Source organism: Lampetra planeri, chromosome 25, assembly GCF_965212315.1.
Source record: "Lampetra planeri chromosome 25, kcLamPlan1.2.h2, whole genome shotgun sequence".
Lineage (NCBI taxonomy): Eukaryota > Metazoa > Chordata > Hyperoartia > Petromyzontiformes > Petromyzontidae > Lampetra > Lampetra planeri.
The window spans coordinates 11,676,791-11,820,969 of NC_136131.1; the positions used below are offsets into that span (position 1 = coordinate 11,676,791).

The 144,179-nt window shown below is 45.4% G+C and overlaps 4 protein-coding genes and 2 long non-coding RNA genes across 11 annotated transcripts; 3 read left to right on the forward strand and 3 right to left on the reverse strand.

Annotated features, from left to right (window-relative positions):
* The first annotated feature begins 17,244 nt into the window (after positions 1–17,244).
* Positions 17,245–35,922, forward strand: LOC144727466 (proton-coupled folate transporter-like). Of its 3 annotated transcripts, none has more exons than XM_078606320.1 (11): positions 17,245–17,511; positions 21,655–21,712; positions 24,342–24,465; positions 26,159–26,493; positions 29,930–30,194; positions 30,458–30,614; positions 31,336–31,433; positions 32,642–32,780; positions 33,287–33,370; positions 33,706–33,862; positions 34,286–35,922. In XM_078606320.1, the coding sequence occupies exons 3-11, from the start codon at positions 24,358–24,360 to the stop codon at positions 34,365–34,367; spliced, it is 1,425 nt and encodes a 474-aa protein (XP_078462446.1). In that variant the 5' UTR covers positions 17,245–17,511; positions 21,655–21,712; positions 24,342–24,357; the 3' UTR covers positions 34,368–35,922. The 3 variants fall into 3 exon arrangements, with proteins under 3 accessions (XP_078462446.1, XP_078462447.1, XP_078462445.1); XM_078606321.1 differs by lacking the exon at positions 21,655–21,712 and adding an exon at positions 21,746–21,837; XM_078606319.1 differs by lacking the exon at positions 21,655–21,712.
* Positions 34,736–49,635, reverse strand: MCM5 (minichromosome maintenance complex component 5). Its single transcript, XM_078606318.1, has 16 exons — positions 49,288–49,635; positions 48,220–48,346; positions 46,462–46,590; positions 45,485–45,657; positions 44,294–44,449; positions 43,724–43,893; positions 43,139–43,310; positions 42,309–42,420; positions 41,780–41,923; positions 40,892–40,957; positions 39,022–39,198; positions 38,344–38,456; positions 37,539–37,667; positions 36,558–36,700; positions 36,081–36,208; positions 34,736–35,426 (listed from the first exon to the last, which is right to left on the reverse strand). The coding sequence occupies exons 1-16, from the start codon at positions 49,455–49,457 to the stop codon at positions 35,325–35,327; spliced, it is 2,211 nt and encodes a 736-aa protein (XP_078462444.1). The 5' UTR covers positions 49,458–49,635; the 3' UTR covers positions 34,736–35,324.
* A 2,136-nt stretch (positions 49,636–51,771) lies between these two features.
* LOC144727535 (uncharacterized) lies at positions 51,772–54,579 on the reverse strand. The gene is made up of 5 exons (XR_013587414.1): positions 54,446–54,579; positions 54,112–54,233; positions 53,580–53,690; positions 53,273–53,371; positions 51,772–53,073 (listed from the first exon to the last, which is right to left on the reverse strand). It is a non-coding gene; the product is annotated as an uncharacterized LOC144727535 (long non-coding RNA).
* Positions 54,580–56,175: 1,596 nt separating this feature from the next.
* Positions 56,176–57,437, reverse strand: LOC144727536 (uncharacterized). The gene is made up of 5 exons (XR_013587415.1): positions 57,288–57,437; positions 57,120–57,203; positions 56,960–57,012; positions 56,769–56,840; positions 56,176–56,332 (listed from the first exon to the last, which is right to left on the reverse strand). It is a non-coding gene; the product is annotated as an uncharacterized LOC144727536 (long non-coding RNA).
* Positions 57,438–62,604: 5,167 nt separating this feature from the next.
* Positions 62,605–86,496, forward strand: LOC144727467 (uncharacterized). 3 transcript variants are annotated; one of them, XM_078606325.1, is made up of 16 exons: positions 62,605–62,799; positions 63,995–64,038; positions 64,480–64,584; positions 65,143–65,254; positions 66,339–66,517; positions 67,529–67,801; positions 68,012–68,095; positions 68,298–68,483; positions 68,966–69,141; positions 70,034–70,086; positions 73,476–73,611; positions 74,369–74,429; positions 74,535–75,950; positions 76,357–76,582; positions 77,553–77,621; positions 84,981–86,496. In XM_078606325.1, exons 2-16 carry the CDS (start codon positions 64,036–64,038, stop codon positions 84,983–84,985), a joined length of 3,084 nt encoding a protein of 1,027 aa, XP_078462451.1. In that variant the 5' UTR covers positions 62,605–62,799; positions 63,995–64,035; the 3' UTR covers positions 84,986–86,496. The 3 variants fall into 3 exon arrangements, with proteins under 3 accessions (XP_078462451.1, XP_078462449.1, XP_078462450.1); XM_078606323.1 differs by lacking the exon at positions 84,981–86,496 and adding an exon at positions 79,273–79,549; XM_078606324.1 differs by lacking the exons at positions 62,605–62,799; positions 84,981–86,496 and adding exons at positions 63,311–63,555; positions 79,273–79,549.
* A 1,541-nt stretch (positions 86,497–88,037) lies between these two features.
* Positions 88,038–109,310, forward strand: SMYD3 (SET and MYND domain containing 3). 2 transcript variants are annotated; one of them, XM_078606326.1, is made up of 12 exons: positions 88,041–88,306; positions 90,473–90,539; positions 93,225–93,332; positions 95,060–95,123; positions 95,884–96,020; positions 97,605–97,672; positions 98,774–98,876; positions 99,587–99,697; positions 101,271–101,358; positions 102,143–102,320; positions 103,985–104,093; positions 105,966–109,310. In XM_078606326.1, the coding sequence occupies exons 1-12, from the start codon at positions 88,146–88,148 to the stop codon at positions 106,059–106,061; spliced, it is 1,290 nt and encodes a 429-aa protein (XP_078462452.1). In that variant the 5' UTR covers positions 88,041–88,145; the 3' UTR covers positions 106,062–109,310. The 2 variants fall into 2 exon arrangements, 1 of the variants encoding a protein (XP_078462452.1); XR_013587393.1 differs by lacking the exon at positions 105,966–109,310 and having other exon boundaries at positions 88,038–88,306; positions 101,271–101,431; positions 103,985–104,042.
* Positions 109,311–144,179: the final 34,869 nt, after the last annotated feature.

Genomic DNA, 144,179 nt, shown 5'->3' on the forward strand with positions numbered 1-144,179 from the left:
AATGAGTACCTGGTGCGGTGTGTAAACACAATCACTGGGGAGACGGGCGGCTTTCCGGCCTTCGTAGGTGCTCGCTAACAGCACTTGCCCCATTTAGTTAAGGCTAAAACGGGTGATCTTTGTCTTTGTAATATGCTGTGTATGTCATCTCTTGTGTGTATTTGCTACATGTACTCTGCATTGTGTGCTATTAACCCAGCGACCTTGGTTCAATTCCCGACGACGTCTAACATCAGTGGCGAAGTGATGTTTGAACGAGTCCTGGGCAACCCTTAGGTTTACTCGGCCTTACATTAGCACCTTGGTGTGGCCTGTGTAAAACATCAGCACTGTGGGGACAGAGGACAGCCGCGCGTGGTGGTGCTGGCCACACCACCGCTTCCAGCGCCGTGTCAGCCTCACGAGGTGCTCGTGAACGGCACTTGCCTTCAGTCTGTGTAGGTCGTACGCGGAATCCCTTTTATTTTATTTTTTGTCCGTAATTCGTGAACAATATGGGCTGACTACCAGTATTCGCCCCGGCAGTCTATGAGGGTAATCATCAGTGTATATAAGTGCATGTAATATATTTGTTTTAATTCAACTCAGGTTAAATTGGGGGAATTGTGTATCAAATTGCAGTACAATATACACGTGCAATTGATGCGATTTGAAGAGACAATATGCCAATAGAGATAATGCCATGATCAACATCAGCGCTCAGTGACCCAATCAATGCAGCAGAATGCAAAGGACACGGATGCTACGGGGCATCTACGCGTCTCGCTCCCTCTGCCACGATGCGCACACACACAGTGTCCCTGCTGAGCGCTAGAATCAATTGCCTCTCGTCTGCGTGTCCCGACATCTGCTGAGTTTCAGTCCGCTAAGGGAGCCCCCGTTTTGTGTTGCGGGCATCTCGCCGTAGCAAACAAACTAACAAACAAACAAAAAACCTTGAGACGAAAACCACGGCGTTGTGACATGCGTGGCGGTCTTTGAATGTGTCTGCAGGCTATCCGGGCGTTCTGTTTAACAACAGCGGTGCGTTGTAAAAGCCCGCACACAAACGGTGTTTGACTATTAGCGACGCGAGCCGGGCATGGTGGCAGCCGACCGCATTGCAGAGCTTTAGAAAGCTGAGGGTTGGTGGATCACTCTCGGACGTGCGAGGCTGCGAAACGTCGCTGCCCTGCGAGGTGGCCAAGCGATGGCAGCACAGCAAGCGGGTCGTGGACGTGCCCGTTAGTACCTCTGGTCCCTTAACACCCGTGTGTGTACGCACGGTGGGGTTTCTCTTATTGAATTAAATGATGACGTCACCCTGCTGCTGCTGCTGCTCTATTTAAGACCGGGAGCAAGAGGAGAGCCTCACCATTCTCGTGAATCGCCCGATGAAGCTGGATCTAATTACCAGCGAAACGTCGTGCTACTCAAATTTTAAATGATGTTGATTCGCTCTTCAAGACACCGGTGGGCTAAAGAAGTGAATTATTTTGCCCTTTGCAAACGTGACACATTTTTTACTGTTTGGCCGTGTCGGGTGGTGGAGGGTTACGACACATTTTTAAATGACGCGATCTAACCCAAAAACCTTTATTATGAATAATATTGGTCGCGAAAGCCGACGTGTTAAACTGGGCTTTCTCTGGTGACTCCATCTTCCTCCTCCCCTACGCAAACCACTGATTAAAAAACATGCCACTGCAGAACCCTCCTGAATAAGAGTCTTGGGACTCGTTAAGGCTTTCTTCGAGAGAGACCAATGCCATTATTATGACATGCATGTTTGTGTATGTGCTGTGTCACCGTCATCATCGCCACCAGCTGTTGTCTATACAACTGCCAGATGAAGGCCTCCCCACACGCCATCGCCACCCCTCTACGGGCCTCAGTGCGCGCTGCCACCCGTCTCACTCCTGCGCCATGCACTGATGTCGTCACTCCGTCTCCGTGGTGGTCGTCCTCTTGTGGACACATTCTCTCTCTCCTTGGGCTGCAATTCCGTCATCAAGCCTCGTCCATCGCCCCCACGTAACAGGCGTCCGGCATCGTGCCCTGCCGTGCCCAAGCCCGTTTACTCTTCATAGATTGTCAATATGTCACCGCCGATTTATGGTCTGCGACATGCTACGTGGGTCTGCAGAAATGTCATTGCTTCAACGGGAAGCTGGCTGAGAATGAATACGACTGGTCGATGGGACCGCACAAAATGCGTGTAAATCGTAACGTCACGCACGTGACATTTGGCACACGCGCGCGCCACATTTCACGCGGCTTCCCCCGTCGCTTATTCCATGCCTCTTGCCCCAGGAAAGTTTTCGTGATGGGGGGTGCCCGCCCCCCCCCCCCCCCCAGGCCGGCCCCGGTGGGCCTTGAAGGCGATTGAGAAGGAGAAAAAGACGCGAGCGCGTGTGCAATACACGTCAAGAGAGAAACGTCTTCAATCAATGGACGCGGTCATTGTCAGCCGTGACACGCGCAGAGGAAACCCGGGGGCACTGCGACAAAGGGATTGGGTGGCGCAAAAGGTGAAAGGAGGCCAACGTGGCGGAGCTTGTTTAAAGCGTGGAACCCTTGGCTTGGGCGACTAAGCGAGAGCTATAGGCACTGTTCCTAGTGTTGACGAAGGTCAACGTGGATCTGTATGCAGTGTACGACAAACAATTTGGATTTTAAAAATGTGTCCATGAAATGAGTGTGGTCAAAAAACAAACGAAGCACAGCCAGGTGCATCACTTACTCAGGTGAAAAGCGATCAGACGTAAATACAGCAATAATCAACATCCAATAAATAAATGACGCATTGTAAGACCACCAAGGCAGAGATAGAGCCACAACAGCAATGCGTGTAAGTGTTGCGGTAACAGAAATTTCAGAGAAACAGAATCGAACATGCATAAGGGATTGTGTCATGAATCAGTGGGTGGAAAATGCCGATATAACTAACATCACACACAAAAATGTAGACCTGTAAACGCGTTTAAGTGGCCTTTTATAATTACTCATTTAAGACCACAATTGTGCTCATGGCACATTTTGCACTCTGCTGTTAAAACTTTTTCATCGTCTCTAAATTTACGAACAAAAATTTCTTTCATTTATCCAGAACAACGTCACTGTGTTTCGTAACTTTTAAGGATTCCTTGCTTGTGATAGTTTGCCAATATCGTTGAGTATTTTTTTTGTTACATATGGGAGGAGACTGGAGTGGCTGGAAAAAACCTCCCAAAACAAGGAGACAACCCTTAAGAGCAAATATAAGTCACCCGCGCACGTGCTGCTGTTGCCCTTTGGCAGCATGCCCGAAGGCCATTGTGTCTGACACATTGCATCTCAATCTCAGCGTCGTCCACCAACTCCACCTCCAAGTTGGTGGGACTGTGGCAGGAGGCGCGAGGCTGAAGCCAAGCAAGCGACGGCGCAGGGCTCCGGGGAGGCAAAGGGCCTCGGATTCATGGAAACAATCGGGGTGTGAATCATATATCAGCTCAAATTTAATTTCGAATAAACCTAATAACTGATGGACATTAATAAGCCAATTCATCCCCCTCAACTTTATCTTGTCCGCATTTAAATTCTCCCACCTCTACATCTTCGATATGTTTTTTTTGTCTACGTTGCTATTATCTCAATTTCATCTTTGTCTAATGACCGCTATATATCTATTCTGTCATCTCGCTCGGATTTAATTAATTGCATAGTGGGGGGTGTGGGGGGTGACAATGAGCCCGCACCCACCCCCCACTGTGCAGGAGGAGTGCAGCCTTGGTGTGCGCCACCACTCCCGACGAGACAAATTGCATCGCGTCGAAAACAAAAACAAAGAAGCGTTCACGCCTCAACCATGACACCGGCGCCCGGAGTGCACCATGTGCTCTCTCTCTCACTCACACACACACTTACATACATACACTCACACACACTCACTCACACACACACTCACTCACACACTCACTCATACACTCACTCACACACTCACACACATACACTCACATACACACACACACACACTCACACTCTCACTCACATACACACACTCACACACACACTCACACACTCACCCACACACTCACTCACACACTCACACACTCACTCACACACTCACTCACACACTCACATACACACACACACACTCACTCACACACTCACTCACACACTCACACACACTCACACACACTCACATACACACACTCACTCACACACACTCTCACTCACTCACACACACTCTCACTCACCCACACACTTACACACATACACACATACATACACTCACATACACACACTCACTCACACACTCACTCACACTCACATACACACACTCACTCACACTCACTCACATACACACACTCACACACTCACTCACACACTCACACACTTACTCACTCATACACTCACTCACACATTCACTCACATGCACACTCACTCACTCACATACACACTTACACACACACGCTCACACACTCACTCTCATACACACACACTCACACACACATTCACACTCACACACACTCACTCACACACACACACACTTACTCACTCATACACTCACTCACACATTCACTCACATGCACACTCACTCACTCACATACACACTTACACACACACGCTCACACACTCACTCTCATACACACACACTCACACACACATTCACACTCACACACACTCACTCACACACACACTCACACACTCACTCACACACACATTCACTCACACACTCACACACACTCACTCACACACTCACTCACACACTCACTCACACACACTCACTCACACACACTCACACACTCACTTACACACTGACACACTCACTCACACACTCGCACACACTCACTCCACACTCACACTCACGTACCTCCCGTACAGAGGCCACCTTCCGAGGAGCAGAGACTTCCATTCCCTGGGAGCGCCTCTGGCACGGCGAGCCCGGCGAGGCGGGCGGGTGCGCACATGGCGAGGATGGCGAGGAGGGCGATGCTGCCGACTTTGACGCTGGCGGTGATGAGAGCCAGTCGAGACGCACCCCTCCGATGCATGTCCTCCGACAACTGCTATGTCAATGGGCTGAGCCTTAAAAAATAAATGCGTGTGTGTTGTTTTTCCTCTCTCTCTCTCACACACTCACAAGCGTGGCCTCCGCGTGAACTTTATGGCCCCAACGTGCGGGGCAGACACCGCACGCGTTTAATTGAGTGCGCACATATAGAGAGAGAAGGAGAGGGGTAGAGAACTCGAGGAAAATGTGACGAGGGTGCGACTCGCTTTTGGCTCGAGGTAACAGAAATAATCAAACAAGACCCCCTCGGTGGATAATTAACTCCCCGACGTCCGCGTTTCTTCTTCCATTAACACCGAGGTGGCTCTCAGGCTTGTGACACCGAGACGCTCCACGGCATCCCGACACGCACACACGCGGCACTCTGCTCCGCCACGCGGCACGGTTCTGCGCGTAGCGGTGGCGAGCGCCTCGATAACGCTGCGAGAGCGAGTTCTGTGCCTCTGATCCATCATCCACCCATCCCATGTCAAAGCCACAAACCTCAACCCCCTCCTCCTCCCACACGCGCCACCCTGCCCCACTCATCAGCCCCCGCCTCCCACGTCCCAGCCTCCCTCCCCCCCGTCCTCTTCCAGCCGACAAATCCCCTCGCTCTCCCTCCTCCCCAAAGTAAAATTCATTCCCAATCCCATTCTCCCCACCCACCCACCCACTCACCCCAAGCCTCTGCTCACTCATTACCTTGTGTATATACATACGATGTGTGTGTGTGTGTGTGCATACATCGGGCTGCTGTATACGTGTGTTGTGATATGTAACGCCACAACTGGAATGTAAACCTCTTTCGAGATGAAATGTGTCACATCTGCCGGGTGAATGATTACAGCGCAGGATCGTGAGAGGTGGCGGTGGCTTAAGGAGGCCCTCATCCAGCGGTGGATTGACCATGGCTGGTGATGACGTGTCATCTCCTAGTCACGCCATGCACGGCCCATTGTCATGTATCTGACTCGCTGAGGTATAGGCGGACACGTGGCAAGGTCGGATATGCGAATCTCGATCTTAAATGACAGCTACATTGTGCATGCACTGGGCACAGGCGATTCATTGGTCGCGTCCGGATTATGTGACGGAAAGACATGAGACGTTGTACCGTCGAGTGGACTGCACGGGTGTCCATCCTAAACCCCAATCTGTCCCTCACCGCTGCATCGCAGTCCCCTCCTCTCCTGTATCCGCACCCTCCAGGGAAGCGCAGTGGAGCTCTGTGTTGTGTGTGGGGTGGTGGGGGTGGTGGCGGTGGGGGAGGGAACGTCGCTTTATCCACACATCTGCCCGATGCTTTCAAACGCTCCAACATTCGAATAAGTGGTGGCTGCTGGTCGGTGCAAATGTCTTGCCCAAAAAAATAGGGTTTTATTAAATTCCAAATGCTCCACTTAATGCAACGGGTTGACAGAGAATATGCTTCTGTCGTGGACATGGGCTATATTTGTCGTCTTCGTAGACGCCATGAGACTGTTTGCATCACTCACGCCGAGTCCGCGGTGACAAAGAGCAATATCCCCTACCCCACCTCTCGTCCCCCTGCACAGTCGCACACGCCTCTGCGTTCCACCCACCCACACACTCACAAAGCGCGCTACCACACCCGTCATCATCATCGTCGTCGTCGTCGGCAGCCAGGACACAACACTCGTGAGTGAGCGGTAAATATAGTCACACTTTTGTTTTTGATATTAGCTAAGGTCCCTTTATTTGGCTTGGATTTCATTGGCTTCTGCGGCTAAATTACGTCCGTGAGCAACCCATTAGAGCTGGTATAATATACACAGACGGGTGATGTGGGTGGGGGTTGGCATCACGGCTAACTCGCAGCCTTTGTCTCCCCGGCGCTGATGTTGACACTCAGAAGATATCTAATTCAGGAGGCGTCCAGGCCAGATTCAAATACTAATTGCCACTGGTCTACGTGGCTAAGATCTGAACACTGAGATGGTGGTGTCGTGATCTCACTGCCATTTGAATGGCCACTTGACATTAACACAAAAGACAAAAAAACCTTACAGGGTACAGACTGTTGGGGCAAGTGCCGGCACAGCAACACAAGGGGGGTTTGTTTGGCTAACACCACTTCTGACCGCCTTTGTCTCCCCAGTGCTAATGCTTAAGCATGGCACAATTTAAGGCTGAGTCGACCCAGGGGAGGCTGCAATTTGGCTCAGATAATGAGCCAAGAATCGAACTCAGGTGACCGGGCTCAAAACAGAATATGCCAACCACGACATCACCGCTCCACCTACAACCCAAAAACAAAGATCCCTCGTGTAGCCTACATAGAGACTGTTGGAGTTAGGGCTGTGAACGAGCACCTAGGAATGCCAGCAGAACACACAAGGGGGTTGCTGTGGCCAGGACCACACAAAACACAAAGATCCCTCGTGTAGCCTTAGCAGACTATTGGGGCACCGCACACACGCATGCACACGCTATACGCAGGCTGCTCGTTTGCATGTTCCATGTAATTGGTGGAGGAAAATATGGACCATGCAGCAGGCCATACGTTAACGATTGCACCACTGTATCGTGAAGGCGTCATAGCCACGTGAGCATCGCTTTCGGCAGCTTGAATATCCAAAGGGAATGCGCTCTACAGTAACTAGTAACAACCCATCGCGCCTTGGATAATCTGATAATTACATTTAAAATGCAAAGTAATCTGACTGCGCTCATTCGAAACACATCACGAGCGTGCCACCCAAATGCTGTTGGTGACAACGTGGACCACCTTGGTCCCAATGGCACGTCCTCAATAATCACACCGTCAAATGCATGGCCACTCGTCACAACGACGTGGTACGACAAGAATTGGATATCAAACGCATGCAGTGCTTGCCACCTCACGTATTCCAAATGATTTACTTAACGTCGAACAAAACCACCACAAACTTCAAGCTCCGCTCAGTAATAATCATAATTACATGGAATGATGTGCTATTTAATCAAAGTTTTACCACATACTGTACACACGTACGGTCTTTTATACCACCGTAAATGCTGTAAATACATTAAATGTAGATCTCAAGGGGACGCAGTTAGAACGAACTAGAGGACACATAAGATATTTATAATCCATTTCAGTACAGAAATTATAACGAAATTGGGAATTATAATTGAGTTTCAGTCGAGAATAATTCCGAAAATGTGTAGTTATGGGTGTTCAGCAGCGTTCATAATCTAAGATACACATTTAACAGAGAGGGAACAAAATTTATGCGGTTTTTATAATGACCTAAATACCACACGGCACAATTAAAATCCACACTTAATGCAATTGGGTTCATAAACACATCACGGCACAGACTGAATATGTTGCCGTACAGATTGCAAACAAACCATTAACATTGGCCGTAAATTTCAGACATTATATTTGTACGTTCTGCCTTTGTCGCTATGTGCAGTGATAGGTGATATACTAAACACATGAGGTGCACGGGCCATATTTTGACATTCACATCTAAAATATGGGATTTTACAATAAGCTATACGAAAATGAGAAAATATATGTTTTTGTTTACACTGGCATGGCAGTTGTATGTTTGACATCATCTCAGTATGTCATCTGAATCCAGTTTGTGTCACAGGCAGATTGGCTTCTGGATTGGAGCAAAAAATTCCGGTTTTGGACATTCAAAACCAGAGCGTGTTGGTTCAGAATTAACCTGTTCATCCTCAATACATTTAATACAGTATAAGCAATCTCATTTGAGTAATGTTAGTAATGGACGAATATCGCAGTTCGAAGGTTCCTGCTGAATGTACTCCACGTATCAGTGAGAGCAAAATATCACTGACAATAATAATCATCGCTGGTAATCGGGTTGCTTTGCAAATGAAAAATTCGGTATCATTGGAAGATGTTCTAGAAAACTGAAACAAAAAATGTGCATTGTAAGTGATTAGTAACAATTGGGCCGAGTTTGAGCGAACCCGATAGTTCCCGGGCATACTATTAGTAGCAGGGTGAGAGGGCCTCAGATAAAGAGGAGTTCTACGGCGCTTTTGTTTTCAGGGTCCTCCATGGCAATTGCCGAGTTCCTCCCTCACATCTCACTCTGCAGCTCATCGCACACTGCCCGTGTGTGGAATCCACTCCCTTCTCACCGCTCGTTTGCCTCAGCGAGCACTCAGCGTTTAGCTGCTGATGATGATTTTTTTCTCACTGCCTCGCACAACTGTAGATACCTTTCGGAGCAGAGCGCTGTTTGCGCTTTGTTAAAATCCACTGTTCAAGTACTGTTCCATTCGTGGTCACCTTCGCTACGACCGCGTAGATCTTCACGGTCGTGACGCCGTACAACTCCCTGATGCACATTTCTGGTCGTGCCGCGTGTCCGACGTTTTGCTCAACGTGCTGGGAGCTTCTTCAGGATTTGAATTGAGAGAGCTATTTTCTCTCCTAACATCCGTCATCCTCTGCATCACCATTCCTCGTGTATTAATAGTTTCATTTGGATAGCCTCATACATTTCAACTTCACCAACATGCAAGACATTTCACTGGCCCCCATCAGTCTAAATGTATTTCCCCCTCTCGTATCGATAGCAACTTTTGAAGCAATTATATACAACATCGATAATGTAGTATATTACATGCATGGGAAATCAAATGATATTTGTTTTATCAATTCGCCTGTACACGTTTCGATGAAGGTGAGAACTCAAAGAGACCAGTATGAGTCTCATTTGCAAGAGTGACATGGAGCAAGAGTCTGCCAGCATGGGCGATGATTGTTATCCATAATCTCTTAACTGAGACAATAATGTGCACATTGGTTCACGTCGAACGAATCACCTTAAATGTGCCCGATCTCGTCAGATCTCGGATGCTAAGCATGTGCGAGCCTGGACAGCGGTTGGATGGGCAGTCACCATGGACAAAAGCGGTGTTACAGGCAGCTGTGGGGGCTACGTTGTGGGCATCAGAGGCCAGTGCAGCAAAATCCATTGGTCTGTACGTCAACGTTCACACGTCTATGCTGCGTACACATCGATGCTCTATCAGGATGCCTCTGGAGATGTGCATTTTTAAGTCGAGGTTGAAAACTAATTTCTCAAGAACTGATGTTCGTGTTTAGTTTCTGGTCCTTCCCCCGCACCTCTGATTCATACAGTTGGCTGTGTACGGTGTGAAAGAAGTTCAACATACACATGTACACGCATCACCAACCTGCGATGAAGTATGGGCGAATGACACCCACGATCCACACGGTGTGTCGCGGTCTTCGTCCAGCAGTGGATTGACAAAAGGCATTACATTATTATTCTAACGATTATTTTTTTAATTAAGATCCCTGGGTGGCTATCATCACTCCTGATCACCTGTTTATTATTAACTCATTTGTTTCTGCCAGTGGTATTGGATGTTCATCGCAGGATCAGACAACACATTTGGGAGCTCATTGCTTAACATTGACAAGAACCGATGTCATCTATTGAACGTGGTGACATGAGAGATTTGGTTGTTTCTGGGTTATTTTCGGAGACGGTGGCAGTAAACGACAACTCTCTTTGTGACAGTTACTTCCCTACATGCTGTAAGTACCGCGGTGACAAGGAAACAAGAACTACAATGGTCTGTACATGCTACGAGAATGAGCTCGGACAGGTTCCCATACTTGGTGATGCAACGCAGAGATAGGAACAGTGGAAGGCAGACAACCCAGTGGATAGATGCAGTGGTTAACTCAGACATCTAGAAGGAAAATAATTGAGGTGGAGAGAAGCAGCAACATTGACAACACAGAATCAGACAGAATGCAGCGATACAAATAACACTTTACACCGCCTTCACATTTATCCATCCACACACAAACAAAATCGAAGTAAATTTCGATTTAAAGCTTTCGTGACTGCAGGGATTCATCTTCTTGGTTCTTTCGGTAAAGTCACGTAGAAGGGAAATGATAAAATAATAAAACATAATAAAATAATTCTCACGACGTTTCGGCCACAACGCAAGCAGCCGTCCTCAGGTGAAGAATGAAACACCAGCAAGCTTGGAGCGTATATTTAAATGGGTTTCTTCCCCCTCCAACCCAGCTTAAATATACGCTCCAAGCTTGGTGGTGTTTCATTCTTCACCTGATGACGGCTGCTTGCGTTGTGGCCGAAACGTCGTGAGAATTATTTTATTATGTTTTCTTTTTATTATTTTATTATTTCCCTTCTACGTGACTTTACCGAAAGAACCAAGAAGAAAAATAGATGTAATTTGTACGCAACCCATCAGCTACACAGCGTTCTGGGAGAAAATATTTTCAGCAGCATTGGCTCAACACGAGCAAACTCTGGACCGCATTTGACACGCAGTGTATCATCAGCAGAGTCAGGCTAGCTTGAAACGTCGTGAATTATTTTATTTTATACCTACGTGGCTTTACCGAAAGAACCAAAGAGCATAGCTTGAACCTATTAATTGCGGAAATTACATCGGCCCCATCATCGCTAACGAGCTGACAAGAAGGGAAAGATGATGATTGTCTTGACAATGGGGACATATTCATTTAACCGCATCATGTCTCTATTTTGCCCGCTCTTCAAGCCATGGGGTGGGGGGGAGATACACACACAAGCACACTTACCAAGCTAAGCCTGAAGCGTCGCAGTGAGATTGAACACCATATTAGCGGAAAGCCTTCAAGGAAGGCAGCAACTAAATATTTACTCACCAGTTCAGCGCGTATCACATTTATTTCTACTCCGTAGGTCTTTGCGTCTGTGCTGTACGGTTCTCCGACATGTTTTAATGCCCAACGTTTCGCTCCACGTGCTGGGAGCTTCTTCAGGAACAATGCAGTTCAGAACGATTTAGGTTCGGGAAGCTTTCCACTCCAGCACAACGGCGAAAACATACAACGCAGAATTAACTACAAGTTTAAAAGCTAGTAGCAATTTAAGTTGACTCACTAAGGGGTGCTGATTTCACGATTCCCATATATTACCCAGTGCAGTGGAGTATTTAATTGAAGGAGAGAAGACTTACACTTGATTTTTTTCTTATTATCCGAAACCAAAAGGCCGGCCTTGATTAATACTGCAGGTGCATGAAATCATCTTCACGGTGAAAGAAAAGTAGACCATTGGATGCCGGCGTTTTGATCCACAATTGATAAATGAATCGCAAACTTCTAAAATTGGGGAATACGGGACAGAAGATAGCAATTGTCGCCCCCTTCTGTAAAGAACTAAGTATTGCCCTTCTGAAAAAACGAGGCCTCTCCCGGGTTAAACAAGTAAGAGTTCGTGACTATCCATACACGTGCACATCCCATTCTCGATATATTGCTGGATGAGTACCTCCAGGGGGGCTGTTTGACCATACTTCACCGCTCAGTGCGTATTGGGTCAAGCGGTTCAAAACCACGCGCCAACACCGCTGGTCCAACACAGCGTTGCCCGTTCACTGGGGGAGTTCTCGCTCCAGTGTTACCCAGAGAGAGCAAACGGCCGCAGTGACCTGCTTGCGAATCGCCGAGCGCACCGGCTGCACTCGGACCTGGCCACTGAGAACAAATGAAAGCGATCGTTTCAAGGCGAGTCGCAGTGCTCCGACCACCGTTGTTGTTGTTTGACTTGCATCCCACTGGGATTTTTGTACGGTGTTTTTTCTGCAATGTTTTGCTGTCTTTTCTTGGATTTTCTGTTTGCACTTAGTCACATATTCACTTTAAGATGTTTTTTGTTCATGTTTTTGTTTTTTGTTTGTTGCGGTTGCACCCGAATCAAGAGCCGAATGGCTCACAGGGCCATACCTAATACATGAACTTGAACTTGAACCGTGCCACGTCGCCAAAACCACACGCGCGCGGGCGTGGGGCCGTGTCCAACGTTCAACGGCCCCCACCAACCTGCATGTCCTGACCGTGTCAACCCATACCGTCGACAGCCTATTCTTGTCCAGGAAAAATTTAGTTTTTGGGTCCATACTGCGTGCAGCCGTTTCAATGCGGGAGAAAAAAAACACATTTTTTTGGTCTGTTTGTTTGTGTTTCTCCCTTGTGATGGGACTTTGTAGGGATGGACGTTGAGATTGATAAGGGCACGGGGTGATCAAACGAGGTCTGAATTTGTCTGTAATAAGGTAGGACACTGATAAGGGGTTGACAGCTATGATAATATATGAGTGGCATATTTGTGGAATGTTTATTGTGGGTACCTGTGTATCTATAGTTCAATGTTAATGTGCCATTTTAATTGAGGGACTACTACCATGGCGTTATCTTGGTGTGGCCTGGGACTCTTAAGTTGTTTTTGGCTGCCAAGCTTGATCAAAGGGTCTAATATAATGGATGCACGTGTTATTTACATGTCGTGACTTGCTTACCATGTCCTATATGTTGTACTCCTATCGTGTTCTTGTTGTTGTGTTGCATTGTGCTGCTGTGATGCAGAGCTTGACAGCTCATCGGATTTGCCACCCCCTCGAGTGGTCTAAAGAAAGAGTGTGATTGTGAAACACGCATTCGCACATGTGCTTTATTACCCCCCACCCCACTGCCGTCTCGGTAACACACGCTGTTATCCATCCATATGAAGCACAGAACAGCTTGAAGAAATATACCGCGGATTATGTATTATGTTCGTAACACACACAGAAATAACGCGGATCGGCCAGCAACGAAAAGCACCGTTAAAAGTCCGAATAGGTGACAGTGTGGGACGCGTTATGTCTTTAACTTCGTTAAGTCAAGGTTGTTGCAGAGTGATAAGGAGGTGAATGGCCGCCTCTGAGCTGTATTGGATGAAGTTGGTGCCGTTTTGATCTCTTTAGCCAATAGTTTTGCTTTGAAGAAGAGCCTTAAACATTAACTTACGTGAACCTGTGCCGCATATTGGTGATTGCTTTATGGTGGGCTGGTGTTAGTTTTACTATGGTACGTCGTGTTGTTTTATATCCCTCTGCATACGTCGGTTGTTCTATTTACACGACTATCGTTCAGACAAAACATCTTAGACGTGGGCAGTTGTGCGTTTTTATGACTCGCGTGGAATTGGAGACAAAGTGTACCGATTTAAAGATGTTCCACTCTGTATAAGAACCTCGACTGTTTACGCCGTGAAAAGTGATACGTCAAAGCCCTGCATCTCAATCGCGATTTTGGTTGTTACGTGACGGAACTTCCACTGCTTGATGAGGGACTTCCCATGCCATGTCGGTCGAGGGGTTTGTTTGACCATAGTTTTGTTTGACAATACTTCACCGAGCTGGTTAGTGTGGGTTGGTGAAAGAGGAAGAAAGGGGCATTGACCCGGTTCAGACACCACTCGCCACTGATGTTAAGCCGTGACCGGGAATCCAACTCAGGTGACCAGATTCATGATGACCCTTGGGCTACACCCATCTCAAACCTTTATAACTCCCTGCCTTAGCAGCGCTCCCGACATTTATTTTTTTCCTGCTTCAGCAGCACCCACCTGATGACGATTGCTTGTGTTGTGATCGAAACGTCGTGATATTGTGATTAATTTTATTATCTTTATTATTTTTCTATCTACGTGGCTTTACCGAAAGACCCAAAGAATATGACTTAGATCTTCGATGAGTCAAACAAGGCTGAATAATGTGGCCATGTGTCACGCGCACCAGGAGAAACTGGACAGACTGGACTTTGAAGGAATATGCCAGTCTTTCATCGGTGTCAACGATAAGCACAAAAAGGCCTTTGGATCCTTTGCTTGAAGAATGGCAAGTCAAAACACTTGTCATTGCCTGGAGAGAGGAGATGAGAGGATAGGAGAGGAAAGGAGCAGAAATTATTGCAGATCAGGGGAGAGGAAAAGAGATGACTGGGGAAGAGAGGAGAAGATGGGACCAGAGCAGAGGAGAAGATAGGGGAGCAGAGCAAACGCCCCTGCCGCGCACCCAAGTTGACTTGTAAATATGTAAATAAAAACAACAATTTGCTAAACCTTGGCCACAATATCTGGACTTGTCTTCATATAACAATGCATAGATTTATGTTCATATGATTGTGGTTATGGTTGTACTTGATCAATTCCTAATCTTTGCCATTACATACAATGAAACAAGAGAAAAGCACTATTAGACATTATTGTAAAAAATAAAGTGCATGCCACTTGTTAGTGAACTTTTTAATATTTTAGGCAGGAAATGAGTTTTCAAATTTAGATTTTTTTTTTTCTGGGGGAGGTACCCCTTGGAAGATTTGGTCCACCCCCAATGTTCAATCCATGGCCACGGCCTTGCTGCACAGAACTGAAGTTGATTTACGCATTCAGCCAAAACATATAAAGTAATCTCTGTTGGCCTCTCTCACAAAATTACACTGATAAAACAAAATTAATGTTTCAATCTTCGTGAGTGGGCTAAATACATTTGACTCGAGCGATGATCCCAACGCAGACTTTTGAGTTAGTCGTGGCTACAGAGTCGGATGGTTGTGCTTTTAGAAAATACCAAGTGGAGAACAACAGCGTTCGGGCTAACCCTTAGTATCCTCGCCTTTTGCCCATCCAAGGACGGGTGTATTGCAGTAAATCTGAAACTTGCAAGCGAATAAGCATTGCATCAATTCGTGTGCAATTTGTAAGGGCGCGGTGACACAGACTGATATCATTTAAAGGGTTATTATCCCTTGTTCATCATGACGTCCTTTTTACTTCGATGTCTCAACAGCGTGACGGAGATCGCGTGACGTGAGGGTTCTGCCTTTGTAGTGAGGGTTGTAAGTTGACGCCATGTGGAGTGACGTCATCATCAGTCTGATGAACAACATATTTCATCATCAGTCTGATGAACAACAGAGTTCATCATCATCAGTCTGATGAACAACAGAGCTCTTCGTCAGTCTGATGAACAACAGAGTTCATCATCTTCAGTCTTATGAACAACACAGCTCATCATCATCAGTCTGATGAACAACAGAGCTCTTCGTCAGTCTGATGAACAACAGAGTTCATCATCAATCGGGCCTCTGTGTTGTTTACTCAAGGGAGGTCATTGCCCCCTCTCCTCGCCGCCTGACTTTGTCGCGGCGTGCTGATGGTGAAGTTTGTGTGCGAGCTGATGATGAACTTTGTGTGTGAGCTGATGGTGAATGTGTGCGAGCTGATGATGAACTTTGTGTGAGCTGATGGTGAACTTTGTGTGCTGATAGTGAACGTTGTGTGCGAGCTGATGGTAAACTTTGTGTGTGTGCTGATGGTGAACTTTGTGTGTGAGCTGATGGTGAACTTTGTGTGCGAGCTGATGGTGAACTTTGTGTGCGAGCTTATGGTGAACTTTGTGTGTGAGCTGATGGTGAACTTTGTGTGCGAGCTGATGGTGAACTTTGTGTGCGAGCTGATGGTGAACTTTGTGTGTGAGCTGATGGTGAACTTTGTGTGTGTGCTGATGGTGAACTTTGTGTGTGTGCTGATGGTGAACTTTGTGTGCGAGCTGATGGTGAAGTTTGTGTGTGAGCTGATTGTGAACTTTGTGTGCGAGCTGATGGTGAACTTTGTGTGTGAGCTGATGGTGAACTTTGTGTGTGAGCTGATGGTGAACTTTGTGTGCGAGCTGATGGTGAACTTTGTGTGTGTGCTGATAGTGAACTTTGTGTGTGTGCTGATGGTGAAGTTTGTGTGTGAGCTGATGGTGAACTTTGTGTGTGAGCTGATGGTGAACTTTGTGTGGTGTGCTGATGGTGAACTTTGTGTGCGAGCTGATGGTGAACTTTGTGTGCGAGCTGATGGTGAACTTTGTGTGCGAGCTGATGGTGAACTTTGTGTGTGAGCTGATGGTGAACTTTGTGTGTGTGCTGATGGTGAACTTTGTGTGTGTGCTGATGGTGAACTTTGTGTGCGAGCTGATGGTGAAGTTTGTGTGTGAGCTGATTGTGAACTTTGTGTGCGAGCTGATGGTGAACTTTGTGTGTGAGCTGATGGTGAACTTTGTGTGTGAGCTGATGGTGAACTTTGTGTGCGAGCTGATGGTGAACTTTGTGTGTGTGCTGATAGTGAACTTTGTGTGTGTGCTGATGGTGAAGTTTGTGTGTGAGCTGATGGTGAACTTTGTGTGTGAGCTGATGGTGAACTTTGTGTGGTGTGCTGATGGTGAACTTTGTGTGCGAGCTGATGGTGAACTTTGTGTGCGAGCTGATGGTGAACTTTGTGTGGTGTGCACGTGGCCCTGGCAGGGAGGGGGGGACACGTGGTGGGGGACACGTGGTGTGGGCTGCCCGGCGTGTTGTGTGGAGGGCCCCGCGCAGGCGTCAGACCGTCACCACCACCGTCACCACCGTCACGCTGCGGGATTTCGGCGATTCAAGAACGCGGGGAGCGCGCGGTGTGGGTTGGAAAGACGACTTCGGGAGAGCGGAGCCCGATACAACTGTGCGACATTAGCTGGAGTAGTACTTGAGACAACTTTCGTGTAAACAACAACAGCAGCAGCAGCAGCAACAACAACAACGAAGCCAACCCCGCCGCGTTGCCGATAGAAGGCGAACCCGGTAGCGAGCCGCCGCCGTGGTGAGTACTGGAAGCCATCGATCGCCTCGTCACATCGTGCCGTGAAACGCAGCGATGGATGTAACACTTCGCTGCCGTGGGCAGCAGCAGCAGCCTGGGGACAAACCGGACCTGGGTTTGGGTCGCGATCTCCAAGTCGCGGAAGTTTTAAACCGCGGCGCAGGTTTCTTAAAAGTCGCCCGCCACTGTAAACTTGTGTGTGTTGTGTGTGGTGTAAGCACTGTACGTGTTGAACTTCTTTCGCGCCCTACGTAGCCCAGCCGTGTGGCTATTCGGAGGTGCTTGGTGTGGCCAGGGGAAGGACGGCAAACCGAGAGAAGAGGCTTCATTCTTCCCAGCTGTATAAATGTACAGGGTGGTGGTCCAGATGTTTTGTGACCCCCCCCCCGATGAATTGACCACTAACATTTTGTCCTCCCCATCCTCATTGTATATGCACTTGTGTTGTTATATAAACCTTACTTTTAAAAAATAATAACTCGAGTTTTAGAGAATTAAATGGGAGTCACAAGACATCTGGACCAGCCTTTTACGGGTGCACTTTGTGTGGGTAGATGTCCATCGTGGAAGGTTCAGCTACAGTGGCATCTTGCAAGACTTCAGGGCTGTACCTTCGCTTTCTTTTACTGGGATGTCCTAAATTTACGTTAAAATTAAGAGAGACATCTAATTGGAGAATACTGTACATCATTGATGCTATGAAACCTGGGGACGTGTACATAATTCATGTACTGTATTTAACATAACAGCATCTAGATGATATGTGATAGAGACTTCCATAAACGACATTAATAATACTGTAGTCCTTGGTTTAATATTAGCAATCATTCTCGTAAGAATTTCTTACTTGATACTTTTTAAGACTGGTTTACTGACAATAGTCACAGCCCTTTCTCAATTCGCTGCTGGATGAAGGTCTGTCTGTGTCGTGTTAGAAGGGGGGTTTGTTTGACCATATTTCACCACCACGTTGCTCAGTGCAGGTTAAAGTGATTGGGATTCCAGCCACCACTTAGTTTGGCTCTGGATAAACATTAAAGAGGGTTCAAAGTGCAATGCACGATCCACTCTGCCACGATTTTACCAAAGTTATACGTACTGTATTTTATTTAACAATTCCAACATTTTGCCAAAAAGTCGAAATTCAATAGATATTCTAGTTGTGCTCATAGACTGGCACTAAACGGGAGAATATTGTCAGAAACCTTGCAGTCACCATCGGTTTGACCCCTCATTCTCTTCCCACGTTTCTCAACTATGAACAAAATATATAAATGTGTCGTTAAGACCGCCACCACCCGACACAGCCAATTAGTAAGGGTTGTCACGTAAACAGAACGTGGCCAATTCGTCACTAGTACAGCACACCGGTGTGTTGGAGAGCCAAGCCAACGTTTCGCCAGTAATTACAACTAGCTTCATCAGGCGACAGCCAAATCTGGCACTCCAACACACCGGTGTGCTGTACTAGTGACGAATTGGCATGTTCTGTTTATGTGACAACCCTTACTAATTGGCTGTGACGGGTGGTGGCGGTTTTAACGACACATTTATATATTGACGCGATCTAACCCAAAAAAAACCTGTATTATGTATGAAGAACCTCCTACCGCCACCAGGGCTGCATTATCTAATCGGGCCTACGAAAACTAAAGGGCTTGTGAAAAAAATGTTGACTGTGTTTTTCTGTTTGTATGATAAATCTTGAAGCTTCAACGAAACTAAAGCAATAAGGCACTTACCATGCAGTCTTCCTGTCAGAACATTGAATTTGTGATCGATGAAAATAAGCGGCATCCTTTTAAAGCTGCGTCATCCGATATAATAATTCTAGTAAAAAATATTTGAGGTAATTTTCGCTTAGATTTTGAGGCTTGCCTTGTTTTTCTCTCTCAATCATTTCAAATTAAATCTGCTTAGCTGCGACACACAGCGCGCGCGCCCATCGAATGAGGACACAGACTAAATAATGAACGTAACGGTAATGACATCTGTCCAGCAGATGAAAAAGCGAGTAACAGCAGTACCAACTGGAGAAAGTTATCATCGAAGGCCTGCAAACAGAAGTGCCTAGGGCCTACAAGAACCTTAATCCAGCCCTGACCTTCACCTATGCCGAGACCTTTATCCATGCATTCATCACAGCTCTACTTGACTACTGCAACTGCCTTCTTCCCACCTATGGCATCCCCAGATTCCTCATCTCCAAACTCCAAGTAATTTTGAATGCCCACCGTCAGACTTTCTCACCCACACCTAGACATGAGACCCGCATCATCGCAATCTTCAAATCCCTCCATTCGCGAGCAATTCAGTCCACTATCAACGACAAGATCGTTCTCACTGGTTTCATGATCCTACATGGAATCTTACCCAACCAACCTCTCCCCTCGTCGCCTCGCTCTAATCCCCTTCATGGTTTTCTCTGCTACTCCACCGGAGCCCGTGGGCCTCAGCTCCAAACAACCAAGGCCTTCTGTAAAAATCTTCCGTCAACCTTCCCTCAATGAGAGGTCACTCCTCTGCTGCTGCCGCCCCCAAATGTCTTTAATTCCCCTGCTTTGACCGTCTGCATTACTGAGACCCTATCCATGTTCCAGTCCAGGCTCCAGACTTTTCTCTTGTGCCTATGACTGCCTCTGTGTCTATCAAGTGTCCTCATTCGCACATATACTATAACATCGGCTCAAATCGCTCTCTGGCCTGTAACATTCTACCTTTCTACCACGTTTTTTAAATCTAGCTATAAGGATGTAGCTAAAAATATATGTACTGTGTGTTGAACTTTTTCGCACCGTACGTAGCCAACCATGATAATCGGAGGTGCGATGATGCATGTGAGACTCAAACAACAACAGTCGTAAAAACTTATACCACTTCCTGCGAAGTTGCAAGCTCATGTGATGCATCACAGCTCAGCAATGTTTAAAGTTCTCTGCCAAACCAAACGCCTGTAAATGTTGCCACGGCGAGCCATGGTGTAGTGCAATTGTGACTGTGAACTGCAGTGCTTTATAGCCTGTGCGTCTTGTAAGTTTCCAGTGGAGTTCTCCACACAAGGGCAGGTCCATGGCTCAAGCTCCCTCCATCCACCACCACCACTCCACATCCTCTCCTCAAAAACAACATGCTCAGCAGCAGACCAGAGTTCTTGAGTCGTAACTCAAGTGGAGCTATATGCACTGGAGCTGTGCACTTTTAAATCGAGATTGAAACCTCATTTCTTTAGAACAGCTTTTCGTGTTTCGTTTGCTGTCCTTCCCCGGCACCTCTGATTAGTACGGTTGGCTACGTACGGCACGAAAGAAGTTCAACATACATACATACATAATGCGTATGGTGCGAAAGAAGTTCAACATACGTACAAGTGTAAGTGTATAGCTGTGTTCTAGATTTGAAGTTTTCGGGACTGCAAGGATCCATACTCTTTGGTTCTTTCGGTAAAGTCACGTAGATGAAAATAAAAAATAAATTAAATGAAACCCCTCCGCCCACCTCCTACTCATTGCCCATTGGTATGCTAAATTCCTCTTCATATGCACATTCTTTTGTTAAGGCGCTCCTCCTCGCTACACCTATATAAGCTCCTAGCTTGATAATGTCTCATTCTTCGCCTGAGGACGGCTGCTTGCGTTGTGGCCGAAACGTCGTGAGAATTGTTTTATTATGTTTTATTTTTATTATTTTATTACTTCCCTTCTACGTGACTTTACCGAAAGAACCAAGAAGATGAATCCCTGCAGTCACGAAAGCTTTAAATCGAAATTTAAATCACGACGTTTCGGACGAAACACAAGCGTCTGTCATTAGGTGGGACAACCACAGCAAGAAACAATTGTTTCTATGGCATCCCCAGATGGCATCCCCAGATGGCATAGAAACTACTTCAGCAAATGTTTCTTGCTGTGGTTGTCCCACCTGATGACGGACGCTTGTGTTGCGTCCGAAACGTCGTGATTTAATTTATTTTTTATTTTTACCTCCGTGACTTTACCGAAAGAACCAAAGAGTACGTATAGTTGTGGCTTAACAATGGAGTTTGCGTGCTTTCCTGTTGCCTCCCTCATCTCGTGCACGTTGTACAATTACTCCTTGCATAAGGTGGTGCATACACTGTATTGAATTCCAATTTCATATACACAGCGCTTGCCCGCACTGCCGAGGTGTGCTGGGATGGCTGAAAGTTCTCCAATTTGAACAGGTACGAATGTCTAAATATTCGTTGTGTACACAGGTGCTGTCGTGTTCCAGTGGTTAGTGCATCGGACCTGCAATCCAGAGGTTGCCGGTTCAATCCGATCTCCCGGCGCGGCAGCTGGAACATTGGTGCGAGATTATTAAATCCCCACCCCTCCCCCCACGTGCCTTTGACAGCCAGCAGGATAGTATTCCCTCGTTATTCACGACTGCATCGAGAGAGAGAGGAAGAAAGTGATGAGATAAAGTGATAAGAGAGAACGTGATGCGAGAAAGTGTTGAGATCAAGTGGTGAGATCAAGTGATGAGATTAAGTCGTGAGAGATAATGTGATGCCGAAATGTAATGAGAGATAAAGCGATGAGAGAAATAACGTCTCGAAGCTTTAGAAGTATCTTTAGACGTTGCGCGTACCATATTCGCAGGCCGATATCATTGTCCTTAAAGTTTGCTGTTTACGAGCATTTCCATAACGAGGGAGCACGAAACATGGCTACACCACTGTCGATCGGCAGGTCGCGTATGATGGGGTGACGTGTGGGTGTACTGTCCCCTCTTCTAAGACGTCTGGCCAGCGTGGAAGTGTAGGCCAAATACCCTCGAGAGGGGCTCTCTATAGTGGGGAGGCGTCTAAGCCAGCATGAGAAAGCTAATAGGGCTCGGGAAAGATATGGCATCTGCATATTTGTAGTCTTGAAAAAAACCTAGAGTGCATTCACTTTCGTTACGAACCTAGTATGTTTGTATGGTTCTTATTCGGGGTGTAACAATGCCTCGATTACTTGATTAATATTGATTCACAAGTTCACCATTTATGCACTGAATCATGATTGTAGGAATGTGTGTTTTCCATGTATGCACGTATGTTGCATGTTAAACATTTACACGATCACTGCTGCCGGTCGCTGCATTCGCTGCATGTTAATACAAGCAGAGTCACCGATTCATGAATATCAAAACCTTGAATCGCAATAATAGCATGGGGCAAGGGTGTAATAAATACACCTCTAAGCCATTGCATGGATTCTGAGTCTTCAGGTGGTTAATATTGAGGCACGTAAAGACTGGTATTAAATTTACATCAGCTCAGCTTTACCATGAACGAGGGACTAAAGCGTGTATTGGCGTTGTTTTGTCTAATACGCACAATTCACAGGCGTTAGCCTCAAGGCACAATTAATATATACACCATAAAGGCGTGCAATATCTGAAACGGATTAAATAATTTAAGCGAAAATGTACGCATCTTTGAAACCACAAATGCTCCAACATTTGGATCCTTTGGCAACCATGGCAATGCAACTCTCAACCATCGCGGTGCAGCTGACAAGCATCGCGATGATGATGATGGGTGTGTTCTCGTCACTCTCACATTAGATTAATATGACAGTATTTACATACATACTATACATGCAATGTATCTTATTGCTCGATTGACATACGTTATTAATCACAGGCGAAACAATCCTCTTGAACGGTCGTGTTTCAATCAAAAGGTATCTAAAGCATTCACGATAAACATCGTTTGTGTGTTTGTTGAACTTTTTTCGCACCGTACGTAGCCAACTGTGCCGAACGGATTAAAATGCATTCTCACACGCAAGATACGTGTACGAAATGGTGTGAGAAAGGATCGATTTGCTTCCAGTTCATGCAAAATTTGAAACATTTATTCCTGTTAACGAGGCAGAAACAAACCACTGTAGTCACACAGAACAGATGAGAAAAGGCGGTGCACGTTGGACAGCACAGACAGGACGATACAGCCAGGGCAGAGTAGACGGAGGATGAGGCGATGCAGATGAGAAAGGCGGTCGAGACGAGACGGACGGTGAAGTAAGGACAAAAAAATCGTGAACTCTTGACTCGGATTGTGACAACAGCTCACGGCAATTCATCGAATCGCTTGAGGAAAGGGGTGAATTGTTCAGCATTTCAGTACAGTTGTACATTGAACGCTGCATGTTTTGGAGTGGATTGTAATGAATAGAGTGACAGAGAGAGAATGATGCTCATAATTGCCGTGTAACGATCTCCCCCCCCCCCCCGCTTCCAACAATTTGATGATTTTCCAGTGAAAAATACCAAAGTTCGAGGCCACAATTCGATCCGAGAAGAATATTTCGTCTCGGCCTGTCTCATTTCCATTGTCTGGCTGTCATACACTAGGGCATCCTATTTTTCTAATTCCATTAGCCTCAAGGTAACGATTGCATACAATTTGCATGAATCGTGAATAATATATTAGTGCACGATTCGTTAGCGTGATACAAATATTATTACAACATGCCGAGTGAGCTGCCATTGAATGAGAAGGGTACTGTCGAGTTGTCTCTGTATGTGTGCAGGCGTCGTGGTTAGCACATTGCGCTACAAACCCGGTGACCAGATCATTGGTGACGAATAATATGAACCGGTCCTGGGTCTCCCTTAGGTTGACTCGGCGGCGAATGAGATCCCAGTACTGTGTGTAAACACCGACACTGGGGACACAAATGCAGCTGAGCATGGTGCTGGCCATCTACTCCCTCGTGTGCCATGCCGGCTATAATAGGAGCTCGCTAGCAGCACTTGCCCCAACATCATCTTAATGCTATACTGGGGTCTTTGCCTTGGTGTGTGTGTTTGTGCAGACACGTGGGTGGAGCTATGGTGCCCTCATGGGCCCGGGTCATCACAGTGGAGCCGCTGCTCTTCCTCTACATGACCGCCCTCTTCATCCAGGCCCCCGCCACACAGCAGATCATCCTGCAAAAGGCACGTATTGCATTTCTCATGCAAAGGGCTTGCAGGTTCCATGCCGTTCACTTCCACGAAATTGCAGGGGTGCGCCTTTACCTTCCACACACGCGTGCAGAGTAGCTGCTGCCGCAATGCATGATTATACACACAGGTAAGCCCTGGAGGGGCTGGCATGACTCACACTGTCTGACCCTGTCAGCAGTAAAGCCCCGCTGTGGATACGCACGCAATCAGGGAATGTGAGCTCACAGTTAGCCTGCAAGTGTGTGTGTGTGAGCGGAACCATGGGGTAACTATAATTGAATAAAGACCCATAATTAATTTTGGTTGTTACAGTGGGTTGCTATTGTGGGAAATCGTGCTTTTATAGGCAACTGCCAGGTGGAGATTCCTGTGCGAATAACAGAGCAAACGTGTATTCTGCATGTTGTATATGAATCGTACTTGTGTATTCATTAATTTAGAATATGCACAGCTCATGTAATATTAGCGTTAATAATTTACAGCCAAGATAAAGACCTGCCACTGGCATCAGCCGTGACCGGGAATTGAACTTGAATAACTTGGCTCATAGAAAAATTGCATAAAAAAGCACTGTTCTGTGCCACTGCAATTGCATTCTTTTGAAATGCATTTCTTTAGTTGACATAACCTGCTGGTAGCAGCATTCATTACAATGCGTGTGCGGATAAGTGTGTGCACCAAACGAATCGGATTGGATTAAAAAGCAGAGGCCTGAATTAAAGGGAATCCGTGTGTTTGCTCCTGGAGAGCTCACTGGGTGAATTTCATCTGGATGGAATATTCTGGTTCATTGGTCAAATGCAGTCATGTGTGAAAAATATATAAAAGTGAATCATGTATATTTTAAGATGCCCTAGCGTAGTTATATATATAAAGGTTTAATGCAACTTATATATTTTTTATTGTCATGAAAAGTTAGCATCCTTTTATAAAATGTATACCTTATAATTACATTTTCAACCATGATATGGAACTGCTTATTTATTTTGCTTCATACGAGTTTGATGAAAATATAAACAGGGTTTCCAATTGAAGTATAAGAAATGACTCCACTTTCACACTGAAACAACATATTTTTAATATGTAGAACATCCTAAAGGTATTCATTTGGAAGAATCTAAGGTTGAACTATTATTCCAACCTTGTACTCTTTTCAGAGTTTTTTTTATCCTTCGAATTGATTTATCAAAATTATACTTGAATAGAGAACACATTTTCCAGCAAGATAAAAGCTACAGCAATTGCCAACTCAGTAACATAGATCACCAAAAGTCACAATCAATTCATACCCAATAAAGGTTACCAAGTCACCCAGAATTAACCAGATCTCGTCAGATATTGGAAACTAAGCTGGGTTGAGTCTGGATAATGCCCTGATGGGCAACCATAAAACAGCCGTTGTAGGGTAGTGCAGGACTACATTGTTAGCAGTGCAGAAAAATACATTATTGTACTGTACTTCAATTCGCCCACCGTCATAACCAGCACTGACCAACTCAGCGACGTATGGTCACACACCGCCTACGACACGCACGGCGGGTATACAAAGAATGGCCGTACTTGCAATTGCGGTTAGTGTTGTCATTCTGGACCCACGTGTGATGACACTCTCAGAACTGATGGCCGCTGCCTTAGTTCTACTGTCGGCACGTTCATCACCGTGATGCCACGCGTGCCCCGGCAGGTGTGTTGGGAGACGTACGGCACGACGGAGGCATGCGTGTCGCCGCTGGAGGGCGACCGGGCCAGGGTGGTGCAGACGCGCGCCTCCACGCTCTTCCTGCTGCTGTCGCTCGCCACCAACATCCCGGCCATGATTACCGCCTCGCTGCTCGGGACCTGGTCGGATCGCTCTCCGTGCATGAGACGCCTCGCGATGGCCCTGCCGTGCTTCGGGGCCGCGATGGCCTCCGCCTTGTTGATGTTGGTGTCCTCCTCCCCCGAGCTGTCCGTCTACTGGACTTTGGCCGCCGCCTGCATCTCCTCCACCTTGGGGGGTTATGTCACCATTTTGCTAAGGTACGCTGCGCACGCGTCCCACTTTTGGGGACGTAAGTACGATTTGAAATGCACGATCGTTGCATTTCAAATGGTACGTACACGTATGTTGAGAGACAGAAAAGAGGAACGTGTAAAGACATTTTTCAAAATGTTCATAAAAGTAGGAAGGGTAGATAGATGGGCTGGCGTGGACAGCAACACTCCCCGCGTGTGTCGTCTGTGCACCCAGGCCAACAAGCTCCACAAATGATAACGACAGTGCACTGTTGAGACGATATATGGGTGAAGATAAAGAAGGTGAGAAACACTCTTGCTGCTGAAAGTATCGCCTTGGCGGGACGTTCAGCGATTGTGCGTTCTCATGCTTGACAGCTCGGTGAGGGTTGTCTGCAGTGGGCTCATAGCTCCAGAGAGGCACATGGTCGTCAGTTTGATGGTCCATGCTTGGCCACCGATGCCTGCACACAACAAAAACTCCATCATGGAAATTTGCGTTTCACTTAATTTGGTTTGTGCAAGACACGTCTCTGAAAGGGATGATGTCCGATGGTCAAGAATAATGATGGAGTAGCAGCCAAGGAATGGGATGCATCTGAGAGGTGGACTGAGTTCTACTAGCATAGTCAAGTATGATCACAAAACACCATGGCCAATATCGTGTAGGAGGCCTTCACTCAATAGTGGATTGACAAAGAGCCTTAAATTATGTATGTTGAATTTATTTCATACCGTACATAGCCAACCGTGCTCATTGGAGGTGCGGAGTATATATACTTTATCAGCTTATCTATAAGTAGTGAACTCTGTAAATATGGTTGTGTTAACGTATTTGCAATACTTCCGCCCCTATAATTAGCACGGTTGGCTACGTATGGTGGGAAAGACGTTCAACAAGCATGCATACAATACTGCCACAATTTCTGTTAAGAGTATATATTTTTTGTTAAGAGCCAGCCCAACATTCTGTTTGTACATCAAATGGATGCATGTAATATTTATTACCATGAAATATTCATTTGTAAAAAAAAAATTGGAAGGTTACGTGTCTGATCCCTGTGGAATTTCAAGCCAGACGAACAATCGCAGGAGCATTTGGATCCTTGACAGCTTGTATCGTGGCCAGATCAGTGTGTGTTGCCCCCTCTGGGAATATCCGGCACCGTGAACAGCTCACTCGCTCCGTCAGATTTGTGATTTAATACGCATTCAACAAAACGCTCTATTGGATAGTGAAGCCATCAAAAAGACTACACGTTTGAATATGTTTTATTGTCGTGGTAATAATTATTTAACAACACACACACAGTGAGTGCGGTGCATTACATTTACAAAAGCTTATTCAAACCACCAGCTAAAAGGAAACTGAATATGTGGACATTTTTTGTTGTTGAGACCACTGGTGTCACACAGTTGAGAAATAATGCTTTTGTGTGTGCAATGCTGGACACGCTTGTGTGTGTTAGTTAATAAATTAAAATTCATTCTATTTTTCTGTCGTGATGGCATTTATTGTCATTTACACATTTGATATTTTTAAAATACACATTGTTATCACCCCTATGTATGTCCTCTGCTGGATGAAGGTGTCTCCATTTCGTGTTGGTCATAGGGCTTGTTTGGTTATACTTCACCACGCTGGTCAGTGCGATTTGGGGAAGGGGGTGCACAGGACTTTGTATCACTTGCCACGGATGTTAGCCGTAACTGGAAATTGAACTCGGGTGGCTGGGTTCATAGGGCAGTGCGCTAACCGCTGAGCCACCACTCCACCCTTGTTTTAGGTTGTACTACCAGAATATACACAAAGCTCATGGTCCACCCTAATACGCATCCACTGCACAAACCATGGCAGATGCGGATAGCTGATGCACAAATGGAAAATTAAAAACTCTGCAGTGTGCGACTGTGGTCATCCAGAACAGACCGTACAGCGCAAAACGACGCAATGCCCCGTCCACAAACACGAAGGAGACAATCGCGGCGTTACAGGACTCCGCTGCTGCTGAAGTGGTGATTTGGCTTGACCACCTGAATGTGAAATTGTAGTTGTTGCTCTGCGTCTACATCAGCCGTACGAAAGAAGAAGAAAAATCTAAATATAAACTGTGCAATTTAACTATATAACTGATTGAATTAGTTAATTTCGTTTTTATATTGTTAGCATTCTGCAATATTCTCAGGTAGGTATTCCATGCAAGAAACACGTTATATCCCTGAAATGAAGCAATAAGTTGACTTGTTTATCATTTATTCATTGCACGAGAGCAGCAGCCTCTGGCAAACGCATTTTGCTGCTTCACCAACGTTACATACGTTCACAAAATTAAACTTTAATCACCATATATTTTTTTGGGAAGGAAAGGAAATAATTTACGTTTCAGCCGACTGGGCTTCATGGCAAAGCGCGCCTGTGCAAATCGAGTGTTCGTGTGTATACACCCTTATGAGATTCATAGGGGGGAAAAAAACGTAGTTTGAGGCGCAATGAGAATAATGTTCAGATCCTGGTCAGGTCTGTATTTCCGACATGGTCAGTGAAATAATTACCACTCTGTCGGGACAGTAAGTAGTCCTGCTATCGAGTCTAATCCTGCCGTGGTAAAAACTAATTTTCACCGCTGGCTCAAGGCCATCGACAGAGATGAACAGGGAGACGCAATGAAGTTGGCTTCATGCCTCTAAAATATTTGCCACATACACTGGACAGGTTCGTAGATGTCAGCCTCAAATCCTCCGCTGGCTGTGGGCACAGCTCTTCCCATAGCCCAGAATCCATCATGGCCTAGCGTGACATTCAGTACTTGACGGCAGGATCACTATAACTTTGACGTCTATTGATTACATTTCACAACATCTTACTCTGTTATGTTGCATTGTTTTTTCAGTATTGTCTGCCGTATTTCCTAAATATTTGGCAATTTGTTCTCTGTATTAAATGTGTATTTATGGAAACTCTGTTAAAGTCCTACCCAGCTTTATTTTTACTCTTACACTGAAATCGGAGGGTGATATAAAGGAAAGCATGATTCTTAATGAGGCTATGGCAAAATGTTACCCACAGCTTTGCGCCTTTGCGAGTGCATGTGCATTTTGTGTAAAAATCACCCCTTTGGACTTCAATACCGTTTATTGTACGATACAACTTTCGTGTCTGATTGCGTAATATGTAGGGTTGCCACCTCTCCTTGTTTTCCTGGGATCATTATTTTTTCGAGGCAGCTGCTGTCCTGGGAAAGCTATACATTTCCCAGGGAACAGTAAAAGTCCTGGGATTTGTTAGCAGTGTAGTCATCATACTAATTATACTCCACTCAAGACACCGCTTTCAAATGGACTTCTCCTCCCCCTCCTCCGGTATTGTGAGATTATTGCCACAGTCTGTCCCGGATGTTTTCTACCTCTCGAGGTGGCAACCCTAGTCACGCGCTTCTTTTGCTCGCTCGCCGGCGCGCAGCGTGATGAGCTACCTGGCCACAGTGACGTCGCCTGACGAACGCCCGTGCCGCATGGGCGTGCTCGAGGCCATGATCTTCATGGGCGGCACGGTGGGGGGGCTGGTGGAGGGGGCCGCGGTTGCCCACATGGGGTTCCTCGGCGCCTTCTCCATCCAGCTCGCGTGCAACCTGCTGGCGACGCTCTACGCGCTGCTGTGCATCGCATCGCCCGCCCAGCAGCGCAGCAGCAGCGAGGACGAGCGCCAGCCCATCTGCTCCGAGGAGGTGCGAGCAGCTAGCGCCGGGGTTTATTCAGGCGAGCCTGACTCTGTCCGATGATGATCGCACAGCAACATCGCCCCCTATCGCGACACCACTGCAGACCATACCGCACGCGTCTTTTAAAAAGTGCCTCTTCCTTCGCGAGAACCCTGCAGCCATAGGAACGGCGCCAATAGTGCACTCGCGATGTATGCGTTCCGCTGTGTCGTGAAGCAGCCTCACGCTTGCGACGTTGGTTTTTTTGTGTGTGTAACCTCGCCTTGCAGTCAGAGGACACGGGCGTGCGCGCGACTTTGCCGCCCATGAGCTGCCTGGATGGGTTGACCACCTGGAAGGTGGTCTTCCGCAAGCGTGGCGAGCGTGGCAGACTCGTCATGTTGCTGCTGCTCGCAGTGAGCCTCCTCAACATGGCCTGCATTGTCGGTGTGTCTCGAAGCGCCCTCCTCCTCCTAACGCGAAAGCACTTGCCTTCCGTTGTGCCCCCACACGTGTATCCGCACCTTCGATTAGCACGGTTGGCTACGTACGGTGCGAAAGAAGTTCAACGCACTTACAAATGGGATGCCTAAATCCAGCAGTGGATAGATCATGGCTGCTGGTGATGAAGAAGCTTCGGTTATCCAGCTGACTGCAACAACATTATATGTCATTTGAATCCCACTGTCGTAACATGTAAAAGGATAATCACCTGCTCTGAAAATTACGTAGTTGCAGATTGTAATAATCTACATCAACTTTGTAAGAGGAATCTTGTCATTGCTCAGGACTGTACGTGAGTACTTCAGAACTGTGCACCTCATAAAGCAGCGCTGTTGCGCATGTGCGTGTGTCCGAGGGGTTTGTTGCAGTGGGGAGCGTTGGTGTCGCGGTTAGCGCGCTGCGCTGCGAACCTACCGACCCGAGTTCGATTCCCGTTCACGGCCAACACAAGTCTTGGGCCTCCTCTAGGTCGAATCAGCCTCAAACGAGTACTTGGTGCGATGTGTAAACATCTTCACTGGGGAGATAATGGCGACCGGGCGTGGTGCTGGCCACCCACCCCCTCGTATGCCGTACCGGACTTAATAGATGCTCGCTAACAGCATTTGCCCCAACAGTCTGCTCAGGCTATATGGGAGATTTTTGTCTTTGTGGTTTGTTACAGGCGACTCGCAGATCCTCGTGATGTTCCTGCAGTACCCACCACTGCACTTCACTAACGAGCAATACGGCTACTTCATTGGGGGCAGGACATTCCTGGTGGTAAGTTGGGGCGTGCGTTCCAATTGGGCTATTCCAGCTGTGGCATGCAAACAAATGAAAACAGTCCTCTGGAATATGGCTTTTACCACACTTGCCACAGACCAAACCTGGACATTCAGCCAGCTTATGCCTATCAAAACCATACCACCAGATCTCGGTTCAAATCAATTCCTGCCACCCGAACACAGATGCCAATACCCAGACCGTCCAGGTCAAACCCGGACGATCAATCTTAGACAGGTGGCAACTCTTATCTGGAATTCCCCCAGCCAGCAGTAATTCGTGTCATGTCAAGTTTGGCTCCTGAACATGGCACTACAGAACTACTTTTGGAGTCGCCTCAACATGCTACTCACATTGTGTTCCTTCATGCTCTATAAAGAATGGTGTCGGTTCAAAACAGGAATACATTTCAAGCCTGAAAGCAGGGGCAAAGCTTAAGTAATAAAAACGCACACGTACGACAGTTTATTGTGCTGTCACTGATAAATGGGATTTTACTTGCTCTGCTTGTAAATGTGATCTGATGCCATAGAGTTGAACACAGGATCGCTGTGGTACCTGCTTATCACATGTTCACTCAGTCACTGACTCAAGTTTTAAAATATTCTTTCTCCCCATAAAAGAGTATGAAGATCCTTTAGTAAAATGAGCATTTTCACTGTCATCTCACCCCCGTTCTCCCTCTGCCCTGCACCGCTGACATCTCCACGGCCCTTGTCATTACATCCTCTTCGTCTCTTCTCTCCACGTGGCAAAATAATCAAAGTCTCACCTCCCTGACCTTCCAAAGCATTGCATCCGTAGTACACACAGTATATAATATCGATACCTGTAGAAAGTGGCATTGATCAGCATTCACGTAGGAGGAGAGGGTGATCGTTACATCTTTACCGCCTGCACTGTCACCTATGCTGTGTGCCTGCCTCGACAGCCACTAACAGTGATCTACATTATAAGATTGGGTTTTACCCTTTCTGACAATATAACAGGTGTTAAGATATTAAAACACCAAACTGAAACCTTTTTCAAGAAATCATGTCTGCATTGACCACATAATACTTGTGTAGAACATGCAACAACAAACATGCTCTGGTAGTATATGCATTGTCTTTGAAACTGATTGGTCCACACCAGAGACAGCTTACATCATGAGACCTCAGAATAACTGGGGGTTCTATGCCTGTGTGCGTGTGTGTGGCGAGCAGGGTATGTGTCTACTGGTGCTCTTTCCGCTGTTGTTGAAGCTGGCTCGCGGCTTTTCCCTTGCCAAGTGGGCCATGCTGATCCGGGTTATATCATTTGGCCTCATGGCCTGTGCCTCCGTTCCCTGGATGGTCTTCCTCGGTGAGCCGCTTTCCGCGAAGAGACTGTGCCACTGCAGGCTAGACTCGGTCGTGAAAGGGGCGACCTCGTCGTCACCTTGCGAGATATGAATGGCGCAAGTGCCAAACGTACGAGTGATATGAGGCAGGCTTCACATAAACTGCTTTTGCTGCCATATCGGAGTGTAAAATAACGTGCGAGGAGACCTCGGATGCACTTGGCAAACATTGTGTGGATGCTCCCAGAAATTCATTTATTTTGGCTTGCTCTGAGTCAACAGTTCGCTGTGCATGAACCTTATGAGAAGCAATGAAATGGCAAATTAAGATTTTTACGAGCTCTCATTTTATAGTGAAACTTCACTCAGCTGTATTTAAGATGTGCAGAGGGACATAACAATGCAGAAAGTTACGAGTGCAATGCCAATGAAGAGAAATGTCAGAAACGATTAAAGCCAAAATTGTTGCTGATATTCTCTAACAACGTCGTACTTATTGTTCACCCCCGTTGTACGTTTTTCCTTCCAGCGGCTGGGCTGGCCAGTGTATCAGGCATCCCTGGTGCCATGATACGGGCACAGACATCAAGGCTGGCCACCAGCTCCGAACAGGGTACGAGAGCTTTACAGTAATTGCTTATTATAATTATCCTTCCGTGTGATGAGCGTTGAATAATTGCCAGTTACATGGGGTCTACCATTAATCCATATTATTACATGATGCTTGTTTAGCCGGAAAGGCCTCACCTATTGTCAAGGCTTTGTTCAGGGTTCTCCTGACAATTTTTTTAATCCGAGTGACTGACAATAGCTTATTGACAATGACAACTGTACTCGTCGGTGATCGCTGTCATGTTGGAACGATGACGATTACTTCCGACGATTCTCTTGGCGACGTTGATGGTGGTAACGACGGTAACCGTGTCTCACTGTCGGCGGCACGCCCAGGAGCCGTGTTCTCGGCGTTCGCGTCCCTGGAGACGGCGTTCATGCTCATCACCTCGTCCGTGCTGAGCACGCTCTACCCGGCCACGCTGCCCTACTTCCCCGGCTTCTGCTTCATCCTGCTGGGAGGGCTCGGCGTCATCATGCTCATCCTCTTGCAGTGAGCCGCTCGACGGGCTCCTGCGCCAGCCGTGCACGAACCTCACCCCCGTAGTTCTAGATTTGAAGCTTTCGTGACTGCAAGGATTCATACTCTTAGGTTTTTTCGGTAAAGTCACGTAGGAGGCAACACAAGTCTCTGTCATCAGGTGGGACCGTCACAGCTAAATTTACTGTATCAAGTGAGGAAAAATCTAAGAGAAGCTTTTAAATACAAGTTAAGGGGGAGGGGGCTTATCTGAATCTGGTAGCCAGGGAACAGAACGGTGGGGGGGGGGGGCTAAAAGGGAACAATTAGTGCACCTCAACTTGGGGTTGCGGCCGATGTTAGCTGACAAATCCAAAACACAAAATAGCAGCACTGTTAAACGCTGTACCCTCATAGCCCGGTGTATGTGTTCACGATTCGACCTTGTGCCACCAGGTGGATCGACAAGGAGTCTCGCTTCTTGCCAGGAGCAGCAAACTCTTCGCCCAACCACCCCGTGCAGAGGAACGTTAACTGATCCTGCGCTGCTCCGTCGCGCCCAGGCGTGGCGATGGTGGCATCATGGCGGGTTCTTCAGACCCCTGCTTGTGCCCAAGCTCGCCCTGTGCCACGACTATGTAACCTGCTCGTTGTCGCTGCGTGCCAGCACGCTGCAATACAACTCCGAGGGACTTTGTACACAGGGCAATGTGCACATCAATGGGAATTAAAACTAAACTAGCCGCACGTGATTCGTAGCAATACTGTATCCGCTCAAGCATTGTAGTTAATATTCAGGTGCCCGACAGAAATTACATTCACCAAAATGTGCCCCCCACCCACAAGGTTTGACACGAGGGCTGCTTGTACGGCAAAAAAACCACCACAACACTTCAAACAACCGAGTTCTGTAATGAACACTTTATTGAGTTAAACCAAGTGCAGTACAAAGCACAAGACAAAATGGAAAAAAACACACAAATGCAGTACTACTACTTTGGAAAGACACATCAAAGCAAGCGATGGGAATCTGCATGATCACTATGGGTCCCAGAGTGGGATTTTACTTCTGAAGACTAATCTGTCATGTTGTACTTTAACGAGACAGGAGACTGTCTATTATTGGAAAATTGGGTTAGCAGGCACTTAATGATTCACCACACTTCTTCGTGGTTCAATAAACTACCTCGATTCAAGATCTGATTACACCGAATATTTTTCTTCCCCATCCGTAAGATCTCATACCCCGATATCGGTTCATTTTGTTGTTGGTCCCATTAGGCTATCAGCAACAATCGCATACAATGCGCGTGTCAACCATAAGCTACGCACACGATTCGACGCGCGCAAGAATCCACTTCCATCGAATAATCGTGATGAAGCTCGTGGATTTAACCACGAGCTCAATGACCATTTGTCCTCTGCATTCCATGACCGGCACGTGGTCTGAGACACAGGCGCGTGAGTAGCGGTGGGGAGGGATGCGGGCGCAGGCTCACTTGACGCGGTACAGGACCTTGCGCTGCACCCTGTGCTGCAGCTCTCCACGCCGAAGCATCAGGTGCAGCACCTTGTAGATGGCATGCTCTGGGTATTTCTGGTGAGAAAAAGAAAAGCAGGACAAGTTCCCCCGTGATTGCGATTAATATGGAAGCGCAGAATTACGGTCATCCCACTGAAACGGACATCCATTTTAAGTTAAACTTAGAAGCAGCCGATTGAAGCAAAGACATTATCCAGATCCACACAACCCTACTCTGCAAAGGTTATTTGAAAAATGCTGCGGAATATTATTACGTTTTAATATTGTTACGGTCGACATTTGCACAATGTTTACATTGTATTTGACTGGAGAAGCCCTGGAAAAGTATCAGTGTTATTTATTGAAATAACGTGCAAGTAAATCGCTGTTCGTATCTCGTAACGCGCTCGTGTTTGAAATACCGGCATTAGCTGATGTAGTGCCAACAAATAATGGAACTGTGCCTTTTTACTTTGCTGGTACAAAGCCAATTGTATCACGTGACTCGGAACACTAATATGGATCTTTAACACTTATTGAAAACACAAATAAATCGAGTTCACTTTTATAATGTCTAAGAAAAATTATTCTTACGCATTTACACAACATTTCACCATCAGCTACACGTACATCTTGGAACATGAAAGGCTCGCGACAACAAGTTGAGGTACAGCAGTCTGCGATTGAGCCAGCAAGATGTTTCAACTTCACGAGTAAAAGACCAAGCACCTGCTTGAGGAAGTCCTGGACGATGCTGTGCTCCGACACCTGGGAGCCGATGGCGAAGCGGCGCTTCAGCTGCTTCTCGACGCGCGCCAGCAGCTCCTGGTCCTCCTGCGTTGTGAAGCCCTCCGCGCCTGCGCGGCGGACAAGCGAACACGTTACGCGTCGCCATTACGATGATAATTTATTGAGAAATAACGGGATGTTGAGACGATCGGCGGGCGAAGAATAACTGAAGTGGGGAATGCTCCTGCTGCTTAGAACAGCCCCATGACCAACGTGGTGTGGGGATGCCTCCATCCAGCAGTGGATCGACAACAATCACGGCGGAGATCACGCCGATCGCAGTGCGCGTGCTAACACGTGCGTCTTGAGCTGTGGCCAAGACATGGGGAGAGGGCGTGTGTAAGGATGCACGGTGTGTGTGGGCGTGCGTGGGCGTGCGTGGGTGTGGGTGCGCGAGCAGACAAGCCCCACACGTACCGCTCAGGCTGCCGGACAGCGCCGCGTCCAGGGTGGACACCTGGAAGAGCCGCAGAGCCTCGTCCACGTGTGCCTCCGTGGCAAATGGCTGCAGACGCATCTTGGCCTGAGACTCCGAGATGCGGACGATGGCCTCCAGCTGCCTGCGAGCGTCGGCGACGTGCACGGGGGGGGGGCGAGCGATTAAAACGGGAGCGGCCGAACTTCCAGGACCCGACGGAGCTGCTCGCCGAAATCCATACGTGGCCGAAAGCCGCGCGCAACTTTACTCGGCGCAATCTCTGGCGTGGGGGTCATCACGCAGAGAGGTGATTTGGGGTGGTCACGTGGAGTGGTTTCGCTCGAGCCAAATTAATTTAAAATATATTTTGGAGCGACCAAGGAGTACCCGTGTCTGACACCCATGTATCAAGTAAAGTTGTATTGTTAATGATCTGCATCTTTATCGGATGCAGATCATTAACTGCACTTGAGAACTTGGTTTAGATCACAGCCGGCTGAAACCGAGAATGAAACTAAGGATCCCAGCAGCAGAGATGGGCAGTCTCGAACTTATTAAATTCAATTGTAATTTAAACAATTTAATTACATTTGAAATTGACATCTGAATTACCTCCAAGTAACTAGTAATTTGTATTTAGATTACAGTTGGTGGATCACGCAAATGTTGTGAAACTCCCCGTGAGCGACGAGGTGCCATACCGTAGCTCACCGGAGAAGACGAAATATCAAGCGGACCAACATTTCTATCTGTACGGGGATATTCTCCATGCGCTCCGGTTTTCCTCCCACGTAAATATAAACAACTCAAGATTGTCAGACACCTTAAAAATAAAAACTCAACATAGCAGAACCCTCCTGAAAGTGTGGCGTTCCTCGATAAATGACTAATTGTTAATCACTATCTACCAGAATCAGAATTTTTATTAAGACTGTCGGAATTACTCTCCCAGGAGGCACCCAAGCACCCGTGCGCGTTACCGGACGGTGATGGGGATGGAGTTGCGGTGGTCGCGGTCACGGTCGTGCTCGCGCGCTCCGCTGCGCATCAGCACGTAGCGGTTCTTCAGCTTCTCGCACGCTTCGGCCGACATGCGAGGGCCGCATTTCCTGGCACGCGTGAAAATCGGCCCCAAGGCAACAAAAGTCAGCTTAAGCGAAGCGTTCCCCCGTCCGCCGTGAACAAAACGCAATCATCGCGAGCATCTCTCTCTTCACTCTCTCGGCTTAATGAGGGTACGTGCATTACGGGATGACCCGCGCCAGGCGATATAACGCACCAGCTGCCTCCGCAGGGAGCCTCGAGGGAAATCGACACGGCATTATGAAATGGGAAAGGGAGCTTTCATCTTAGCCCGAAGTGACGCATTCGGCATAGCCTCCAATGGGCTGCCAAAGTCGCTTTGTGCAATATAAGAGCGCCAAACAAGTGTTCTTGGGATGCTGCCGCCGTGTAACGGTTAGCACACTGGACTTGCAATCAGGGTCGATGGTTTTGTTCCCATATCTCTCCCACCTCTGTCCACCACCCAGCAGTATAAATGAGTGCACCCACAGAACTTTAGTCGGTTCGCAGGTCACGTGTGGTGGGATGTAGATAATCCCACCGCTTCCAATACATCTGGCCAGCGTGGAAGAGTGGACCAGAACACTCCATTAGGCAGGAGGGGAACTCTCTCGGGCTCAGTCTTGGAGGCTCTTGCGCCACCATTGTCGCAAGCGAGCAATTTCAAGCCTGCACCTTTATAACGTGTGGCTCTCGTGCCGTGCATGTGCGCGCGCTCACGAGCGGCAGTAGGCGATGAACTTCTTGAGCGTGGACAGTTCGATCTCCCCCTCCACGGCCTGCATCTGCGTCTTGGCGTTGAGGTGGACGTTCATCACGTGCTTGGCCAGGATCTGCAGATACGAGTCGGCAGCAGAGGGACGTCATGCAGGATCGGTTGCTCAAAACCATCCTACGCCAGTGCACTCATCAATAACAGTGGCCGTAAAAAAAGAAATGTATAACAGGTGACGTTGCAGGCAATGGACCTTCTTCATAGCACGTAAAAATGCTACTGAATATTTATTTATTGTGCATTGTCATGAAGCAGCATCACGTGCACAAGCAGCCCTCTGTTCCGTGTCTCCAAATACACATGCTAATAAATACGTATTCGATCATCAGCCTATTTGATTCCAAACCAATATGTTCCAGCTCTGAATGCTTCACAAGTCGGGTTTTATTGCGAGACAGCGAACATCTCTGTAGGAGGGCACCTCAGATGGTGAACTACAGTATACTCCCACATGCAAAACAATTAATATATTGACCAAACATCCCAAAGTAGGATCCTCCTGTTAAGGAAAACTTGGAGACTCCATGAGGACTTTCCCAAAAAAGGAGCTATTTTATTACAAAATTTATTTCTACAATGGTTCAAGGCTGCAAAACGTATTTGGGGCAAAGGGTAATTATTACCATGTCCCTCTTCTCATTGTGCTCATCCTTGATGATGAAGATCATGTCGAATCGGCTCAGAATCGTCGGCATGAAGTCGATGTTCTCCTCGCCCTTCGAGTCGTCCCAGCGACCAAACACGGAGTTGGCCGCCGCCAGCACAGAGCAGCGCGAGTTCAGGGTGGTCGTGATGCCGGCCTGCACCACACAAAGACAAAGATCCCCCGTGTAGCCTAAACAGACTGTTGGGGCAAGTGCTGTTAGCGAGCAAAGGCCGGCATGGCACATGAAGGGGTGGGTAGCCAACACCACACCCGGACGCCTTTGTCTCCCTCGAGGCGATGTTTACACACCGCACCAGGTACTCATTTGAGGAAGAGTCGACCGAGAGGTGGCACAGGACCGGTTCAGATAATCGTCACTGGTGTTGACCACGAGCGGGAATCAAACTCGGGTCACCGGGTTCATAGCGCTGCGCGCTAACCATTGCACTACCAATCCCCACACACGCGCATTTGTGCAGGTAGCTTCTTCAGTCATTTTAGGAACCGAAGGAGCTCCCAGAGTACGTGCAGCATCAGACGTCATCCTGAATAAGGACGCCGTTAGAACCCGAAAAACACCGCAGAGCTGTACAGTACAGCCGCGAAAACCTATGCAGTGCTAACACATAGATTAGGATCGGCACAGTGTACGAGTGACTGTGGCCAGCTCCACGTTTAGGGAGACCCATGTTGGTTATATTTTGACACCACTCTGGGTACCCCTTTTGGGCTAGGGGCCCCCTAGAGGTTCACCAAATACGGCCGTTTGTGGAGTTTCTGAAACCCCGAGATAAAATAACCATGTGGAAGAAGTAAAATGACCGCGATGAAAAATATATTGCAAGATTACATCTGTACCACCACTTTTCTCCCACTTAGTTACAAACACGGAGTTAGCCGCCGCAAGCTCACAATTTAATGTTTTGTAACTTTTAATAAGGTGTTATACAATAGTTGTGAATGTTAATGGGTATGTGCTATTTACATATTGCATTCATAATGTATTTACATGATTAAAATCCAAAACGACATTATTGTGCCATGTTTTATTAATTGGCCATGTCTGAGGGTTTCATTTAAACTGTAAGTTAAAAGTGTAACTGATGAAGGAGCTGCTACCATCTCATCAGGACCTCCTTGCAACCGAAACGTGAATCTCACGAGCCAATCCTCTTTAAAAATTAACGCCGATAATCATCTGCAGGCATACATTTGCGGTGCGGAGATGTGAAAGCAAGGAATGAACAACGAATACTAAAGCATTCCACTGGAGTATAAAGCAAAACACTTTTAGAAGTTGACACCTGGGAGTTCGAGGAGTGTGGGTAGGTGTCGATGCACATTAGGCTATTTCAGCAACAAGATTGTGAAATTGGTGCCAAGTGGGAGAAGAGATTTCACAAGAGGCACGAGATTACTAACGACATTTATTTTACCAGGTAAGGCCCACTGAGCTGTATAGTGCTTCGGATGCTGTCTTTCCGACAGCCCTGTTCTTCACCTGAGGACGGCTGCTTGCGCTGTGGCCGAAACGTCGTGAGAATTTAGAGAAAAATTTTATTATTTTATTATTTCCCTTCTACGTGACTTTACTGAAAGAACCAAGAAGCTGTATAGTGCTCTTTTTCAAAAGAAACCTGGCCACAAATGATCGCTCAACGAAGTGGCTTATGTGGAAATGAATAGCAGCCAAATATTCTAAACGCATGTGGGTTCTAAAGATGGAGGAAAAAACTGGAGGACCCAGAGAAAAATACACGCGACGACGGGGAGAAAATGCAAACCTCAAATATACAGGCGTCAGGATCGGGATCACACTCACGACCTCCTGCACAACATCAGCGCACCTTGGCGATGGAAATGGTCTGCTGCTCCATGGCTTCGTGGATGGCCACACGGTCATCCTCACGCATCTGAGCGACAAACGGTGGGGGGCGGGGGGGGGCGTGGAGAGCTACGATGTTACTGGAGTCCTACACTCTCACCCCTCTGCTCGGCTCCAAACTCCGCTTCCTCCTGTTGAAGTTCAGACCTAAGATTTTCTTAATTTCCAATGCATTCATGTTCATCTTTGCCACAGAGCCGATTTAAATGTTTTAAGATATTTTAATACATTCATGACATGTGTTTGAGGTAACTTTTAAAATATTAAAATAAGTTGACAACCTATATATGCCTCCCACAGACAAATGTAATTTTAACATTTAAAATAATAATGACATGATGTTTAACCTTAAAGTCTCACCAACTCATCCCAAATCGCTGGATGTTGCAAGTCACTGGCACGCATGCCACCATAACCAGCCAACAAAGGTTCGACAAATTCAACTTTTAGCCTCTGCTGTGATCTCCGAAAATTTTAATGGTGGCGTTGAAACAATCAAGCCACGCAACAACCGAAGCCATTTCCTGACTAAACTATTGTGGAGGTGAGACTAAAACGTTGCAATTAATCCAGCTATACATAATTTGTTTTTACTTTCACGGCACAGAGCTCGCGGTGTGAATCACGCTGCTTCCGAGGAGTGGGCAGGTGTGTGTCTGTGCAAAAGGGAAAGCAGGACAGGAATAAGAGGCAGGCCTGTGCCAACAGGCAGCAGAATCAGAGTAAACAGTAGGCTGGCAAGCCAACACACAGGCAGGCAAGGATGTAAGAAAGCGGTAGGCTGGTTCACGACAGTGGACAGGCAGGCAGGATGGAAGATAGCGGTGTAGGCTGGTACACCAAAGCGGACCTTGTCGAACTCGTCGATGCACACGACGCCACCATCAGCGAGCACCATGGCGCCACCCTCCATGATAAAGTTGCGCGTGGCAGGGTCGCGAATCACAGAGGCCGTGAGTCCCGCCGCGCTGCTGCCCTTGCCCGACGTGTAAACCTGTGTGCAGCACACGCACACAGGCGCACCGGAGCAGGCGAGAGAACACGTTAATCGTCCGGTTAAAGCACTTTTCATTAATCCTGTGTGCTGAGCAACGTCAGTGCTGGTTTAAAGTGGGGAGTTTAGTCGAAGCAGCATCTAAGTCCAATATTCCAATTATTTTTTGTTGCACTGCCTTCTGCTGCCCACAATAAAAATAACACGCAATGCAACAGATCTCATCGGCTCTCGAAAGCTAAGCAGGTACGAGCCTGGATGGCGCTTAACAAGGGGGTGACCACTACGCATAACCGGTGTTTGAGAGCCACAGGGGAGGTTTGTGCGACGTCACATTTGATTTGGAACCACGCCACCGCAGGCCAGGGATTCCACGCACGCTCACCCCGATTGGAGAGCAGCGCTCCACAAACTTGAGCAGCTGAGACTTGGCCGTGCCGGGGTCACCCAGCAGCAGCAGATTGATGTCACCCCTGCGCGTGAGTCCATCCGGCAGCCTGTAATGGGTCCCAATCGCACGGCGTTCATATACACACAGCACACACAAATGTTTCAAAACATATGAAGCTATGAGAAAATACTGTATTTGCAAAAGTCAGATTACATATGGTAATGTAGTCTTCAAATTTGACTAGTTTTTTTATTAAAATAGTTTTACAGAATTTTTTTTTCAGAAACAGTCACTCAGCACAATATTGCCATCACAAATGAGATGCAAGCACAATTAAGAACTACCTATGCGTGGACTGATGGCGCAGAGGTAAAGCACACTCATGCTAAGAACTTGCAAACCAAAGTTTTAATCCTGGCCACGGCTAACATTAGCAGCGAGTGATATCAGAAGCAACCTTGGGTGTCCTTCCACTTTACCAACCTGCGCTGACCAACATGGTGAAGTATGGTCAAACAACCCCCATGACCAGCACGGTGTGGGGGAGGCCTTCATACAGTGGTGGACTGACAAAGAGCTGTAATATTCGTATTATTATGAATTGTAAAGCCTTGGAACTGCACATAGGAATTGCTGCAACATATTGTGCTACATCTCCTGTACATCGGGCAGTCTGGTTATCTTGCCACGGGCCAGCTACACCCTGTTCCCAGGGTCACCGTGGTATTCGACAACACAATAAAATCACTGTCGTCTGTTCTGTGACAATGGCAAAATTATCATCTTGAGCCAGCCGTCGCCATGCTGCGGGGGAGTGACGTCACCTCTTCCGCGAGCCCCCGATGAGCAGGCTCGCGATGGCCTTCTTGATGTCCACGAATCCGTAGATGGAGGGCGCGATGCTCCGCGCGATGGTCTCGTAGACGCTGGGCGACGCAGCCAGCTGCCGAATTTCCTCCTCCTCCTGTGGGTTCAGTGCAATGCCCATGCTGCGGCCTGTGGTGGGACAATAATCGTTCACAGGGTGTTAGCAACAACAGCGGTCTTGACAAGAGCAGCAAAATTTGTAGCAGCAGCAGGGGAAGCAGTGCGAGCAACAGCAGCTGCAATGATGGCAGCAGCAGTCTTAGTGGCAGAAACGTTAAACTCTTTCCCGTTCCGAGACATCTGCAAGTTGCAGGGTGGGGTGCCCCATTCACCGCTGCATCTCGGAGCGAGCAAAGTGGTTATCGTTAATTATATTTATAGAGGCGTAGCGCCATTGTTTTTAAAGACATTGCACTCACCACAGAGAACTGTTGCGACACAACCGCACTCTGAAAGCTGGCGCCAAACGGTGTCATCGGAACAGGAAAGGGTTAAAGAGCAAGAGCAACCGCAGCAGCGGCGGCGATGGATAGGCTGCTCACCGGCGCCGTCCGTGTCCACGGTGATTCCGACGACGCGGAGGTACGGGTTACGAATTCCAGCTCCTGTGCGATCCCGGCCCTTGCCCTGCATCTTGGTGAAGGCCTTCTTGATGGAGTAGATGCCCATCACTGTGACGCGATTGCCCGGCACCACACGGTCGCACAGGTAGCTGTGCAGCGGGGGGAAAGTAAATAGGCACAGGAATGCTTTGTGTCGTATGTTTTTATGAGTTTGGTTGTAATTGAACACTTGGAAGTATCCATGTTTCTGATCCAGATGTTACATCATAGCAAGCAATATAAATGCAACAAAAGTTTTAATAAGTGTACATTTTCTGGTGATATATAAAGGAGAACATGCAAACTTAAAATATGCAGGCGGCAGGGTTGGGATCACAACCCACAACCTCCTGCATACCAGGCGAGGGAGTTAACATCTCGCCACTGCGGCGCTAATGCAGGTCCCATGTACTAACCCATTGTACCACGGTAGCAGCGACCATACTATTCATGAACTTCTTAAAATACAAAAGACACCGCACGACGCCAAAGCGAGCCGGCGATGCTGACCGGTCGCAGTAGAGCTGCATGTGTCGCGGCATCTCCCCGTGCGGCACGGCGTCAGGGGCCTCCTGCAGCTTGAGGGTCTGGTAGTCCACGCACTTGCACTTGTCCGGCATGATGAAGTACGGGTCCATGGGACAGCTGGGCCGCCCCGCCTGCTCACTGCATGAAAGACAACCACAAATCGGTGGGAACAAGTTAAGCAAGGGACGCCTCCTCATGCTCCAAATACCCGAAAAAATATGGTTGAGAAAAAAATTGGGATTATTTTTTTATCATCACTGTTGCTGAGCACAGGCTCAAAAGTCCAAAATGCCAAGCGGCCAGAAAATAGGAGCACAATTAAATGTTTAACATACAACAAGCGTTGATAAGGCTTCTCGAATGGAGTCCAGTTAGAACTTGGGAAACAAGACAATGAAGGTAATTCCAAATTAGAGCAGTGTGGGGAAATGAGCGGTGTGGTGATGGTTGAGCAGTGTGGATGAGATGGAACAGTCACAGTCTGGTGACCGTGTCCTCAACATGGGTTGAGGAATCAATGAGTGGGATTCGCGGGAACAGTGCCTATGACAGCAGCGACAGACGAGTGATAAGGAGGCAACTGATCAGCAGTGAGCTTGTAATTGCCGTATTGGGTGAAGTTAGTGTCTTTTGATCGTTTTAACCCAGCAGTTATGCTTTGAAGAGCCAATTTCTTAAATATGTACTTACGTAAACATTTACTGTATATTGGCGATTCCCATGACAAGCTGGTGTTTTACTTTTTTTTACAATGATTGCTCTATGCATATTACTGTCGTAAAAAAAACTCATTTAAGACGTGGGCAGTTTTTAGTTTTCATGCCTCTTGTGAAATTTATATACAAGTGTCCTGAATAAATGTGCACACCCTGCATTGCGTACGACAGTTAAACATAACTCTTTTTATTTTACAAGGTAAGGCCCAATGAGCTGTCTTGCTCTTTTTCCGAAGCGACCTGGACAGAAATGATAGATCAATTAAGTGGCTTATAACCTGGAGGACCCAGAGAAAAATCCACGCGACCACAGGTAGAACATGCAAACTCCAAATATACAGACATAGCATCGGGATCGAACCCACGACCTCCTGTATACCGGGCAAGGTAGTTAACATTTGGCCACTGCAGGGCACCCCCAGTTCGCTGGCAGACATGACGGGAGCGCCGCACTCACGAGTTGCACTTGCGAGGCATGGCATATCCCTCGAGGCCGGGCTTCACGGGGATGTTGTTGATGGTGTTGCGGCAGCTGCGGCACTGGATGGCGATGCGCGTGGCCTTCGAGCGGACGGCCGTGGCCGCAATGATGATGCCCGGGATCTTCACGAGCTTCGCCATCTGCTCCGACTTGCGGGGCGAGGGGGGCGAACGAAGGGACGAGCGGTGAGAACGCATACATTTAAAAGGCTTTTACAGCGGTGTTACCGCAGGGCAGTGGTCAGAGGTTCGACAAGTCAAGATCCCAGTTTTATTCCAACGGTGCACGTGTGTTTTCTTGTTTTACTCTCATGTATGTTTGCTCAGGTGGGAGAAGTGGCACAGTGTTTCGTGAACAGTGTTACAAACCCAACAACCTGAGTTTTATTCAAGGCCACGGCTAACATGAACCGGTCCCTGAGCACCCCCCTCTTCCTCCTTTACCGATAAGGTCAAGCATAAAGTTGAAGCATGGTCAAATGTTTTACCTTGCTTACAAATTCCTACTTGCTTAAATCAATCATGCATGTGTCATAAGAGAACCTTAATTTGAATCAGGGCCCTCTACCTTACATGGGAAGTGTTTACAAATCATCAGTTATTTGTAGTGTGCAACTAATCAATTTGTATTTTAATGCAGAAGATTGGTAAACGTGGAAAGGCTGACTGTGATAGGTCTCACAAACGAGGGTTTAAAAAAAAATCCCGTCCCTTAAAAGATAAAAGCACATATAAGCAAAACTCGTATTCAATGTCTTGCTCCTTCAGCAATAGGTCCACTCTGTACGGTTAATATTCCCGGGAAATATCCCAAATTTCTTCTCCTCTGTCATCTCTGCACCAGGTCCGACTGCCCGTTGGCACAGCACGGCTGCACCTCGCGGGGTTACACCGACGCAGCACGGAGTCACTCGGCTCGGCTCCACCAAGGACAACCGCAAACAGCGCTCTTACCTTGAGGTTGCGCACGCACGACGGGTTGGCCTCGGAGCGCAGCATCACCTGGATGTCCTGCACCTGCTCCTCACCGGCAGGGCGAGGGCGCGTCACCTCGTCCGCCAGCTCCTTTGCCGCCTCCTCAAACTGCGCGCGACAGACACGGCGAGGGGAGAGGATAGGGAGGACCCACAACAACCGTGGCAGTGATGAGGGTTTGATAAACTCCAGTGGTCAGTCTGTATGTATGGTTCAAGTTCTTTCACACAGTACGTAGCCAACGGTGCTAATCTGAACTGATACTAGAGTCTGGAGGAGCGTTGTGGAATCTCTTGTCTGGTAATCATCATAATGGGGCAGTCTTGGATCTCAATCTCTGCCTGGGCCTTTTCTTGTGACATGCTACACTTTGTCATTGCTTGTGAACTGAACCACGTCAATGCATTCAGTCCCTCCAGAAAAACGCGGAGTTTTTTGGTGATTGTTGCGGGCAAAAATCGTTGATTATGCGGCACGTTTTCTTAAAAAATGCGATGGAATATGCGGGATATTTATGCAATTTTATGCGATTAAATTGCGGGAACTTGCAAAAATTGCGGGAACTTGCAAAAACTGCGGTTTGATGAAAAAGAGAAAAAAAAGTGATTCCCCCAACACCCTATTCACTAGGCTACTACTTTAATGTAAAGAGTAATTTCTTATTACTTCCTATGATAAGCAAGCATACTACATCACAGAAAGTGCTGGGAATATTTAAGTTCTCATCTTGTTTTAGTTCAGACCTTAACAGATGGCTCAAACTTACAAAACATTGAGTCGAACAAGTTCTGTAGCTTTACAAAATGAATATGCTACAACTTCTGTAAAAATGAATAAATAAAATATTAAAAAATAAAATGTGTGCTTCCTGTTTTACAGAGGTAGCTATGCAAAATAATTTGCCCCCACTGTCATGTAACACACTGGGGAACTGCTTTGCGCGGTCTTTTGCGCTTATGTTTGTTGGCAAATGAGAAAGATTTGCGGGCTTCATCATGGTTTCATTGGCATCGCGGGGTTTGCAGCTTTTCAATGATGTCGCGTAATGAGTGACGTCACTTCATAACGTTCCCATGGCAACAGGGGAAATGGCTGCGCTTGTGTGAAGTAAACGCAACATTTTTCAACTTTCTGCTAAGATATATGTGACTTTTTGCAACGAAAATGCGGGGATTATGAAATCATGCAAGCCCGCATATTTTGCGCGCGGAAATCTGCAATTTATGCGGCGAAAGTGCGGCGTATTTGAAAAAACGCGCCCCCCGCATAAATATGCGGACTTTGGCTGATTTTGCGTGAAATCTTGCGATCGCATAATCGCGTTTTTCTGGCGGGACTGTGCATTGTTCATAAGATCACTTCTTTGTCGACATCTCCAACTCTTGCCCTCAAAATTACCAGTAGTGCCCAATTTTGCCAAGCCTTCTCATCTCATTATATTCCCCAAAAATGTTGCCTTATTGATGTAGCCTTTGTGAAGCTGATAACTTAGGTGTATGCATAGTATAGCCACGTGTGGCTAATTTATAATTTCTCTCAGATGAAAATTCTTTCGGTTAAATATTTGGGACAAAATTTACACCTCAATGGAGGACTATACAGCAAGGGGTAGACATAAAATGGTATGGGAGTGGGACAAGGACAAATGATTCCCAGCTCACAGGATGGTGATGGCAAGAGACTGTGAGAAGTAGAAGACACATAGGGTGAGGGCTGATGCCCGGCAGCGGCACGTACCAAGGGGAGGAACTCAGCGGGTTGCTTGGTCAGGGTGTCAGCCAGGTCTTCGTCGAAGCTCGACAGATCCTCCAGTTCCACCTCGATCCAGAACTCGCCCAGGTTGTAATGCCTCTTCAGCTCATCCCTGTTCAGCATTGGAGTCACCACACACATACAGGAGTCCAGTGGCTATTGTAGAAATCATGTACCCTGTGGGCACAATGGTCGTCAGCACGCTGTTCTAAATATTCAGTGACCCTACTTTGATTCCCCGGCCACAGCTACCATGAGTGGTGACGGAGATTTGGACAATCGTATGCATGTACGTATGTATGTTGAACCTCTTTAGCACCGTACGTTGCCAACCGTGCTCATCAGAGGTGTCAATCGGAAATCCTGTGCAACACATCCCCCTATTGGCAAATCCGCACTATAGAGCCTGGTGACGTTTTGGTGTTAAAACAAAAACCAGAACCCACGTGGGGTGGAGAGACCATTAAACCATCGGATTGATAGCTGGATTTCTACTTCCCATTGCCTGCGGATAATGGGTAGAAGGGCGCAAGCTTTGGTCAAACACGCGCACTGCAGTACTTCGAAACGACCACGAAACAAGGCGAAGTTTAGTTGTCATCATCCCAGGGCGGACACTTTTAAGCCGCCAGGTTTGCAAGCGTGGGGCTGCGGCTACCATTGAGAGCAGTCGTGTCCGAGCCGATAGTGGAGACACACACATCTCACCAAACCCGCATTGACCAGGGTGGTGAAGTATGGCTAAACAACGCCGATTAACGACACGACGCGTGGCGAGGCCTTCCACTCAGCGACGGATTGACAACACGTATATCCCTCGGTGCTCCGCTAACCACATATACACCATGACACGACTGTGCGTCAACATCAACATGTTTAATCCGCTGCTGGATGCGAACATCTCCCCCAGTCGCCCGCCATCTCTCAGCATCACGCGATGGCGACGCCTTCTAACGCGGCATTCTTATTATTCGCGTTTACTGTTATTGACGGGTTCATGGTTGTTTTGGCTTCGTAATAATGCGGCGAGGTGGTTGTGTTTTATGGCCAGACCTGTATTTGAACGTGAAGCCGGTGCGGTCGGTGCCGATGCGAAACTGGCGCAGGAACTCGCGCAGCCTCTTCTTGGCCTGCGAACGGCGAATTTGCCCCTCGTCGTTCTGATTGTCGTCCCCGCCGAACGTGTCGCTGAAGAACACTCCGGGATCGTCAAAGCCCGACATGTTGAGCCGAGTTTTCTTCTAAATCCTCCGTTACAAGTTTCGCGCCGCGCCTTCTCTTCTTGCTCGCAACTCTCCGCCGGGCGGTGACGTCGTGAGGGGGCAACTTTGGCGCGAAAATTTTCCCGGGAAAATTGTGTGACGTTCATGAACTCGCCCCGCCCCCTCCGTCCCACGTGATCGCCCGTCCGACGCTTATTGGCTTGAGAGCTTTAAATAAAGGCGGGAACTTGAGGGTTGTCGCGGCAACGAGAGCCAATGAGCAAGTGAGACATTTGGTGACGTCGATAGATGCCCCTCCCCCTTCTCAACTCCCGCGTGATTTGATTGATGAGCAAGTTTCGATTTAAAGCTTTCGTGACTGCAGGGATTCATATTATTGGTTCTTTTGGCAAAGTCACGTAGAAGGGAAATAATAAAATAATAAAAATAACACAAATTCTACAATTTTCACGACGTTTCGATTGCACCTGATGATAAATAGACTTTTAAATACATGTTTTCTACTACAACATCAGAGTGCAGCGCCACCTTAAATACGCACTACAATGACAATAGTTTAAAGCGATTTGAAGTATGTTTTATTGGGGGGGGGGCAGAGCTTTGTGACGTCATATTTGAGGGGGGTCTGACTCTTTGTGACATCGTGTGACGAAGGGGAAGGGGTTAAAAAATCGTCCAAAATCGCGTGACGTCATTTATGGACGGCCCCTTAACTACGCGACTGGGGTACCAATCAATTCGAAATCAGTGCCACTCCGCGGTGTCGAAACGCAGCGAGGACGATTGCGCTGAAACCCTGAACGCTCGCACGCACAAGTTGATCGGGTGGGATCTTGGTGATTGGGAATCCAGGCCATTATCTGCCTTTCTCAGCGCTCTCGATGAGATCGAGGACTTCAAAAAGGCTTTCGAATCCAACTTCATCGCGACTAGCTGAGAGAAGCACATCCTCGCCAAGCATTAGCATACAAAAATCCGTTATCGAAAAATTCAACTGTGAATAATGCATCGTGTACAACTCGTCGAGATGAGTCGATTGCCGCATCGCCGACCATCAATAGACTTAAAATGACTGCATCACGGGGACATTATGCGAGAGCCGGGGTACTATGGAACCCCTAAGGTTCAGCTGTCTACGGTATGCACACCTCTCCTCGGTATGTGGAGCCACCACACATAATCTTTATTGAGACTGCAGGAGGAAGCCGATCAGCTAGGAAGCTCTTTAGCTCACTGATGTCCAGCATGGGCGGGTGAGCAAGTTATAATCTCTTTGGGCATCATATAGCTGCATCACATGAAATGGAAATGACGCTGGATATATTATCTGGAGGCAAGCATGAAGATACCATACTTAAACTCATTAATGCTGAGCAATAGCGCCTATAAGCTGCACGTCAATTACATACTGGAAACAAACAGTACGTTATTCTTCACGCAACATATGAACATATGGACACGTTGACTGTAATTTCTTTTATTTTACGTAATTTTAAACAATTACCAAGCATAAGATAACGAAATTGAATTTACAGTAGTCACTAGATATCTGCTCATTGCTTTAGTGCTGTATTAACTTTAGCCAAATATGTTCCTCATGAGTGAGATGACTCTGACCTACTTGTAGGCTCAGGATTATCAGTGTTAGAAATTACCAATTCAAAAAGTAACGTTTCAATTTTGACAAAATTCTTATGAAAATGTCGAGGAACCTGTCAAGAGCTCATTCGTTCAGCAAACAGTCATTAAAAAGGTGACACGTTTAAAACAAGCGTAACACGAAATAAGTTAAATACATTACAATATCGAAGTAACATTAACTTTTTTACATATCAATTAGAACACAGGCAGTGTTCAACAGACTATCAATGTAATTTTTTTAAATCAATGAACACGTGTAAGGCATAGTAATCTGATGTGAATTGTGTATTCTGCTCGAAATCAAAATGTGGAATGCCCACAAGAGAAATGTGCTTCATTATCCCTATGCAGTGAATAGCCGAGCTAATGTAGTGTCAAACATTGTCCTGTAGTGGAAGAATGAAATTGTTCCATATGTTATTGCAGTGGGATTAAAATAGGTCTATACTAAATTTCGATTTAAAGCATTCGTGACTGCAGGGATTCATATTCTTGAATCTTTCTGTAAAGCCACGTAGAAGGGAAATAATAAAATAATAAAAATAAAACTATAAAATTCTCACGACGTTTCCGCCACAACACATCCCTATGCAGACGGCTGCTTGTGTTGTGGCCGAAACGTCGTGAGAATTTTATTGTTTTATTTGTATTATTTTATAATTTCCCTTCTACGTCACTTTACCGAAAGATCCAAGAATATCTGTCTATACTATATACCCTAATTTCATATGCATCTTTTTTTCAACAAGGTATTTTGCTAAATTATTAATTAATGATGTAATCATACCGAATGGAGTTTCACAGGTGACCTTACAAAAGTAGACAGAAATATGTAACAATGTTATTGTAAGAACACATGTCTCTACACATTTATTATGATATGAATGATTAAATTAATCAGTGACTGACTATTCAAATTAACCAGGCTTGTTTCTTTAAAATTACATTTATCAAGTAGAATCTTCCAGCCAAGTGCTTTTCCAGCCTATATCTGAAAATGTCAAATAAAATCACAGCCTTATCCATGATGAACGATCGTTAAATTGCTTACAGTACTTTCATAATGTAAATGTACCATAGTATAAAAGGAAGTGAGTTGGTGGGGAGGGTAGAGGAGCATGAGTGCAATGGTTAGCATACTGTGCAAAGTATTCTAGTGACCTGAGTTTGATTACTGGGCACAACTAATATCAGTGGCAAGACCTTATTCCAGTAATGGATTAGCAAAGGGCTGCACAGTATATAATTCAGTATATATTTTCGCAAATAGTGTTACGTACCATACCTCTATCTTCTAAGCTCCCTTCACAAATCCTATTGCAGCATAAATGGATATGTTTTATTCAACTTGCCATTCACAACTGCACCATTTGTCTCCATGGACAGAACATGCCAATGACTTGTGTTTGTTTTGCTCTAAGCACATTTTCTTTGTTTTTGGAGAATAATTGTACATTGAAATGGTCTTCTGTGTTGTCTCAATTTTTTCTTCAAACATATCTGACGTTGTAAAATATTTATTTTTACACTTAAGAGCAAGACTTCCAGAGATGTTTTGAAAACTTGATCCAATCGATGTAACATCATGCATATCTTCAACCTGTTTGGTTGTGGATAATTTATTGGACACCTTGTGTAAATCTATGTATGTAAAATCAGCCTTAGTTTCAGTTGACAGCTCTGTGTCACTATATGTTGCCCTATGGCGGTACTTTGATGCATTTTCACAATTTAGCTTATGACAGCTTGTATTTGATGAAGGATCGCTGTAAATTTCAGAAGCACTTGTTTCTGCACCATTAGTATCAAAGTCTAATGGCACAAACTGATCCATTTCTGTAATGTTTTCTGAATAAAAAGTGCTGCTTTCCTCTTGCTGGCTAATATTTTTGCAGCTGCTCTGCATTTCTTCTAGGGGGTTTTGTGTAGGCAGGCCATCTGTCTTGCAGGGTTTGGTGACGAAATACGGAATGATCTGTCAACAATCATAAGCAAAATAGAGTAAAGATAAGCACCAATTGCATACTTAAAATATGTTATCAGATGTGATGTCCTTGTTGATTCAGGACATTTGTTTAAAGCTAAACAAATCACTAGAACTGAGGCAGCTCTATGTGCTTGTTTTACATTAGTTACAGTGTCTTATTGGCAGTTGATATAAGGAATTTACGTACTCCTGCTTTCAATTTCGCTTTGTCAATCCCCATGCTGGATCCGGCAATATCTATTAGAGAGTCTTGGATTGCAATGCTTAACTCTTGGGAATCAGAGCACTGGAACAAAGAAAACCATGTACAATTATATTTACTTTGTATCTTATTATTCCAGACAACATCATATGAAACAATGTAAAGTAGATCACTTGTTTTTATTATTATTGATATTGCTAAAATGGTGTGAAAATGTAATTTATGATGCTAATGAGAGGGATACTTTATGTATATGAAAGTATATTTAACAATTTACAAATGTTTAATTTACTTTAAATTCTCTGAAGTATCTTTCACGAAACGGTTGGTGTGTACTCCTCGTCACTATGCCATGTAGGGATTCAGCAAGAAGTGGAATAGCCACGACAGCTTTGAGTAGCATCTGCAGAATGTACATACACATAGCACTTAAATTATTATAAACACATTAATTTTTTATTTTTTCTAGATCTTAAGTTTTCGTGACTGCAAGGATTCATACTCTTTGGTTTTTTTGGTAAAGTCACGTAGGAAATTTTGAAATAAATAAAATAGAATGAAAACAACTAAAATTTAATTAAATCAAATCACGACGTTTCGGGCGCAACACAAGCGTCTTTCTTCAGGTGGGGACATATTTTTTATGCAAGAGTGACAAATATATTTTGATACAAGTTAATGTATAACGTGGAAATAAACTACTGTATTAATCGTTCAATGTTTTCATTATTTTCAGTGAAAAACTATAAATGCATTTAAATTTAAAAACGCAAGATGACGAACCCACAAATGGACGACACATTATTAAAGTTGTACTTTATTACCTTATTTTGTCTTTTCTGAGGAACAAGGACCTTCTCTAAGGTATCGTGAATTGCATTCTTTATGCTACTTTGATTTGACTTGAGAACTTCTGGTAATTTCTGCATTGTGTCTTTCAACAAAACTGGCATACAATTATATACAGTACAGTATATTACACAATGTTATTTTTACAGATGTATGTTTTACACAAACTGACTGTACGCACTAAGTATATTAAATAAATACGAAGATTACAATGTTTTAGTTATTTTATGAAGTTTATTCTACCTTGACGATTGATAATTTATTTAATAATAATAAAAAATAAAGGCAACTGTCATGTTCATAACTGACCTCTTAGACCATGTAAGCTTGAAGTTAGCTCACTGAAGAAATCAAAAAACAAAAATATTAACAAGACTGATTTATATCCTGCCTCACTCTGTTCATTTGAAGGTTCACCAACATTGAACAGAATATCAGGATGTGCCACACCTAGACAAAAACATTCAAATCACATTTCAATAAATTAATAGTGCAGTAAATATAAGTCGACTACATGTACAGTACAATGCTGTACTTCTAATGAGACAACACATATACTGCCAATTATATAACTCAAGGACCTCTAGTTATGAATCCTGTACATATTTAGTGACGCAAGTATTATATCACATTCATTTGGAATGAGTTCCAAGTATTTTATACTAAAGTAAAAAATAAACACCGAATGTAATGATATACATACCCTCAACATACAGGTTGTTCTTTTCTAATAACAAGCTCTCTTGGTGAAACTCATTCCATTTTGCAAGGGTTTGCGGGTCTTCAAAAAATGTCAAATCTTGGCATTCAAACATGGGGCACATTCCTGGGCAATATGCAAATACGTATTTATAATTTAGGAAAATATACGTTCAGCATTTTATACCCCATGATGCATTCCGTCCTGTATAAGTGTTGCAAACAATTGCCAAAATGTATTTACAATACCAGTATTATTTATATGAAGGAGAACACATGAAAGTAATGTTTATCATTCAAGCTCTGCATCACTTTACACATACATCACAAAACATTCTTAGTTTGCAAAATATTTACACAATATGGCCTGTAACAGGGAAATTTCTCTGCCATCTGATAACGCAACCCTAAATCTTCACAGGTAAAATGAAAATGAGATAAATGAGAGACGAAAGACTTGGAGACAAGAAATAAAGATAAGTGGTTACATTTACAGATGTTTTGATGTCATATCGCCCATTAACACATGCCAATTTTATCATTTTGGACCTGTGTAAAATAGAGATGAAGGACTCATGAAAACCCTAAAATGAATGCCATAACTAGTCACTCCTATAAATCAATAAAAAAGGTTTAATCTAACCATTCTAACCCTTATATCTCATTTCTACAACCACCAGGAACTGCTTACACCATAATGGAACTGAGAGCTGCCAGAGAGCCCATGTCACAATTATATAATTCGCTTAATGCATGTCTCCCCAACCATGTAAAAATTGTTGGCAGGACATTACAAAAATATGAGTAGCTTAGAATTGTTTGGTTGATGTTATTTCACCAGGTGAGAACCCATTGATGCTTTAAGTCTCTTTTGCAAAATTAACCTGGGTCAACAAGTGACAGCAATACTATATAATGCAATGCAGGCCTAACACAAATAGCTAAGTCAAAATATCCAAACGTAATCTAAGTCTAGATGTTAATGTTCGTGAAAAACAAACTTAGATATATATTTTCTTAAATTGCTTGGTGACCACCACCCCTAGCTGCATGCATATGTAGATGGAAATGGTTGGGGGAATGGTGCAGGAGGTCCAAGCCGATGGAGCCTCGATTTCTTATGAAATATGGGGACCAATGGATCACAGTCTTCAGTTCCTGAGGCAGAGCTGGGCTGTTACTGGGCTGGCAGATCCCTGTTCCAAGTGGGCATGAAAACAAGGCATCCGTCTTGTGATCCCTGCATGATGCCCATCATACTATGAAGTAGCATTTCAGATATATTTTCAGATTATTATAACATGCAGTAAATACAAAAACGAGCAAAAGGATATTGCAACTTTGGAGAAAGTGGAGGAATTCTTTTTTGGAGTCAAAAGGGCGGTAGCTGGAGTCATTTTAATTCGAAATGGTTCACCAGAACTAGACTTCAGACCTGCTAGTTCAACTGGGTTTCCAACTTGTAGTTTGAACTTGAGGAATTCAGCATACTCTTTGCTGCAGAAATTAAATAAATAAGTACATATTATGGAAAATGTTTTAGATAATTTATTAGCAATCACTCGTGGCTCAACATCACCCTCTCATGGGCCAAAATGTGTCTCTTCAGTGACTTGTTATCGCCTACAATTATAGTTTATCGTCAATGATGCTTGTGTTAAAAAAATATAGACTTCATTACGAGTTAAAATTTCTAAATAAACTTTATATAAAAACCATGACTAATATATACTGTATACAGAATATAAATATAATGGAGCCATTTTTATATTTTAATCAGAATAATGTACTGTAATATATCCACTCTAGGTAATTTTTTATTAATTTTTTGGGCTTCATTGGGATAGTATTATTGCTTGAAATATCACAAATATGTAACTTTTAAAGTCATTCAAAACATTATTTTTTGTTGAAAGGCAACTACTGTAATTACCCAATGTAATGGTGAACACTTGTGATGAGCATTTTATTTTCCTTCAACACTTTACATTTGTCATCAGTCTCCCTGCAGAAAAATGGATTACATTAATGCCTATAAATAAAATCTACACATGCAAATCATCTGATGCAAGTGTGGAGGCGCCAGTTGTCTGTAATCAATAGACAACAAATGTATTGTCTTACCCAAAAGTGTCCTCATATTTTTCACACACGTTGACAGTAAGTGTCATAATTACCTAAAGTATTGGGGGGGAAAACATTTACACAATTAATTACAAACAATATTAAACCATGGCATGTTATGAGTGAAACTGAAGTCGTTCACAGAATAACTGTACCATACCTGAGGCTGAACAATTTTTATTCGATGTAGGTGCTTACTGATTCCAAGGCACTGAGTAAGCATTTTAGACTTCATGGCGATAACCTGTAAATGATATTTAATGATAATCTGCATTTTACTGATTCAGTTTGAATTTCAACAAATTGACTGTTTAGACATTATCGTTACCTTAAACTCTAAACTAAAAATTCCTTCACCACTGTTAGCAATGGTAATGGCAGTCTGTGGTGCTGCATGAAGATCAGAAGTGGTAAGTTTGTGCTCCTTCAAGAATATAACTGGAACTTCTGAAAAAAAATATTACGAAAATCATTACAAAAATGTATGCAAGTTGTACACATTGAATTTAGCATAATTTTCTGTCAAAATGGAAAAAACAAGCCTTGCTGTGTATTTACCTGCCACGAGATCCTGCAGTAGCTTATCTGTTAGCCAGCATGCTGAATATTGAACTAATCGGCAAAGGAAAATTTTACATTAAGTGTTGTTTTGACATTTTATTATGATTATAATCAGCAGCCATGAACTATCCACTGCTGGATAAAGGCCTCCCCAGGCTGTCAGCACCTCTCATGAACACGCGATGCCACATTTCATCTAGCTCCTGCACCAGAGCTGATCTCATTGCTCGATTTCCACAATGGAGATCCTCTTGAGCACGTCATCTACTTTGGCTGCGTTGTTAGTCTTTACCACAGGTCATCATCCATTCTTGTGATGTGTCCTGACCAAGCCCACTTACTTTGTTAACAGTCAATAGATTTCAATGTTTAACATGCTCTCATGTGATCTTTCTGTTTCTCGGTGTAATTTGAAGAGGGCACCTCTACATGTTCGTTTTCAAACTTTTCAGATTGTGTTCACTTTCTCTTCATTAAAGTCAAACGTTCTATTTATATATACGCTTGTAATATAAACTGATAAAATATTTCTAACTTTAGGTACAATGGTATCTTGTTTTCATGGTCAAATTTAGTTGACAAAAGCACGCCAACCTGTTCTCATCCACCTCCTTATTTCAAAATGTTCATGCTGGTCTACTGTCAATAACTGCCCTTAGTATACAAACGCCAAAGTGCTCTCCAGTTGTGTCTCTCAAGCCTAGTTCATTTGTTTCATCAGATGAGAACTCAGGTGACCAGGATAGTCTCATTTGCATGAGGGACCTGGGTCACAAAACTAACAAAAGCAAAACAAATTAAATAAAGTACAACATTGACGAAGTTATAAATCAGAGCAACAACTCTAATATTAGAAATTTAAAATATTGCATGAATATAAATCAATGTTAGAAAATAAAATGCCTGCAGTGTAAGTTGGCTCAGGCAGATGTTTCGACTGATAGTAGTACAATTACAGTTAAGTTGAAGAAATGTTATATAAAAATAGGGTGACTATTGCACTAATATGTAAACAGACAAGCATATATGTCAATTGCAACTGAAAGTTATGATAACGAATCGACAGCTAAGCAAAACAATTATGATTTAGATGACAGAGGAAAAAATTACATTGTTGAAGAAATGGCATTCTAGGTGGTGGGGCATTAATGAATAATGAGGGGAGAACCACGTGAGTTAAAAAAAAATCCTTGTTACAAAGTCCTTTAGTGTTGTTGAGTTGTGTAAGGTATGATAATTTTAGTCCTGAATAAACACTTTGGATAGCTAACGGACTGAATTATGTGTATGCATTCAAGATAAACTCGGCCCAATGCATCTTCCTCCAAGTGGAAAGAGGATGATAACCGGTCTTAGAGTAGGTTCAGTGATGAGTGGAACAGCTAGCTATCTTCAATCGATCACGATTCTATGAACAATTGTAACATTTACGCAGGAATATATTGTCACTTTACATTATCCCCTAACAACTTGCTTGTGCGTTGGGAGTCTGTGAAAACACCTGCAACTTTGAATACCGCTTCTTCAGAACGTGTGCACTCCTCGTCAGCACCGATGGACACTTTCAAACAATCCCGCAGCAGATGTTGATTATGAACCTGAGCCTTCTGCAGCCATATGCACCCTAGGACCTGGACATACAGGTCGACATTACTGTTGTGTGTGTGTGTGTTAATATCAGAGGTGTGGACTCGAGTCATGTGACTTGGACTCGAGTCAGACTCGAGTCATGAATTTGATGACTTGCGACTCGACTTGGACTTGCATAACAATGACTTTGTCCCACCTATGAGATGTGGACTCGAGTCATGTGACTTGGACTCGAGTCAGACTCGAGTCATGAATTTGATGACTTGCGACTCGACTTGGACTTGCATAACAATGACTTTGTCCCACCTCTGGTTAATATCACGTTTAAACTACTGTAAGTGTACGGCCAACAAACGTCCAGCATTAACCACGTAGAATTGTTTCAATATAACTTTAAGATATATATTATTGGTTCTTTCGGTAAAGTCACGTAGAAGGGAAATAATAAAATAATAAAAATATAAAACACTAAAAATTATCACGACGTTTCGACTGCAACACAAGCAATCATCATCAGGTGTGAAATCCACAGAAAGAAAATTTGAGAATTTTGAATGTTTTATATTTTTATTATTTGATTTTTATTTGAAATTTTCTTTCTGTGGATTTCACACCTGATGATGATTGCTTGTGTTGCAGTCGAAACGTCGTGATATTTTTTCTTGTTTAATATTTTTATTATTTTATTATTTCCCTTCTACGTGACTTTACCGAAAGAACCAAGAATATTAATCCCTGCAGTCACGAAAGCTTTAAATAAAAACTTTAAGATAGTTCATGTATACATATTATTTGGGTCTTTCGGTAAAGCCACGTAGATAGGTAAAAATTCATATAAATCAAAACATATTAATTCTTGCAGTCACGAAAGCTTTAAGTCAAGATTCATGTATTATAGACTTTAAAAAATATATGTTTTTTAAGTGTAGACTTTAAAAATCTATATTTATGATGTTGCATATTGTTTTAAACTGGTTATGTTGTAGCCAAATTGAGCTACATTTATTGTCTTTCATAGATGCTATTTAAAAAAAACATGGTCAAAGTGTTTGTGTTAATCGCATTTATATTATTGTGTAAAAAGGGTAGTTTAAGACAAACGATACCGTGGCCAACAATCATGTATTAATTAATATTCTTGTCACAAGATTAATTATATGTTTACCTTTTTCCACTCCCATATCTATTTTGCAAAATGTTTAACTAAATAAAGAGCAATTATTGAATAATGCATTAATTTTATATAGTCTGCTTGTCAACACACATTATAGACACCGTTTAAAATTGTTATGTAATTCATGTTTTTGTTACCTTAACCCCATAGTTTGTCAACATAAAAATTATCTTTAAAACTAATCTAAAGTAACAGTATATGAACCAATTTGCCTGACGCGCGTTAAGAATTATGTAATCATAACAGCAAACAAATCCTGCAAATTTTTGTTTCTCACCTCCACTATAAATTCTAATACGTTAACATCCACCGTGGTCATATCTATTTAGCGGAGATTTGGTGCTAATTAACCTTACAACTTTTGGAAATGAACACCCGGTAATTAGTTTAATGTATTAAGCAGAACAGTGCTAAAACAACGACCTATTACACATAAATTCGACGACTGGCATTCGATTGTGAGGTAAAACTTTTTTCTAATGCGGTTAATTTTCTCACGACCCTGTTAGAATGTTGCAGCAAACAACACAATTATGGGCACATGTAAATTATTAATGTAAATTATACACAAATAAATGCGTGATAAATAAAGACAAGAACGCAATAGGTAACAACTAAACACGCGCTACGATAGTGGGGGGGGAGTGGGTGGGGGGGTTTGAATTTCCCGCGCGCAAGGCAGCGAGGTCACGTGACCGCCGGCTCGCGCTCGAGGAGGGGGGAGGGGCGATGATTATGACGTCAGGCGGTCCTGTAAGGAGGCGTGTCCGTCCGAATTTGCCCGACGTTTCGCTGCGAGGGCTGGGAGGTTTTTAAATTGTTTTTCTTTGAGTATTATGTTCCAGAAGAAGTTTCAAGCACGCGGAGCGAAACGTCGGATGTCATTGCCGAACAGCACACGGTAGAACCCGAGTACTATATATTTTTATTATAGATTTGAAGTTTTCGTGACTGCAAGGATCCATTCTCTTTGTTTTTTTCGGCAAAGTCGCGTAGGTGAAAACAAAATAAAATAAAAATACAAAATTTAGTTGTTTTATTTTTATTTTATTTTGTTTTCACCTACGTGACTTTACCGAAAAAAAACAAAGAGTATATTTCTATTCTTTGGGTCTTTCGGTAAAGCCACGTAGATAATTTTGTTTTAAATAAATATTTTATTTGATCAGGTAAGACCAACTGAGCTCTACGTATAGCCATTCAGAATCCGAATATGTATTTATACTGCAGGAGAAATCCGATGAGCTATGAAGCTATTTTTCACAGATGTCCAGTAGAGGTGGGTTAGAACATTATAAGAAACAATACAAAAATACAAAACAACTAAACCATCCCCATCCTACCATGCAAAGCCCACTGAGGTATTCACTTATTTTTCAGAAGAGACCTGGGCCACACAATGTTATCTCAACAAAGCGGCCCACCATTTGTACATTTATAGCACCAAAATAAAATCTCAACGTATGTTTCTAAATGTGGAGGGAAAACGCGACCACGGGGAAAGGAACACACACGGAAACCCACAACACAGGCGTCAGGGTCTTGAGCCCATCACCTTCTGTGTTACACCTCTGAAGCTAACCCAGCTTGGATAAGCGCTGCTTGGGTGAGCGACCACCATGCATGGGACATGCGTGAAAGGCTCGGGGCAACGATGTTTGGGCAGTGCAGCGACAATTAAATTTTTTGCACTTTATATTCTTGGTTCTTTCGGTAAAGTCACGTAGGAGGGAAATAATTAAGTAAGAAAAATAAAACATAAGATAAAATGCTATCTTATGTTTTATTTTCATTATTTTATTATTTCCCTTCTACGTGACTTTACCGAAAGAACCACTAATATGAATCCATGCAGTCACGAAAGCTTTAAATCGAAATTTAGCACTTTACTTCTACCATGGCCTCTCCACGTGTATAAGCGCCGCCTGGCTTCACCAATTGGCGCTGCGCCAGGTGGTGAAGGATGGTCACGACAACCCACGATTCACGCAGGGCGTGTGGGGGCTCTCATCCAGCAGTGGATTGACAGAGTGGGGATGGGGGGTTGCACATGCGGTTTCCTGTATACGAGGCACACGTGCTTCTGAAATAATCGATCCGGTGAGTTGCAATATTTCTCAATATTCGATTCATCACGTACAAGTCCGCGGACACACAATCTATTTATATCGGAGTTCCGCAAACATAATCGATTCTCTTGAATCACACTTATCCGGAGCGTACGAATCGATACACCCTTAAATTCTGAATCGATTGTCCAACGTGATGACGTCAACGATTCTCTAACGTGATGACGTCAACGATTCTCTAACGTGATGACGTCAACGCCGTCGTTGTTGACGGCGGCGGCGTTGGGGGCGCTAGCGCCGCGTTCGCGCGCCTCCACTTTCGTCGCCAGCAGGGCTGGAAGCTGTCCGCGTCGTCTCCCTCAAGCGTAGCCCTCCCCCAGTCGCCAATGAAGCCTCGTCTCGTACTTTCATAACGCGCGCCTCTTCACACCCGACACCGTCTCGCGGTACGTTGCCTGTCGCGCGGCTGCGCCGGGTCCACTCGAGGGTGACAGGCGGACAGAGGAGAAGAGGCCCCAACCACCACCAACACCCACAGGCAGGCGCGGGGCCGTGCCTGGCTGGGTAGAAGGGTGGTGGGTGGTGGTGGTGAGGGTGGGAGTCATCGTGGATGCCCTCAATCCCTGGCCCCACGTGGCCCTCTCGTGTCCCCGGCCTCACGGCCACCACGCACAATGGCGTCTCTCCCCGTGCTGCTGGCGGGGTCGTGTGTTGGACATTGTGGCCACGCCGTGGGGGGAAGAGCCCCTGCTTTGTGTTATTGAGCGAGTTAAGTTCTACTTTAGCACGTTGCCGTGCGGATCATGAGGGTTGTTTTGACCATACTTCACCACGCTGGTCAGTGCGAGTTAGTGGAGCCAGAGGTCTGCAATGTTCGCTCTAAGCTGGTGACTGATGGGATGTCCAGTGTGTACAGAGCACAGGGCATGCCTGTTACCCACGCACAACAGAATGCCTCAAACTCCTAAGTCTATTGCTGAAGTTCCAGTGTTGGATATTGTAGCCATGTGTTGAGGCCAGCGAGCTCTCGTGTCTATTTAAGTCGTGGGTTGAGTTTATCTTCTACACGTACAGCACATTCAGTCAACCCACTGCAGGATGAGGGCCTCCACACGCATGGCGAGTCGTCGTGGGGGTTACTTGGCCACACGTACATTGGAGTTTGCTGCAATGTGTCTTCTGCAAGCATTGTAACCCCAAAGGTCAGTTATGGATAGAGTTAGGGTTATGTTTATGGTTATCCATACTTAACCTGGCTTAGTTTAAAACATGGCGAAATATGGTGTATGGCCCAGGTGATTTGGTGTTGGATTTGTCTGTGCGCTACTTAATTGGTGGGTCTATTTTGTTTCACCCTTAACGTGATAACGTGTTTCATTTCATGAGCACGGGAGCAACATGCATGTAGCATCAAGTTCTAATTCTAGGGTGGCGCTTCTGATTAAACACTGTTGCATTTGATAGTATAGTACATGAAATGCGTCGTTAACCTTTACTTTATCATGGCATCTATAGTATCAACATGTATTTTAGACAACTCATCTTACCGTTTAACATTGTTTAATAATTGTAGTATATTATAAATGTCGCTTTGTATTGGAAAGCCATATAAGATGCATGTGTCTCATTTGTTTATTTTAGCTTTTTAACTGGACTCGGGTCAAGCAACAACAGACTCAAACATGGTAAGTTTACGATGTTTTTAATGTGATAACCTATGTTTTCCATCGGCGTTTATGGTAGTCATGAGTTAAATGATACTTTCGAAAAATATTAATGTTTTTCTGAAATACTTGGCACCTTTATTATTTTAGAGATATTGGCTGCTTGCCAGCATAGCGACGGTGTTATATATACACACAATGGAATATTGTTTGCTAAGCTTAAAAACAGGACAGTAAACACTTTTCTTTTTAGATGTAATTCTGGTTTACAGTAGTAGAAAGTGTAATATTCGCTTGCCACTATAACAGAGTGCTTTGCTTATACATTTTCATCACATGATGGGCTTCCTCCTTTCATAATCGCATTAATTAAAATACATAAGGTTCGAGATCAAATTACCACCGTGTAGAACTTATAAATACATCACGGTTGTTTTTTGTTTTTGGCTTCCTGTGGTGCAGGCTTCAACTCCGGATGCGACAAAGGTGAAGGACAAGGATGCAGAGCTGGAAAAACGGATGGAAGCAATTCGCAAAAAGAACGAAGCCATCATGAAGCGATATGAGGTTGGTGCGAGTGCTATTCTTGCTTTGCAAGTGGTGAAATCTGTATGCATTGTGCATGCAGAGTTCCGGTAACCACTGAGCCAGATATCGTACAAATTCACAACCATTACTGACTCTTTTTGCAATGAGTGTCTGTGCTTTTGTGGCATCTTGCCTCTTAATTGTGGCCAATGTCACAAAAAAAGTTAAAGTGGAAAAGTTGCTTAAGATGCTGTGCAGGTTTTTTTTACGAAATACGTTCATGTAGCAGCTGATTTATTATTATAAATGCTTTATAAAAGTAAGTGATCACATCTTATTGGCAAGATATATGCCTCAAATTTACAGCTGGCGTTAACCATGCAATATAATCTATTCTTGCCCTCATCTATACATTACAGTATTCTGCTAAACCGCACAACATTGCAGATTTCATTGCGTAATTTAATTACTTTAGCCGGTCGTGAATCCAACTATTGATTGGAAGCCGATGAATTACTGATATCAGCGGCAGTGTATCTCGTGGTGCGCATAAAAAAAAAAGTTGTATTGGATTGGGGAATGGTGCTGTTTCTGTAGGAAATTAAGCAAGATAAGCAACGTGCTGAGGCAGAAGGCATGGCGATTAATCTGAAGGCCCCGAAGTCACCATCTGGGCCTCACATCCCCAACAGTCCACCTAGTGGAGGAGGTATGTTGGTTGGTTGTATGAAAGCACTGAGGAGCTTGTCTAGGTAAAAAAAGAAGAAGAATAAAATAATAATAAATGAAAAGAACTAAATTAAATCACGACGTTTCGGAAGCAACACAAGCCTCCGTCATCAGGTGTAACTGCTCCAGTAAAATTACTGTAGCGTGTGAAGAAAGCTATTCAAGACACGTGGTTTTTATATAGGGTGCTGGGCAGGGAGGAGCCAATTAGTGGGGGGGGGGAGATAACCATCTCGGTGCTTGTACACTGCAAGTACGGTGCTTGTACACTGCATGTACGGTGCTTGTACACTGCATGTACGGTGCGAATGGGAATGAAACACTGTTGTAAATAAGACTTGTGTACTCTATGAACTTTCATTTTTGGTATTCTGTTAAATATTTTCAAGAATATTTTGCTTATGCTGTGGCAATTGTGGGTAATGCAAACCAATGTAAATCATTTGGTAACATGAATAGAAAAGTTAAATGTTTATTGGTGTGTGTATTTTTAGAAGTATGGATTTAAAACCACACTTTTATTTACAGCGACTGAGTATTGGCACCATTTACACCACTGTTTATCATTATTCAAACATATCACCTCCCAATCTCCCAGATAGACGTATATCATTATTCTCTTGCTGGTATCTCATAGTTATTTTTTCTCAAGACGAAGCAAATTAATGCCTAAATCACTTAGATTAAATCTCTAATAGTTGCCTTTCATTGGCCGTACAAATTCATCATCAATGAATATCAGTAGCTGATGGTTAGCTTTTTTCGGTAAGGTATAGGATTTACCCTTTACGCAAAGTTACATTGGAGCATTTTATTTCAGCCGGATATGAGCTGTATGGTATAATGCATCTTCCTCTGATTTTAAGTTGCAAGCTGCTAGCGTTACCTCATTCCATAATTTATGTACCTTACTGTATCTTATCCCTGTGGTAATATCTGTTGTTACATCATCAGACCATGAGAGATGGTGATGGCTTTGGAGGGGGTAGGCTTTTGTCGAGCAGTGGATTTATAAAGACTAATCACGATATCGATGAGTAATGGTTTTTGCGTGTGCGTGTTAGATGGGGCAGGCCACAGAGGGTTCGGTGGCGGCAGAAACCGAGATCGCGGAAAGCCAGATTTTGATGACAGAGAACACCCACGACACGACCCAGGTGGGCGACAGGTGGATTCGGATGGGTTGACTGTAACCATCCGCAAGTCAGGAGGAGGAGGAGGTGGAGGAGGAGGACCCTCTGTGGTGAGGAACTTTGCAATGTTTTTTTACTTGAAGGATTACTTCATCAGAGAGCTACTAGCTGCTGACATGCTGCTCAAAACACAGGCTGACTTGCTGTCTTCTTTATATATAACACATGGATGAATACATTATACATTAATTTACCTTGAATCCCGTGAGGCCTTTGAATGGCACTTTTCGAAATGTAGTGACACACTACATGAATGGATAATGAGTTTTACAAGTGGCTTGCATACATCTTCGATCAAAAGTGACTTTATGATGGTGATATCCACTGATGCTACAAATATTTTGTGAGCTGATATTTGTGTGTGAGGATCTCTTCATATATATGGAGATTACTAACAGTTTAGTAAGTTCACTTTTTGGAAGAAAACACACTTAAGGTTTGCTTTATGTCAGAAAATTGATATTGCCAGCTGAAATAAAACTTTAACATATTTTAAATGGGAACATTTTTATAAAGCAGACAATGGATAGTTTTCAGACGTTAATTGTGGGGCAGTTGGAATGTATTTTTTTTTGCTTAAGTTTTTTGAAACCTTTGCAAGCATCTGCCAGTCGTTTCTCTATGCATTAGACCAGTGTTTCTCAAAACGCCAATTCTTGTAACCCCTCGCCATACACATTTCCTGGCTTAACATTCGGTTTAATATTTATAATCACTACACATTGCATGTAACCTCATGGTTGGTAATGAAGAAAAGCTGCACCATGGAAGAGTCACGAGGAATAGGAGTTTTTGAGAAACATTGCTTTGATCATTTGGCCTTTTATCAAATCGGCTGGTTTTCAACTAGGTTAGTCCCTATTAGCAACACAACGTCATGTTTACAAGTGTTATAACTTATAACGCCCCCACCCCATCACAAATTAATTGTCAAATGGGGCTAATGTATAAGTGTTTTTCAACCTTAGTTGGAAAAACATAAAAAAATTACTCTGTAAACACGGTCTGCCTCATGCTGTACAATCGACAACCACGAATGGTGCGTGTGTGGTGATGCCAAGGAGGCGCGAGAGGAGCGCGTGGTCATAGATCGCCGCAGAGGAAGGGACCGGGAGCGCTTCCAGCCTTCAAAGGGGCCCTCACGGCAGCCGTCGGACAGACCTTCGCCGCCAGGGGCTGGACCCGGAGCAACGCCTGGGTCCCCTCAAGCAGCAGGGCCTGGGGCAGGGATCGTTGGGCCCCCCAGAGGTGTTGGGGGCTCCGAGAGGGGAGGCAGGGGAAGGGGGAAACGAGATGGCATGGGTCGCGGCGAGAAGGTGGACCGATCCAGCAAAGTAAGATGTTTAATTGAAACCCTGCTTCACCAAGGTTGTGAATTTTGCGGTTGTGTTACATGTATTGTAAATGTGCAATTTAACCTTTTTACCTTAGAAGTTTTAACTGGAAATGTATATTATGGCAGCCACACAGTTACACAGTACGATTGATCGCAGATAAAACATTTTGTTGGACATCGATGCCAATGTTTTTTTCATTGTTGTCAGGAATGGGAAGAAAGAAGGAGACAGAATATTGAGAAAATGAATGAAGAAATGGAACAAATTGCCGAGTATGAAAGAGGACGAAGGGTAAGAGGTGTTTATGTGACTTGACATCATGATTAGACAATTTCCTTTGCTTTGTCATTATGTACCAGTTGTCATGGTAAAATTGATGAATGTACTTTGTTCCAAACATGTATATTGTCCATACAATCGTATCATGTAATCAACCTGGATTCCATAATGTTAATATCTATCGGACATCCTTTGCAATTGATTCCGATTTCAGGATGGAAAAGTGGATAAGAATCCAGTGAGGCACTTCCTCGATGACGTCAGGCGGTCGGGCGCTTACGCTGATCAGGAGGGGGCTGAGAGGCGGGAGGGCAGCCGACGGCACCAGCGGAATTGGGGGGGAGCTGATTTTGATCGTGTGAAGACCGGCATGGAGAAGCGTAGGGACATGGAGAGGCAGGTATGGTCTTGGTCACACACAGTTTATGGCTACATTGGGAAAGCTCTTTTGTTCCTGTTTACCAAAACATAAACAGTGTTCTAAACTGCCATTCATTGCACACGAAGAGTAGTGCAGCAATATACATTTTTATTCTGTACTTCTGTGCTCGCTTGGCTTTGCTCCCTGCCTTCAAGATATACTGACCATCATGGTGAGGTATGGTCAAATAACCACTGTGACCCACATAGCATGCAGGTGGAGGCTTTCATCCAGAAAGTGGATTGACCAATGGCAGTACATGTAATGGTACTGCAGCCATTTAACTTGCACTGCGGTCTGCCATAGTAATGATGATTGAAAGTCTGCTTAATAGCTGTGTTGTGTAGGTGAACAATACATGTGTATTTATGGACCTTATTTATGCTTTTTATTTTATTTGGGCCACCCCTCCCACTCATTACTTCAGATAATTGAGAGTTGACTTGCTGTCGCAACCACAGGGCACATGGCAGCAGGGCGCCAGCGACATGTCGCTGTCCATGACGGGGAGGCAGCGAGCCGAGTACTCTCGCTGGAAGGAGGAGCGCGAGGCCATCGACCGCGCACGCCTTGACCGACACAAGAACGCGTCGGGGGAGTGGCGGCGGGAGTGGGATGCGCAGAAGACCGATGAAATGTACGAATCTATTGAACGCTCCCCTCCAATGACTGACTTTTCCCTGTTCCTCAACACATGTCTTCCCTCCCACACTTGCTAATGTTTTTCGTTTCATGATTACTTGGAATTGATTGTCCAGCGGTGGCAAAGCGGTTAGCACTTTGAACTCTGAACGCTGCAACCGGCGTTTAATTCCTGGCAGTGGCTAACAGCGGCAAGTGTTATCCAAACTGCTTCTGGGTGCCACCTTCACTAGCATGTACCAGCGTGGTGAAGTATGGTCAAACAACCCCCGTGCCCAGCCAGCAGTTGATGGACTCGATACTTTGAAAAAGCCATGGTGGGTGACTTTTTTGTCAGTGGGCTTGTGTATAGGTTTCGTATTTGTTTTTCTTAGTTGGTTATATTTATATCCCGAGTTATGTATATTTGTATAGTTTGTGATGCTAGAATCAACTATCTATTCTACATTTGGCCTTAAAAAAGTAACTGTTATAAGCAGGTCAACAGATACAATAATATAGAAAGTACATTGTTGAAGGTGGAGTCAATGCTGTATATTTTAATTGAATTTGCTAATTCATATTATTTTTTATAAAGAGTGCATTTAAAGTAACTGCTTTTATATATGCAAGTGTGCAAACATCTGATAACACACATTTGTTCAACATGTTTAATGGAAATGTTTACTGTTATCCCTTAAATTAACTATCTTGAATATATATGTTGGTGTTCTGCCACGATATTACAATTATGAAACATTTTTACATTAATTCACGTAATGGTTTGCTTCCTGTATAATTGTGGACATACACACAGTGCACAGTTATATTGTGATGCTGTAGTCAATTTGGCAATTACTATTGTTGTACTGTATAATTAACAATTCTACATTTTTACGTGTTTTTAGGTTCAAAGCAAACCAGGTGCCTGTGCCAGATGGAAATGACGCTAATTTCAGAGGTAAATAAGACCGTGCCATACTCCCACACAGTTGTATATTTTCTTTCAAAAACGATGACATTGTATATTGCACTCCCGTCTGTTACTATTCAATTCGTTTTCCCTCTCTTGACCTCTGCAAACCTTTTCATCTACCAGGGAATCGAAAAAGGCTCTTTGGAGTACGGTTCAAACTGCCTGGTGGGTGGGGTGGTACAATGCATGTCAGCGCTGAACTGCTTGTTTTGTCTGCTCATGTAACTGGCTGCTCCAGGGGTTTGAAAACCCAGAGCGAACACACCTTGTTCTCTGGCCTTGCTTGGTGATGCAGTGTACGATCAGCGAGCATTTGATGTAGCGAATGCAAGCTGCAAGGATAATTTGTGTATTTTCATGTAAGTTAATTTGAAATCCCGAATTAAATTGACATCGAGTCACCCACGACTGGAACGTTGAATTTCAATGATAAACACGTGAAAAAAGCGACCTATTATACGTAGGGCAGGATATATTTTTAAATGTGTTAAGCGGTGCGAACTTGGTTTTCATCACAAGGCATCTTTTCCACTGAAATCGATTCAAGTCTTAATCTTTCTCTTGAGTTGGACGTGGTACGTTGCACGTGCCACCATATACTCCGTCACTATCAGACTTGACCATGGTTGGGAACTGGATAATTAGATAATTAAATGTCTGTGCATGTTTGTTGACTTTCGCACCATACGTAGCCACCCATGCTAATCGGAGGTGTACATGTACAGTCCTCTGTGAATCCACTACTGGTTAGTACAGATTGGTGAAAGTGGGAAGCATAGATGTACAGATGCTGTACATCTCTCTGGTGTCCACAATGTAGCCCTGCAGGAGCCTATACCACCTGTTATTCATGATGGTTGCCCTTCCAGGACCAGCACCGCTTGCTTCCAAGATCTGTCAAGATCGGTGATTTTTTTTTTACAAGACGTGAGATGTATTGAAACATTGCAGAGTTTTATCTGCAGTTAGAAAATGTGGGAAATCGGCAAAAAAAACCTGAAACTTATATTATTAATAATTCAATTTAGTTGTGGTTCATTGTTAAATAAACCGCTTATTCTCAATTTACATTTTGTAAAACCTGGTCAGGCTGGAGAATGGGTGGAGAAAGGATTTTCAAACCCATGGTCTGTTCATATGAGTGTGTAAAGCAAAATGTTGTTTTCATCTTCATTGGAAATGCAGATCTTTCAGCTATAACGTTCACGAGTCAGACTTGCAATGTAATGCACTTTATAGCCCGCTCATCCTTTTTCAGGAATCTTGTGCAAATGGTGGGTGGTTAACCTATTTTCAAGTAATAGCCTGTTGGATGAAAATCCTTAGAATTAGGTTGAAGTGTAGGTGGCATGGTGGCTCAGAATTCAAAGTGCTGAGCTGGCACCGCTGAAAATCTGGGTTTGAGTCCAGGCAGCTGCCTGTGATTAAACGTGGTTCTCACATTTTATTGACTGGATGGGCTTGGTCCCCAAAATCCTCCACTAAAAAAAAACCACCACATTAATTTTGGTTCTGCACGAATTTTGGCGACATTTCAGCTGTGACAAAAATATAGATTTTTACTGCCGTGTGACAAATCTTACTCTCGGTGGTAAAGCAAGAAAGGAATTTGCTGCCCTCCGTTTTGTGAGCCAGAGATTGGGGATCTTGGATATAGCTCTGTGATATCTGATTCCATGGGCCGTTCTCATGAAGGGTTGTTACTGCCTCTGCTAGCATTCCAAATGGATTCTTTGTCTTGTGACTTGTGAAACAAGTATACCAATTGGGATATAATTAGGGGGAAATAGTAATGGAGGTTAATAATTGTTTGTAATTTTGCTAAACCTGAAATGACTTCATTGAATAAATTTCGATTTAAAGCTTTCGTGACTGCAGGGATTCATCTTCTTGGTTCTTTCGGTAAAGTCCTACATAATGCACGGGCATAATATGACTTTGAAACCCCCCCCCACCTCCTACGCATTCCACAAGTAGTGACTAATCCCATATCTGCATTTCCCATTAATATGCTAAATTCCTCTTGATATGCAAAATCCTTTGTCAAGGCGCCCTTCCCCCTCCAACCCAGCTTAAATATACGCTGCCAAGCTTGGTGGTGCTCATTCAGACGCTGTCTTTCCGACAGACCTGTTTTTCACCTGAGTACGGCTGCTTGCATTGTGGCCGAAACGTCGTGAGAATTGTATTGTATTATGTTTTATTTTTATTATTTTATTATTTCCCTTCTACGTGACTTTACCGAAAGAACCAAGAAGATTCATTGAATAAGTTTCTGTAAAAAAATCTAAAGCATTAGTTATTCTCAAAACATCTGTTTTATGTAAAGGTTGCTCCCCATTGCTTGTAATTTAGTTGAAAGTTGAATCAAGTGTTTTGAAGGGAATGCTAGCATTTATCGCTGCTCACAAAGTAATGTGAATCAGCTTAAACACGTATGCACTACAATCGGCTTAAGTTTTGAAAATGTGTTGCAGTACATTGCCAAGCTGAGAATTTGTTTTGAAAAATCTGTGCGATGTGGCACTTGTAGAAAAAAAAACTCGTAGAAAAAAAACACTCTTTGTGAAAATGTATTTTCTCGCCAGGTATTTGCTTTCACCGCAGCTTGGGTTGCCCTCATCGCTCCGATAAATAGCTCTCATCGCTGCTGCAGTAAATACCACTCGTCACTGCAATGTTCAGCACTCATCATTCCCATCCATGCTGTTGCATGATTTATATTTTGTTTCCATTTTTGTTTTGTGAACATTTACCAAAAGGGATATCGGTTGCGCCTGTTATTCTTCCTGTCTTGTGTCCTCATGAATTTTTTTTAAAGCTTAATATTTTTATCGCCTCTTGCATCTGTTCATCATTTGTGACAATGCTGCACTTGAGGATGCCCATGTCTTTTACTGTTTTGTTTGACACTGAATCGCCCGTGTGATGTTGTTATAGTGCATATACGGTTACAGGATTGCATTTTGTGTTTAATAGGACTAATGTTTTCACGTATTAATTTTATCAATTTGACAACTGAACACATTTTTTTAATTTTCATAAATAATTTACCAGATATATATTTTAAACTGCTTTTTGCCAATTAAGACTACTGTGTCATGTCTTCTAAATACACCATTATGAGCCAAATTGTCGCAACGACATTGGCGCATTAAAATAACAAAAAAAAATTTATTCCTAAAATTAACGTTAGTTTTTTATTCCAACAATAATAGCGGCAAATTCTAAATTATAATAGTACAAACAATGCAAACGATTCGACGGCTCTCTCAATTCAGGCTCCTGCCTTAAGAGGACTTCCTGTGGCGCGTTTCCCAGTGACCTTGCTCCGGTTCCTGCTCACGCTGCCCCTTGCTGGATTTTGTTTTCAGATGACCACCGACGGCCGCCCAAAAATCGCAACCTGGGCGACTTTGTTTCTGCACCAGCCGCGTCGTCCCCAGTGAGGACTCGCGATACCCGCTCCCCTGGCCGCGAGCGTCTCACGGGCCGGGCCAGGAACTACAGGTGACTCGAGTCTCCTCTTCTCCCCTCCCTCCTCCTCCTGTTTTTCAGTCTGCATAATGTATATTTACGTGTACGTTAAATGTCAGATTTTTTTTTTATGATTTCAAAAGAAGGTTGAAAGGGTAAATGCGTTATCTCTGTCCATCTGGCCTGACACATGGAGTGCCCACGATTACTAAAAAAAAAATATTTTCAAGCTTTTTTTGCTCTTAGGGATTAATCCTGTAGAAAACTAGCGAAGGTGTGCAAAGGTTCACCCACAGCTTGCAGCTGAAAAACAACACTAAAACGGCTATTTTCACATCAGCAAATGTTTTCTACCCTGACAGAAACCCATCAGCTTTGTTATCCTAAAAATTACGTCCAAGGACAAACGCATGTTGGAATGTGTTACCTGAGCCTTGATTATGTATGATTGTCCTTTTCTATTAATGAATGGAATATAATGTATCATTCTATATTTGCATGATAGCGTGTGCTGTGGTCATCCTTGAGAAATTAATGTGAAGTTTTCTTATTTCCAGCCATTTTCCCATTCTTTGCTTTCTGTGATCTTATCAGTTGAGTTAATGACCACTTGGATGTATATCACAAACGTTAAGAATGTAATTTAGAAACTGGAAGGAAGGAATCTGTGTGTCTCTTCACAAAAATATGCATGCAAAAAAAGAAGCATTACGCTTACATCCGAGTGCTTTGTCAGTTGTTTTGATGTGTGTTAAACTTTTTGACAATTCTGATTTTGTTTTTTTTCCAGCATGCATGATGACCGATGGGAGGAAAGCAATGATGAACAGCCATCAAGGGGTGTAGATCAAGTGGGTATATCATTTTTCAAAGATATACTTGGCAAAATTAATAAACCGAATACAAAGGGTGGCATGCTTGTGTTTTGTGAAACGTTATCTTGGGTTTCTTTTCAGGCACAAGTGAGAGCATCGGACCCAGACAGACTTGAGCAGGCGGAGGGACAAAATGATGACGATGACGAGTGGGAAGATGCAGACGAAGGGGATGAAGATGATGGAGAGGAAGAGGTTGAGGTGATTGAAGAGTCTCAGTCGCCGGAACGTGCTGCCGTAAATTTGGATCCATCGCAGCCCAAAGAGGAGCCAGTCAGGGGAAAGCCTCCCGCACCCAAAGCAAAGGCAAAGCAGTGCGAACAGCGTCCCAAGCGGACCCGGAATGCGCCGAGGCTCACTCTGCCAGAGCGCGACCCTGTGCTGGAAGGAGCCGAGCGGAGCCCGGCTGACGACTCTGCCAACACGGCCTCTAAGCCACCGACGCCGTACTCGCCATTTTCACCTGGCGATGGCTACCAGCCCGTGGGCGACTGGGGTGAAGCCATGGAGGCGGCGTCGCCACAGTCGGACTCTCCACCGCGGCCTGCGCAGCAGACCGACGCGGCAGGGGTGGCAGCCGGCACGGAGCAGGGAAGTTGCACGCCTCCGGGGGGCAAAGACGCTCATACGGGAGGTCTGCCGCTACCCGGCCGGGCGATGGCACAGAATGATGGCCGCTGCTCACCGTTTGTCGTGTTGGCCCAGGGCAGCAGGGATGCCTCCTCGCCAGGTGTTGCTGCTATGATACAAAGCGATCCTGCCATCCCCAGCCCTAGTGCACGAACAGAGTTTCAAAACTCTCTACAGAATGAGGTGTTGGAGGAGCAAAGTGTGAAAAGAGTGGCACTGCAGACTGCTGCTCAGCCTGGTAATGCAACTGTGCCAAGTGTTGTTGAGCCTGCAGTACTTTCGGATGCATCTGTAGAAGGCGTTGACGCGAGTTTAGCCCCCATGATGATGGCACAAAGTGATGTCGCCTTGTCAGACCACTCCGCTGCGCAGAGTGAGGACAATGAGCCTGAATGCTCGGCATTGCCAGTTGATGACACCGAACGCGCACCCGAACAGAGTGATGTCACCGCGACAACGGCATCGGCTGACGTCGACTGTGAGCAGGAATCGGCCATAATGACGCAGGGCGATAGCGGCGCGGAAACTTCCAGTGATGATATCGGGCAGGGCTCTACAAAGGACTTGAATAACGGTGATGGTGCGAGAACAGATCCTTTAGAAAAGGTGGAGAATGGTGACGTTATCGCTGCGGAGACCGCTTCTGCAAGAGCAGCACCGGGTGGTGCCGCTGCCCCGTCAGAGAGTGATTTTGTCGCCACGTCGAGCACGAACACAGCAGGAGCCGAAGTCTCCACTGAGCTTTCCTTTTCTACCACGCCACACGGTGACCAGAATTCAACTCCAGATAAAGAAACGAGTGCTGATGACGGACAGCCCATTATCACAGCACCTGCTGATAAGGGTGCACGTGCACCTGCAGTGGCAGTAAGTGAATCGCTCTAAACCTTGAAATTTAACCCTCTGGTACATACATTATTTATAGCCAAACATTGTTTTGGATTATTGTGATGTTACCAATTTAAGGAACTTCCCCCCAATTACCCTCACAATGTGTTTAAAATGCTTTGTGTAATTTCATTCCAGTGTTAGATATCATCACAGGTCCAGTACAGTGGACGTGATGCATGACAGAGGGTGACTTTAGCTCTGTTTTATCCTTTTTTTGACTTCGTGAAGCAATGACCGACATAAATAAATTACTTGACATAATTTTTGCATGTTTGGATACATGTTTTAAAATGGTTCTTTACATGACATTTGGAACAAAGTCAAATCCTATACTTCCCACATCCCTGCAGTGCCTCTATTTATACTTTTTGTCCCAATTTAGGAAGAAACAATTGGGGAGAAAATGACTGCCGTTACAACCAGAGATGGAGCCTCCGAGTCTCAGGTTGCGGTGTCTTCTCAAACACATTCTGCGATGACGGAAAGTGCAAAAGCCCCTGCGGAGTTGGAGGTGGTGGAAAAACCAAATGATGTCGGCGGGGAAGAAAACGAATTGTCCGCACGGGATGAGCTTGACGTGACAGTCGAGACAAGTGTGGAGGCGTTGGGTAAGTCCACTTTATCCTCCACTCAAGGTGGTATGTGTAATTGTATATCGCAAAGCAATGCTGCTTAAGTTGGCAATGATAAACTTTGCTCATGTGTCACACGTTCTACAGAAACTGCTGTTAGCCCCGGCCGTTGCTACAATAAATGTGAATGGCAGATCGAGCACATGAACGTGCTTGTGATCTATATTGCCTGGAATGCACATGACCTCATCCGATCTCGATAGCTATGTAATAAGGGATTTAGCCTGGACAGTGTTTGAATGGGTGTCCAGCATGCATACAAACTGCTGCTGCGGAGATACGTCTGCAGAGGAGAGTGCAGAAAAACCCATTGCACTATATTGTGATCGAACATTTCTTGTGGACACATGATATGTGTATTAATAGCACCACCAAGATATATATAACAAACTAACGTTTAGTTGCTGTGAAGAAAATACAGATCTTGATTTTAAGTAAAGCTATCCTTAACCTGTCCTTTACATGTTTAAATATGTGGAGTGACTTGTATTTGTTAATGTACGTATGCATTTTGAACGTCTTTCACATTGTACGTAGCTAATCGTGTGATTCTAATGCTATTTATACCTATGTATGTTGAACTTCTTTCACACTGTACATAGTCAACTGCACTAATCAGATTTGTGGGGGAAGGATAACAAACTAAACACAAATCTAAATGCAGTGTATAAATGGAATTATAATGATTTGTGTCTTTGGCCCAATTACGATGTATTTATATGGAGCATAACATTATTGTTTCGCGTCTGACACTTTTCGGGTTTTTTTTCCATTTTTAGATAATTATTTAAAAACGACCATAATTAAATGTCTGCCCTTGTAAAAGAAACTGCTGGTCTCGGTGGAATCTTACCTAGTTCATATAATCTGTCCAGATGAAGTAATTAAAAGTCTTTCACATAATTGCTGTGTAGAATTGCCTGTGCCTAATTAGTGCTGTCTGTAGGCCCGGTAAAGAGAGCTGAGATGTCGAGCGAGGCTGAGACAAGAGACTCGACGGATGAAAATCTGACAGGTGTGGTGAACATTACTGGCTTCCAGACCGTTTACTTCAGTAAACTTTGTTCTGACATCATCACATAGGTCCCCTTTTAACAGCATTTGTATGTGTAAATGTATTCCTGCACATAATGCACATTTGAGATGCATGCCAACTAAACACGAGCACATTACCATTCATTCCATACCCAATCTGTTCACAGTTATGTGTGTTGAAAGTGACATGGGAAAATGTAGCTTAATTTAATCTCTTGGGTTTCAAGCTGCCAGACAGATAATATATCCTCTAGAGTGGGCAATAACTCGAAGCTCAAATTACCAAAAAGTTAGGGTTTAGCTTTGTCGTCGTGTCCTAAAAAGTTATTGTTTTTCGATAAAAATATAAATTGTTTTTAATTAACAGCTCCGTATCGGTTCAGATATCACTCACCACTGTTGTGAGTCATGGCCAGGAGTCGAAGTCGGTCACCAGGTTCATAGTGCAGTGTGCCATCATTCCATGGCTTTTTATACATCTAGGACAAAGATGGAGCAATATTTTATCAACGTAACTCTGTATGCATTTAAAAACAACTACTGTCATTGTGTTTATTATGCTCAGATTTATTTAGTTTACATGGATTATCTGCTAAATAAAATGCATTTATTTAACGTGTGGTCAGTATGTTGAGATGCACTGAGGTCCTGTATTTGAGGCACCCACTTGTCGGGCAGCAAGTCGCGTAGAGGTGCCGGTAAAGTTGCTAATCTTGTGGAGCTTTCTTTACCTCCTTGTGTGAGTTTTCTATGAGCACTGAAGTGAACAATGTAAAAAAAGTTTTATCAAACACTACAAGCAGTGCCAACCTGAACAGGGTTGGGGGCTCTGGGTAACAAAACACATGTAGGCTTTCGTGACCAATGTTAACCATTATAGAGGCTTTTGGGTTAGATTGCGTAAATAATAAATGCGTTTACACCATTGGAGCCTCATTTGCCAGTAAAAATATGATAATTGTTTTTTTACCCTTCTATCTGGCGTCATCTGGTCCAACCCATGTGAGACTAGGCTCTAAGGAAAGCTGTCTCGGGTGTGGACCAATCAACATCAAGGACAGTGCACATTATCAGAGTTATGTTTTTTGTTTGCATTATGACTGCAGGTATTGTGGTCTATGCAAACATGACTCCTTGTAAAATAGGTGTCAGTTTTGTTGCCAGATAGAAGGGTAAAAAAACAATTATCAATAAATGTGTCGTTAAACCCGTCACTACCCGACAGCCAATTTGTAAGGTTTGACGCGTAAACAAAACATGGCAATTCGTACAGCACACCGGTGTGTTGGAGAGTAAACCCACAACATGTTGTGGCATGTTTTGTTTACGCTACAAACCTTACTAATTGACTGTCGGGTGGTGGTGGGTTTAACAAAACATTTATATTTACGCGAACTAACTCAAACACCTTGTGAACCATGATTATTGTTTGGCACATAATCTAATTTCTACTTGATGATCATCGAAAACGCACACGAGTAGATGGCTTGGGATACAAAGATTGGTCGTCATGTGAATATATTTGTATTGACAACCATTATATTTATTAATGCATCAACATAGAGGATTAATTGTGCTTCGTAGTTATTAAAACAGTAACTTTGTTTCTTGATGTGACATCGTTAATGCAGGCAATTTCTGGAGGACTATCATACAACCAAATAGGCAATCCTGGCTTGGCTGAGTCCTCCACTTTACTGCCTCCACTCAATTTCTTATCGTGTGAAGATGATCTCTGCGTAATATTCACAAGGGGGCACCATTTCTTTTCGTCAAGCTCATGCTCATTAGATAGGTAACTTTCAATGAAATATACTGTCTGCTTGAAACAATATTGGAAAATTGATAATATTACAGAGAGTTGGTAGTCCATGTTCTTAATTTCAAATAAAATAACAATTGGAAGGATTTAATGTAACTTATTTTTCTATGTATGCTAAAGGGGTGCTAGAACGCTCAATCAGTCTGTATTGAATAGTTTCCATGCTAGCAACTTATGCAATTGTGGCAAATTATTTATTTTTATTAGTATTAACTATCTTGGTCAAGGTTTATGATGTATAACATTCTTATCAACTGGTTGGATTTCTCATAACGAGTAAATAAAGCAGATAACTTTATATTGATTGATCTATTTATATTATCATGACCATTTAAGAATGACTCCTATTGCTTTAAGAACGGACGTTGCAGTCTGAACAGTTTGATATTTTAATCCAAATACAAGAATATTACGTTGCACACATCTTACATTTTTATTATAAAGTCGTTTGCATCATAATTTTATTTGGATTGAAATAATTTTTACAAATGGATTATTGAAAAAAAAAGAACCTCTAAATGTACAAATCTTGGTCATTGACTAACTTTTGCTGCCTCAATAATGATTACTTAAACAAAGGTTTGGCTTGGTGCTTATGAATTCGTAAAATATGCATTTATATGGAATATACTGAATAGATTTGAAGTATTATGCAATTCTGCAATTCTTATATTATCGTTGGTTATTTTCGTAGTTGCCATCTGCCTCTTGATTAAACACATCCCTTTCAAAGGGGAAGTGGTTAAATCTCACACGCATTTCTAGAGGTTATAGGTTTAATAACTTGTAAATAATAAAATTGTAGCAGCTGATGATGGAAATATGTTAATTAATAAGGAAATGATTAGCATTCCATTGGGGCCAACGATTGTTTTTAATCTCTTATCATCCCATTAAATATAATTACGTCCTGCTTGAAGATAACGTTTCATTGCTTCTTAAACGTTAATTAACGCGGTGTGTTCAATTGTATTCTAAATTTAAATGATTATTTTTACGCATAAAACCTTGCTACCAGCGTGACTAGTGTGTGTTATCATGAGCTGTCAGCAGGAGTGATGAGCTGGAAATAATTGTCGTGTCAAAAGGGCCCATTGTTTTTCGTGTTTTTAGCAGATCACTTGAAACAGGAGCATGGCTGCGCTTGTGTAAATGTGTGTGTTTTTTAGAAAGCATTTTTTTTTCTTTTAGTCTCATGCAAGTTTTATTTACAAGAGAGAAATGCAAATTAGCAATCGCAGCAAGCGTATTTACACTCCGATATTTCAGAATCATCCTGACGTTTATGAAAACGGAAATTAATCATTGTAATCGTGAATGGGGCACGACTTATTAAGTTGCACAGTGATTTTATTTAGTTTGTGGTACCCTTCCCTCCTGCTTCCCTTCGCCTGCTTTAAATACCAAAGCATTTCGTTTCCAACTCCGAGTTAGAAGCATGTCATTTCACTTGTGTGTCATCGTTGGGCCTATGTTCACGTTTTGTGGAGTTGTGGTTCTGATGTTGTGTCATTTGCCAGATTGCTGACTTAAAAATTGCCACTTGTTCCAGCAATATGATTATTTACACCGTCAAAATTCACTTTTTCTCTGCCGAGTTCAGTTTCATTGAATTGCAAATACATTTATAAAGGTTGACACTTGGAGCGAATCACATTTGTTTTCTCCCTCCACAAATCCTGACGGCATGTAACATTGTTGAAGACAGCAGTCTGGCATGGAGGCACAAGTGCTGTTTCTAACACAATGCTGGACTTGTTTTTCCCCGTTTTTGCACCAAACTAATTGTGCATGTATCGTACGTCCGTTGTCTATCCCTGTTTTCCGATTTTACATGACACCGAAATACAATCGTTTTGACCCTAATCGTTTGATTTATTGTCTTCTTTTGCTTTCTGTTCTGATGTGAAGCATCTGCTTTTGATTGTGAGCTTGAGTTAATTCCAACCTGCATGCTGATCTGCATGTTCACACAAAGCACCCCGACTTGTCCATTATTGCCATAATGAATTCCTCTCTTCCATGAGGATGTTAAGAGCTTCGTTTGCTTATTCCCCCTTAACGCTTCCTGTTGCGCCTGTGTCTTCTACCAATTTACCTAAAGCAGTGAACTTGCTCAATACAGCTTAACGGTCAGATTAATCCCTAGCAGAATTCAGAGAGGTCATAGGCATTAAGATGTATTTCATTGGTGATAGAAATATGCGGCAATAATATGTTTTGGTAATTGTATATACAGAAAGACAAATCCAGTTCCATTTAACAGAGTTCAAGCATCCACATAGTGTTTGTTAAGTATAGTCATACGTTAACCATACACACGCATTGCGACATTATGGTTTGGTAACACCCAATATCTAACAATAGTCCTATTTAAGAGGAGCACCACACCAGTGTGCCGTGCTGCTCTATACTATACAGTTTGTGCCAATTTATGTTTCTCCGTTCTCCCAGTGGCATCCTGCATTTTTCACAGTTTGGCATTTTGTGGGGTTAGGAACGTTACGCTGGGAATGTGTGCTGGGTGTTTATTAGGTGACCATATTTATGCAAGCTGTGCGTGTATCTTTGTATATGTACAAGTTGTGTAGGGGAGCGGTAGTGCAGCGGTTAGGGCGCAGCACACCAGGGTGCCGGTTAACGCGCTGCACTACAAACCCGGCAACCCGAGTTTGATTCCCACCCACGGCCGGCACCAGTGACGATTATCTGAACTGATCCTGGGTCTCCCCTAGGTTGACTCGGCCTGAATTGAGTCCCTGGTGCGATGTGTCAACATCGTCACTCGGCAGACAATTGCGGCCTGGCATGAATTTGCCCCCCCCCCCACCCCTTGCGCTCTGCTGGCTTTCTTCGGTGCTCGCTAAAATCATTCACCGATAAAGTATGTTAGGGCTTTGAGTGGGATCTTGTCTTGCATATTGTATTTCCCTACACAGGTCTATGCAGGTTTCTCTTGCCGCAATCCTATAACTTTTTCGATTTGTTCTTTTGTTTCACACTGTAGCCCCCAAAAGGCATTGCTGCAATGGGTACAGCAAGGTCATTTATAATCATTAGTTTCACAACAGTCAAACAATGTGGTGGCTGCTCTGCCTTTCCTTGTCCAAATACAAAGTAAGGAATGAAATATCACTATCAAGTCACCTTTTTTTATTTTGGCTCGATGTTTACAAGATGCATTGCCCCTTTCTCCCAAGTATCTACACGACTGTTGGCCTCAATTTTATTTTCACACCATTCCTGTTAAAGATTATGCAATGATATAATTTTAACGGAATTAACAATTGCAAGTGATAACCTGAGGATGCTTTATATTAAGTTTGTAATGTTTGAAAAACGCACCTGCTATAGAATTCTGCACGGGTCTCGCTTTTTGACCCACAATCCGACCTGCAATTATCTGATCCAACCCGAACCCGCAACCAAACCAGCTTTCATTAGACTCGCAACTCACACATTTTCTCAATGATCTACATATATGTTAGGATAATATTATTATCCTTGCAATGTTATAAAACTTCCATTAAACCTTAAAGGCCTGTGCTAAATATGTATTCTAGAAAACATTTAACCATATATGACAGTCACTCACTCTGATCATAGTACATAGTGGATGACGTGTTTCTATGCGTTTCTATGTGTGTGTGTACATCACTGTGTCTGTGGATTTATGTATCTGTATCTCCATCTACATGTCTGTATGTGTGCATATCTTGTGTGTTTATATATCTGTTTCTCTGTGTGTTTTTATGTTTCTTTATATGTGTGTGTATCTAATATAGCTATGAGTCTAACCAGATGATTTTTGTATGAAAGTTGTTCTTATCAAATTGCTGTGTAGGTAAGTTTCAGCTGACTTAACACTGTCTAAGAGTGGCGTACAAGTTCCGAAATTCCCACAGCCCATCGTCCCCTCATATGCGACCACATGCTCGGGCACGTGTGCCACGCCGTGGTTCCGCCCGCACTGCACGCATGTTGAACTTCTTTCGCACTGTACATAGCCAACCACTAATCAGAGGTGTGGGGGAAGGACAATAAACACAAAAAGCAGTTCTAAAGAAATGAGTTTTCAATCTAAATTTAAAAGTGCATCGCTCTCCAGTGGCTTCCTAATCTAGTAAAGGAAGAGCGTTCCAGACGGCCGCAGAAGCGCATCTTAGAGCGCCGTGCGATGCATTGACCCAAACCCGACCTGCTCCGTGAGTCGCCCTGTGGGTCACCATAACCCTCTCTGGTGCCCGATCCGATGCAGGAGACACAACCTGCTGTATATTCATCATCGTTTTCGAGTAACTGTGTAAACCTGAATCCAACAACATCATCTTGTTCTGGAAAGTCTGCACTCCTGGTTGTTTTTAGGTAAATGGCTATATATAATTAGATTTATGTTTTTGTTATTTTATTTTTTATTGCTGAGCCTTAATTATACTTCAAATGTTTACGTGACAATAAAAAAATGCATAAAGGTAACACGCATTCAAATAAAAATAATACGATGTAAACACTGCCTAGAGGCATTTGTATTTATATTCATGTTTAAACTTTTAATTTACTATATTTGAGTTATATCCCATCAAATGGCTATTTCATCAGCCAAGAGTGCGGCATAGTTTTAAATTCTCTTAACCTTGACCCTGGCAGCTCTGAATAGTTTACAATAAACCTTGTTGCTAATGGAGTACTCACCGTTAGACTTTGTTGACAGTAGTATAGGTTTTCCACATTGCAAAACTACATCGTCCTTTTTGCTTTAACCTTGTGGTCTCTTTGTGCAAGTTTTGTTTTATCTGGTAACATCTGAAACATTTTAGATCAAGGCTGCAAATCAGTGCCTTGTTTGAGAGTGCTGTAATGTGCTTTATTTTTTTTTATCTATTTATGTAACTGCTGTATAACACTAACTCAAAGGATGTTTATTTATATATAAATTCAAGAATTTGATTTTAAATGTAATAACTAATCATTGCACATACCACACGATTGTTAAATCTTGCAGTATGTATTCATATAATTATCCCCCCTCTCACCTAACGATTTGCTGAATTATGATCTGGGCTCTCAGTTTGATTCTAGAAGTATTGTTTGTCTTGATCTTACAATGTCATTTGTATTATTTCTCATTTTATTTTGACTCATTTGTAAAGTTTTATCCACCCCATTTAAACTAAATGTAAACTGTTAGCATACCCTCTATATATTGCATAATTCTAAAATAATATTTAATGCATGTCGTGAGCATGGTTATCCGTGCATTTTGAAATGCACATTCTCAAAGACTGCTGTTATTTAATTTATGCTTTTGCCAAAGCATCCTTTTACAGTTGTGTTGCTCGCATTGCGAAAACTGATACAGTTTTTTTGGAATTTGTGCAATGCTTTTTTTTTATATCATTTCCTGTGCACTGCGTCTGATCGCTGATGTGAAATAACTTACATAAAGGTGTAGGAAAATGTAACTGTAAGAATGGGTAAGTAGGGAAATTGTAAAATAACCCACTTTCCTTTTCTCAGCCTAATCAGGATCAATGAGACAGACCAAAGGCTTGGAGCTGAAGACCAACCCAGAAGAATTGATTGCTTCCAGTTCAAGGCCACGTTATAGTACTGTGATGTGAGCAATAGTAGCTTTTGAACGTAACGCTATAATACGCGTAAACCTAGCAGCCATATTCCTCTAACAGTCTGTCGTTGCTGATATTCCTCGGTGCCCAGCTTCCAGTCTTCAGGGCCTACATTGGTCAAGATTACATTGTTTACTAATCAATAGTTTCCTCTGCAAATGTTTTGTACATAATGAAATTTAGACTGAGGACAAATACATCTGTCAGTTTCACATTCTTTTCTGCTGTCTTTGTTTGAAGTGGTCCTGTGTTTTACGTGGGTCTGTTTGCAAAAGGAGATCCTAGTTCAGCAGATATCCTGTTATTTAAAATAGAGGAACAATCTAACCTATAATCACGTCATCCAGGTCTCCCATTTTAAAAGAGACTTGGAAATCTCAACGGGCTCTCTTCTGATTGAAATTCAAGATACATAAGCAGATATTTGTGCTGAATCATTAAACACCCCCCCCCCCCCCCCCCATGACCAATATGATATGGGAAGGCCTCTCATCCAGCATTGGATTCACAAGGCTGTAAGTTATGTTCATTGTTTTACATTTTCCGAATAGTTGGCCATTGGTGGTCCCTGACCCCAATTTTTATTCTTGGGGTGTTAGTAATAATATAATTTGAAGTGCATTCTAGCACCCTTATCTCGTTTGGTGTTTCACTAAATCTTGTTTGCCGATGGACTAGTTGATGAATGTGGCCACTAGGATTATGCAGTCTGGTACTAGTTCATGTCTGCATTAATATCAACAAAATGGTATTTTGGCCTGCCCATTTACATTTTTCTACTGGACAGAATGTTTCATCAATACCTGTTCTATGCATAGTATTTGATTGTATTACGTTTGTTTAATAGAGCCGGTTTTACAATTTTATTGGAGGGTGAAACTTTCTTAGTCTTTTTGTCATTTAATGACAAAAAATTGCACAAAAGTGCATTTTTGTCAGTTGGGAATTTTTACACTGAACGATATGCGCATTTTATGTAAACAATTATCGTGATTAAGTGACTCATTTCCCTCGTATGAGTTGGATTAATGAATTTTAGTATTGTAATAACATGACTGCATTTTAGTTTATAGTACAGAGATATGCATCTCCAGAATGTGGTATGTAAATGTATCAACTTTACCTAATGGGAAATTATGTTTATACTGCACGCTTCAGTAATGCACACATGAATTGTGCGAGAATTATTGTCAGATATGCTTACAAAAACTTGGAAGAGTTTTCCATTAATGGAAGAGTGGCATACCCCTATCATGGTCTAATGACTGCAAAAATCTAGTGTCATACTTTTGAGTACCAAAGTAAGACTGTACATTACATTATACAGGCGAGGACGTAGCCTGTTGAACTGTATTGTTTTTCACAACTTGTTTTTATGAAGCTTAAATAAAAGCCCCAAAACATAATCGTGTTTCTACACTAATATTGTTTTTTCTCATTACTGTGTCATAAACTCTGGAAATTGGTTCAAAGATGGGTAGCAAAGCTTGAATGATGACGTATTCACTCTTAAGGTCCAATCACCCAGAATGAAAAACCTGCCTGGATGTGTTCCAATATTGTCAGATCCTGGATGCTAAGCAGGTCCGAGCCTGGTTCGTGCTTGGATGGGAACCTGTTGGGAATGCCAGGTGCTGTCACGTGGGCAAGACACATGGCAGCACAGCAATGGATTCTGAAATCTATGCAGACATTTTTAGTATTATCCCTTCACATTCATGGGTAGTTCTTGTGGTGCTTAGTTTCCACTCAAATGCCAAATGCTCATTTATGTTCTGATGTTCCTTATTGAAGGTGAAATGGGTGTGTATGCCATGTTGCTTTGCTGCCAGGAAATGTCGAAAGGTCACTTTGGCCGTGCAGCTTAATTTGTTTTTCCCTGCACATTGTGTGATTGATTGCCTTGAAAGCAGGTAAGAGCACATTGAGACCATACGCCTTGGTTTGTGCCTATTTGCTCGGCATAGCAATTGACTGGATTGGAATTCAACTTGATATACAACTCAAATCAAGATTGATATACAAATCAGATTTTTTTTAAACAAAGCTGGCTGTGCATTCCTTTAGTAAATAAAAACGTCAGGTTTGTGACTCGCACTAAAATAAAATGGTCCTAAATTGTAGGTTATTGTACGAGCTGCTTAGCTACCCACCTGGTGGGTAATGATTAGCTCTGGGAGGGGGGGGGGTTAAGGTGATATATTTGGCACGTGCTTTGTGAAATTTTAACTGCTCGTGAGTGGGTTTTTGTTCTTCTTATACGAAGTATTATCTACCCCACCACTTTCTATCCCGATTGTGCTGTCGGCATAAAGTCACAAATTCGGATTTCTCGCAGAACAGTGCAACCAGTGACGTGGCAGTCACGTGGTAGTCACGGCGTCACGTGGTAGTCACGGCAGAGCTGCCTCTTGAGATGCTGACAAGTGGCCTCTGGTCCACAGCGCGGGAAAGCAGCCAGCGTGACTCCACGTGATGACGTCACTCAGAGCAAAGCTGTCAAGGAACGGCTCGACGTGATGACGTCACGTCCCTTGAGCAACACGCAATCAAAGAACGGTTCGACGTGATGACGTCACTCAGAGCAAACGCTGTCAAGGAACAGCTCGACGTGATGACGTCACGTCCCAAACAGCAACACGCTCAAGGAACAGCTCGACGTGATGACGTCACGTCCCAAACAGTAACACGTTCAGGGGACAGTTCAACGTGATGACGTCACGCCCCAAACAGCAACACGCTCAGGGGACAGCTCAACGTGATGACGTCACGTCCCAAACAGCAACACGCTGAAGGAGCGATTGAGCTTAACGACGCCGGCACTCAGCAACGCGCTGACGCAGGGACTGGATGAGCGTGATGACGTCACGACCTCTTCGGCCACGCCTCTTCAGGGGACGTCGCCGAGCGTGAAGACGTCACGCGCGACGTCCCCCCCCCACGCACGCCACGCCCACCCCACGCGCCTCGTCCTCATCAGGCTCCACGTGGGTAGCACGTGGCGCCCGGGCACAGCTGACGGACAGTGCGCTACAGTGGGCTACAGTGGGCGAGCATGTGCAGCATGGAGCGGTGCTCGTGCTTCGGCGGCAAGGGCCAGGGGCTGCGGGCGACGAGAGCGGTGCACCCCGGGGCACTGATCTACTCCTCGAAGCCCTACGCCTGCGTGGTGGTGAAGGGCAGCCACGACACGGTGTGCGACCACTGCCTGGCGAGGTGCGTGAGTGCGGTGCCCAACCGCAGCGCTTCGGCCACGGCGAGCGGAGTTCGATTGCCGCTCACGGCCAACGCCGGTGACGATTATTATCTGGACCGGTCGTGCGCCTCCCCTAGGTCGACTCGGCCTCAATGAGTTGCCGGTGCGGTGTGTAAACATCGCCACTGGGGAGACAAAGGTGGCCGGGCGTGGTGCTAGCCACCCACCCCCTCGTGTGCCACAGTGCCGGCCTTCATAGGTGCTCGCTAACAGCACTTGCCCCAGCAGTCTGTCAAGGCTATACGGGGGATCTTTACACAAGTTGTGTGTTGCTACACACAACTTGTGTTGCTATATACAACTTGTGTTGGCTCTACACACAACGTGTGTTGGCTCTATACATAACTTGTGTTGCTATACACAACGTGTGTTGCTGTACATAACGTGTGTTGGCTACACACAACTTATGTTGGCTATATACATAACTTGTGTTGGCTCTATACATAACTTGTGTTGGTTATACACAACTTGTGTTGGCTCTATACACAACTTGTGTTGCTATACACAGCTTGTGTTGCTATACACAACGTGTGTTGGCTCTATGCATAACTTGTGTTGGCTCTATACACAACTTGTGTTGCTATACACAACGTGTGTTGGCTCTATACATAACTTGTGTTGCTATACACAGCTTGTGTTGCTATACACAACGTGTGTTGGCTCTATACATAACTTGTGTTGGCTCTATACACAGCTTGTGTTGCTATACACAGCTTGTATTGCTATACACAACTTGTGTTGCTATACACAACTTGTGTTGCTATACACAACGTGTGTTGGCTCTATACAAGGGATGCTTGTCTCTGTCCCGTCTGGTGCGAGACTCCGTAGTTTAGTGGTTAGCGCATTGTGCTACAAAGGGATTCGGCACTGGAAAGACAAAGGCGGCCGTGCGTGGAGCTGGTCACCCCCCCCTCCCCCCCTCGTGTGCCCTCCCGCTACTTCCACTCTCCACCTTTGTAGGTCCGAGGTCTCCCAAGGCTCAATCGCAGGGCCCTCCTGAAAGAGCCGAGGATCTCCGTGGACTGATTGCTTTGTTGTGACAACTTATTTGTTGTTGAATCATTTAATGTAATTTTTTAATTCGTGATTATTTTTCTGAGGTTTAATTTACTTAATACAGTAATTGTTCAGAGTAGTATTTAGCCCTTAATGCGATGTTGTATATGATTAATGTACAATTAGCATGAATGACGCTATATAAAATTGTAATACTATTTATTAAACAAGCATCTGAATTAAAGTAACATGACTCGTCAAGTGAACTGCTGGATAAGAGCCTCTCCACGCCGTGCGGTTCATTGAAGTTATTTGACTATACTTCACCACGCTTCGCCAGTGGCGTTTGGTGCAGGCGGGGAGCATATATCTAGGAGCATGGAAGCACAGTACAACATTGTATTTTCCTTGGCTGCCCTGTTGCTTCACAACGTAGCACAGCCTCGCAGACGGCCTATGAAACGCTGGCACGCGTGGTGGGTCCCTTCCCAACACTGCAGAACGTTGAACAAGAGGCACCACGAATGTTGACAACTCATTATTTGGTGATGCTGCGTTTGGCAGTTGCGCTGTAATAACTTGACACAATGGCCATTGGCACTGGCTTACTTTAAAAAAGAATATCGGCGACGTTTTGGGCACTGCCCCTTTTTCATGGCACACATTATTTGTGCCGTGATTTGTGCTGTGAGGAAGGGACGTTGACTGAAACGTCACTTATTCCCTAAATGTTCTCTTAAAGTAGTTTTGGCGAACGTGTTGTTGTATGTTAATGATATCCGCGATGTATCGAGCGAACACCAGATGCCTGCTGCTCTAACATGTTTCTAAACGTTTCAAATATTGTTACTACTTCATACAGAAGTGGACGGATAAAAGGCCAATACATTATTCCACACACGGTATCTTCAATGACATGACCGCATTTTTTTTACTTCTTTCACGTGGTAAAATGATATGCCAACAACAACATCTGAAATTGTGCATAACAATGCTCTAAATAAAATGCAATGGTCTCTAAATACAATACATTAATTTGAACAATTGTAAATGTATTAATGATCCAGCGATGCGGATGCTGTTGTACAATGGTATTTGGCTGAACATTCTGCGATTCTCTTCTGCAGGAAAGACGGTCGCTTGCTGCGATGCTCGCACTGCAAGTTTGCCTACTACTGCAATGCATCCTGCCAGGTATCACAACCCAAACTAACAATTCCAAGTCCACCTACACCAGTCTTGGATCCTTGGGACTAGTCCTCGGCTTCAATTTCGTTTGGGTGTGTGACCACGGTCCAGAGGACTTTGCTTATATCGGCTTTTCCAGTGGCACATGCAACCTGAGCCGTGGCAAAACCGTGATGCACGCCGGCCTGGGAAGACCTCTGAATCTGGCTCGGGCCTAAGCAGAGCCAGGGGCGGTGGGGCTAATGATGTGTTTCATTGAGTGTGACGTCAAAACCCTGTGAGGAAGATAAAATATCGTGGCGTCATCTACGTGCGGCACATTGTTACAACGTTACATGTGGCGACGTCGGCGGTACAGCTTGGCTTCTACAGTGGAAAAACAACTCTCGTTACCGGCTCTGGCCTGCTCCGGCACGGCCCACGTACGGCACGGATGTGCCAGTGGAAAAGGGCACCCGGCCTTGACACTGGCCTCAAGCTAAATCCCAGCCTCGGTCTGGGCATTGGGGGCTGTCGGCCTCGTGGGTCCCAGCCATGAATCTAAGACTGACCTACACACAACATGCCCACGTTGGAATGTATTAGTGCCGTAGTGCTGCATCAATAAAAAAAGGATTCAAAAGCTCACATTGCATACATCGAATCACGAGTGTAAGGAGCTGGTGTTTCTTGATTCGTAGATGTTTTATTAATCCCAGTAATTGGGCATGGGAAGGACCCATCACTAGGAGGGTTGGTGGCCAAATGGACTCAACGACAGAATGGCAGCCATGGGAGAAAAATCGTCTCGGTGTATGTAGATCCAGAGAGGGGAGCGTTGAAATCAGATCGTGTGGAGGTGTTAGATGGATTGTTACATCGCAGAACTGAGAGATGGCAATGGCTTGGAGGATTTTATCCAGCAGTGGATTGATGGTGACTTATGACGACATGCTTAATGCGATAGGTTTACGTGACCTCCAGCCACGAGAGGCCGTTACATTCATCACAGCGTTACAATAAATCTACTCGCAACCCGGAGGCGCGACAAATAATTGAATTGTGAGGGCGGTGAAACTTTACACCCCTGCTGCTGTGTAGCAGATAGTGGGCCGCAAGCTTGAAATCGTGCTTGTGCACTAATCATGACCCTACGCATCACCGTAAATACGCTTACAACAGGCCGCATGCGGCCCACGTGCTGCAATTTGCCCACCACTGCCATGTATGCTGACTTGAACGGAAGAAGCTATTTTACACCGACCGCTGTGCAATGTGATGGGTGTGCTTTGTCCTTGCAGATTATGTTTTTTCACAGTGTAAAACACATTCAGTTACATTGCTGCACATCGGGGGTGGTCATGTAAGCCAATTTTTTCAGCAGGATGCACAGCTGTCCTCGTCCAAACGTCTTTGCCCCCCCCCCCCCCTCTGATTGTGGCAATGACTCAACAAACGGTCAACGCAAAGATTACGCGAACTACACAAAAAATTCCAGCCATCAATGGGATAGCATGGAAAATAACACAGTGGGCGTGATAAGGCCCGCCTCTCTGTTGCCATTGAAAATCACCTGCGTTTTTCAGCTATTTGGGTGAAAACTCGGCCAGGGTAGAATGCTCGGCGTTACGAGATATGGAATGAGGAAAGCACTTTTCCTTATGCACCCAGTGACCAATACGCTGTGTAAAAAAGGAAAACGACAAGTTTATTCAAATGATCAAGGCTGTATTTTTCACCATTATGTGACGGCCTTGGTCAGTATAAAGGGCATCTATTATATATCAATCTTGGGCATTTGTGCTGTAAAGGCACAAATGGTTTAGAAATTGTTGAGACTCACATTTTTTTGGCAGTCGCACATGAATCACACACACATTCAGCGTTCCCGCAAAATACGATATACCATTTGGCATTTTTAATGTCGGAACTATATAAAGTCCCAATGTCTGCTGAATTCACTTTGCCAGATTGTAACTTAATTTGTAATTTTGGGATAAAATAATAATAAAATTGTTTATTTTCAGTTGGCCTTGTAATAAAAAAAAAGTTTACCACATTTAGTTTTGTGAAATCATTACTTATTATGCTAGTTTCATATTTAATTGGCATATTTCATGCATCTAATTGACAATTAAAGTATTGTAGATTTGTATTACAACTTTGTGGTACTTTGTAGCCTGGAATATGTAATGTCCATTGGTTTTTGGGTTGCGCTTTTCTAAACAAAAATATCCCAAGTAATTTGCAATTAAAGTACCTCTTATGTATGGCAGGTATCCAGGAGCTACATACCACTGTTGAGGTCTGCTAAACACGAGGCCTTCATTTGAGAGTTTGTGTGATTAATAGATTGTGTTGTATGGCCACCTGTCTATTATTAAATACCATGCACACTTTACCCCACCGAATACCAGTGTAGAGTGTGGGTCCTCCCGGCCTCTGCAAGGCATCTGGCCAGCGTGGAAGTCTGTCAAAGTGCTCCAGTGGTTCTCTCGAGCTCCCTCTAATCGAGGCCTTTCCACCAGCAAGCATTTGCAGGGCTGCACCTTTCCCTGTTGTGTCGACGACTACAATGGCTTAACATCGCACTGCGTAATTCAATCAATAAGGCATTCCGTCGCGTCTGTGGTAATTTTTGAGTTTATTAGGTTTTTTAAAAACCAGCTGGCCGGGATCGCCACGTGTTGATGTTTTGTTTGCTGGTTTCAGAAAAGCGCTTGGACGGAGCACAAATCTGAATGCCGCTGCCTCAAGAAAGTCGCTCCAAACATCCCCACGGACATGGTGCGCCTGGTGGCGCGGATTCTCTTCAAGCTGGTGAGCGCCGGGCACCGGCGGACTCGCGGTCGTGCGGGGATGGCCCCGAGAAAACAACAACAACACGGATCGCACAAAACACGTCTCTGTGACGTGGGTTGTGCGGAAGGGGTTACGGTATTTAGTCCGGTTTTTATTGCTTGTTAAAATTATCGGATTACTTCTCGACGTTTGGCAGCAAATGGCGCGTGCAATAATTGACGTTCGATTTGAATCTGTTGCACGCAACGAGTTCACGTGGTGACCGCTTGCGGTGACTGGAGGCCGCTACGTCCGCCATGACGCCACTGATATGGCCTGTCATCGACTTGAATTGCAACCCTAATTTGTGGTGATCTTCGAATTGCGAGTGGCGCCGCAGAGCATTGTGGTTAATGCTTCTTGTCGGAAGGTGGTGGAGTACGAATGGTGTGCCAACTGCAGTTCTTGTTTCAAGTTTCCATTTTTTTTTGTTTAACCAGAAGGGAGAATTTTAGAGAGGGGCCACCAGGATAGTTTCACTGGCAAGTTACCTGGGTCACCAAATTCACAAATAGAAAAACAAATAAAATACAGCATTGAAGCATATAGACATCGGAACAGAAGCTAAAATAACCGTGTAATATGAAAACATCTAATATGTTGCACAAACAAATTTAGGTGAAATAAATGTTAAACATTAATATTTATGCAGCACAAAGTTGGCTTGGGCAGGTTATTTTTAGGCTAATCAAAGTACAATTACAAAATTAAGTGTTGCAAAAACATGAAAGAGATATCGGATGACAACAGTACTGATATGTAAGCAGACAAATTATAAGTCTGCAATTTCTGGTGACGTAATGATCAACCTGCTTGTTCTTTTAGTACTGAAAATCAGTATTGATTGTGTTCTTTTTCCATGCTACAGAGCCATAGCAAGCTGGGCAGTTAGTGGGGTGTGAGAGTGAAAAAAATATACATTGGCAATTTAGTGAGCATGCATTTGGTAACAAACTGAATGTTTTATTACGACATTGCACTTTGGAATTACTTTGAAAGACAGAAGGGTGAACGCACGCTTTGGGAGAACATACACGGGTTAATTACGATATTGAAACTGTAAATCAAAGTACACGGGCATGGGCAGAACACATCACAGAGAAGAATGGTGACCAATAGACATGAATGATAACGGAGTGGCAGTCAAGGAACGGAATGTAATGCGGCTGAGAAACCGACCACGAGGAGATGGAGTGATGAAATCGGCTTGTGTGCATGTGCTCAGTGAATTATTATATCACAAGGGTCATAAGGGCTGCCAGTGGGATGGGAAGACCTTCATTCAGCAGTGGATTGATCATCGCTGCTGATGATGATGATGAAATTGCACTTTGCATTAAGCTGGTAATGTTAAGTATAAGTTTGCTGGATCATTATTTTTCTCTCGTCTAATGCGAAGTCAAGCATTATTGTGATCCTGTCTTCAGGTTGTGAACAGATATAGACTCAAGGCGATTGACTAATTCACACACTACAACCATTATCCATCGGGGGGGAAATGTATTTTATTTTATTATACACCCAATAATTAAATTCCTTCTCCCAAAATATGTAAATGTAGTTTGGGGTTTTTCAAAAATTACTAAATTCACTGGTTACGTGCTGGTGTACTTTTGGATACGAGCAACTAATCTTTATGCCAACATTTGAATCAGTACAAGTAATTAAAATGTGAAAACTTAATTAGTTTTTATTTTTTTATTCAGGCTCGGCTGAATTCAAAGCCATGCCCATCAGAGGAGTTCTACTCACTACAGCAACTGCAATCTCGTAAGTGGTGCACTGCACCCTATTTCTCTTCCTTCATCGCCTTTGTTTGTTTAACTAATGTGTATTCTTTGGGTCTTTCGGTAAAGCCATGTAGATAGTGATATTGTGATTATTTTTATTATTATTTTTATTATAATTTTTCTATCTACTTGGCTTTACCGAAAGACCCCAAAAATATGAATTCCTGCAATCACGAAAGCTTTAAGTCAAGTTTTGACTAATGTCTTTATTTGGCTAATGTCTCCTTGGCTGTTAAATTTCTAATTATTTCCGTACCTGGCTGTCTGCCTACATGCATACCTCCCCGCCTACATAACTACTCACCCGTGAACGTAGCACACAACTATTGATTGATGGAAATAAGTTTGTCATTCCACTTCTAACTCCAGAATGGGGCTAATCAATACAACAAATACGAGCAGAACATTTTACCCTTTCTAAAATGCAAGTTTGATTTTTTTTTGAGACCATGACCTGACCCTGACAGCGGACAAAAACCTTGAATAGAGTATGGAGTGGTTGGTTGTTATTGCTCGCACTGGACAATTGGGTTTATGCACATCAATATTGCCCCCCCCCCCCCCCTACTGTGAAACTACTGCGGACTCTGTGAAACATAGCACCTTCCTTCATGGCCCGAATACCAAATGCGCTAACTTATTATTGTTGTCAACATATGAGTGCTCAGCGAGGTCGGATATGCGGCGTTGAACTTTAACTTGCTAAATGAAGCATACTTTGCTGTGCGTGTGCCATGCAGATACTGACCAGATGAGTGAACAGATGCGGAACGGCCTGGAACTGCTTGCCAACACACTGCGAATGTTCCTGGAGGGGGAAGACCTGGACTGGAGCAGTCTGCTTCCTGCCGACAACGTCATGCAGCTGCTCGGCAAGGTGCAGCAGACACGCACACCCACGCCCGCTATCCCACAGCACCCTTTACCAGTGGGCAAACTCCACACCAAAATGTGTCTTTACGTTACTTAAATAACATGTGGCTTGCTGCCACGGTGTTAAGGTGGGGGGTATTATGCTTGATTTGCAATCTGGCTTGAATCTCCCAGGATGCCAGGAGTGCTTTACCTCTCGTCTCAAATGAAACATTTCATAGGGCACCCACAGTGGCAACTGCCTTTGCGGGCACAAGATGACTTGGCACAAGATTATGCGGCACCTGCCTGAAAGCGTGAATTCGTCTGCGACTTGTGGGCGATGATTGTTATGTGTTATCCCGATTTCGTAAATTGTCAGTGTCATTTTAGAAGTTGCCCCCCCTAACGCTGCCAAACAAATGCCTGCTCTTGCGAACTTCGTCGGGGGGATCTTTAACATCCATTGTGAAGCACATGGTGCATCGTAGTGTTATGCTTATTATTATACCTGCCATGTTAATCAGGATGACAGGTGGATTTCAACCCCGAACCTTTGCAGAAGGTGGCGAACGCACTAATACACTACTACATGGCCACGTCCCACCACCCAGCAGAGTATGCACGGCTACAGAGTTAGTCGATCGGCTGGTTATGTGTGGTGGGGTAAAGGATGTGTAATCCCGCCTCTTCCAGAACGCCTGACTTTTGTGGAAGAGTAGGCCAAATAAATCCGAGATAGAAATACTATAGAGCTGCCTCTAGCGGAGGCCCCTTCTTCCAGCAGAGGCGTGAGCAACCAATTGCAGGGCTGCACCTTTACCGCTTGCATATTTAAAGCCATGGCTAACCTGGGGTGGAATTGTTGTGTGCTAAATACTTGGTGAGGCCATAAATATGAATTTGGTATGTTGTATGCAAATGCTGCTTGGCATATGGATTATGAGAGTGATGATGATTTATTAATAATGCTGTGGCAGAATGAGAGGCATTCTGTTGTGTTGCAAGGGAAACCCTGAGTTATGCGGTTGGGTTCGAACTCGGGACCTCCCGCCAGCAAAGCGAACACTAATCCTTAGAGACATCCGTCCCATGCAATTATAGATGTTCCATTTCAAGCGAGGCGTTCTGTCAATACAATAAAATGACATTAAAGGTAGCGAGCAAAGAAACAAATAAATAAACGTTAAATGTTAAGGAAAGACGATAAAAAAATTGGTCAGATGATGATAATTTAATATGCAAACGTGCTTTGTTTTATTTGAAATTTTAATTCTTGGGACACGTCATTCGCAGCCTAATCCAAATGGAAATGTGGCCATCTGGAAAACGCGTACATGACGGGAAGGTGCTAATGGAAAACCCAATAGGGGCGCATCAGAAGGTCATTGAAAGGCACAGAATTAATCGGATAGCACCTTCCCTCGGCAGCGCGTGTGTTGTTTGGCGCCAGCGCGATGAGCCGCGGTTCTCCCCGCGATGCTCGTTATGTCCCGCCAACATTGTCGGTGGCCGCCCGCATCGTCTTGCGGCGTCCCCGGGTGGTGGTTCCGCACGGAGAGTGGCTTGTTGTGTTCATTGCTCCTTGCACATTGTTTCACCTTCCCAGATCACCTGCAACAGTTTTTCGGTGTGCGACGGCGAATTTCAAGATCTCGGTGTCGCAATTTACCCGAGGTTTGTTTCAGCAGTGAATATCACACGCGCTGGCTTTTCATATTTGGGGAAATTACTACCATTTCAAAATAGTCCTCACCTATAATTTCCTGGCTGGTTCCTGGCTGGCTGCTTCTCCACCCTCAAAAGTAACTATTGTTAGTGACTATGGGCCGTTGCCACACAAGCTAACTGGGTAACTGGCTAAACGGGATTTTCCGTGTAACAAATAAACATTGACTTGAAACTGCGGGAGAAGAAGTTTGGAAGACGATGGATAGCAACACCGAAGGGGGCGGGACACGAATACAGAAGACTAACGACGGTTAATTAAAATTGCTAATTTCAATTTGTGTTCCTATCAATGTAATTCTGTCACCAGAATATGTCAAGAATAGAGAATATACAAAAAGACTAACATTATCTTGGCATTTCATTACGTAAAAAATCAGGTTACTTTTAGTGCTCTGAGTACAGGAGGATTGTGAGAGGAGTGACAATGACAGCTGCCTCATATTTCCCGATGCAGAGCAATGGATTCTCCACTCATTATCGTCGTAACAATAATAATAAACACATTATCTATTTTTTTATAGTTTGCTGAGTGTCACACGGTATTTTGCTATTTTTTTTGCGAACTCGAATTCACATATCGTTTCGAAGTAGCGTGTCGATAAACGGTGGCACACGGTGGTTTGTTTCTGATGAGGAATTGCGGTGGAAAGGGGCACTGTGGGGTGCGGGTGGGGAGAGAAATGAAGCGACGTTGTGCGTCGTACAATAAAGAGAAAGGCCGTATATCAGAAAGAGACAAAACAGAATGCCCTTAGTGTCCTTATCGGTGCGAAATATACAGTGGCGACTCGACAAAAAAAATGGTCCGTTGATTTATCCGATAGATTAAAATGAATCGAAAATGGCACTTTGTGGGGGGGGGAGGGGAGGCAGCGCTGGCCAAGACTAGCTTAATGTGAAGTGCGCCGTTTCTCTTGAGAGGAGGAAACAGCAAGATCCGAGTGCGTGGTCATCCCTGGGATGGAAGCCCTGTATCAGTCGTGGCATGCGTTTTCTCCGCGCGTGCGTGCGCGTGTGTGTGTGTGTGCGTGTCTGTGCGGCTGGCAGTTTGTCTCTGCTGAACCACAGCTGCGACCCGAGCTGCGTGGTCGTCTTTGAGGGCTCGACGATGCTGCTGCGAGCAATGCGGGACATTCCGGCAGGAGAAGAGGTACGTGGATGTGTATGGGCCATGTGTTTGGGATTTTTAAGTCGTATTTTATTATGCAATGTAGCGAATGGCACGCTGCCATTGTGGAAAGATTCACAAATACCGGACTTGCTCCGGCGATTTGTTCTCGCGGTGAGACGGTTGAACAAAAATGGGCACTTTTATTAAATCCTCTCACCCTCTGTCCACTTAGCAGTATAAATGAGTGCCATGGACATTTCGTAGATGGGCAGCTGCGTGTGGGTGGGGTAGAGTGTGGGTTTTCCCACAATTTCCAAGACGTCTGTCCATCGTGGGAAACTATAGGTTAAACAAACCTCTGACGGGTGAGACCCTTCTGCCGGGTCGTGGCTTGAGGAAGCAGTTACAGGGCCTAAACGTCTTGCTGTGATAGAATGTAGCAACATAGCCTATGGCAAAATCGTCCAGAGGTCCGCCCTTATCTCATTTGATCTCGTTAGCCAAGCAGGGCTTAGCCTGGTTGAGTGCTTGAAATGGTAACCACCAATTACATTTTATTGTGAAGCTACTGAATCAACGCGCTTGTTTGTGTTTAGTTGTCCTTCCCCAGCGCACCTCCGATTAGCACGCTTGGCTATGCACGGTGCAAAGAAGTTCAACATATAACCACCTCGGATAAAAGCAGGTCTTGTTGACTTGCTGTGCTCCCTGCGATCGTTTCCCCATGGCCTCCCACTGCGCGCCCACAGCTCTGCATCAGCTACATCGACACGCTGTCTCCGAGCCGCACGCGCAGGCAGGAGCTGCTGCGGCGCTACTATTTCACCTGCCAGTGCAGCCTCTGCGAGCAAGGCCTGGGGGTGAGTTTCCGCACGCGACGTCGCTTTCACCGGGCGATCTCCGTGGCGCGTGGTGCCGCAAGCTCTCTGCGACGCGGTTCGACGTCGGGGAGCTGCGTGGCTTCTCGGCTCCGCCAGTGGGAGAAGGGGCACAGACGTGTTGGGACTACACATGGCAACACTTTCCCCCAACTGTGAAGCTGCTGCAGACTGTGAGACGTGTGGTGCCTTCCTCCGTGATAGCCGTTGCGCTATGTGAATGGTGGCAATACCAAATGTGCTGAGTTTAAATTTCGATTTAAAGCTTTCGTGACTGCAGGGATTCATCTTCTTGGTTCTTTCGGTAAAGTCACGTGATGGTTTAATGCACCTTGACGAGATCAGCGAGGTATCGTGGTTCATTCGTGGCAAGCGCCTTGCGTGTGATGAGTGCGACCTCACAGCGTGTTCGTTCGGCAACGCCAATGCAGCTCGGCGAGCACCGGGCGGACCTGGTCGGATATTGCGTGACCCATCACGACCACGTGCCAGACAATTTTGTCCACGCTGCAGCTTGCTAATGTTTTTTTGCCAGATGTCCCGTAGAGTCGCGATTTGCAATTCACGAGCCCTGTCGATGGGATGGGCCCAACTTGTGATCGAAGTAAAGAAAACACTTAACAATACTTACCTGCTCATTGTGAAGATTACAAACTGCACACACTCCCCTTCTCCCCATGCACCTTCTACCAAGAGACGTATCCAGCGGCCGCCACAGGCGACCACTCTGCCGTGGCGTCATGGTCAGCACGCGAGATTTGCAATGTCGGAGTCGCCAGTTGAGTTTCCCGGTGTGGAAGTTTAAACAGTTGGGAAGATTCATCTTCTTGGTTCTTTCGGTAAAGTCACGTAGAATGGAACTAATAAAATAATAAAAATAAAACATAATAAAATAATTCTCACGACGTTTCGGCCACAACGCAAGCAGCCGTCTTCAGGCGAAACGTCGTGGGAATGATTTTATTATGTTTTATTTTTATTATTTTATTATTTCCCTTCTACGTGACTTTACCGAAAGAACCAAGAAGATGTGTTGAGTTTGTTAATTTTAATAACAACATACTGTCATTACCAATGAAGACAATTTTTGTTCACATACCATACTTGCAGGATTTGCAGTAAACTATCGTGTACCTCCCATTTTCATTGCACAAGTGCATTATGAAGCCTTTATTATGCCTGGTCAACATCGTAAAGCAGACCTTGAGATGCAATGAAAATGAACAGTGGTAGTTTTGAGCCCCTTTTGAATCCATTGCTGGATGAAGGCCTCCCCCCATCCCGTGGGGGTTATTTGACCACACTTCACCGCGTGTGGTCAGTGCGAGTTGAGGTGACGTTGGTTTGCTGGGAGTGCGGGGGGCGGCAAGGATTGTCCAAGAGCAGTTCAGATGTCACTTGCCACCGATGTCAGCCATGGCCAGGAGTGAAACCTCCTCTGTTCGTTGGGTTCATAGCGCGGTGCGTGAACCACTGCTCCCCGCTGTCCCCCATAATCGTCATTTGTTGTGATTAATTTTTATTAAATTCCCTACATCTGTTTATTTCATTGCAGGATACAGACATGGAGAATGGCGACAAGGAAGTAGTTGAAGCCATTCGAAGCCTCATGTTGAAAATCGATAAAGCAAACGCGGATGTCAGTACGTTGTCTTCATTTTTCCATTTCGAAACAAAACGCCAGCCACGCTCTCAGCTGAGCTTACAGCAGCATCGGTAAACACATCTGTACACAGAGCTCCTCTGTTTCCACGTGTAAATTAAAACGTTATAATCCATCAACCTTTGCAGACCAATGTTATCCAGCTACACTTGTTTAAGCAAGCAAGCCCTCTACTGATTCTGATCTTCTGGGTCTCATAGGGCGAGCCGTTCTTGATAAACCAATGCTGCCAGATTACCATTCTTTAATTGCAAGATCACTGTGCATAAAATGGGTCGCCGTTTAGCACAGTATAAGCAATGCCATACACACTCGTTTTGTGTTGCCGTAGCGCATTGTGTCAAAGAAAATACAACCATCATTCTGATCTTTCTCGGCACGTAAGAAAATATATTTTTAAGTCCCTTTGTCTGTGGGCGTGATGCTTTTGGGGGGTTGCACGAACACAGGGCTCTCTGCGTGTGCTCGTGGTGCGTCGTGGCTTGGTAAGCCACTTCTTTGAGCTTTCATTTGTGGTGGGGTCACTTCTGAAAAAGAAGGTAATAGCTCAGTGAGCTTTTCCTGGTAAAATAGAACTAGTTTGAGTTGTTTAGTGATTTGTTTACCTTTGCTATACTTTGCACTCCTCTGTAGTGTTTTCCTATTGTTTGTTGTAACTTTCTGACCCGCCTCTCCTGGACATCTGTGTAAAAAGATCTGTATAGCTCGTCGGATTCCTCCTGCAGTGTCAATCAAGGTTCTGCTTGTGGTGGTGGTGGCGGCAGGTCAGCAGGAGGCTCTGGCGCTGTGCGAGGCCATGCTGCAGAAGGCAGCAGCAGCACAGGTCCCCAGCAGCAACGTGCAGTACCTCAAGTTGCTCGACTACGTGTGCAGCGCCTACATTGACACCCATCAGTGGAGCAAGGCGCTGAGTTCTGCACGGGAGGCCGTGCCCTTCTACAGGTGATTTTGGTTTTGGTTGCAGTTATTACCGTTGGTGTAAGTTTTTGTTTGGTTGTTGCAAAATATGTTTTGGTCGTCCGTCGTGTGCCCGATGATAAAGTTGCCGATTTGTTTTCGAAGAAAAATATATTTAAATTGCCACAGATTTCTGTTGTATGTATATATGTATGCTGCACTTCTTTCGCACAGTACGTAGCCAACCGTGTTAATCGCAGGTGTGGGGGAAGGATAACTAAATGCCAAAAGCAGTTCTAGTTTTCAATTTATATTTAACAGTGCATAGCTCCAGTGGCTTCCTAATGGAATGTAATTGCTGGTTACCAATTCAAGCACTAACTAGGCCCAACCCTGCTTGGCTCGTAAGATTGAATGTAATGATAACTCGGCTACATGAGTGCTGCTGTACATGGTTTAGGTTTTAGGTTTGGGTTTTATTTTGGATATGGGCACACACGTGCCATTGGGAGAGTGAGTCCAGAACCGTCACCTTCCCCCACACCAGTGTAACGACTGGTGATCACACGATTGACGAGTTGTGCGATTGAGTTAAAATATCGCTTTGTGACAATACAATGTCTAAACCCAAAATACACTGCTTTTCTATTCTCGTGCAACAAAATACAATATTCTAATTCGCGCGAATGGCCACGTCGCCGTCATCGACGTTGGCCACGGTCGACCCACGGCCGTGTGAAGGCCTCCGCGGCCGGCCGCCATCGTTCACGCTCCTGAGGATGCCATCAATGATTTGACCCTAGCGCCGATTTCATCGCTCCCGTCTCCTCGCTAGGAACAGTGCATTTGTCTACTGCGGCAATTTGTACCTCTTTTAACAACGCAAAATGATGAGATGATCGCCTGCTTGTCATTTTCGGAAATGACATGAGCGATTTCCCGAGTCAACTGTGGCAAAAGCATCGCTTGAAGCCATCGGTCCGCAGTGGTGTGAGAGCACGTGAGATGCTGTTGCGATGAGATGCTGTTGCGATGAGATGCTGTTGCGACAAGATGCTGTTTGTAACGAGATGCTGCTGTGGCACGATGCAATGCCGCCAGAGGTCCATCGTGGAATAGAAAAAAAATTCGACAACAGTAAAAATGTGTTTCCCCAACAGGCGTGTGTTTCGGTGAGAATGGGGGGGTGTGCTTTTGTTACATCAGGTGTGCTGTCCAGTCGGGGATTTTCTCACGGCGTAGGATTTTGCGACCAATATGATTCGTCGTCGTTTGTTTGGGTCGGATCACGTAATGTGTCGTCGTTCCACCTCTGCCTGACGCAGCTGATAAAAAAAAATTGTCACGTGAACTAAACGTGCCAGTTTATTACCGCTTCAGCATACCGGTGTGTTGGAGAGCAATCTGACAACAGTTAACCAGTATCACCACGTGAACGTTTACCTTATATTAACATTAAAAATATTCACAGTGGTACGTATTCATACAACTGTTTTGTGTCAAGTCCTATTTATAAATGTGCGTGTATTCACGGTATATATTATGTAAATCGCAATGGTAATGTGGAATCCGACATACTTTTCTGTACTAGAATACAACATTCATTTTCTTGAAAATGTGACATTCTGCAGCACTTTTTCTGCCCAAGTTTGTGCAACAATGTGGCTACGTGTGTGCGTGCGCGCGTGTGTGTGTGTGTGGAAATGCAGGCAATATTACCGGCAGGCACATCCGCAGTTAGCTGTGCAGCTGATGAAGATAGGGAAACTGGAAAATTATCTCCATCAGTCGCAGAAAGCATTCGTCACGTTCAAGGAGGTACAAACAGTGTTGCAGCCCGTTTCTCTCTGCCTTGCATTGTAAACACCCTTCAGTGTTCATGCCAAATTGCAAAACGAGCTGTAGCAAACGGAAAACTAAACTACTTATTTTACCAGGTAAGGCCCACCGAGCTACTTAGTGTAATTACAGTAGCTCATTTTCAGAAGAGACCTGGCCACAAGTAATAACCCAACGAAGTGGCTTATCACGTGGGAATTTATAGCAGCCAAATACTCTAAACGCACGTTGATTCTAACTGCGGAGGGAAAAACCGGATGACCCGGAAAAAAATCCACACGACCATGGGGGGGGGGACATGCAAACTCCAAATATACAGCAGGCGTCATAGTCGTGATCGAACCCACGACCTCCTGTATACTAGGCGAGGTAGTTAACATCTCGCCACCATGGTGCTCAAGCAGAGCATCATCAGTATTTGTGTCTGGTCTGCTTTTTATTTTTTTACCCATAATGCTCCAAGAGAGCATGCACGATCAAAACTCCGTTCTGCTTCTCCACATTAATAATTATATATTTTAGTTCCTCAACGCAACTGTCTTCTAATAATAATAATATCCAGCAGCATTTGTTTAAGTGAGGCAAACTCTGGACCAGTTTCGACCTTCTTGGTCTCATCAGCAGTCACGCTTATAAAAAAAAAAAGTCGCCTGTTTGCCAAATGTTATTGGCAAAAGCATTGTTATCTAAAAATATTGGGGTCCTGATTGTCAGAAAAAGTAATGTTCGTATTCAAACTCGGTGCATTGGCGTGGACCATTTTCGATAAAAGTAAATATAGGTACAAGTCAATTTTGTATTTGATTGAACGTTAAAAAAAATCAGACATTGCAAACCTGAACTGTGGATACCCGATTGATTTGCATTTCTAAAGCAGGTGGCGGAGTGCATTGTTATTGTACCAGCTGCCAAAGTTACCTCACCCTTAACGGTCAAATTAGAAAATCCACAAGCAAGGTGATGCAGCAGTGCGCAAGTGCTGTTTACCTCCCTCATCAAATTATTTGACATTAACACTAAAGGTTTGCAATTCTTATTTTATGTGGGAAGAAAAATGCCCAAGTCCAGTAATTACAGCAACAAAAGGGTTTCACCTTTCCTAATGTGCTTCATCTCAACGTAGAACAACCAATCTGCCTTGTGCAAATGTTAATGATTATTCTCACAGTCGCTGCTTGTTGCCTGGAAGTACACAGGCATCGCCGAGGGTGAAAGGGCAAAACAAGGTAAAGGGGCAGCCCTGTAAATTGCTGCGCTCATGCCGCTGTTGGCAGAAGCTCCTCCACTGGAGGGCACTTGAGAGAGGCCCCCTCTAAGGGGATATGCTGACCTAGCATTCAACACTGGCCACTCATCTCAGAAAGTTGTTGGGAGCTGCCCACATTTGACCCCACCAACTGCCGATACGCTGTGTTGCTGCACCGCCTTTATACCGCTGGGTCCACAGCTGCGGGCGGTGGGAGGGGAGGCGGGTGGGGGGGTTAAGAAACTTGCCGCCTGTGTTGCAAGCGCCACGCCGGGAGATCGAACCTCTGGCTTGGATTGGCAATAGTCGAGCGCGCTGGCCGTCGGCATCAAAAGCCCTACAAATCGGTGACAACGTCAAGGTGGCCGAGCAGTTCTTACTCGTGCCGAGGCTTTCTTGTGCGCGATGACATTTTCCCGCAGAAAGCACGCGCATAGTGCTTAGGTCATATCGGTTCGTGGTGGGATGGATTCTTTTATTTTTTGATACACACTTCTTTGAAAGGCCAGTGTGCTCAGTGCTTGCCTTCCTGTTCACAGACTTCCTCTCCCTCTCTCCCTGCCCCCCCCCACCCTGTTTTGTTCCCCTACCACCGCCCCTGCCAGGCCTTTCAAATGATGTGCATGACGCACGGCAAGGAGCACTCTCTCTGCCGGCGTCTCGAGCGGCTGCTGAGCGAGTGCGAGCGTTGCCAGCCGTGAGCGGGCGCAGCCCTTTCTTTCATCGCGCCGTGAAGTCGCAGCGATGGGGGAAGCGCCGTCAAGGGCCAGGAGCGCTGCCGTAGGACGCCGAACGGGGGGGGGGGGGGGGGCGGTGCCGCACCTGTGCCTCGCTCGCCTTCTCTTGCCGCCTCGTGCGAAAAGACACAGGGAGCGGTCAAAGGGTGCGGTAGCTCCTTTTATCCCATTACGATTCTCTGGCCTGCGTACGTGCACAAACTATTGTCGAGAAAGTTGCGAATTTTAAGAAAAATAACTTTAGCCGTGAAGTGTTCCCCCTCCCCAAATTAGTTTTAATCTATTCGGGCTATGACGCTGGAATTAAATAGATTTTTTGCGAGTTGTTTAAGCTCAAATTTAGAACAAGCGTTGTGCCGAACATTCGGCCACGGCAGCATCCGGAGCTCGCCGGATCGTTTCTTCAAATCCTGTCCACTCGTCAGTGGGAATTGGGTACACCACCACAGGGGAATCTGCAGGTCGTGTGTGGTGGGTTAGAGCGAATGGGTACTCTCACCTCCAAGTAGTCTGGTGAACATGGAAGAGAAAGCCCGTTAACCTCTTTAGAAGGGCCTAGAGCTCCTTGTAGTGGAAGTTCCTCTGGCAGCAGGTGGCGTAAGCAAATAATTTCAGGGCTGCACCTTTAGCTTTGACGTTGATAAGAAATAAATACCTCTTTGCAGATGCCTTTCAAAAACGACTTTTGGCAGCTGTGGAAATGACCACCGGTCTGTCCTTCCTGTACAAACTGCCCCCATTCCAAGTCTGCTGGTCGCTAGGCTTTCTCAACGTTCCTTTTGCAATGTTTCTGGCAACGTAGCTAGACTAAGTGATGGAAACGTTGCGGAAAAGTGGAACGCCCACACCCGAAAAAGCCCGACGGAGCTTTTGGTAAAAGTGTGCGGTGGTCGGCTTCGGCGGCCCGCGCTGCCGTGCCGAGTGCACGCTTGCTCACGCCCTGCCGCTGGGAACGCGCCGGAAGGCGACGCCGCGTGGCGCAGAGACGGGGCTGTGGTAGCGCCAGGCGTGATTGAACTCGTCAGCAGTTCAGCCGATTTTAAACATTCCTTGGATTGTTGGGTGTTTAAAAAAATTAAAATCTACAGTGCTTCTCTTGGGTGGTTCATAATAAATGTGGTGCGACTTCGTTAAGCCGAGTGGTTACCTGGAGAGGAAAGAAAAATACAAGATAATCCCAAGTACCACATCCTCTTTTGAGCTGTAAATTAATGTGAGCTTGCCACGAAATTGTGAATTTTAATTCCCAGAGAGAGCAATTATATAAAAGACATAGAATGTAAAGGTGCAGGCATGCTCTTGCTTGCTCGAGCCACTGCTGACGGTGAGGCCTCCACTTAGCAGCGCTCCAGAGAGCCACTCGGAGAGGGTAGTTTGGCCTCCTCTCCAGGCTGAATAGATGTTTTGCAAGAGGTGGGAGTCCTCACGATTTTCCCCACTAAACATGGCATGTCGATCGACGTGTACGCTATGCATAGGTCTTGTTTGGTGGGCGAAGTGGTCTGGTGGTGTGGGTCGTACGCTGCGCGCAGTGAACCTGGCGACTTGAATTTGTCTCCTGGCCATGGCTAATGTCAGTGGTGAGTGAAATCCGAACCGGTCCTGGGCTCCCTGTCACCAACCCACACTGACCAGTGCGGTGAAGTATGGTCAAGCTAACCCGCATGACTGACAACACTGGTGGATTGATAAGGCCTCTTGCTTCACGGTGATCTCGAGGTTTACGTTTTTGATATAATAAAAAAACACTTACATTTTGAGATGGAGCCAAGAAGGGGGCCTTCTTCCAGGGCGAGAGACTTTATTGGCCTTTCGTGGAATTTGAAGCGAAGCCGACGGCAACGCCCCTGCACTTTATTGGGGAGTGCCAGGGGATTGGATATTTTTACACGGGCGCGAAGCGGGCAGAAGTGCAGTCGGCGCCAATAAAGTGCTCTCGCTTTGATGAATACATCAGCGGTGCATTGTTTCAAATAGTCATGTACAATAAAGCAAGTTTTTGATGGATTAGATGTATTCGGTGTTAATTTAATATAATGGGATTAATACGTGAATTACTTCTTCCTCCAAAGGGAAGGTCCAGCTTTAGTCTGACTTGTCAGTGAATGCACAGTGGAGCACATTTTCGGAACCACTAAATAATTGGGGTGGAGCGATGGCCCAGTGTTTAGCGCTGTGCAACATGAACCTGGTGAGCTCGGTTCGATACCCGGTCACGGTTGACATCGGTGGCGAGTGATATCTAGAGCCGGCTGGTAGCCCCCACCTCGCCCCTACCCACTTCTCTTCGCTAATCCACACTCATCAGCATGGTGAAATATGGTCGTACAAACACCATAATCGATAGCATGGGGGGTGACTCATCCAGATGTGCATTGAGGATTTCAAAATACTCTTTAAGTCAACGATATGGATAATGGCGATGCAAAGCTAGCTTGCTTCGTCAACAATTTCAGCATCTTAAACCGTGAGATGCCATGGTAATGTAATCGGTATCCTTGACTCAATCTTAACAGCTGTCACTTCTATGGTCTTGTAAAAAACGTTTTTAAATCCTTTATATTAAGTTCATTTGCTTGCTTGCGCGCTTAGGACCGTGCACATCTTTCGGTCGTTTTTAACCCACTTCCCGTGATCCAATCAAGCTGACATTTTGCACACAGACTCGTTGTGCGTGACAATTTATTTTCGTGAAAATTTTTTTCCATAACTTTACACTTTTTAGGAATTTTTTTTTATATTTAATTACCAATTGCTTAATGGTGGCAGGCAATCATCTGACCCATAGGTGGCAGCCATCTCAAGCCAGAGGACGAGAGGACTCTAGCCGCCACGCATATAAAGGATTTATAGTGAAAAACTTTGTTTTTACGGGTTAATTTTTTTTCAATCGACCATTGAAGGCCTCTCCATGCCACGTTGGTCACGGGCGTGTGAATGGGGCGCGCAAGGACCTGCTCAGATCATCGCTGACCACTCCGCTGCGGTCTGACCTCGAACTCGGGCCGTTGGGTGCGTAGCGCAGCGTGAGCCACGGCGCCATCCCTCCTTGCATGGGTCGGTGAGCTAAGTGTGTATTGGCACACTTGGGTTTTGTGCTTTAGTTTAATGTTCACATATTAATGATGCCAATATACCATGTTCTAATACTTTGTAAAAGCATGTTTTCTTTGTGTTTTTTTACAGATTCTTTGTAATAAATTTTTAACAAAATGCGTTTGTTACGATGGGTTTATCAAAATGTTGTACCGAACCGGGCGATACACCGAACACCTGATTTAGCGTTGCTGTTATTTATACAGGTAATTGATTTAAGTAGTGATTTAACACTCGTGCACAATACGCTCCAACCCGCAATAAGATGCCAGTGGGAATGCTGCAATTTCTTCAGCGTTATAAAAACCAGAAACGCCATCAGCATTTACCATAATCCGTGCAAGGGTATCGCGTAGCTCGGTAGAGCAGGGTGACGTATACAAATCGTAATTGCTCTCGATGGATAAATACGGTCCGTACACATTGCTGTTCGGCGAATTTACATGGTGCTCAAAAATAAATCTGCATTTTGTGCAGACGCGTTGACGCGCAGGTCGAGTGCGGTGGGGTAAAGTGTAAGTCGTGATCGAGGTCGGCGTACGTCTGGCAAGCGTGCTAATGTAGGCGAGCTGTCCTCCAGAGGAGGGAGGGAGGGGGGGGGCTCTTGTAGAGTTTTTTTCTCGTGGAGGCTTCTTCCGCCAGCAGTGGCGTGAGCGAGCGTTTGCAGGGCTGCACCTTTGCCCACCGACGCGTTGGCGTGATTTCATCGTCTTAGCAGCAGCAGCAGTGCAACCAATCTCCCCTCTTAACTCCCTCTTATGCCTCGCATTGCATGGCGGTTTATTTTTGTTGTTATGGGGCACACGGGACCGATTAAATGTTGCAACTGCAAAGGTTATCTTTGCAATACACGATTTTGCTCGTGTCTGTTTACAAAGTATCTGAAGTGGTGACGTCCATGCAAATGCGCGCACAAGGCAGCGTAGTCACTGGTGTATTATGCGGCAGCGGCGTCATTAATTCAAGGCATGCCCATTGCGCTTGGGCTTAACAGTAGACCGCTGTGGGAATTCGGTGTAGGTCAAGCTCGACACAGTCTCAAAGTCAACCCATTCACTCACAGGTGCCCAGAATTGCTGTGGTTAACAGTATGAACACGTTGGTGATGTTGGTGTTGGTGTTTGTGTTGTTGGTGTTTATGTTGTTGATGTTGTTGGTGCTCTTATTGTTGTTATGCTACGCACACGGTGCAGGTCAAAGCGCTCTTTCCTCGCACGGCCCAAGTTTGTAATTCCCTGCCAAGCGGCTCCCATTGCCACGTTCCCCTGAACCTCGCTCGATTCAAGGAACGTGTTTACCTCCCCCCATCTCACATCTTCAGTGGTGCCCACTTATTACTGGCCGCTTGTCGCAGAAGCGAACGCTGGCGTAGGCCGTCGCTTCCCACAAAGCGCACCGCGCGAAGTCCGTGCCGCGTACCACAACCTCGCCAAAGAGGTCGTTCTGCCCAGAGGCAGCCTCCTGCCGAAGCAGCAGTTCGCTGCCCATGTTGCGTCATCGCGAACGTGGCCAGCAAACGGACATCGTCGAATCCCTGTGGTCGTTCTCGAGGTGGCTCCTGCAGGGCACCCCGCCAGGTGATGGCTCCTGCAGGGCACCCCCCTCGTGCGGTTGCAATCACGCCCGCCGCACCGATTCTCGTACCGTGTCGACCCATACGGTTCACCCGTATTGGGAAATTGAGTAAAAACATTTTTGGTCTATTTGTGTGTTTCTCCCTTGTGAAGGGACTTCATAGGATGAACGTTGAGATGTATAACGGGCCACGGGGTGACCAATGAGGTCTGAATTGGTCTGTAATAAAGGTAGGGCAGCACTGATAAGGGGTTGACAGCTATGGATTCCGTGCCCCGTTTTAAAGCAGGACTTTGATTTGGTCCCTCTCGTGCACACGTGGTCCTGCGGTGACGGGGGGCGGCAGGAGGGGAATTTGGAGTTTCCTTCATCCGCGCAGCGTTGGCTTTTGGCTGGACATGGAACAAAGACGGTGGCCACTTGCACCGCGCGCTTTTCCAGGTGCGCCGCTTGCGGCCGTCTGGAACGCTCTTCCGATATTCGGAAGCTATGCAACTTTTAAATAATCTAGATTGAAAACTAATTTCTGTAGAGCTGCTTTTTTGTGTTTAGTGTTGTCCTTCCCCCGCACCTCCGATTAGCATGGTTGGCTATGTACGGTGCCAAAAGTTCAACACACAAACAACATTACATGCAACACACAGACAACGAGTGGTAACCCCCCCCCACTCCCGCAGAGGACAGCTCTTGGGTTGTATTTCTTAATGGCTGGCAGCAACGCGTATCCACAGTGGCGACAGGGAAATTAGAATTGGCACGCCGACACTTGCACATAAAAACTCCCACCGCCCACCAAGCTTCTGAAGGCTCCTAACAACCTCGACAATGCGCCACAACCACTACTGTTTTTTTTTCTCAACAAATATGATTATTTACGACACGCAAATATGTTTTGTGTAATTGAGTAATGTTTAAACGACGCTTGCGAGGAGTTGGTATAAACCGGGCATCTGGTGGCATTTCATTCCACTGCCTCCCGGTGCGTCCAAGCCGGAGAGAAAGACTCTTTTCGATTTAAAGCTTTCGTGACTGCAGGGATTCATCTTCTTGGTTCTTTCGGTAAAGTCACGTAGAAGGGAAGTAATAAAATAATAAAAATAAAACATAATAAAATAAAATAATATAATAAAATAATATAAAATAATATGGGCGATAAGCCCTTCTACGTGACTTTACCGAAAGAACCAAGAAGAAGAAAGACTCTTCTTCCTCTCTCAGGGGTCCTGCGAGTTAGGACTGATTGCCCTGACTGACTTGCTGCCAAGTTTACACGGAGGCCGAAGTGTGGGAGTGATTGGGCTCCGCGTTTTACTACGTCCGTGTTGTGGTAGGAATAGCTCACAGTGGCTGAATAGATGCTTATCGCCCATTGTAACGGCGTGCCCTTACATAACATGCCCCGATGGCACGGTGGGGTTTGTACGCATTAAGAGTATTTCAATTTTTGATGACTTCAGCCATGGCCAATCCACTGCTTGATGACTCTCCCAAAGCCGCGGCAACCTCTCACGATTCTGCGATGCAACGACTCATTCCACGCCTGCACCTTCACATTCACGGATTTGATCGCTCCTATCTCCTCGGTCTACGCGTTCTCTGATGCGTTCCATCCCGTGGCTGCCACTCCGTTATGACTCTCGACCATCGTCCCGCCTCCGTGGACCGTGAAATATCGCCGTAATTAAAGCCGTATTACTCATTCCGTATCCTGCTAAATAATCATTATTTCTGAGAGTAATAAGAATGGATGTGTTTTTTTTATCTCACAAGTGTGCAATAGAAATGCATTTATTAAAAATGTAAATGAGTGTGTAGCTATTTACAGCGCCTGCAACAGCAATGCACTGACGAATCGGCTGCTACACGTCCGCTCGTGATGCCTCATTAAAGTGATTAAGCAGCAAATTAGTATGATGAATCCCAGCAACAGCTATAAAATATGAATGAAATCCATTAGAGTAATTAAGAACCATGTTGGTACAATCTCTCGTGTTGTAATATTCCTACTCCGTGGGTTTTCGCCGTTGCACTCGACAGCTCTCCGGCGTAGTTGTTCGTTCTTGCTGCCTATCATTTGACACCATGTCCGACGTTTCGCTCCGCTGGGCTGGGAGCCGAATTGAGTGGCTCACTTTGTCCCTTGATGATATAGCATTGCTGGCTGCTTTGACTGACAGAAAACAAAAACACATACGCACTTATATGCCTGTTTGCGTGTGCACAGCACGTTGTTACAGTGGACAGGGCTGCACTCCCAATCCACAAACCAGGGCTTGGTTCCACTCTACCGATGAGAGACTGCATTGGGTTCACAACTTTGCATGATCGCCCAAGATATATAGAAAACAATAATATCAATGGGAATTAATTACCCACAAAAGCCTCACCTATTCAGGAGGGTCCTGCTTTCGGATGTTTGGCCAATTTTATTTGTGAATGACGTGTGGGAGGAAACTACAGTTCCTGGAGACAACAAACGCATACAAGGGGAGTAACACTCAAAGCTCTGTACAGATAGATTCAACAATCCATTGCTCCACTTCCATCTTCTGGTCACCTCGCAGTCCAAACCTATAGCACCTAGTTTTCCCAGGCATCCATCTATCTAAGCTCATCTCTGCTTAGCTTCAGAGATCTGATAAAAAAAATGAGCCACATTCATGCGTAGAGTTGTTACCTCTGAGACATTAAACAAACTCGGACATAAATACGTGGGGAGATGTAAATACCAGGAGGGCTGGCAGACTTCTCAGGACAGCCACCTGCAAGAGAGGACGACCCTCGGGAAACCACGTCAGGTGGCAATGTCCTCGTTCACTATGATCTGGTTGTTAGTGGAACAGGGAATACTCTGGGCAAATAAGTGTACATAAACTATGAACTACACTATTATATTTTTTTCACCAGATAAGTTCCACTGAGCTATGTAGCTCTTTTCCAGAAGCGACCTGGCCACAAATGATAGCTCAACAAAGTGGCTTGTCAGCACGTGGAAATGTACAGCAGCCAAATACTCTAAACGCCACGTTGATTCTAACTGTGGAGGGAAAATCCGGAGGACCCGGAGAAAAACCCCACGCCAACACGGGGAGAGAGACACGCAACCTCCAAATATACATCATGCTTCAGGGTCGGGATGGAACCCACGACCTCCTGTACACCAGGCGAGGTAGAAAGCATCTCGCCACCGCTTCCCTAAACGTGTGGCTGCGTGGCATCCTATCCCTGAATCATCGCTGCTTTAAATGCCATTAAAACCATTGCTGGCTTGCAACACCTTCCCGCCTGCCACGATGGCCTCTCTCTACAGGGCTCGCTTCCATATTCGCCGCCGCGAGGTGGGGAGCCCGGCAGGGCCTCGCACGCTCTTTCACGGTTGCGATTCTTGGGACGCTTGAGCCACGTTCGCTGGTGCGCCTGCCTGCGCCTGCCGAGTGTGCACGTGCGCGCGGTGAACTTCTTTCGCACCGTACGTGGCCAACCGTGCTAATCCGAGGTGCGGGTGGCAGTGCAATGAGGAGCGGTGGTTTACTCAGCCTGAAGGCGAGTACCTGGTGCGGTGTGTCAACAGCAGCACGCGGGAGACACAAAGGTTGCTTTTTCGCGTAAAATGCGGCGAACCTATTTCTACTCAAATTGCACTCTTCACTAGAGTATGCGGTTGGAATTCACTCACCTGCGGTCGGACGTGGGACAACATTGTGTGTACTAAATGCGCTTTATGCGGTAGATGGAACGCATCTACCGCATTAAAGTGAGGGACACCTCAAAAGGCATTAGCCCGATATCCACATTCAGCAGGGCCCGAGTCAAATATGTCTCGAGACGAAACGAGCCTTTTTTTGGAGTAAATAAAGGGCATCATCAATATTAATTGGAAGAGTAGGCCAAACACCCTCTAGAGGAGGGCCTATAAAAAGCTCCCTCTAGTGGAGGCACTTCTGCTAGCAGTAGCACGAGCGAGAAATTGCAGGGTTACACCTTTACCTTTTTACCATTTGTATTATTAAATTGGAATCGATATCCGAATTCATCGACAGCAACAATGCCGTCCTATCTCGCGTGTGCGATGGCGAGGCATGTTCCTCCGGTATATTGATCACCTGCGGTAGGTGTGTCAACTATTAGCACTGGAGCCGGAATGTAAACTACTTTCACCTGAACTAATTCGAGCCCTCGGGACATAAATAAGGAGGGCTCTGTCCCGACTCCTCCAATGAGATAACCCTGCAGATAAGGCCGCAGTGCTATCTACAGAATTGGTTTCACGTGCAGTTTTGTGTGTGTTGGTTGCAGCCGATAGTGTATGCGTGATAGAAATATAATAAATAAAAATAAGCCCGCATATTGGTTTCATTTATGCAACGAATAAGGTTTAATATTTAATCTCGTAGATCTTTTCGAAAAATTGTAATTAAGTTTCACAGTGCTTCGGGCAGATGTGTGCAATGATGGCGTGTGTGTGCGCGTGTGTGTGTGCTGTTAATTGATATAATGCAATCAGCTGGTATCGTGCATGCGAATGTGTGTTCCGTGTGATTACTTACCCAGTTAATTCTGAATGAACGTACTCCCGCCTCCACATTCTGAATAAAAGGGCGCAGCATTTGCAGAAGGCCTCGCCTGGTGTGTTGTTGTCTCCTGCAGGTGAGCAATGGTGATTATGAATGTGATTTAGCGCAGATGGTATGCGCTATCGTGTGTGGTAGTTTCACAGTGTAATCCCAATTAAGTAATTTGTACCATGACACTGGAACACAATGGCCAAACTCGTTTCGAATGATATCAGGTCATCTTTCACGTTCACTTGTGAAGCAGACTGGTTTACGGTCAATACACCCGCAGTGTTAACCAGGGCGGTCGGTCAGATTGGAACCGCGAAACTCTGCAACAAGCGGCGAACGTGCTACCTCTGGGCCATGTCATTGCGAACGGCGGTGAATGAGCCAATTGACAGCGTCTCCTCTCACAAGGACACACGGTCAACACTTGCGGTTGCCACCTGTCCTGGTTTTACCAGGAACGGCCTCTTGTAGCTGCTGTCCTAGGAAAATCTGCAAGCAAAACATTAAAAGTTCATTTTTGTGTCAGTTTTGTCATAACAACAACAACAATACGCCACTCAAGGCAATGCATTCACAAGTACTGCGGTTCTCCCCCGTCTCTCGCGGATTCGTTCGATGCGCTTCTTCCCATGACTGAGCTCGAGACGCGTCCGAGTTGCACGGGAAAAGTCGCAAGGTCTTCAGGGACACACATGGCTGCCTCTCCTCATCTCGTACGGCACATATCCAATAATCCCTATAAAATACCAGTTGCTGTAGCTGTATTCTGCAGACAAATTTGCCGGAAGAAAAAAAACTGCCACTCGCAGTTGTCCCATTGTTTGTGTCGGTTCGCTTGAGCCGTGGCTCAATGAGTTGCTCGGTTGTACGCTCGAGTCTCAAGTCAAGCGGCAAAACTTGGTGCAATTGATGAATAACAAAAAAAACTGCAACAATTTCTACGAACACAACCGCTGCTTTGAGCTCGAATGGACTCGGCGCTTTGCGTGGCGTTTGTGCGGATCGCTTCGTCAAGATCGATCTCACACATTCCGTCTGCCTTTTGTTACTTCATAAAATGGGGACTGAGTGTACTTTAAAAAAAAAACATTTTAGTTCCTCTAAATTATCAATTGTATGCGCATTCTCCAAACGTATAATGAGGCCCCGTGTATCTTGATGATGTAATTCCAGTGTTACTAAAATATGCATTTTTTTTACTTAAGGGAAGTATTTGTTGGTATTTTCAAAAATATTCAACCGAATCTTTCAGCAGCCACGTCAAGGGGACTGCGCTATGAAGCCCCCAAATGATCGTAGTTTGAATCGTGGCCACGGCTGACATCAGCGGTGAATGACATCTGAAGCCGTCCTGGGCTCTCTGTCGCTTTCACATCCCCCGTTCTGACCAGTGCGGTTGAGGCACCGCCAACCAACTCCCGTGTCGTGAGTTTTGTGCCCTTCGTCCAGCAGTGGATTGACAAAAGGCTGTACGTTGTTCATGTTGCTACTTGCTGTGTGTTGGGCGGCGGGGGAGGAGCTATCAGCATTCAATCCCACATCGACATCCGTGTCAAACAGGCAGCGATCTCCTTCCGACCACCTCAGCAATTAAATTAATGCCCCGTAAAGCGATTTCCAACCAATTAACGAGCGCTGCTGCCACGACGCCCGCAACCCAACCCACTCCTCGTGGAACAACAACCCCCACCCCCACCCCCCCCCAACAGCAGCAGCAGTCGCGACGAGGGTGCCTCTACAACAGGGGGTAATGGGGTCAAGCATTTGGGGTGACAAACGACGCTGTCGCGTAACGTTCATTGTAAAACAATCCTCGTCGTCGTCGTCATCAAACGAGGCGTCTTGTGACTGCCGCGTGCGCGACGATCAGCGCGATGCATTAAAGGCGATCTAATCACTGCTCAATGAGCCACCGGGTTCTGGATCACGCTCACGTGAAACGCCCGGAGTAGAAAGCTCAGCCTACCCCGACTGATTTATTGAGCAGCCTGGTGGTAAGCCAAATTGAAATCCCATACAGCTCATACAAATGTGATCGAGCAAGATGAGACTCACCCCTTTGGTGGGCTGCCTACCTGCACACGTGGGAAGGTTATTGTCTCGTCTAATAAGGCATGAAATTGGAGTGTGTGCTTTGCACATTGTTGCATTGTCCTAAACTGCTTTGTGGGGGGAGGGGAAAGCGAAAAATGCAACTCGAATATGGGGCCACATTGACCCTTTCTCACTGCCTAAACCAGTCGCGTTTGCTGCAGATGGATGTTATTGGAATTGAGGATTTTTGTTTGGGAGGGGAGGGGGTAGGGAGTGTTTTTGCAGCATGAATTCCGACCTCGGGTGGTCTTTAACTGATCTGCAGTGATGGAGACGAGGTGGTGGCTCTCTCTAAAGCTCACGCCCGTCACCGGGCTCGGGAAGGGCAGCGCGTGGATCGTTGAGAGACGGTGCCTGTGCCTGGAGATTGGCTGAATTATTGTTGTGTGGGTGCAACTGCCCCAGGTTTTTTGCCATTACTGCAGAGAAATGTGTAAAACATTGTCTCTTGGCAATACGCGCTAAAGCCAGTAAATCTCTCTCAGATCCTGACCCCATCAAACAAACAAAAGTACGTTTTTATCAAAATATCAAAGGCGAGAAAATGAAATTTCACCAATGTTGTTCAAATTGCCAAATGCTATTGGTGAGAGCACTCCATTTGAGTGGTGGGACCACAGATCCTGCAGCAGCATTTGCTCAGCAGGTACGACTGCTTGGCACTAGGGTGGCGAGATGTAAACTATCTCACTTGGTACGCAGGAAGTCGTGGGTTCGATCCTGACCCTGACGCCTGTATTTTTGGAGTTTGCGTGTTGTTCCCGTGGTCACGTGGATTTTTCTCCGGGTCCTCCAGTTTTTCCTTCCACAATTAGAAACACGCGCTTAAAGTATTTGTCTGTTATAAATTTCCATGTGATAAGCCACTTCGTTGAGCTATACTTTGTGGCCACGTCGCTTCTGTAAAATAACTATTTCCTTCAGTGGGCTTTACCTGGTAAAAAAAAAATGGTTTAGTTTGAAAATTCTCCAAAAATCGAAAACCGGTTCCGAGTTTCCTGGAATACATTCTGAAGGCCCTAATCTTAAGGACCACATTTTAGACGTGTTTTAGGAATTTTATGTGGAAAGATAAACTTTTGACTGTATTTATATATTATCCATTATTGGCCACAATGGTACCTAATACTATTTTCTTTATCATCATCGGCAGTAGCAGCGGCAGCCATGGTCAATCCAATACGAGATGTAGGCCTCCCCAAACCTAGCACCTGCACATTTGAACGAATTTTATTGCTATATCTCCTCGGTGGATGTACTCAATTTTTTTAACGCACATTCAACATGCGTATGTTTGGATATACTGCACAATGTTGGCATGCCACAGCAGTCAGTCACAAACCTCCTTTCACAAATGATGCCGTATGTATTTTGCTCGTGGCTGGCAGCATGATGCACATTACCAGCCGTATTAGAACCCATCTGGGCTTATTATTGCAGCGCTTGGGATTACCTAAAAGTACACTGCCTTCTTAATGACACATTTATTAGAACCCATCTATATTCTCACATCGAAATATTTTATTCATGAAAAAACTTCATGCCACAACCATTATGGTGACCGGTGTTGCTTAAGTGCACTCTATCGCAACTGCCCCGTGCGTTTACATGATCAGAAGGGATGCTGCTACGGTGCAATGGTTACTTAGCACAATATCCATAGTCCGGCAGATGAAACAACGGTGCTAGTTTATTTATTTAAACCCCACCGCCACTGTCCCCCCAGCAATATAAATGAATCCATTACCACACCCGACGGGACGGGTGTGGTAGGGCAAAGTGTGGGTCCTCCCTCCGCCTTGCAACAGCGTGGAAGAGTAGACCAAATACCCTCTAGAGGGGCTGGCTAGAATTGCCTCTAGTGCATGTCCCTGTCGCCACCGGCAGTGGCGTTGAGTGAGCAATTTCAGGGCTGCACCATTGCCTCCTTTTGCTTTTACCATAATCAGATGCCGCCCTGAGCCCCATCACCGGGTTCTGTCCACGATGCAGCCACATGCCGGTGGTGCGAGCAGTGGAAACTCACCCGGCGTGTTCCGCCTGACCGCTAAGAAGGACCAGGTGCTTCGTTGTTGGGAGGACACAGTCCGGACATTTCGTTGCATAAATACAATCAATTCCTCTCCCCCATAAAATATTCCAGCATCGGCTGCACGCTGGGCACAAATGGACAGGGCATAAAGTTTAAGCTGCAGGTGCACTCGCATGTGAGAATTTACGGCGCTGTTGGATGCCTGTATTTATTTACTCGTGCACACTCAGCATGGAGGAGGGAAAACTTTAGGGGTGACCCTTTTGCACTCGAACATTCGAGAAAACACCCGGTGCGCTGTCGACAAGAGAACATGAGATACTATATTCATCGCATTGAATAAACATCGCCAAAGCCTTTCGCGAGAACACGTGGGATTTAATAGACGACAGTTTAAAGAAAACACAACCATTTACAGCTGCACATATACAGGGTGCTCCTGATGTCTTGTGACCCCCATTTAATTATCTAAAAACCTTAATATTTTTAAAGTTAGCTTTATTTTAAGCAGAAATGATTATGCAAAGAAATAAAACAATCTTAGGGGTCAATTATTGAGCAAGGGGGGGCGGGTCACATTACATCTGGACCCCCTGTTCATGTCCTACAGCTCTTTGTCAACCCACTTCTGGATTAGGGCCTTTCCATACCGTCGTGGTTCACGGTGGTGGTGGTGGGTTGACCGTACCTCACCACACGTGTGTCAGTGCGGGCTCGTGAGGGCAGACGTGGGAGAAAAGACGTGCAGTTTGAAGATGAGGTGGTCTACACTGTCCTCTGCTGTCCGATGCGTCGTCCCGCACAGCCTATAACACCTGTTATCCCTCGACGGTGGCCGATCCGAGATTCGTCACTTCGTCTCGCCTCGACTTAGCGTCCCAGATCTGGCGAGGTCGGGCACATTGGAGGCGACTAGATTTGTTTTTTTTTACGTAATTTACGGCCGTGTTGATGGGTAAATTGATCACACTGTGTAACAATTACTTTTGTTCCTGGGTAGTAAGTGTTGTTTCCGAATTACTTATGCCCCAAAAGTACAGAAAATGGCTATTATTCCCCACAAACTTTGCTTTTGTGGCCAGGACAGTGAAATGTACCTATTTTCCAGAACATTCCAGATATATTCAGTGCTGAATAAACTTGGAGTAACTTCTAGAACATTCTAGAACTTTCCAGTAATACAAATAGTAGTATTAATACAGGGGCCTTCAGCCCACCAGTTCAGTTTAGTTCCAGCTGCCTAAGTGGATACATATCTGCATTTTTCTGAGAGGGCATCAAGAGGCTGCAAGCATCTGGCAGACGCATTTTGCTACGTCTGCGACCAATTTATCAAGACAAGAGCGAAAAAGTACTCTGTGGAAGCATCTGCTAAGGTGTGTGAGGCCTACAAGGCACATTTCAGCATGCCTGTCGGGGATCAAGACAAACCCTTAAACACACAGTCGTTCATAAAAGTTGAAGGCAGTATAGTACTATAGTAATAAAGCAAGTGCAGAATGACTGAACCGGAATTGATAGCCTGAAAGCATTTAGCGCGGGGCCCTTGAAAGTGCGGAGCCAGTAGTATATGCAGCTACTTTTGCTGCCTGCTTACATCGTTGGGAGTGTTCCCGAGAACAAATATGCAGCTGCAGATTTGTCGAATAGTGGCGCACTTGTCCCCGGCACACTAGATGCGACGTGACCTCTTCTTGCAAACGCGCCCGTGCGCAGTCTCGTCGAGTCGCCTTGTGACGGAGGCGTCTTTAAAAGGCAGCTTGGAGAGGGTGCGGGGTTAAGGAGGCGCGGGCTGCATGCGGGTTATGAATGGTTCATGACGTGCAGCGCCGAGATGAACCGCCGAGATAGCGCGAGGTCAAAGCCGTTGGTGGTGGTGGTGTAATGTGCAGGGGAGGAGGGGGGGGGGTCTGCAGGTTTAATTACCGATATGACCTTTAAACGAGTCGGAAACCTTAGTGACATCGCCGGCAGCCGGAGAGCGGTCAAATGTGACCCAACGGGGAGTGCGAATTAACGCAGCAGCAGCAGCAGCAGCCGCCGCCGTGCGTGCTCGGGCCAGGAGGCCCCGAGCTGCCGACATGAATCGCGATCGCACGCGCGCAGAAAGCCTCGTTTGAGAGCTCAGGCGGGTCTCTCAAGAAGGGGGGTGGGAGAGGTGGTGAGGTGTGGAATATTAAGTCGCGGGCTTCCAGTGGCAGTGACAGGCAGGATACGAAGCAATTGCGGTGATGTGACATTAAGAAATGACAGATGTGTATCTATTAAAAGTGTGTGTGTGTGTAAATATATACAGTTACGCATTGTATGTCATTTTCTTTGAAGGCATGATTAATCAAAGTGGGAGCGACCAGAAAAGCGTTATTTCTTTTCAAGTTGAGCTATTGCTGAGCGCAATGTAAATTGCAATGTTCACGTCCAGGTTGCTTAATTTAATAGCACGCACATGATTGTGCGTGTAGCTGTCAACGCTTAAGTGCGGATCTACGAGGTGTGTTGCTCAGAGTGTTTAAAATTACCAGCGCATTAATGTGAGGAGCCTAAATGATTGTGCCGCAAATCATTTCCCCCGTCCAGTGGTGACGTTGGTTTCAAACGAAGCGGCTCGTCTGGACGCTCGTAGGAAGGCAGACAACAACAACAACAACGACAATAACAACAACAACGACAACAACAACAACGACAACAACGACAACAACAACGATATCGCGAGTTCGTGCTGCTCTGTCCTGTCCACAGCACATTTAGCGCCACGAGATTGAAATTGGGCCTTTGGGGTTTGTTTCGACGTTCTATGTTTTTTTATTGGCACACGCGCGGCTTGTCTGTGCAGCCCGAATTCTCACCAAGTCCGGCAAGTCCCTCGTTGCAGTAAACAAATAAACGGACAAAAAAAAAGCAAAATTGTTGACACGTTTTACAATGTCACATCCTTGCCGAACTAATTAGGGGAAGTGTCACGGTCCTTTCTTACACCTCGAGCTCAATGAAAACACTGAAGGCCGCGTGGCTCCCACGCTGAGCGCCGTTTGATTTGCCTCAAGTTTCACGTGACCACAAAAACATAAATAAAGATCACGAATATTGACACGCGAGTCGGGCCCCGCTGCAGTTGCGGCCGATTGGGCATTCGATTGTGTTGAAGGTGAAGGCGCAGCCCTGCAATGCCTCCGCTCGAGGGAGCTCGAGAGAAGCCCTCCAGGAGGGCTGTGTTTAGCCCACTCCTCGACGCCGGTCAGACCTCTTCGGCGTGGCGGCAGCAGTCATCGCTCCACCGCACGCGACCTGCACAAATGACGAACTGTGGTTGTGCCCGTGGGTGCTGCTGGGTGGGAGGGGTGGGACGGGTGGGGGGATTTAAGAAACTGTCATCGTTGTTTCAACTGCCACACCAAGGAGATCGATGGAACCGGCGACTAAATTCAGTGTGCCAACGATGATACCAAGGCAGCATTATTGACTTGCAAGATGCATATTACGTCCCCATGAAAATGCATAACGACAAACGCATCGCCAATTGCGGATGTGGAGAGGAGCAGAATGAATTGTGGCTGACAGGGGCTTTCTGCTGAGCGTAAGAGCCACATTATCCCTCAGAGCCCGTTGCCTCACTGATGTGAAGAACGGCGGATTGCGAAGGGACGGGGAGTGAGTGGCTGGGGTGAGTGGCTAGGGTCAATGTCTGGGGTGAGCGGCCGGGGTGAGGGGCTGGGGTGAGGGGCTGGGGTGAGTGGCTAGGGTGAATATCTGGGGTGAGCGGCCGGGGTGAGGGGCTGGGGTGAGGGGCTGGGGTGAGTGGCTAGGGTCAATGTCTGGGGTGAGCGGCCGGGGTGAGGGGCTGGGGTGAGGGGCTGGGGTGAGTGGCTAGGGTGAATATCCGGGGTGAGCGGCCGGGGTGAGGGGCTGGGGTGAGGGGCTGGGGTGAGTGGCTAGGGTGAATGTCTGGGGTGAGGGGCTGGGGTGAGTGGCTGGGGTGAGTGGTTAGGGTGAATGTCTGGGGTGAGGGGCTGGGGTGAGTGGCTGGGTGAGGGGCTCGGGTGAATGTCTGGGGTGAGCGGCCGGGGTGAGCGGCGTGAGTGCGCGGCTGTGGTGAGTGAAGAAGCCAGGTTGAGGGGTGGCGAGGCGGAGATGAGGCAGAGTGGCACTGTCGGTGCGGTGGTGCCGGGGGAACGCGTGTCCGGCCACGACCCCGGGCGAGCCGGCCACGGCGTTCATCCGCGGGGCTGCTTAGCATGGCGCGCGGTGCGCTCCAGAAAAAAAAGGGGCAAAATGTGCCGCGAGTAAGGAATAATTAGGATGTGCAGTGGAGCACAGAGAAGTTGTAAAAGTGCCTCTCTGTGTGTGCTGCGAGGGTGTTTTCTTCAGCCCGCTGATCACAGACCTGTGAACGTTGACATTGCATCAAGCTAATGGGCCAATTGTTTTTTTTAAGGCCTGAGGTGCACCAACAAAAAACTAATTTCCTGGGCTGTGTTGTGAATAAATCAGAGAGACTCAGGAAATAAGCTGGTTTTGGCCAATATAAATAATCACAAACATCTCCGCAGCAGAGGTGTTCGCGGTTGTGCTGCGTGTGGCTGTTGGGCGTTATGTCCCGACGATTCGCTCCACGTCCTAGATTTCAATCTCCCGGGCGGCATGTGGAACAAAACGTCGGACATTGTGCCGAACAAGCCGCGAACTTGTCGGAGAGCTGTACACAGACATTGTCTTCTGTGTGTGCGCGCACGTGCGTCTGTACAGTTTAATACGTCAGTGAGATGTATGTCCGTGGATAATTCCGTGCGTCTCTCTCAACCATTGTCTATGCATTTGCTAAATTGCTAATGAACTCAGAACATTGTTAATGGGATTTTATTTACTACTGTATTTACGGAACGAGTAAGCAACAGGTAAAGTTCGAGTACTTCCAGCTCATCCAAGACATCTGACCAGCCAGAAGAGGAGGCCAAACATACATTCTAGAGGTTCCTCTAGTGGATGCCCTTCCTGCAGCAGTGGCGAAAGCAAGCAATTTCAGGCCAGCGCCTCTACCTGGTGCATTCACAAGGTCGTCTCACCAGAACAGCAGCCATCCAATACAGGACCTTGCATTGCTAACAATACCTGCCCCTGCGGGCTGTACATCTGTACGAGGGGGTTATTGGCTGCTTGCATGAAGGGGCAGAGGAATTTGTAATTTATCCAGGTAGCAAAACAACCGATAACAATTCCTAATGGTGGAGACGAAGGGAGTAACTAGGCCAGGGGTCGGCAACCTACGGCTCCGGAGCCGCATGCGGCTCTTTACGGACTGCTTCTTGACGATATGTACGTATGTACAGTATGTACTCAGATGCATTGCGGCTCTTGAAATACTGAATTTTGTACCGAATTGGAAAGAAATGGCTCTTCTTGTTATTTTGGTTGCCGACCCCTGAACTAGGCGGTCTAATGTCAGCTGTGCAAGAGAGCCAGGGGTCACCACTGGCATTGGTCGTATTTACATCATTACCTTGTGTTAACCTTACTCGGGCCATAAAGCCACCCAAATATCTGCAGCTCACAAAGTACTCTTCGGTAGTGGTACCACGATGCATACGGACTGAATATTTTCCGGATCACTGGTAGACCGGGAGGTGGGAGGCGACTCGGAGCCACAGCCATCGCGAGATATTATTCTGGATGTGGTGTGCGGAGTTTGGAAACGTTCCAAGTTGCTGTCCTTGGACGGACCAGTGTAAAACTGCAGCCCTGGGCATAACTCACCTCTTATCCTGCTGCTTCCACGATTGTTCTGACCACTGCTAAGTGCCCCACGAGTTAAGCCATTTGTCGGGAGATGGGGTGTGGGGGGTGGGGGTGTTGTGGAATTGTGGAAGCCTCACTGCATTATAAAGCTGCCTTGGCACTCTGTAGGCACCGCTGAGACGGCTGAGGCTCCAGCAAAGCGTCCGTCTGCTGGGTAGCGTCGTTAACTCGTGTTGCCTACTGAGTGTGCACCATTGCTTCGGGACTGGTGTTTGGCTTTGCCATGCGGTTTTGGCCATTTTTGTTCACGAGGAAAATAAAAAGGGCACTTACGGTGGCGATTAGTGCCATTTTATTGCCCGAGACAGTGGTAGGAAATTAGTAACACGGATCTGGCCGTGAAGGGGGACATATTAGGCCGTTAGAAAATCTACTTAAACGCAAATGTGATGCATGTAATCATGTACGAATATTTTTTTCATATTTTACACCGCCTTTTTCAAACATTTACGTATTTAATAGTAGGAGAAAATTATGCTGAGCTTGTTTTGCATTTTTCATAAAGGAAAGAACATCATATGTTGCACGTGCTCATTATATCGTGTGTGCCCCTGATATGTAATAAAGTAACGTTTCATTAGCAGTGTGATTCGTACTTGGTGAAATGCAATTTCTAGTCTGTTTACAGACGCATATTCACCTCTTAATCTACTATTTATTCTCCACATTCACGAATAAATGCCAAGGAAAACTCGTGTAATGTTATTCGCAAAGTATTTAGGCGATTAAAAATATTGATTGCGCTTTAGTTGTACATGCACGATAACATTATAAAGCTCAGTTGTAACATTCGGTGGAAGCGGATTGAGTTGAACATATAACGAAACATGTTGATAAACTGTGTAAGGGGAGATGTTCTCGTGATTCTTGCAATGCAACATACACTCCTGTCCATTTATGTTTGCAGCAAACGGAATCTATAGCAGTACAGTATAGGATATGTATAACCCTTCCCTTGGTTGAGCCAACATGAATGAGGACCTGCTTCTCTTTTAATCACTCTTCTATTGCTACTACCATGGTTACCATTCCCATACACCCTACTCATTGCTTACTCAACCCATGTTGAGGCCTCCGTCTCATCCACACCACGTTTACACCCCTCACCATCAACCACAACAACTCACTTGACCACCTCACTATCAACCACAACAACTCACTTGACCACCTCACTATCAACCACAACAACTCACTTGACCACCTCACTATCAACCACAACAACTCACTTGACCACCTCACTATCAACCACAACAACTCACTTGACCATCTCACCATCAACCACAACAACTCACTTGACCACCTCACTATCAACCACAACAACTCACTTGACCACCTCACTATCAACCACAACAACTCACTTGACCATCTCACTATCAACCACAACAACTCACTTGACCACCTCACTATCAACCACAACAACTCACTTGACCACCTCACCATCAACCACAACAACTCACTTGACCACTTCACTATCAACCACAACAACTCACTTGACCACCTCACTATCAACCACAACAACTCACTTGACCATCTCACCATCAACCACAACAACTCACTTGACCACCTCACCATCAACCACAACAACTCACTTGAGCACCTCACCATCAACCACAACAACTCACTTGACCACCTCACCATCAACCACAACAACTCACTTGACCACCTCACCATCAACCACAACAACTCACTTGACCATCTCACTATCAACCACAACAACTCACTTGACCACCTTACCATCAACCACAACAACTCACTTGACCACTTCACTATCAACCACAACAACTCACTTGACCATCTCACTATCAACCACAACAACTCACTTGACCATCTCACTATCAACCACAACAACTCACTTGACCATCTCACTATCAACCACAACAACTCACTTGACCACTTCACTATCAACCACAGCAACTCACTTGACCACTTCACTATCAACCACAACAACTCACTTGACCACCTCACTATCAACCACAACAACTCACTTGACCACCTCACTATCAACCACAACAACTCACTTGACCACCTCACTATCAACCACAACAACTCACTTGACCATCTCACTATCAACCACAACAACTCACTTGACCATCTCACCATCAACCACAACAACTCACTTGACCACCTCACTATCAACCACAACAACTCACTTGACCACCTCACCATCAACCACAACAACTCACTTGACCATCTCACCATCAACCACAACAACTCACTTGACCATCTCACTATCAACCACAACAACTCACTTGACCACCTCACCATCAACCACAACAACTCACTTGACCACCTCACTATCAACCACAACAACTCACTTGACCACTTCACTATCAACCACAACAACTCACTTGACCACCTCACTATCAACCACAACAACTCACTTGACCATCTCACCATCAACCACAACAACTCACTTGACCATCTCACTATCAACCACAACAACTCACTTGACCATCTCACTATCAACCACAACAACTCACTTGACCATCTCACTATCAACCACAACAACTCACTTGACCACCTCACTATAAACCACAACAACTCACTTGACCACTTCACTATCAACCACAACAACTCACTTGACCACCTCACTATCAACCACAACAACTCACTTGACCATCTCACCATCAACCACAACAACTCACTTGACCATCTCACTATCAACCACAACAACTCACTTGACCATCTCACCATCAACCACAACAACTCACTTGACCACTTCACTATCAACCACAACAACTCACTTGACCACTTCACTATCAACCACAGCAACTCACTTGACCACTTCACTATCAACCACAACAACTCACTTGACCATCTCACCATCAACCACAACAACTCACTTGACCATCTCACTATCAACCACAACAACTCACTTGACCATCTCACTATCAACCACAACAACTCACTTGACCACCTCACTATCAACCACAACAACTCACTTGACCATCTCACTATCAACCACAACAACTCACTTGACCATCTCACTATCAACCACAACAACTCACTTGACCATCTCACCATCAACCACAACAACTCACTTGACCATCTCACTATCAACCACAACAACTCACTTGACCATCTCACCATCAACCACAACAACTCACTTGACCATCTCACTATCAACCACAACAACTCACTTGACCACCTCACCATCAACCACAACAACTCACTTGACCACCTCACTATCAACCACAACAACTCACTTGACCATCTCACTACCAACCACAACAACTCACTTGACCACCTCACTATCAACCACAACAACTCACTTGACCACCTCACTATCAACCACAACAACTCACTTGACCATCTCACCATCAACCACAACAACTCACTTGACCACCTCACTATCAACCACAACAACTCACTTGACCACTTCACTATCAACCACAACAACTCACTTGACCATCTCACTATCAACCACAACAACTCACTTGACCACTTCACTATCAACCACAACAACTCACTTGACCACTTCACCATCAACCACAACAACTCACTTGACCACCTCACTATCAACCACAACAACTCACTTGACCACTTCACTATCAACCACAACAACTCACTTGACCACCTCACTATCAACCACAACAACTCACTTGACCATCTCACTATCAACCACAACAACTCACTTGACCACTTCACTATCAACCACAACAACTCACTTGACCATCTCACTATCAACCACAACAACTCACTTGACCACCTCACTATCAACCACAACAACTCACTTGACCACCTCACTATCAACCACAACAACTCACTTGACCACCTCACTATCAACCACAACAACTCACTTGACCACCTCACTATCAACCACAACAACTCACTTGACCACCTCACTATCAACCACAACAACTCACTTGACCACTTCACCATCAACCACAACAACTCACTTGACCACCTCACTATCAACCACAACAACTCACTTGACCACCTCACTATCAACCACAACAACTCACTTGACCACCTCACTATCAACCACAACACTCTCATCGTCTCTTCCACCCTTCCGCCCCGTTCCTCTTATAACCTTACTCACTTTAACAGACACTTGCATTCAGGCTGATCTATTAGACAACTGAGTACCGTTGACGAACGTGCCCCTGCCATAGTAATGTGGAATTCTGCTGCTGCCGTAAGGGCTGCAAACAAACTGCAGACGAGCACCGCGTCGACGTTCATTTCAGCAGGAAGTCACTGGTGATGATGTTGTTGTTGTTCGTTTGAATGATGTTGTTGTTTGTTTGAATTATGTTGTTGTTTGTTTGAATGATGTTGTTGTTTGTTTGAATGATGTTGTTGTTTGTTTGAATGACACCTTCAGTGGCGCTGTTTGTCGTCAGCCACTGGGCATCACTGGGCTCTGGGCCTGTGCTCAGCAGCCACCCACAGAGCCTGCCAAGTAGTGCCACCCCATTGTGAACAGATGCTGGCCAAAATAAACACAAAGACTAATAGCCTGAATAGACTGCTGGGGCAAGTGCTGTTAGCTAGCACCTATGAAGGCCGGCACGGCACACGAGGGGGTGGGTGGCCAGCACCGCGCCCGGCTGCCTTTGTCTCCCTAGTGGCAATGTTTACACATCGCACCAGGTACTCATTCTGAGGCTCAGTCGACCTAGGGGAGGCCCAGAACCGGTTCAGATATTTGTCACCGGTGTTGGCCGTGAGCGGGAATCGAATTCGGGTCGCCAGATTCGTAGCGCAGCGCGTTACCGCAAAAGAATAAGCGAAGGCTGCCCAGCACTGCCATCCCATTGTGTACAATTCTGGCCCCATAATAGCTACTTGCTAACTGCCAATCCTGAATTATCTATTGACAGAAACGCCTGGCGCAAAGCTCACCCCTCCTCGGGGGGGTTAAGAGAAGCACAGCTTCTAAGAATTCCTCACCCCTCTCTCTCTGCGCCGATGATGAGCCTAAAGCCAGCCCGAGACATGACCAAGCCCCGTCCATCAGGGTCCGATTACCCCACAGCCAGACAGAGCAGGCTGCTGCCGATTACCTGTCCCTTTGGGGATTCACAGAGCGGCAGGGTGGATGATGGCAAAAGCCCAAATCGTGGGGGAGGCCTCGAAAACCAGGTGGAGGCGTTCGGTTCACAAAAGGTAAAGGTGCAAGTCGGCTCTTCATTGCTCCATATCGCTACTTTGCTGAAGGGCCTCCACTATCTTGGTGAACGTGAAGGTGCAGCCCTTGCAATTTGTTTAGAACAACACTGGACACTGCTGGCAGAAAGAGCCTCTACTGGAGAGAGAGAGCTCTCAATAGAGAACGTGTGCAGAGGACATTGGCCTACTCTTCTATTTTTTTTGACCCGGTAAGGCCTACTGAGCTATATAGCTCTTTTTCAGAAGCGACCAGGCCACAGTTATAGCTTAATGAAGTGGCTTATGATCGTGTGGAAATTTGTAGCAGCCAAATACTTTAAAGGCATGTTTCTAAATGTAGAGGGAGAAACTGGAGAAAAATCCACGTGATCACGAGGAGAACATGCAAACTCCACATATACAGGCGTCAGGATCGGGATCGAACCCACGACCTCCTGCATACCAGGCGAGGTAGTTAACATCTCCTAGCCACCGTGGCGCTATAAAACCCACAGTTCACCCCCATCACATGCGGTCTGCCGATATACCGACTGCTTTTTAATTTTAGTTTGTTGTCCTTTCCCCGCACCTCCGATTAGCGCGGTTGGCTACGTACGAAATAAGTTGAACGTACACACACACAACTCTGGTGGACCTGTTTGTGCGGCTGGATCAATAGTGGTGGGGGTGGGATGAAGACTTCCTCGCCATTGTTTCAAATCGAACTGGCGACCTCTCAATTGCAAGTGCACTGTGCTCACCAATTACGCTATTGCAGCATACCATGATGAGCTAAATTGAGGAAATAGCAGCAGCATTCGTACTGTCGCATAGATGTGCGTTTGTGCCTGATTGTGCACGTGGGCAGCGATGGTGAAGTCGTTAGTGCGCTGCACACCGAACCTAGCAAACCCTGAGTCGACTGAGCCTTAAACGAGGAGCTGGTTCAGTTTGTGAACATCATCACCACCCCCCTCGGAGGCTGTTTGTTGGCCTCGGTCGCCGCTCTTGCCCGAGCAGTCTCTGTCGACTAGACAGGAGTGAAACTTGATTTGAAGCTTTCGTGACTGCAGGAATTACTCTTTGGTTCTTTCGGTAAAGTCACGTAGAAATTAAAGAAAATAAATAATGGAATACACGACGTTTCGATTGCAACACAAGCAACCGTCATCAGGTGTGAAAGAATGCTACATTTGAAGTTAAGTCTGAGGTGTGTGTGTGTCTCTCCTTGTCTCTCTCTCTCTTTCTCTCTGTGTGTGTCTCTCTCTGTGTGTCTCTCTCTCTGTGTGTCTCTCTCTGTGTCTCTCTCTCTGTCTCTGTGTGTGTCTCTCTGTGTGTGTCTCTATCTGTGTGTGTGTGTCTCTCTCTTTGTGTGTGTCTCTCTCCGTGTCTGTGTTTTGTCTCTCTCTCTCAAACTTCCAATTTCTCTTCCCCTGCCGTTTACTATTTATTAAAATTTCCAATTTCTCAGACTTAACTTAAAATTTAGCATTCTTTCACACCTGATGACGGTTGATTGTGTTGCAATCGAAACGTCGTGTATTCCATTATTTTATTTTATTTTCTTCCTACGTGACTATACAGGAGTCCTGTGTGTCTTTGTGCATGCAAACACGCGTCGGTGGAAGACTCCAGCTATACATTAATCTGCGTTTCTGTATGAAATGGAATTGCTTGGAGCAATGCTGACACATTACATCGGTCTGCTACTGAGCTTGCACCCACTTTGCCTGGTTATATTGAATGGGGTCACGGCTGAAGCTCAGGGTCCTGTCCTCGATAAGCGCTGCACAGTTATTCCCGGCACGGCGCACGGAGCCTCCATCCATCGCGTCACACTCTCCAGACCTTGCTGGAATTGCAACTTCAGCCTCAACCATGAATGGCTTTCATAATTTGACTGTAGCTGTAACTAATGCTCATCCATGAGGCCAACTGCAGGGCCTCCATCACTTTGAGCGAGCTGACACACCGCTTAACAAGGGTCAAAAAGTCCCTGACTTCTTGCCCGAACGAGCGTTGAGGCGGCGCTTATCTGGCCGTGGAAATTCCATATTTCTATGGTGGGGGCATGTCTATCCGTGGGACAACCACAGCTGGCTTCCCCACAAAGTGGGAGCACTTGGAGTGCTTCCGGAGAGCTGATAATGAAATGTAAAATAACAGTGTACCCAGAGCGGAGAGTTTAAATCAGTGCATGTCACCTGCTATGACATGGATCAGCAGCACAGACATTGATAGATTAGAAGGGCAAAAGCGAAGTGCGCAAAGAAGCAGAGGCGATAGATGCTTGGAGAAAGGTTGAGACGAGAACAGGGACGCGTGGATGAAGATGACATACGGATTCTAGATTTGAAGCTTTCGTGACTGCAAGGATTCATATTTTTAGGTTTTTTCGATAAAGTCACGTAGATAAAAAATAAAAAAAAAAATTAATATAAGTAAAATAAAATTTTTTATTTTACCTTTAAAATAAAATAATAATTTTTATTTTACTTTTATTAATTTAAATTTTTATCTACGTGACGTAAAATTAATAAAAGTAAAATAAAAATAAAATTATTTTATTTTTATTTTACTTTTATTAATTTTACATTTTTATCTACGTGACTTTACCGAAAAAACCTAAGAATACGACATACGGAGGCAAACAACGAGCATCTTCGAGTGTGAAGAAAAGTCAAAGTGCTCGAGCACGACGTGCCGCGAGGAGAGCTGATGCCCGATGGGCGAGGAGAATGAAGGAGTTGCTTCTTGTCTCTAATGTTGTTGTTGTTGTCTGTCCGTAGCCGCACCTCCGATCAGCACGGTTGGCTGCATACGGTGTGAAAGAAGTTCAACACGCGCATGTGCACACACACCGCAGAGACGGAGCGATGACATTGGCTTGTGTGCAGGACGGTCGGTGGGTCGTTGCTTCACCAGACGGAGAGAGTCACGTAGTTAGAAAAATAACAGATCACAACCTTTCGATCGCAACACAAGACATCGTCATCAGGTGGGACAACCACAGCAAGAAAAAACTGTTGAAGTAGGCGCCCACTTCGTGATCTATTATTTTTCCACCTACGTGACTTTACCGAAAGAACCAAAGAGTGTGGACTCCTGCAGTCACGAAAGCTTCAAATCAAGATTCGATTGAGAGAGATGGGTGACGGCTTGAGGCCTCCCTCCATTCAGCAGTGGATCGATCACGGCTGGTGCCTGACGTCATACATGACCTGCACACATACGGCGTGTCACATACTTTGCCCCAAAATAGCTCGACTTAACTCTACTTTCTCAGCGAGATAGCTCGGCTTGACGAATCACGAACATGAAGTGAGACTAAATGAGGCCAATGTGGATATGAGCGATGGCTTATATATATATAAAAAATGTCTCGGGGCGCCCGGTGAAAATTAAACGATCAGCACTGCGTTTAAAAATACTTCTCAGTAACGACTTGACCACATCCATTTCAGTGCCGCCGCCGCCGCCACCGCCACACGCAGAATTTCCAAAAAATAACTTTTCAATGTATACGGCTTTAAATAGAATTAATGTTCTGCTTGGGTTGTTGAACTTGCTCAGACAACTTGGAGGGGGGGGGGGGTGTGAGCCATCTGGGAAGCCGACCGGGGACCCCTTTAGAATCCCTCGGGGTGGGGGGGGGGTTACCATCGCCAGTTACCATCGCCGGTTACCATCGCCGGGAGCCGCTGCTCCTGCCGCTGCTGCTGCCCGGCGCATTGCAAAAGTACCAAGTCTGTATTCGTACACCTGAACGCACAACTCCCCATTTGGTCGATCCACTGCTGGATGAGGATCTCCCCGTGCCGGGCGGTCTGCACGGGGGTTATTTGACCACGCTTCACCACGCCAGTCAGTGCGGGTCGGCGACAGTGGCGAGCCTGCTGTGGAGCGTTGAAGTACGGTACAACAATGTGGTTTGCTGCCCTGCCTCCCTGCTGAAGAAGGGCGCACGGCAGGTGCCCTCAACAACACGAAGAGGCGTGCCCTGACCGTGAGCTGGGGAGAACGATGCTGACCTCTCACCCCCAACGCGAACCCCTAATCCTCAGCACTGACGCTTCAGCTCCGACATTAACCCCGCAACCCAAAACCCCAACCCCTAACACCCAAAGCTTGTGTTCTGACTCTCAGATTTTTAGTCTTGTGTTTAAATGCCTCGAGTGACAATTTTCCCATTATTATTATTATTGAAAGCTCGATTATGTGGAGTTTGCATGCTGAAGTGCAGGTCAATAGTGTATACCTGCATGTATGGCAACATACATTGTTCCTATATTGAAACGTATATGCGGCATTACAAAATCATAATTGAAATGTTACGTATTTGCTGCCGAGTTAAAATAACAAATAAATGTTGGACATGTGAAATATGTGTGCCCTCTATGAAGTGACAGTGGATGTGAATGCGGCGACTGAGTAACGATCCGCACACTCGGCGTCTAATTTAGAGGTCTCTGGTTCAATATCCGGCAGATGAAACAAATGGCGCAAGCTCCCTAAATCCCATCGCCTCTGTCCACAGAGCAATCTAAACGGTTGCACCACAGTCGAGCCACAGTACGGGTGTGGTGAGGTAAAGTGTGGATACTCTCACCTCTCCCGAGACGTGGAAGAGTAGGCCAAATTACCCAGGAGAGGGGCCCGGGTTCGTTCGAGTGGAGGCCCTTCTGCCGGTAGGGATACCGTGGTGGTGAGATGTTAACTCCCTCGCCTGGTATGCAGGAGGTCGTGGGTTCGATCCCGATCCCGACCCTGACGCCTGCTGAATATTTGGAGTTTGCGTGTTCTCTCTCCTCGTGTCACGTGGATTTTTCTTCGAGTCACCTGGTTTTACCCTCCCCAATTATAAATGTGTGTTTCTAGTTAATTGGCTGCTATAATTTTCCACGTCATAAGCCACTTCGTTGCGCTATCATTTGTGGCCAGGTCGCTTCTGAAAAAGTGCTACATAGGTCAGTGGGCCTTACCTTTGTTAAATAAAGAATTGTTTCGTTTTTAGTGGCGTGAGCGAGCAATTTACAATACTTGCAGCAGAGTATTTTAATTGAGGCATGATTATAATTAAGCAAGAACTCTGTTTACTCGGGAAAAATGGACAAACTTTCTTCCGACATTTTTCACCATCGCTGAACATGAAAACCTTGGCACTTGCCCTTTAAGGGACTGCAGTGCCATTAAGGCTGCTTACAATAAACTGCAAAGCTCATCTGCAAAACGAATTCCTGCTAATGGGTTTTTTCTTGTTTTACAGCTTTGAGGTTGTATGCTGTGTAGAGTGTTTATCAAGAATAAAACAAAAACACAAACACATGTTCGCGGGGAAAAAAATATCAACGTTGGTACTGTAATTTTTTATACAAAAATCGCAGAGGACAAAGCCTTTTTTTGCACCGTCTCGTTTTGAAAAACGGAGTTCAAAACGGAATTTCTGCTTCTGCTGAGAAAGCCAGATTTTAGCTTCGACGGGCCTGTTATCCCCCAATCGCATTCTTTACAGCAATGCCATCGTGCCTTCGACATTTCTGGGACCCGAACAAAAGTGTGGTTGCTCAAATGCCGTGGCTCCTCGTTAATTCTATTCACTACGGCATGTTCATGTCCCGAGAGCTGTGGTCGGGGTGGTGAGCACAGCTTAGATGGAATTGTAAAAAAAAAGAAAATGCAAATATATATATAGTGTACGCGGGGAATGTTAACGACAGTAATCGGCTTGCTGCTGTGGGGTACCGGTTAGCACGCTGCAATTGCAATGCAGAGGTCAACAGTTCACATTCGATCTTCCGGCGTGGCAATTGAGACAACGGTGCAGGTTCCTTGAATGCCCCCACCCCAACTCTTTTCACGCAGCAGTTTAAATAAAGGTCCACCACAGTCGATTGGCAGGTCGCGTGCGGTGGGAGGGTAACGCGTGGGGCCATCCCATCTCACCCTTTATCGCATACGTCTGGCCAGTGTGGAAGAGTAGGCCAAATGCCCTCTTCTCGAGGAGTGGAGGCTCAAGAGCCTCCTCTAATGGAGGGCCATTCCGCCAGCAGCGTCATTAAGAAGTCTTTGCAGGGCTGCACTTTTTATTTTTTACAGGACAGTGCTCGTAACGGAACTTGGTCATCAAAGCATCTCTTAGATTAAAACTTTCACACATTTGTAAAGCTCTTTCCAACTCGGGTTGAAAGCATCGATGCATTTATCTCTACTCTTGTCTGTCCGTCCTTCAGTCTGGAACAGCATAGGCACGATTAGTATGTACTGAGTGTTGAACTTCTTTCGCACCGGGGAAGGACAAAAAAACTGAACACAAAAATCGCTTCTAAAAAGATGAGTTTTCAATCGAGATTTAAAATCGCATAGCTCCAGTGACTTCCTAACGAAGGCACGTAAAGACAATCCCATATGACGGAAACGTGAACGTGAAGTTTGTGTTGCTACGATGGACTATCTCCATCGGTCAAATATTTTGCCGAATCCTCCCCAGTAGAGTCGCAGCCGATGCCGTTCCCGAAGTCACCGCACCGCTCTCTGCACGCCGCGACAGGGAACGCGACCGCCGTTCTTGCTGATGAAGCATCTCCGAGGGTCAGAGGCGTCCCAGAATCACAGTGCGTGCGCGTGCACTTTCCTTCCCTGCCAATTGTGCAGAAGAACTCGATGCGATCTGTCGGCTCCGCTCAGCGCGAGAGAATCCGCGTGGCGAGGGTGCGGGCGGTGTGTGCCCGCCACTTGGGCAGTTTGCACGAGCTCAGCGGTAACGAACCCACGCCGTTCTGACCGCGCTGAGTGCGTTGTCGCAGGAGAGACGGCGACGGTGAACAGGGCTGCGTTGGGACTGCGTAGGCTTCTGCGGTCTTGCTGTCGAGTTCCCTGATGCATTTTGGGTTGTGCCACACGACTCTGATTAGCGCGGTTGGCTACGTACGGTGCGAAAGAAGGTTCAACATTGCATGCTGCACACGTAAAACCCACAAACGCGTCGGAATAGAATAATGAGAATCTGAATCTTTTTTTGAATCTTGGAGAAATCCCATGAGCTATGAAGCTTTTTTTCTCTCACAGATGTCCGGTCTTGTGGACATCGATTTGTCAACGCCTGCTGACCTGCAAGAGACCACGTGTTCCTCAGTACCCATTCAGCTCCTCAAAGAAGCTCCCCGGCATGCGGAGCGAAACGTCGGACATCGAGCGGGCTAACAGGCGGTGGCTAGCCCTAAACATTCCCCGAGCGAAGCGAGTTGTATTTGGAGTGAACGTGTGCATGTCTCGCAGGTCCACGGCCTATATTGACACGTCGATCAATGTCCAATTCCCCCTTTTCTTTGTGAATCTGCACAATGAGTTTTGCATGCACGTATTGACTGCGTATTATGTTCGAACGTTAATGCCGAACATTTCCCAGAGCTCCCACACTCAACGGCATAAGCCTCGGATGTATTAAAATAAGTACATACTGTGTATTTATAGATAAAATCAGCGCAGGAATGTGATGAATGGAATATATTTGAATTGAAATCACCGCAGTGTTAATTGCATTTAAATGCGTGCATCGCTGTGACCAATCTTCCAGAATGCACCAAATCTGAGACGCCAGAAGTTAACAACACAGTGTTGTATACTCTTGCAGTCACGAAAGTTTCAGATATAGAATTAACATAATGTTGCACTGTACCTCTATGCTCCCACGTCTATGTGCCCACCTTCACCAACCCGCACTGAACAGCGTGGTGAAGCATTGGTCAAACAGCCACGGGAAGGCCCTCATCCCGCAGTGGATTGACATACACGTCTCTGTAAATACAGCATCACATTCAGTTGTGACTCTGTGTACAAATGCGGCCATGCGCTGTGTTCTCGAGCCATGAAGCTGCGTGTTAAGTGCCCTGTACCAATATATGCACATCCCATTGGTCACGCGTTCGTTGTTTGGCGAGCAGGTCGGGACTTGAAAGAGCTTGGAGGTGATTTGATGCGTAACAATGCAGTGCTTTCTGACCAGGGAAATCAGTGGGGCACGACTCTGTTGAAATATAATACAAACACACATTTAATAACAACAGTAAGGCCTCGATATGAGACAGAGATGCGTTTCTGGAGCTTCGTTTGAATATTGAAACGTCGTACATTTAATAACTTGCAACATTCGGTCTTTGAGAATGCGTTCCAAGCCTTCGCAACTTATAATTTCTTACTAGAAACACTTAATAACTTACCATTCTTATTTTAAACAAAGTCATGATATATTGAAAATACAATTCTATATCATATTGTACAGTATTACAAATCAAAAGTGACATAAATAAAAGAAACAGTGAATGAACTAAGTTGTATTCGTATTTATATGGTACCGGAGATTGAGTAGTTTCTGTATTTAGTTATTACTTTACATTATTTCTTATTACCATTAAAGTAATGGCGATCCATCCAAAGTTCGTGATACTGAAATTTCGTATATCGAATAATCGCATATCGAGGTATTAATGCACAACGTGTATGCACGAGTACTCCATTACACTATCATCAGCCACGGCAATCGACGGCTGGATGAAGATCACCTTCCCGCACCTCCAATTAACATGGTTGGCTTTTTACGGTGCGAAAGAACTTTAACATACACACACAAACACACACACACGTACCTGTAGCCGCCACATCTGATGTAATAATCCACCCAGCACCTGCATACAAATTGATTTTATCGCTCCAAGCCGCATGGGCTTCATAAAGAATTACAATATCATCAAATATATTTGATTTGGTCTCGGCCCTGCCCTCGTGTGATGAGCAATGCAAGTCCTTTCTTGTCTGCTTTTGGCACCTGTGAAATCCTAATTATTTTTTGCAAAATGAATAGGTTTGAAATGTCGTGTGGTTTATGTGCCAGCTGTGACCTGTTCCATGATTGATGGAGTAATTGGATGCAAACTCAAATGTTCACTCTGCCCACGGTTCCCAACGCTGGCTGCCCTGAGCAGCCCCAGGCTCGGCTCGAGTGACTTGGTCTGTGTCCATACTTCGCCAATTTACCCAAAGAGCAGGAGCCGTCTTTAGTTTTTTTTTTAAACAAATTTTCTTCTCAAAATGTATGAGATAGGATTGCGTAGCTCGAACCTTAATGCCACTCCGTGTGTGGTTGAATTCAACTTTCATTTTCCAGTGTGGGGTTTCCAGTCGAGGTATTAAAAAAAAGAGTAGCAGGTGGAACGGTTAAACAGAAAATGTATGCTTTGGAGTTTGACCGTCAGAATACACGTCACGTGGACACTCATAGTTGGTGTTTTAATGAACCTCGTGCAGTCAAGAGGTTTTAGAAGGTCACTCCCGACGTGCACGATCCTCTTGGCGGATTTGAAGAGAGAGCTCAAGCGAGAAACTTACCCCCAGACAATGTACACCCCTCCCTCCCAACACGCCTTTGTAGTTGCTGCTGATTCATCTCCGCGCCACGCAGGTTCATGCATTCACACACGCCAGGCAGAGGACTTTATTTTTAAGTATGGTAATGTTGAGCTTGGTGGCCGGCGTAACAAACGAAGTTAGTAAATAAGTGAATTTGAAATGGCAATGGGGTCGCAGGTCTTGGGTAAGTTGTTGCATCGCGGAATTGCGAGAGATGGCAGTGGCTTGGGGAGGTCTTAGTCTAGCAGAGGAGTGATCAAGGCTGATGGACGATGGTGAGAGGTCAGGGTACATCCCTTGCAATTGCTTGCTCACAGCACTGCTGGGGGAAGGGCCTCCACACCACCAGGAGCTTGAGAGAAGCCATCGCATAGCCATTTGGCCTTTCTCTTCCATGCTGGGCAGACAATTTCACGTATCCTGCTGGTCAACTAAACGGTGATGTAAAGTCGATTTGTAATTCATATAGAGCGTCGTAATTGTTCATACTCTGTGTGCGTGGGATACAGTCTCCCCAACAAGGTGCAGGCGTGTTGTGGGGAATGTGAACCTACGGGCCCAAAGGACAAAGATCCCAAATTCAGTCGCTGTGCCCTTCCCTCCCCTAACCTCCCCACCACCCCGATTTTCACGCAGTCGGACAACCGCGGAGCACTGGACGTAATCCAGATATCTTACTGAGCCTGCAACAGATGGCCACTTGCTCCCTGAGCCCGACATTTGAATCCGCCTTGGAGTTGACGAAAATAATCTCAACCCCACAATCCGATTCCTCACCCACCCACCCAGCCACCAGCAGATTCCCTGCGATTTCGCAGGGGGTGTGTATACAGCCATTTAAAGAGTCCGCGTGATACATAGGTGGAGGAGATGCAAATGAGAGGCCAATTTGTTTGTGTAGGAGTTGAGCAGCGTGTGCAAGAAACGTTTTGCTCTCAAAGGGATAATGTTGGTAGGAGAAGAGAACTGATAATGTTATCGATGTCCGTATTGCCCGTAATATGCAGGGCCCTTTTTTTTAAGCGTTGGAATGTTTGGCCAACACCAGGGACACGGGGGGGGGGGGGTTAGGTCTGGGAGGGAACCAGAGGAGAACATACAAACTTCACGCGGCATGAAGACCGAGTCGGGAATCGAACTCAGGAGGTCTTGCTGTGAGGCCGTTCAGTAACGGTAACATCTTTACAATGCCCCGTGATGCTTCCAGACCCACCTGTCAAAACGACTCCGCTCCACGTGGTTACGTAATCTGCGCCTCGTCGGGGACATCACGTGTGCTGGCGAGGACACCGGCTGACACTGATTATTGTAATTTCCTCGCACCTCTAATGAGGGGCTGCTTTATTTGTGCCAGAAATATCACCGTGACTGCACCTGCTAATCGTGGCACACATCGCCCACACGCGCGCGTGCTGGGACGTCTGGACGAGACAAGGATCTGGGTGACAGGAGCTCCGTCAGTCGATCTTCTCTCCGGCTTCAGACTCATCCAGTGTGCACGTGCCGATGTGCTGAGGGACTGCGACTACTGCTCGGTGTGATCTCGGTGTCGTCTCGGACTGTTTTCTTGTTTTTGTTGCCTGCTCCAAGCTTGATACATTGGACTTACATAGTACAGTTGTTTATTATGTATTTATTTTAGTGACTTGTTTACCTTTATATTTCGCACACCTGTGCTTTGTTGTGTTGTGTTGCCGTCGTGACCTGCTGCTCACCCGCCCCTACTGGACATCTATGAGTAGAAGAGCTTCATAGCTCATCGGATTCCTCCTGCAGTCTAAGCACCGATTCTGATTCATTCCCACACATCCTCCTCCACGGTGCGGGTTCTGTGAATGTCACAGCGCAAGCACATCGTGTGCATCTGTCTCGGTGTCAACGAGGAGAACATCGCCAAGGTCAAGAGCGTGAAGTGCAGCTTCGTTGCCGCCGTTATTTTTGTTTACGCAACAATGTGGGTTAAACACAGGGGTTCCACCCCGATGTTAATAACGGTTATCTTGGCATTTAACCCCAGTATCGGCAGTAATTGGTCCTTCTCTCGCACCTTTGTATTTTTACTGTCACCCACAAACAATATAAAGGGGGGGGGGGGGGGCTCAGCATTCAGTGGGGGGGGGGGGCTAACCCTCCTCGAGCCCCCCCCTTCCCAAACGCTTCGGTGCTGCCCGTCTAGGCCAGGCTGCTATGGATGCCGGCTGAGTTTATCCCTGAGGAGCAGGGCTCGCTAAGACCTTGGTGTGCTCCTGGGCTCATCACCGAGGGAGAGAGAGAAGCCTTTGAAGTTGGCTCTGCTTCGAGTCCCCAGGGGATGTGAGCTCCGCGACACAGCAGCAGCAGTGCATGTGGCCACAATAGATTGAGGCCGGTGACGTCACTTGTTGACTTGCCTATTGTACGAACGAACAATGGAATCGCCTGGTTGATTATAATTTTAGAAGCGACTCGGGCGTTACAATGGGATATCAGCAAACGTCATTTAGAGTCCAGTAACTCGGTCAACGGGAAGGTGCAATCGCTTGAGAACGACACGACACTGCTGGCAGAAAGGGCCTTTGTACTCGACGGAGCTCGAGAGAAATTCTAGAGAGGGTATTTGGCCTACTCTTCCACGCTGGCGACAGCTACCCGCACACCTTATCCCACCACACGTGGCGTTCCAACCACAACGCTGTGGTTGTACCCATTTTATATCGCTCGATGGACAGAGGCAGTGGGGGAGATTGAATAAACTTGCACCATTGAACCTGCAAACTGGATTGCAAGTCCAGCTTGCTAACCATCACACCGCGGCAGCATACTAAATACAGTATCGTGAGCGGTACAAATTCCTTATTTTCCGTCTGACTGTCTAAAATTCCGTGGCCACTATGGAGGAATCAACTTAGAAGTTGAATACAAATTTACACGAGTGTCTACACCAATAATGTGGCATTTTTAATTGGTTTCAAAAACTTAATTCCGTGAACCAGAATTGTGGATGTGATATCTTACAGCGATGATTGAAACTTGTTTTATGGATCGGCAGTGCGAGGCGTTTACAACGCACACTAATTTTCTCTAGCACCTGATAATGTTAATAATATTTGAAAATTCTAATTATAGAAAATAATAACGGTCAATGTGGTGAAGTTTAATTTCCATTAAGAGGACTGCAGCATAATATTTTCATGATTTAAAAAAATGTATTTTAATTAAAAAAATTAATCACTGTGTTTTTACATATATAATTGTTTTCCATTGACAATCACTTGCTGCGGTTTTATATGTTGTACATTGTGTTTTTGTGACAGATGTTAAAAAAAAATCCTAATGGGTAAAATAATATTTTCCAGACTGTTAGCTTCACAAGTGGGCAATCAATTAACAGTAACATTGTCACTACAAGGCCATTTCAATAAAATCCACCGTAATTGTATTTACAAGCAAAGAAAGCGGCGAGGTCATGACTTGTGGTTTTCCTTCTCAGTGCACAGTCCCCATCGAGTGATCGCATTTGTCCCAAAGTGCTTTTATTCGTGGGTCTATGCAGCTGTCAACATTTCAATTCGCAACGGGTAGGACGCAACGTTTTGAAAACAATACCAGATGCTAAAAGCAACGCCAAACAAACGTCTTATTTTGAAGGCCACACATATTTACTTATAATCTCTATAATAATAGCCTTGCGTTTGGTTTATTGGTCAGAGGCATCTCTCTGATTATGGTAATTTCTTAGCAACGATATTCATGGTCTTGCTGCGAGCATACTCGGCCGAGATAAAGGCAAACTCCACGCGATGTCCTGCTGCGCCGATGAGCCCTGATTCAGCGGTAGGAAATTACACGTTCCTATGACGGGAGGCAAAGTACAGCGCTGTGTATGCATAGGACAACCACTGATGACGTCCCCAACTCAGTGATAGTTGTTTTTTTATCGACCCTAGAGGGCCGATGGGCTGAATCAACCCCCCCAACGAGGATTTGAACTCGCAACTTTCCCATAGCGAGTTGCACTCTCGACCCCGCCGAGCCACGTGGCCGGATACTGCAATAAATCTGGTACGGTGATGATGACCATGACGATGATGATGATGACGACCAAGATGATGATGATGACCATGATGATGATGATGATGACGACCAAGATGATGATGATGACCATGATGATGATGACGACGACCACGATGATGATGATAACGACCAAGATGATGATGATGACGACCAGGACGATGATGACGACCATGACGATGATGATGATAACTACCATGACGATGATAACGACCAAGATGATGATAACTACCATGATGATGATGATGACGACGAAGATGATGATGATAACTACCATGATGATGATAACGACCAAGATGATGATGATAACTACCATGATGATGATGATGACGACGAAGATGATGATGATGATGATAACGACCATGACGATGATAACGACCA

Excerpts from the sequence above, each read along its gene's own strand:
- MCM5 (XM_078606318.1), bottom strand. The coding sequence starts at position 49,457 with ATGTCGGGCTTTGACGATCCCGGAGTGTTCTTCAGCGACACGTTCGGC. Across the intron at positions 46,591-48,219 it reads CCGCTGAGTTCCTCCCCTTG|TTTGAGGAGGCGGCAAAGGA; the intron begins GTACGTGCCGCT and ends TGTCGCGCGCAG. Across the intron at positions 42,421-43,138 it reads ATCGGGGGCTCGCGGAAGAG|GCTGCCGGATGGACTCACGC; the intron begins GTGACGTCACTC and ends GACCCATTACAG.
- LOC144727466 (XM_078606320.1), top strand. The coding sequence starts at position 24,358 with ATGGTGCCCTCATGGGCCCGGGTCATCACAGTGGAGCCGCTGCTCTTC. Across the intron at positions 26,494-29,929 it reads TATGTCACCATTTTGCTAAG|CGTGATGAGCTACCTGGCCA; the intron begins GTACGCTGCGCA and ends GCCGGCGCGCAG. Across the intron at positions 30,195-30,457 it reads AGCCCATCTGCTCCGAGGAG|TCAGAGGACACGGGCGTGCG; the intron begins GTGCGAGCAGCT and ends CTCGCCTTGCAG.
- LOC144727467 (XM_078606323.1), top strand. Across the intron at positions 73,612-74,368 it reads GGCCGGGCCAGGAACTACAG|CATGCATGATGACCGATGGG; the intron begins GTGACTCGAGTC and ends TTTTTTTTCCAG. Across the intron at positions 75,951-76,356 it reads CACGTGCACCTGCAGTGGCA|GAAGAAACAATTGGGGAGAA; the intron begins GTAAGTGAATCG and ends GTCCCAATTTAG.
- SMYD3 (XM_078606326.1), top strand. The coding sequence starts at position 88,146 with ATGTGCAGCATGGAGCGGTGCTCGTGCTTCGGCGGCAAGGGCCAGGGG. Across the intron at positions 88,307-90,472 it reads TGCGACCACTGCCTGGCGAG|GAAAGACGGTCGCTTGCTGC; the intron begins GTGCGTGAGTGC and ends TCTCTTCTGCAG. Across the intron at positions 93,333-95,059 it reads CGCGGATTCTCTTCAAGCTG|GCTCGGCTGAATTCAAAGCC; the intron begins GTGAGCGCCGGG and ends TTTTTTATTCAG.